Here is a 144,179-nt window from a genome sequence, read left to right on the forward strand (position 1 = left end):
AATTAATTATTCTATACCTTGCCTTTTCACTACAAATAATCCCTCAACACTCCTCCTCCACCCAACTCTACATTTCTCAGACATATACACAACCACAACAGACATCTAGAACTTCCAGCCAAACAGCATCCTTCATGAATTCCCCTGAGATTCATCACACACAAACTGTCCTTTCCAGAGAGACATTACCATCAATTTCTCAGTACCACTGTCTTGTGTTCATATAAAACCAATCAGATAACAAACCGACTGCATACTGAACAGGGGAATCATAGCGATCGCGTACGCAAACTGGCAATCGTAAATTTAAACAGTAATACTGTATCAAAAAAAAAAAAAAAAAAAAAAAAAAAAAAAAAAAAAAGAGGGTTGCTGTGATCATAATTATAAGGAAAAATGGCTATCATATATTGTAAAAGGGATGCTAAAACTGTTAAGATCACATAAGCAAACACTCAGAAAGTCAGTCATAAAGCATGGTTATCCTTTCTATTCAGGCAAAGATGTGGTCATTAACCTTCCCCACTTCTGTACCAGCACAAAATTGTACAGTTCACACACAATCCACAAGGCCCTCACTATAATACAGCTCCCCACACAACAACAGACTTACTTCAAACACCTCAGTCACACAACAGAGACAAGCCTTCAACACTACCTCAACATCTCTCAGAGCATCAAATTGAAGAGGCCTGTTTACTGGAGTCCACAGGGTTCACATCCAGATCAACAACATACCTTGTTTTCTACTTACCTCTTCATCTCAGCACATCTCTGGGTTCACTATTACCTTATTTGGCCATCTGATATGTCCTCTCAAAATGCAACCTGTTCATGTTCACTTCTTTTAAAGCGCTAGGCACTGGGAATGCCACATCCTTACAGAGCATTGAAGATGGAGGGTGTGCAGCCCCCCACTCTTCACTTTTTAGGTGCCTTTTACAATATTCATGTTTAATGCAGCTACACTGATACGTTTTGCAAATTGTTGTAAGTCAACTGTACCTTAAGCAAGGAGCCTTGAAGGATGTTAACACTGCTGATGGTGAAACTTGCTGGGTTGGTGATATGATCCAGTCACTTTAGGTTGGCAATGACTGTTAGCTGACTCAAGTCTCTGTGGAAACATACTGTGCAGCTATAGTCAGAGTCTGGGCATACAAGCATAATAATGGAAAGAACATTCTGAAAGGCTGACGAGTGTATGTGATGAAAGTGAGGCAAGAATGTGGTGCCTGAAAATGCACAGATTCTTATGTCTCTTACTTTTCCTGGTTCCTACATACCACAATGCTTTTGCAACTCTTAGTAGGCAGAATGACTTTGTAATGCTTTTAGATATTTATTTATTTAAATGATGACATGATGGTGATGATGGTGATGATGATGATGACTGATGATAATGATGATCATTGCATTATTATTATTATGAGTGGTAGTAGCAGCAGTAGTAGTAGTAGTAGTTGCAGTAGTAGCAGTATTAGTAGTAGTACTGATGCTGTTGATACTGGTACATGTAATATTATTTGTTTATTTAACAGTTTTATTAGTCTGCATGTTACAGGAGTCCATGCTGATATGACTCACTTGTGATGTTCCAAACAGCTCTATTAAATGTATCAGAGTACCTGTATTACTGTATTCCCTCAGCCATGGCTTCCATATAGTCCATGTTTCTATTCGTTTCATGACAACAGACACTTACAGCTTCAAACGATTTATGTTATGTTGAGAGCGATCTAATATAACTTACATGGGTCATCCTCTGCCCACTCCCACTCCAGCTGCTGCTGATGTGGAACAGAGGCGTACCGACTATTAACATGGCTCTGGGAATCATTTCAGTCACTTTGTCTAGAGTTTCAAAATGGTGCGTCAGTGGTGGGTGTGCTGTATTAACAATATGAACTTCAGTCTTGTTGTGGTCTAAAGAAAGGACAGTAAACCATAGAACATCAAATGTCAGCAAAATAGTTTATCAATCATATATTTTATTTTCAAACATATTATGAGAGAATTATATCAATCATTCACAATCATCCTAACAGTATGCTGTTTATACAAATAAATTTCTTATAACATAGTGGTTGTCAAAAAAAAAAACTTGCCTGACACTGGATGTGTACTAGGTTTATATGTTCTTAACTGTGCAGCAGCAAGAGCCAGCATATACTTTCATTCTACACATATTACCTTTAAACTCTTTATTTCTGAAACAATCTACAAAGGCCTCAGGTTTTAATTCAATTTTCCTTTTCCTACACAGCTGATATCCAAGCCCAGCCTACCACAAGAAACTGATGTTTGTGGTGTAGAAGAGGTATTTACAGTACGTGAAGTAACTCTTGTTCCAGCATGGACTCATTATGTTGTGGACAGTTTCCTGTCCACAACACGCTCAGGTGGGAAACTCAATCACAGCCAAAATCTAGGCTGAGACAACTCATCATCATCATCTTCCGGACCTCCTTTCCCACCTTAGGAACAACTACGCACATATATATCTCTCATGCACATAAAATGGAGGTAAGTGGTGACAACCATCATCCACTCACTTAATGCAGTCCTGCCTACTTCTGCCTTCGCATTTATCATTCTGTCTCTGTCTTCCCTCCTTTCTTCCTATTTTCCCCTTATCTTCATGTCACTTCTTATTACTCATCTTTCCACTTGTCATAAGCTGGGTAAACAAAGGAGGAGAAGGACCACAGGCCCTGCCCACCTGTACAGTCCTGGGACCCACAGCCCACCAGCCGTGGCCAGTGGCTGTGGCGCTGCACAACCATTTCAGGTGGCTCTACATTGGATGAAAACTCTAACAGTTTCCTGTAAACCAGGAAATCACTTACAATGCTGGGTGGCAACCACATACCCAGATAACATGATGCTACGCCTGCTATGATGCCCTGGTCAGCTGGGTGAAGCAATACAAATGCAACATCCATCCAGTAACCAAACCTCAGCACTTTTCCCTATGCCTTGTTGTTACAGGGTGCTGTAAACTGCAAGGGAATATCGGTTCACTGCACGGGACAGCCCTGGAGAGTCAGTTGCCTGCCTGTGGTTGATGGGTCTGCTCAGCCAGAAAGACTGGGACTGATCAACAATACTAAAATCTCTTCTTTAGGGTAGGCTAGTCTCATTATCCTTGGGTAAGGAAAATTCTGAATGCTAACCCGAGGCCTTAGGTTAGGGTTGGTGATGAGTGTGGGCACATGGCCACTGAACTTGCCCATGCTACTTGTTGGTGGCACATCACCAGTGATGGATCTAAGTGACACCCAGTATGCTTGCATTGCCAAGGACCATATTCCTGTCAAGTGAGTAGGCTCCCTTGCACCTCTTCCTCACCAATTTATTTCTGACAGTGTTGCATTAATACTGTACATCCTGCACATTACTGATGCAAACTTTACTAATATTACAAAGATACTGTACATACGAGAAAACAGTAAGGTGTAGCAGGCAAATAAATGACTACAGAAGTAGTGCAAAAAAGCCTCCTAAGTTGACAAGAGTATGGGCTAAAGGCTTCCAAAAAGGTAAATGTACTCTAAAAGCAAGCCTGTTAAGTATACAATATACTGTAAAAACATACATATAAACAAAAGTCCCTCTATCTTAGAAAAGATAAATGTCTCATACCTCTCAGTCTGTGATTTGTATCAAATGAAGTTCTATCTGATAATAACTGGAATAAAATACCCGTGTGTGAATCAGTCATGGGAGAGATAATGAAAGACCACTTTAAAATATTATTTGTACTGTACTCAGTTCAGTGGAAGTCTTTAAACATACTGACGTAAAAAAAAATTGTATTTTTCCTTAATACCAACTGGACCCTATTGTATGTTGAGGCTGGCCAGTGTTCCTGGGTTTTAACTGGTCAGGGAAGTGAAAGCTAAGATGAGGCTTGCCATGCATTAAAATTTAAAATGTTTTTCTTTTCTTGGCTTAATGAAAGGTCATGTTCAGCAATAGGTTGCAGGTTACTGTATAAGATATAGAGTACCTGTAATTCCTCTCCAACCATGGGCAACAGATTTCTGGAAAACATACTGGTTGGAAAAATCATGGTTGGTGAACATAACTTTTAGTGGGAAAAATTGGATTATATGAATGTAACTCTCTTAACAGGTGGTGACAGTTACTAACAGCACATATGTACAATCAAAGACAGTTATCTTCCCAGTTCCGACTAAAGAAAATTTACAACTGGCGAAATACAATGAAAACCCTAAATCTCTGCATGTTTCAAATGGTTGGAGATTTCTGCTATTTTGTCAAACTTTGGGAAGATACTCGTGTCTGTCTGTACAGTGCACTTCTGGTATTTGAAATATGCAATAATAAACAAGATTCTCCATAGGCTACTACAGACAACCATACACTCCAATGAATCATTGTTCAACAAATGCTGCAGACCTCAAATGAGGCACAATGAAAGTCTGCACAGGCCAAGCTGCAAGCCTAAAAAAAAAAACTAAAATTTACACTGATTATAAAACAATAACTTAGGGGAGGTAATTTTCCTTCGGTAGAATCAGCACAGCAGGGGTTAATAGAGGATATGGGGCTTGCAGAAATGTGGAGGTGGTGGTGGTGGTGATGGTGGTGAAGGTGAAGATGAAGGTGGTGGTGGTGGCGGTGGTGGTGGCGGTGGTGGTGGTGGCGGTAGCAGTGGTGGTGGTGGTGGTGGTGGTGGTATGGTGGTGCAGACATATTGAAGGTTAAATAGTCTAAATGTTTGTCAAGTTCAAAGAAATAACAACTACCACAATCTCTCACATTTTTTCGAACTTGATATTTCCACCACTGTACTTCAACCAAATACACTTAAATCACTGATTCTTCTGCTTACTTCAGCATTCAGACACAAGTCAATAACTTTTTCTTCAGCACAAATAGGTTTGGTCTTAAAAACACCACTCTTCAAAAACTATAGGCTAATGCACTCCCTATAATCCTAGTTACAAACACAACTACATACAGTATTTAGGCATGCCTTTTTTACATACATTTAATACTTCTATTCTGATCAACCATCATATACAGATCTTTACATTTCACATTTTTTTTCTTTCGCTAATTTTATTTTTGAAGTCTTAGGCAGTAAAACTTCTAGTTGTAAGGCAGCTTCCTTCTTTGTTGTATAAAACAATAAAACTCAGGGGAATAGGATGTCTAGTCCTAAACCTCCTTTCTTGTACTGCAGAAACTGTGAGGCAGCTTGCACCATAAACAGGTGGTGAGACTGATGGATTTGAGGGATCAGAGATAGGTTCTACCCAAGGAGTTAATCCCAGATGGTGAAGACCACTAACTCTCCATCCTATAGTCTCAGAACTCATTACCTCAAACCCATCTCAGGTTGCTCTACAGTACTGTACATGTTTCTTCCATATTGCGCCCTTTTCATCACTTTCAGTCAACCGAACCATGCCTATGTGTGTTTCTTCTGGGTAGAGTATAGGCAATCCTCATTATGTTATGAATGTGTTATTAAATGCAACTACTTTTCCCTTGTAAAAATGCCTGTTATACCATAACGTGGCCAAATTTTTTTCCTTTAGCAGCTAATTTCTCACAGCTCAGTGACAAAGTAAGACAATGCTAAGGCTTTATATCCTTTCCATAACACTTCTTTGTAATCAGCATCATAATCAGGTGTTAATCTTTTGTTACAATTTGGCATGCAAAATGTAGAGACGGCAATTTTACACCAGGCTGGAGTAAAAAGAGCATAGTACAGTACTGTATGAGTAAACCAAAAGAAACTGGAAAATCAGCTGCAGGGGTTGGAATGGAACTCTTACAGATAAATTTTCTTTAGCTAAGTTATTCTTGGAAAAAGAAATACATACTTACACACACACACATATATATATATATATATATATATATATATATATACAGTATATACTGGTATATACTCCTTTTTACAAGAAGTACTAAATCTACAAATAAAAAGCCATTTTCTGAATACTTACTATCTCAGATTATTGTAATGCTGGAACCACCATTATTCTAGACATTTATTGGAATGTTGTCTGTGCGATTTGTTTCCAGTAGGAATCTGCTCCACAGTTTGGGAAAATTTGGACGTATATTGATTTCTTCTGCTTTTCTATTCTTCTGCAATTCAAGCTCCATCCAACGCAGAAATGCCTCAGCAAGTTCCTGAAAAATAAGTTACATCAAATGTAAACTACAGGAATATCTATGAATAAGCTACAAATAAAGAATGAAAATGACAAAATTGGTGCATGATTTTTATGGAAGATATAATCATGTGTAAAATGATGGAAGAGAGTGACGTGGATAGCTGAAAGTGTGATGTGTGTATGAATGTGTAAACTCTTGTTCACTGCATACTGGGTACGTAATATGATTATATGGTTACCCCCAGCATTGTGAATGGGGTTCTAAGCTACAGGGAGTTACCAGGTTTGTCACTCAGCAAAGAGTCACCTAAAGACAGTATCAGATCTAGCAAGTGGATGATGGGGGCCCCCACTTACCACCAAAGTTATATTAAAAAAAAAAAAAAAAAAAAAAAGGTGGGGATATTGCTAAGACAGAAAAAATTAGTGAAATAATGGAGAAACAGATTCAGGTCCCTTATCCCTGAGGTCACACTCTGCACCCCCTCCAAACCAATCATGTTTACAGCAGCTCTACTCTCTCTATTCCCATTCATCAAGCTTTCAAAACATTCTTTCCATCTGGTCCTTACTTCATCCCCATGGATTAATAATCTATCATTTACAGCCTTCACACTTTCACATTTCTTTCCACCGTCACTTCTACATTTCTGCACCTCTTTCCAGAATTACTTCCTATTTTCAGAGTAGTTTGCAATAATTTTTCTTCCTAGATCATCATTTACCTCCTTCTTTTTCCCTCTTCACTAGTCTCTTTATGTGCTTCTTGCTCTCAATATATTCAGTTCTTATTTCAATTGAATCCCTGTCCTGTAACCACTCAACCACTTCTTCTTCTTTTCCTCCACTGCTCCCTTAACCTCTTCATCCCACCATGCCTTAACTTTCTTCTTTGTTGTTACTCTTGCCACACCACACACTGCTCTAGCATTCCTAACTAAGAAATCCCTATATGCATTCCACAGGCTGTCCAGATCCATTTCATTTCATTTCACTGATTCTAACTCCTCCCCTAGTTTGATCCTGTATTCATCTCCCATTTCTTTGATCCTCAGCTTCTCGACTTTCAGTCTATCTCCCTGACTGCTCCTCTCTCTCCTAGTCCATCTCACTCCTCTCAGCTTGATCTTGCATACCACAATCATATGATCTGACAGACCTCCACATCGTCCTCTCACGGCCCTCGTTCCAGCAACCAACTCATATACATATGTGGTACATCAACAAATAAATGAACGTTATCTGAAGAATATAACAATCTTTACAGTTGTTTACAGCAACACATTTCTATAAGCCAAAAAAAAAATATATATATATATTTTTTTTCCTTACCTTCCAGCCACTTAAATAACAGTCTGGAAACTTCAGCCAGTTTTGAAGATCTCTAAATCTGTTGTGGACAGCCTCAATATGACAGTCCAGCTCCCAAGTTCTCTGCTTCATTATGTTTCCAAAACAGTACACTGCTTTTTCCCGAAGAGCTCTACTGGCTATATACCAAAGAGTCTTTGACTTTACAAGGCCAATTGTGTCCTCCTTATCATTCAGGAAATACAATACATCTCCTTCCTTGTATAATTCACATCTGACCTGGTGGAATGAATGGGTTAAAAAGAGTTGTTACATCAAAATTTAATTCCTTCACTCTGATAATGTATGGTACATTTTATCTTATTATGGCTACTACTAGATTATTTTATTCAGCTAAAGAATACCAACAAGTGATAAATGCTGTATCCAGCCATTCCAATTCAGTCTCTCCTAAGCTGAATATAATAATCTGGAGATGGTAAGAGTAACAACAATTATGTAACTAGATTTAAGGGGTAAAATATATTATTGCATAAGTGGTGGGTGGGGGCGTTCACCATCCACTCACTCGATGTAGTGCTGCTCTCAGTTGCCTGTCCCTTCCTCTCTTCCCTTCCTTTCTCTTCCGTCAATCAATCTTTCATTCTTTCCTCTTCCTTCTGTCTGCAGGTGACTTTACATTAAGTGACAAGCCAAATGGCTTCCCGTGCACCAGGAAACCATTTACTATGCTGAGTAGTAACCATATAACCAAATTATGGAACCTGGTGGTTTACTGGGTAATTAAGGCACTCCAATCTGACTGAGGCAGTGCACATTTATATCCTAGCGATGGCTGGGGTCTATTTGCTCACATAATGCCATTCAGGGATAAGCGAGGCTGGTCACTCTCATCTTAACTGTCAGAACCAACTTGCTTAGCCCTGGGCTCCTACGCTCCTCATGGGGCAACACTCGATTAGATGATGATGATGATGATGATGATGTAAAATATTCTATGAACAATCAGATACTAATAAGTGGATTCAATTTTTTTTTTTTTTTTCTTAGTACCAACATTAGTTTCTCTCATTCCCTCCACTCTAGTTCCTCAGCCTTGGATAATCCCCTCCCATTATAAAATGATCATCTCTACTATCGTACTGTGTCAGGGTGAATTTAACTTCCATTGTTAACACTGGTAATTCTTGTACAATCAGTATTTAATATACCTAATGATGATCAGTGTGTGTTTATGTATGTGTAGGATGGTGGTACAACTTTCAGTAAGGCCATAGAAAGGAATTCTTAAAATTTCTGGAGGTCTTCCTCCACATTAGCCATGTAACAACATAGCTTGTGGGATCGTTTACATGGATGTTATCTACATGGGGAACTTAACTACCATATTATGTGCATAAAACATGGGGCCACTGTAATGAATAAGGATGGATGTTCAGAGGATGAAGTGCATGCAAAAGCACAGCAAGGAAGAAAGGTTACTGGTTCACTGAAAGCTGTGATAAGAGAATGGAAAAGAATGAAGAAGAAGAAGAAAAAACAAAACAAAAAAACAAAAGGCTGCTGCATGAGAGTATAGTAACCCCCACTCAAACATAATGAAGCGAAGAATTGGCTTTGTTAGACAGACACAAGTCAAGAATTAGAGCCATGGAATTGAGTTTTGAGAAAAGGATGTGCACTTCGAAAAACAGACAAATAAGGATGTGAAGTAGTGCTGTGGAGTTTATCTGAATGTGCTAGAGAGCAGTTAGAGAAATACTGTGAAAGAACTGGCCATGTGGAAAGGATGGACAGAGACTGACTAAGAGCGTGTATGTGAATGGGATGAAAGTGGGGATAGGGTGGAGATGTATACAAAGAGGGTGTCAATTGGAGTGAGGACAGTCAGATGGCAAGAGGACAGGGTGGCATGGAAGTACAGAAATATATCAAGATAGCAAAGCATGGAAAGCTGCCATCAGGTGAAAGATGTATACATTCTAGCATGGTAAATAATCACTGAACAAAAATGTTACATCTGTGAACTGGAGCCAAAACTTTGAGGTTGAATTGTGAGTGAATGGTCATTTGGTTCTTTCTCTGGGCATGCTGTTGACAATTCTCCCAGAATCGTATTTTTTCTTTCTCACTCGACCCTTTCTTGCCCTATTCTTAGGTGGAAAACAAAAGTCAGGAAGATAAAAATGACTGCTGATGCAGATGTATTACTATGAGAATATATGAGGCAATGCTGTACTGTTGGTGAATCTAGTGTAATCAGTATAACTAACCTTTTCTTTATGCTGTGAAAGTTCAGAAATGGGTATCTTAGTGTAGGAAGGGCAGGTGAATCCTAATGCCTCTAGAAAGTCAACTGAGTGATGTGGTGGCAATGCTGTTAGGCTGCTGTATTCAACATCACTGGCAGTTGGTGTTAAAGACAGCAAAATGAGCTGTGGTTTGTCCAAGTGGGAAAGGTTAATTATGTGCTGGTAGCTGGGCTGCAGAATCTCACACACAGCTGTGGTCCTGGTGTGGTGCAGGAGACTGTACAAAATATCACAGTTTGACTTGGCCATGGACTCCAACTGATCCCACACACTCCTGGCTACCACCTGTACAAATATAAACAAAAATGTAAGCTACATTATATATCTATATCTATATATCTATATCTATCTATCTATTTATGTATATACAGTACATATATTACAAGCATACCCTGATTTACGATACCCCTAGATGCCATACCCCAGAATAGTGATGGGGTAGATATACCACCCTACCCCGAGCTTTGTGATGGGTTTTGCTTTTTTTTTTTATTGATTTTGATGACATTAAAAAAAAATAAATTGTGTTTAGACTGGTTTACAAACTGTTTTTAGACTTATATTAATGTGTTTTAGTAACAGGTGGAGTGGACGTTGTCATTTGGGGTATGGATTCTTGCCCATCGATGAAGTACAAAACAGTATGGACAACTAGGCGACTCAACATAGAATATTCGTGTTTGACCACTGAATTGTCATCTAACTTATCATGGAGTAAATAATAATAATTCTACATAAATACTGATAACTCTGAAAACCTTAGAGAGTAAATATTTCATGCACTGATGAAAACTGTGACATCGATAATTCATGCGTTTACATTAGGGCTGTTCAAGGAAAAACGCTTTGAAAATACAAAGGAACTTCTAAATAAATGTTGGAGAATAAGAGAGAGGAAAATAAAGCTCAGCAACCAGAACAGTTGCCAAAATGACATAAACAGGGGCCGTTGAAAAGGCTATCCCAATCACATCAACGATCAATAACTCATGTGTTTACATTCAGGTTATGCAAGGGAAAACGCTTTGAAAATACAAAGGAATATCTAAATAAATGTTGGAAAATAAGAGAGAAGAAAATAAAGGAGCTCAGCAACCAGTACAGCAGCTAACGCGACATGAAGAGGGGCTGTTGAAAAGGTCTTCCCGATCACAATATCAATGTGATAATACACATGTACAGTGGGTAGACAGAATGAAGAACAGCACCATTAGCTATGACTGCTCCCCTATCTAGCTAATGTTCATTTAAGCTATCCTGAGCAATCTACATGTGCACATTTAATGAGAAAGGAGGGGAGGGGAGTGGAGGGAATCAATTTCACCTCCAGCAATTTGGCAGTGGGTCAAAAGGAAAAGATATAATAATACTGTACATAATGCAGGAGGTAAGATGAGAGCAAGGAATAAAACCTCCAATTTCAGTAAGCCATTACATGGGCCAAGCTACCACATTTGCCAAAATGACAAAACCTCTGATAAGTGATCCTCTATACATGATACAGATGCTCATACTGTAGTTTTCTCCTGACTTGCTAGAAAGTGCAACCTTCAAGACTCAAAACAATGGGTAACTATGAGAGAATTACACTCAACTACATAACTAAAGAAATATTCCCAATCCAAGATTTATTATGGTGTCAAAACAGTGCTCTTAGCTGTCTTGCTTAATAAAAACTGTACACATTAAATCACAGTACTGCTGAACAGTGTTAACTAGAATTACTCTCATTCTGGATATTCTTTATAAAAAAAAAAAAAGGCCACACAGAAATGGAAAATCTGATGACTAGTCTGATAAACTTCTCTAACCTTTAATCAGATTAACCTCTCTTACCTTAACTCAGACACATGTAAACCTCTCTTACCTTGGCAACATGATAGCGGTCTCCTTCATACAAATCTATGTCTTCCTTCTTCCTGGTCAAAAGGTGAACATTTTTGCTACCAGTTATAAGAAATAACTCTCCATTTATAAACCTGCAACAAAGTTCAGTACACTATTAAACACCGTTTTAAGTCATATATGGAATTATGAGTCCTTCTACATTAACAACTAACTAGAGTGAAAACTCTGAAGCGTGGGACAGATTTACTATGGTGGGGGATATAAATGGTAATGAGGTTCAAGTGTATTGGGAGGTGTTGCTGATTAACTTACTGAAGTGTCTTTCTGCAAGGTTTACACTTGCATCAACAATTAGGGATCACTGACCATGCTGGCATGTTAGGTACCTTTACTTAATGGAAGCTCTCCATGTACTACGATCTTGAGTCATTTCCTTGTTCAGTCCCCTAGCCCATGGATCTTCATGCTAAGCCTCAACCCATATTTTTCTCAGTCTGTCACTTAACATTCTTCCCTCCACATTCACAACTGCGACCATTCTCACCAGTCATTGTTTTCTCTCTCTTCACCATGTCCAGACCACTTCATTATACTAGTTTGAATAACTTTTCTGATATTTCTTCTGGCAAATCAGGTGAAGGGGGATAATGTGGATATTATAGGTGAGCAGTGTGTGAAGAATGATGAAGGATGGGTAGTGATGAACAGTGGGGATATTAAATATGCATGGAGAGAGCATTATAGCCAGTTGTTGAAAAAGGAGTTTAACTGGAGCAGAGAAGGTTTGGAGCCTGCAGATCCAGTGTTTGGCCCTTGGCCTTTGACTGACGCTGTTACTATGAATGAGGCAATAGGCAGGATGCAGGTGGGGAAGGCAGCAGGTGTGTCTGGGTTGACTGCTGAAATGCTGAAAGCCTCAGGAAATGTAGGAGCGAAGTTAGTCACTGACCTGATAAATACGATTATATATGAGTGTGTTGTCCCATACGATTGGCTGAAGAGTGTAATTGTAAATGTGTACAAGGGGAAGGGTGATGCCCTGGAAAGGGTAAATTATGGAGGTATAAAGCTTTTAGATTAGATAATGAATGTAATGGAGAGAGTTCTAGAAGGTATGATTTGAGAAAGAGTGAATATTGACGAGATGCAGTTTGAGCTTATGCCAGGCAAAGGGAACAGTGATGCCATATTCATTGTTTGACAGCTTCAGGAAAAATATATAGGAAAGAAAAGGGAACTGTACTTTGTTTATGTTGATATGGAGCAGGCCTTTGACAGAGTCCCTGGAGAGGTGGTGAAGTGGGCAATGAGAAAGCTTGGGATGGAGGAGTGGTTGGTTAGGGTGGTTATGGCCATGTAAGTGGGTGCTCGCACCCAAGTAAGAGTGAATGGAGATTTGAGATATGAGTTTTCCATGAATGCTGGTGTGCATCAGGGGTCAGTTTTGAGTCCCTTGTTGTTTATCATGGTACCTGAAGCTCTCTCACGTGACTTCAGAAAAGGACTCCCACGGGAGATGTTGTATGCTGATGATTTGGTGGGGACTGCAGAGAATGAAAGGGAGGTGGAGGAAAGATTTAGGAAGTGGAGAGATGGTATGGGACACAAGGGCTTAGGAGTATATGCAGATAAAACAGAAGTGATGATATCAAGGGCTGGTGGCGGTACTGTCAAAGATGAGGGAGAGTGGCCATGTGCACTTCCCAGAAGGGTGTGGGAAGTAATTCCATCTTGTGCAGTGTTTATGATAAGTGGGTGTATAAGAGATGTAGTGGTATTAGAGGTAGACTGCGAGATAATGCTGATTTTATGTGTGCACCATGCCAGGGAGAGCAGGTGGAGATTGTCAGGCATGAATGGATTGAACTTGCTGGTGAGTCTCGGATGTGTGGAAGAGTTTTGTTATTTGGGAGACAGGTTATGTGCTGGAGCTGGGGCTGAAGCTACATCTGTGGCTAGGGTGAGAAATGGTTGGAAAAATTTCAGGGAGCTGTTACCTCTCCTCACACTAAGAGGGCTCTCCCTACATGGTAAGGGATGCAGTATGTGTCAGGAGTGTAATACTGTATGGTAGTGAGACCTGGACAGTAAAGGAAAAGGATATTCACAGGCTCAAATGTACAGAAATGACAATGATTAGATGGATGTGCAGTGCATCCCTGAGTGCAAGGCCTGGGGAGGCTGGGTTTACAATGGAAGAATTGAGAGGTAGGATGGGACTGGAGTGTATTGGTGTTGTGATGAGGGGAGGTAGACTGAGGTGGTTTGGGCATGTGGAGAGGATGGCGGATAATAATTGGGTGCAGAAAGTTACAGGCACTAATACTGGGGGTAGGGTTGTGAAGGGTAGACCGAAAAAGATCTGGGACGAGGTCTAGTGTGACCTTAGGGTTAAGTGACTGAACAGGGAGGCTGCCATAGACCAAGCAGCATGGAGAGCCACTTTTAGGTGACCAAGGACGAAGCATGCAAGCATGTTGGAGCCTTCAAATATGACAACGAAACTAATTGAAACTTGTAGACGATGAGGTCAGCTCTAGAGATGTACTGATACCAAAATTTTGACCAATACCAATACCGATACCAGTGCATTGGAGACCAATCTATTAGGCTGTTGCCCATAATTGTGCAACTTTCTTTTTTTCAAGTTTGTCATTGAACTACCACTATGCACCATGTACTTAAAATAATATGATACTAAATAATTAGATATTACCAATACATTATTTTTCATCCCAATAAAACAACCAAATTCTATTTAACAACATAACTTCAAGTGAGTGATATACTACACACTAAATTCCTTTTAAATATCTGTAGCAACAGCAGAAAATCAGCCAATACCGATTTTGATACTCTAAAAATGGGCCGATACCACCGATACCAATACATAGGTACATCTCTAGTCAGCTCACTGAAGTGTTAAAAATACTGAATGGGTGACAACCTTGGCCAAAGAAAGTTGCTTAGCCTCAATATAAGTTCAACATGAAACCATGGTTGGGAGCTTGAAATTAAAAGACAACACCAGCATATGCGAAAACTTTTCAGACAAAAGATCTGGTCCACCTGAATGTTGTTAATACCACTACAGTAGAGCAGTTTAAAAGAAACCTTGACAGGGTCTTACACACAAAATAATGTGTGTGTAGTAGGTATACATTCCAAGGCAAACACAAAGTATCACCTCAGGATAGAACACAAGCTCTCTGATACTGGTACTAACTTTTCCTGGCACCTCTCCTTCTCTTTAAAGCCTTGCACCCATACTATTATGAATCCTTACCTAGGGCATTGAATTTAGTTCGGAGTTTTTCTTCTTCTAAGCCAGTTGCCATCCAAGGCCGAGTCCAGCCTACCCTATGGAACATACTGTAGTTGGGTAGAAGAAAAGTGTGTGTATGTGTAGTTGTCTCAGCCCAGATTTTGACTGTGTAAATATGGCTGAGCTCCACACCTTAAAGTGCTTTCCAAGGCCACCTATCAGGCTTTAGGCCCCATACCACTCCTGTGGCTTAACTCCCAGGGACCATGGTAGCCATTCACTTCCTACATAATGATGGTAATTTTAATCAGAGTGATGGTTATGTTAGAAGTACTTGTAGTGGTGATAATGATGGTGATTATAATGGCAGTTGTGAATGAATTAATGTTGGAGATGGTCAGTGTTATCATAAGTGATAACGTAATGATAGGGGTAGTGGTGACAACAATCTTGGTTTTAATGATAACACTGGTGGTAATCACTGCGGCAGTTTTGATGCTGGCAGTGTAGGTAGTGGTACCCGGTACTAATTAAAGTGGTAATGATGACAAGTGCCAGGAATTAAAGCACAGGTAATGTTAATGACAGTAAAGGTAATGGTGAGTGATGAGTGAGGTACTGTTACTGGTGGAAATGAATGCATTACCAGAGCTGATTGCACTATTGGTTGCAGAAAAAATATACTGTATATATACCAGGTATTTTACATTTTTTGTTCTTACCAACATTATTTTTTATACATTCACTCATAATACTGTATTATTAAGAAAATAATCATACCTTACACTGAAGTGTCCTGCTTCTCCATTAACTTTGGTCATTCCAATCACTTCTTTTGTTGCTTCAATTTCATTAATGAAGTATTCTTTCCACAATTCATTGCTGTGTGGTTGGTGGTCATCCTCATCTCCAATACCTCCAGTAAACTTTTTGTTGGCATATATCACCACATCCCACCAAGATTCTCTACCCATAACTTGCAATAATGTCAAACCACGTGGAACCTGAAAAGCACTTTGTTGTTATAATAACTTGTCAGACTAAACTGCCTGAGGTACAATAATAACATGATACATGAAAGATCAATCTATCTATCCATTGCCAGACACCTTAATCCCTTACACTGTACGGGGTGGCCACAAACAAATCGTCTCCACGTCACCCTGTCCCCCGCCATTTCCCCGCCCCGCTCCCAATTCACACCCCCCTCTCTCATATACCTCTTCACTCCATCCCTCCATCTCATTCTTGGCCTGAAAGATGTGGAGAGAATGGATGACAATAGAGTGGTGAAAAATGTATATCTAAGAGAATATGAAGGAGGGAGAAGGCGAGGTAGGCCAAGAAGAAGGTGGAGGGATATGGTGGATGAGTGTGTTGGAGAAAGGTATGGAAGTTGGTGAGGCTAAGGGACTAACAAGGGTCCGAGCTGCATGGATAAATTTTGTGCAGAGAAGTGCATAACCAGGGATTTGGCACCCTTTTTAACGTGACAGCATTTGGATTGGCTCTATCAGATAGGTAGCCATATGTCCGACATGTCGTAAAAATACCCCCGCTAATACCAATACACCAGTCCTGTATGAGACGGCCCTAGCATGTATTCAGTATGGATGGTGGGTGTTAGCGCCGAAGTGGTGACATGTAGAGGTGTGCGTACGTAGGAGGACTACTGGACCTTGAAAGCAGGCTGTGAAGCCTATGCCCAGAGTCGGTCACATAAAAAAAAAAAAAAAAAAAAAAAAAAAAAAATGTGAAGCTACAGAATGTGATGAAATTTTTTTGGCCTATCTGGTGGAGCCAGGATTTCGAGGGCTTGAATGATGAGCGAATGGAAGCGTGGCCCATTGAATTGGGCAAACTCTGGCTGTCTGGACGTTGCTACTCCTCACCCTGCCCCAGGGTGGGAAAGGAAGTCTGGATGATGATGATGATAATGATGACAATAATAATTCACATGGAAAAGGAGTTCAAGAGATGCAAGGACAGTGTAACATCAAATTCTATGTAGTGACATTGATTTTTCTTGTAATGCCCAGATAAACATTCTACAGTATTTCAAAGGACAACAACAACAATAACAACAACAATAATAATAATAATAATAATAACAATCAACTTCATCACCGTCATCCGGACCTCCTTTCCCACCCTAGGGCAGGATGAGAAGTAGCAGTGTACAAACAGCCCAAATTTGCCCAATCCAATGGGCCACGCTTCCGTTCACTCACCATTCAAGCCCCCTCTATCTGATACGCCGAAAACATTCACCACATTCTGTAGGTTCACATAAACGTATCCGATAGAGTCAATCTGGATGCTGTCACGTTAAAAAGGGGTGCCAAATCCCTGATTATGCGTTTCTCTTCACAATAATCATCCTGCCAGCTCGATCTCTTGTCAGTCCCTAGTCTCATCGACTTCCAAACCCCTCTTCTTCACATACTCATCCACCATATCCCTCCACCATCTCCTTGGCCTACCTCTCCTCCTCCCTCCTTCAAATTTGCTCAGACATACCTTCTTCACCACTCTATTATTATCCATTCTCTCCACATGACCATAACATCTCAGTACACTCTCTTCCATTCTGGTGTCCACAGACTTCCTCACTCCAAATTTTTCACGAATCCCATTACTTCGTATCTTATCCACTCCCTGTACTCCACATACATTCCTCAGCAGTCCCATCTCCACTGATCTCACTCATGACTTCATTTTCATGCCACACCATAGTCTCACATCCATATGTTAACACTGGCACTAACACTCCATAATAATAATAATAATAATAATAATAATAATAATCCATCCATCCATCCATCCATCATCCAATCCTATATTGCCCGATGAGAAGCGTAGGATCCTAGGGCTAGGCATTGCCATTTACGATGAAAGTGACCAGTCTCACTCATTCCTGAGTGGTGTTATGTGAGCAATAAACCCCAACCACTCCTTGGATACAAACCTATCTATCTATTGCCAGACGCCTCAATCCCGTTCGGGGTGGCCACAAACAAATTGCTTCCAAGTCGCCCTGTCCCTTGCCATTTTGCTGCCCTGCTTCAAACTCACACCCCCCTCTCTCACATACCTCTCCACCCTATCACTCCATCTCAACTTCGGCCTCCCCCTCCCTCTCTCCCCCTCTACCTCACTCACATACACTCTTTGTCAAGTCTTTCAAACAAGCCTACACAGGCTTAATCCAACTGGTGCACCACAATTACCCACTAAACCACCAGGCGCCATCATTTGGTTATATGCTTATCACCCAGAGTAGTACATGGTTTCCTAGTGTACAGGAAATAATAATAATAATAAAAATAAAATGATTGGTTACCTACAATATAACAAAGCTGCACCATTTGTCATTACAGTAGAAGTAGGAAAGAATTTAACTCGAGCACTTGAGCAGATGTCTAGTCAAACTGATATTATATGGACACTGAAAATTTACACTAATGTTGGTGAAATGGTCTAGATAGTAAACTGTGCATACATTAATACCGTGGTGGGAGAGGGATTACTGTACATTATTTTGAAGAACTAAAGTACAGTAATATCAATAAAATCTCCATCTGATACCTTTTGTCGAATATCAGGGTTTGTATTGTAGATTTCATCATCAGGGCCGTATCCACCATCAACCTTAATGTCATGCAGGACTGCAGAGTACCCTGACTGAAGAATGTTGGCAGGAACTGAAGAACTTGTTATTTTCACCAGTTTTTGTTCTTTTTTTTGTTCTGCAAATTTATACAACCTAAAAAAAAAAAAGCACATTACAATAATTCCCAGTTATTCATAATTGCCATTCCTTGCATCAGATTATTCTTGCCTATATGTGTTTCTTATCCTTTTTACTCTAACCTGAACTGAAACTGCCCTCTTCCCACCACAACTGCTGAGTTGTATTAACAGATTATACAATAGCAATACTAGTCATGAAGCAGTGCTATGACAAGGAAGTGAAATAATCTGCAAAAGAGCGAAACTGTCAGCCAGGTTAGTGTAAAATGGGTATTGTTTTCATTTTTAGTAACAAATTACCTTGTACTCATTTATTTTCAAATATGTGCTTGAATTCATGAAATTTTTGGATTTATTAAACCAGGCTTTCCCCAAATCAATTCAATATAACGAGATTCTACTGTATAACACGGAGTGGAGGGGAGGGAAAGTCCAAAGTCTGTATATGCAATTAATCATATACCGTACCATACCAGTTCATCATAAAACAAGGGTCTGCTGTACTGACATTAGTACCAGATTAACTGTTCCTACTGTTAAATGTGCTAGAACATTTTCTAGCAACCACTGTCTAGAAAGCAACATATTAAAGGGCCCATGCATCATACTTACTCAGCAGCATCAAAATTTTTCATTTCCTGAGAGACTAATCTCTCAAAAGCAATCATAAAAGTGTTGGGGAGAGGTTTTCCATATTTCTCTTGATACACAGCATTCATTTCCCTTCTCAGAGTCTCCATGGGAAGCACTGTCATCTTCACCCCCTGTAATTATCAGTAATTAACATATCACTGACAAAAAGAAAAAGGAGGGGGAGGAAAGTGTAATGTCTGATTTGGACTACAGGGACAGGGAGATGGTTAACAATAAAACTTGTTAGCAAAAACATTAAATGTATGTGTACCAATATGGATGGGACTGAAAAAAAGTGGGAACACTAATGTATCTTACTTTCAATGAATCTCTGGACTTCAATTTCCTCATGAAAACTGATGCTGACCCTGAATACTCAATGTCTCAGATGATTCTGTGGAAATATTTGTATTTAAAGATTGTATAATTCATTCAGGACACCCAAATTCTGCAAAAATAACACGTCACTCGAGAGCACAAAGTTAGGTTTGTTGACGTCAGTGGACAATGGGTTAGTCTGCACCCGAACCTTATTCATCCCCAAATTGTTCAAGTAGATTGGGGTAGGGTAAATTGTCGGATTTGACTGAATTAGATTAGGTTAGGTTGTGTTAAGTAACAGTAAAGAAAAACGATTAGTGATACACTAACTGGTGCAGGGCTAAATCAACCTAAAAGTCTGATATAGCGCGTGGCCGCTTGCCATGGTTTGGGTGTAAAACTGGTGGTTTTATGGTTGATATCTCCAAATTTAAGCTATTCCACAAATTTGAAATGCAATTAAAATGATAATTACATCATATTTTATTGAGGAAAAAATAAAATTGCAAATATTATGCATGGGAGCTCTCCTGCAGTTTCACATAATAACAGTGGAAGATGGTGGTTATAACATTATCATCTACCTGTCTCCATTCTTCCATCTCAAAAATTGGGTGATAATGTAAAAACAGACAAGCAAACAAATTGCAGTACCCTGGAAGACCGTAACATCCCCTCAGATTTGCATAATACTGTCTCGGTAATGAACTACATAACATTTAAGCTGTGAAAAACATTCAAAATGATCCTATGAACCGTGGATGAAGGGATCGTTAATACATGAACAACATTTGAACATTACAATGAATGTCATATGGCACTTTATTATTCATTCAAGCGATACACCTCACTGACGCTGAACTTGCGTATGTCTGCGGCTACTTTTCTCTCGGTACGCAACTAGTTACAATTGTTCCCAAAAGGCTCTTATGCTATCAAAGCAGTACAAACGATTTTATCATATACCACGTACCTTCTGACGCAAAAAAACTTCGTGTCACACACCCTTACGTTTCATTAATTTCTACTTGATTAGCCCACTGCTGGGAAGTTCCATCGAGGTCAGCACCTTCCTCTTCGTAAATTGATAACAATTTTCACGTTTATCAAAAGGTAAACGTTTGTTAATGTTTGAATAGTGAGAAAAAAATTAACATATATCTTAATACTTTCCAGTGCCCAGGCCATACCTTTGTCAGCAATGAAAGCAAGCGCCTACTCAATACGTACAGCACGCAACTGACGAACAGTTCAACGGTTTGTTTACTTTCAGGAGCCATACGTATCGCCAATTTCCGTACGGTTCTACCATGGTGGAAAGTGGCATGGTTTCTACATTATTTTGTTCTGCTTACGTGTTAACTCATTCCATATTCATGGTGGTCTCAAAACCCCTTAACATGCCATTCACACGTTTGTTTTTTACTTTTTTAGGCCTTGGCACTTTTTTTAATGCCAACTTCAACGCTTACCTTATCATCAGAAAGGTACAATGAAGTTGTCAGTGCAGAGCGGACAAATTACTGATTGATCAAGTGGGTCTGCAGCAGGTCGAATAAAGCTGTGACCCACGTAAATCGACAGCCAAGGGACGTTACAACGAGGTGTCTGTCACCAACTCAGTCTCACCGTCCGTGTTCAGCTGGATAAGGTGATTGGAGACGAAATCCATTGTGCTGTCTGGTCTACAATTTCATTCCTATGGATGACCACATGGGAAGAGATCCATTGAAGACGTACCGGTATGGTCCAAGCATGAGAGAGAGAGAGAGATGCTATACGTACCTTACAAATGTTCTGTTCATATACGTTTACTCAAGGTCAAGAGATTACAGTATTTGTATCTATCGCGCGTCACTCGGTCCAGGTAACGGACCTCGCTATCTTTACACTTCCACTTTGATCTTAACCCTTTCTTCACTCAAGATTCTAAATGTAGTTCTGAAGTGCTTTTTTATTATTACCTCGTATTTTCAAGGAAGACTGAAAGCTTGACAGCACAAAACGCAGTGAGGATATGGAAACAATGCAGGTGGAGTTCAGTGGTGAGGCATTAAAGAGAAGGAAGGGAAACTGAGGCTATGAAAGTACAATAAAGGTTGGGACTCAAATGAAGGTACTAACAGAGTGAAGATAGGTTACCATAATGAAGGAATGAAAGCACAGTGAAGCCAGAGCAACAAAATGAAGGGAAGATTAGTAAAGACAGCAAGATAAGGTAACAAAATGAAGGAATGGGAGCATAATGAAGATAAGGTAACAAAATGAAGGAATGAAAGCATAGTGAAAATGGAGTAATAAAATGGAAGAGGGATAGATTTGTGAAAATAGCAAAACTGGGTGACAAAATGAAGAAATGAAAGCATAGTGAAGACAGGGTAAGAAAATGAAGGAATGAAGCATAAAAACTGGGCGACAAAATGAAGAAATGCAAGCACAGTGAAGGCAGGGTAAGAAAATGAAGGAATAAAAGGATAGTGAAGATTGGATAACAAAATGATGGAAGGAAAACTTAGTGAAGATAGCAAGATAGGGTAACAAAATGAAGGAATAAAAGTATGGTGAAAATGGGGCAACAAAATGAAGGAATGAATACGTAGTGAAGACTGGGCAATAAAATGAAGGACAGAAAGATTACTGATGATAGCAAGATGGGAGAACAAAATGATGAAATGAAAGCATGACGAAGATAGGGCAACAAAATGAAGGAAGGGAAGCACAGTAAAATACTGTATAGGGCAATATAATAAAGACAGGAATGCATAATGAAAATACATCCGTACAATGAAGATACTGAGAGATTAAAAACATGCATAGTGAAACTGTGAAATCACTAAATGAGGAAGAATGTTAAATTCTGGGGGAGACAATAAACCAATATCAAAAGGCAGAATATCAAAATCTTGGACCAAGGTCTTAAGGGCCCCATACACGGTCATTCGTGAATGCACAGTCACGGTGATTGTGCAGTCACTGGTTTTGGCCATACACTAGTAACGAGACTGCAATATTCAGTTATCCAAAGAGAAATACTTTGAAATGGTTTGGCCATGTGGAAAGGATGGAGAATGAGACACTGACTACCACACACACTCAGGATGGAGTTATTCCCTGCACCCTTCTAGCGAACTGCTCATCGCCATGCTGCTTCTGCTTTGACAATACCGCCACCAGCCCTAAATATCACCACTTTTATCACCATTTACTCTCAAACCCTTGTGTCCCATTCAGTCTCTTTGTTTCCTAAATCTTTCCTCCGTTTCCCTTTCATTCTCTGCAGTCAACACTAAGTCTTCAGCATACATCATCTCCCACAGGAGTCCATTTCTGAAGTCACGTGAGAGAGTTTCAAGCACCATAACAAGCACTAAGGAGCTCAAGACTGATCCTCGATGCATGTCAACATTCATGGAAAACTCATCACTCAAATTTCCATTCACTTTCAACTGGGTCTGAGCACCCACATACATTGCCATAACCACTCTAACCAGCCACTCCCCAATCCCAAGCTTTCTCATTGCCTACTTCACCACCTCCCTAAGAACTATGTCAAAGGCCTTCTCCAAATCAACAAAAACAAAGTACAGTACAGCTTCCTTTTCTTTCCTACATATTTTCCCTGAAGCTATCAGACAATGAATATGACATCAGTGGTCTCAGCCTGGCATAAACCCAAACTGTATCACCAGTTTATAAAAACATCAATTTAAAAACCCTATATAAATATTCATATCCTGAATTCAGAACTACAATCATCTTGTTCCCAGCATTTTCATTAGAGTTAGACTAACGAGGAGTCTATGAAAGCGAGGTGGTGAAGGAGACTTAAAATGAGACGGAAAGGTAAACATGAAAGAGCACGTAAGGAAGGGTGGTGGTGTATCAAGAGAAAAGGGGTTGTTGCCGAGAAGAGTTCGACATACTTCAAAGCTCTTTTGTCAAGGCCAATATCAAAATGCAGGGTAAAAAAAAAAAAAAAAAAAAAAAAAAAAAAAAAAAAAAAAAAAAATCCTGAATTAAAGGAATATACATTTTTGAAAATCATTATCCACCTGCATGCCATTAACCACAGAGGAATAATCAACAAAAGCTCTTACAGTACTATACTATAGTATGTGCAATAAACAATAGCTGTATATTTTACTGTAAAATACTGCACTCTGCTGTACTGCATGTATTTCATTTACTGCATGTCTAATTTTTCAGCATGAATTACTTTATGTACAATACAGTAATACAGGCACTGTATAATATACAGTACTATGATTTTTTTTTTTTTTTCAGGAAATCTCTTTTGGGGGTTGTTTTTTCTAAGTATGAATAGTTATACTTTACAATATAGGGTTTTTGTAGGGGTTTCATCCTCTGTTGTGGGGCTGAGGGGAGGGGGGGTAGTACAACATTTTAAAAATATATATAAATGCAGTCATGCGTTGCATACCATTCGACCTCACAACGTCCATTCACTTTAATGTCCAGGACCCATAAAAAAGAAAAAAAGAAAATCCAGAAAAAAAAAAATCTTAATTTGGGCTTTTTATACTATGTTGTTCTTTAAATTGTGGTAGGTGGGGGCACTCACCATCCACTCACTCAATGTAGTGCTGCTCTCGGGTGTCTGCCCTGTCCTCTCCTCCATCCTTCTTTCCTTCCATCTTCTTCTATCTTTCTTTCCTCGTCTTTCTGCCTACGGGTGACTTTACACTCCCTCTTCTGTCTTTCACTCCTTCATTCTTTCTTCTTTCTTCTGCCTATGGGTGACTCTACACTGAGTGACAAGCCAAATGGTTTCCTGTACACCAGGAAACTATTTACTATGCTGGGTGGTAACCATATAACCAAATTTTGGCGCCTGGTGGTTTAGTGGGTAATTATTGTGCTCCAATCGGATTGAGCCGATGAAGGTTTATATCCAAGGGGTAGTTGGGGTTTACTGCTCACATAATGCCACTCAGGGAGGAGTGAGGTTGGTCACTCTCAACTTAAATGTCAGGACCAACTGCCTGGCCCCGGGCTCCTACGCTCCTCAAGGGGCAACGTAGGATTGGATGATGGGTGGATGGATGGATGTACTTTAAAAGTACCGGGTAATATACAGTACAGCATACAGTATACCATTATATACCATCCATCATCCAATCCCATGTTGTCCTGTGAGAAACGCAGGAACCCGGAGCTAGGCAAGTTGCTCATGACATTTAAGATCACAGTGACCAGCCTCACTCATCCCTGAGTGGCATTACATGAGCAATAAATCCCAACCAACCCTTGGATACAAACCTACAAAGGCTCAATCCAACTGGCACCTTAATTACCCACTAAACCACTAGGCACCATAATATGGTTACTGTATATGGTTTCCAGCCACCATAGTCAATGATTTCCTGGTGTACAGGAAACCATTTGGCTTGTCACTCAGTGTAGAGTTACCCACAGGCAGAAGGAAGAGGAAAGAATGAAGGAAAGAAAGACAGAACAGGGAGTGTAAAGTCACCTGTAGGCAGAAGAAAGAGGAATGAGTAAAGAAAAGACAGAAAAGGAGGGATGGAAGAGAGGAAAGGGCAGACACCCAAAGCAGCACTACAATGAGTGAGTGGATGGTGAGCACCCCCACCTACCACTCTACCCTGCCCATCAAATAGGCCTATACAGTATACCAGTGGAGCAATCCATAACACATTCCACATTAAGATACATATACCTGTATGTACTACATAGTACAGTGCATAAGTTACAGTGGTTGTTTAACGTCCAGATCGCTTTAACATCCAATTTTTCAAAACATATCGTGAATGCTAAGTGGTGCATTGCTGTATAGGCATTATTTGATATGGTTTTGGCTAAATTATGATGGACCATTGGGGTATTACTGTATATAAGTTATGATTTACAAAATGGGCAGTATTCTCTTTTTAGAGGTTATGGACGTGGTCATCCCATTCACCACACAAATATCTTACCTCAAGATATTGCAATACTTGCAATCAGGGGGGCACCCAAGGGGGGGAGGGCCCTGGGCCCGGGCCCCCCCCTTAGCTCTCTGGGTCCTTTAAAAATTTATACATATTTATTTCGATAACAGCAAAACATGAAAAATTGGTAAGTACAAAACAAAGAGTAACACATAAGCCAGCAGCTCTCTGACTCTAAACCTGCATGTGACCTCCCAGTAATTATCGGATTACCTGACCTCACCTCACTACGGCCCCCCCCCCCCCTAGAAAATTCCTGGGTGCGCCCCTGCTTGCAATGAAGAAACACTACAAACTCATTTCACATGCAGGGCAATACAACATCCTGATTAGAACACTGCACAGTACTTCAAGCTCCCACTCCCAACATCCACCAATGAGAAGTATCCTTAAAAATAGCTGATTAAGTACACCTAGCTAGGCTTTAATCATGAAATCTCCCAGCCCTCGTCAGCTACCAGCTTTGATTTAGGTTGGATGGAATCAGAGATGACACACGCCCTGCCCGTCAAATAGGTCCCTAGAGTATACCACACTTAATAAAGCAATCCATAACACATTCCACACTAAGATACAGACACCACATCAACCTGTAGGACAATCCTAAAGAGGCATCTGCTTAACTGCAAACAATGGGTCTGCTTGGTCAGACTGACCAGGGATAAGCATCATCATCATCAAAATTTCTATAAGTGCTCTATTCTCTATGACACATACACTGCACACAGCAGCATAAGCTAACAAATTTTATGCTCCTCACAGACACTATAAAGCATTTCGAGCTATTTAAAAAAAAAAAAAAAAAAAGAGCTCTCTTCATGCACTACAAGCACTGTACAGTATACCTTTAAATAACTACTTATGCACACTCCAGCATATAATTACAAACACTATGCTCCCCTAAGATAAACACTGTGCTCTAAAGATCACTCTAAGCATACCTTAAATATACAGGCAGGCCTAGCTATATGTTTGCATGCTGTGCGACAAAATGCAATAACGACGAACTACAAGTTAGGCCCACTTTCACGATAACGATGGCAAAATTCACTGGAACAATAACTGTTGTAGCTGCGTAAAACAATCCTGTGCATGCACATGCCTCCTGCTCCCATGCAAGCCAACAGTCAGTTGTCTGAATCAAAATGGTCACTGTGATCAACTCCCTTTTGTTCCCTTTCATATGTGCAAGGCCCCTGAAAGACCAATGCAATCACCAAATACCAATGAAAGTGTGTAACATATAGTGCAGTGTGTTATTAAGTGAAGTGGTAATTTTTTTGTGTGAAATACTGAAATTTGTGACCTCATAATCATGTCTGGCAAGGATGCCACCCCTACTGGAAAGCATGGTGCTGCGGAGGGGTGACAAGGGCAAGCCCCTCCCCCCTTTAAAATATAGTTACATGCTCATAGGCCTCCTCCCTATCCCCACTGAGTCCACATTATATCAACATTGCTATACTGTACAATAAACCAATATGTGATGTTTTCACTTGATGCATTATCACCATAGCAGGGCATTGTGACTACAAACAAACAAACAAACAAACAAACAAACACACGCACGCACGCACGCACACGCACACACACACACACACACACACACACACACACACACAAAATCTAGTTGACTCTAACAGATAGCTAAAGATGACTAAGAAAAGAGGATGTTTGGCAGAATAAAAAGAAAATATTAAGTGATTTCAATAAAAAAGGTCCTCAGTTCAATTAAATTATATCTTATACAGTGATATACAGTATCTCTCGTGCTTTACAATTATTGACAAGGTAGTAACATGAAAATACTACATCATACAATGTTTACATGTCTTCATAATTTCATATAATAATCACAGTTGGTGGCAGCAAAATACAAATTAAAAAAGTGTCCAATTATCAAACTCCACTTAGGTAAATATTATATATGCATATAGTAAGTTTCAAATTTACAGAATGATCACTCTCTCACCATTATTTTCCCCTAAGTATTCAAAAATAAGGTCCTTAAAACAAAAAAGGCATCTGTGTGGGAAACCTATGATACATTAGTAGGCAAACAAGAGAGTAACAAGCAGATGCACAAGGCTAGGTCAGCTCCTACTGGTGGTGTCTGGCGGCTACCACTAGCTCCACTCCAAACAGCTGTATATCAGTAAAAACTGGGAACTAATCAGTTTTTCATACAAAAACTTACTAAGTCACAACAATGGTCGTTACAGCTCGGCAGCAGCACACGGCTCACAGACAATAAGCAGGACTGAGAGCGTAATGATCATGGTTACCTTAAGTACACCTTCTGGCTGTAACACTGCCTCCTGACCAAGATGCACCATCACAGTTATAGTCCATTTGTTTTCACCTGACAGAACTTGGCCACTCCCACAACTTGAATGTTAATTTGTGGTTGCAAGAAATTCGATGAGCGTTAGTTGTACGATAGGAATGAGTCTCCTTGGTTACTAATCAAACTGACCCAACAATCTGACTACACTTGGCCATCAACTGAGCTGAAAAGGGTTAAGGATCTTCATCAGGCTAGAACAAATGGGCTATAGTGTACCATCAGTATCAATATGACCAAGATGCTCGTAATAGAAGAGTTGCATTACTCCCGAGCACAAAAAAAGATGCTCAGTGAACTGGTGCAGGGTGTGACTTGAAATGCTGGTCAGCAAAGATTTAAGTCAATTTAAACTAATGATGGAATACCAAAAGTTATTAAGATATGGATTCTTAAATGGCTACTCTTATCAAACCATGGCATTGGTATTAAAGATTCTAAGTTGACAGTCTATAGAATCTGATTAACTGACCATGGAGACAAAACACAAAGTTCTGAACTTCACCCATTTAACTTTTCACAAAAATTCTTACTGGTAAATTTTCCTCCCTTTGTAGGCCATACCTAAACCCTAAAATAAAGCTTCACTAAAGACGGAGATGACTTCTTCAGACAATACAACACCTCACCATAGAAAGGGAGTACAGCTTACTTGGTGTTGGCACTTGAGTTAAGAGAAGTGGTGCTTTGCTCCCTATATGGTCAAAATGTGTTTATTACAAGGGCAAACCAATGCAATATGATACAGTGCCATGTTTGTAATCCATCAGCTATTTCATAGGCAGTTGCTGCCTGGTAAGGCTGTAATAAACTTCAGGCTAAATCAGCTTCTACTTATGCTTGACTAGTCACATGTGAAGTCTTCAGTACATTCACAGTACAATTTTTATGAGTAAATACTGAATTAAGCACATTCTTGAAAGTGTATTTATGAAATAGATATTAAAGTGTATAAAATAGGATACATAAGGACAGATATTTAAAGAATACCACACATACGATCTATTTTCGGCTTCTGGAAAAAAAAAAATCCAATAGTGAATCTGTAGGTCATTTTCTAATTATGATGATGCAAAAATACAGCTATATATTTTCATTCAATAACTGTTAATGCGTACACGTTCTCTACATACCGCACTCTGAAGTTCACTAATTCCAACTCAGCCAGTTGCATATCCACTTCACCACCCCATCAGTTCAGCCATGACACTGTGGCTGCCAGTCCCACAACACAGAGCAGCATAAAACTAGGGTCCTGGCATTCACTTTGAGCAGAAGGAATATTCTTCCTGCAGTTATAAATTACTATCACTTATGTACACTCAACTATTATTTTTCAAGACAGTTGCAATATTTACTAATAGGAATTTTGATGTATAGTACAAATTATTTCTTAAGTTCATATAATCTCAATTTGACCTACAGGAGTAGGTGTTGAGAATCTTATGTAGTTACTTGGGTACCAGAAAAAAGTTACAGCAATTCTTCTGGTGTGACCTTTGACTTACTTCATCATTGGTTACTATCAGTTCACTTAACTTGATGCTTCACTTCACAAACACTTAGTCTCAAATGCTTGTATATGCTTGTATATATATATATATATATATATATATATATATATATATATATATTATAAATGTCACTAAGCATCCGAACTTAATTTTCTGGGACACTATCCTGCCCCGACAGTTGTGGATTTTGAGTCACTTGGGAAGAAGGAGAGGTTTTACTGGATCCGCCCGGGTTTGAGGTGGTGGCGGTAGTAGTGGTAACGGTGGTGGTGGTGGCAGCAGTGGTAGGGGAGAGAGAGGTAGTGGAGGTGGAGGTGGTGGGTGTGGTTTGCTGGCCTCCACAGCTGTTGGTGCTGATTGTTGTTCCACCAATGCCACTTGTGGATATAGTAGTTGTGGTTGTTGTCATGGTGGTGCTAATATTTCCACTACTAACTTCTCCATTGCCACCACCAGTCCCACTGCTGATGCTAACTGTCACTGACCCTCCACTGCAAGCAACATTTTGAATAGTGAATACTAGAGTACAGTAATAATGGTCATCCAAACTGACAAAGTAACTACAATACAGTACAATATATAGACACTCTTTGTGTAATTAATTTTCTTCACCAAAGTTTTTTTACATACTGTAATAAAGTCAGGTGATGTATGTAGGGAAAAACTATATGTAAATTTCCATGTTCAATTCCCATTATCATTGCCCTCCACAACTGCCTTAACCTAATATTGCTCATTGGTAGTGACAGGCCGTTATCAAGGTACTCACATCAACGTTTGTCACCTACTGACACCAATGTCCAAGTACATGGCCAGCAAAAATCACCACTGACTGGCAGCCATGTTTGCATATACTTTATCAGCTTTACTCCATTCTCAACAGTTTAATTCAAAGGGTAATGGTACACAATTAAATACCATACTTCATTTATAAGTAATAACTGTAACACAATATCTTTTATGGTTTGAGGGTTGAACGAGATGTCGATTAATATTTTTAAACAAACGCTTGCTATGCATGTTCTGACCACATCCTGATGTTTAGTGTCTGTCTCCACTCACATACTGTATTAGTCCACTCCACAACTGCTTTGAATTTCTTACCTTTCAGCATAATGTAACTGCTTGCACAATGCCATCACTAATATCATATGTACTAAAAACTGTGCTGCTCATTACCCCAAAAATGTTCAATATTCAAACATCCATATATTTCAGGTCATTAATTAGTCACCCCTCTGCTTTTTGCTTAAAGATTTGGTCTAAAATAATCAACTTACACATGAATATCTACAGGTGATCCCTTTCATAAAATATTTTCAGTATATGATTTACTATCTAGCTACAAGATCATTGGTTTTCTTCCCTATTTTCATTATACACTTATATGATCAGTGAATCTGTCAGCACTGAATTTCTGCTTGTTTACGTTATACAGCCAATGTATCTCTACCAAGTGGCTTGGGCTGTCTGATAGAGATTGTATGTAGGATGAGAAGTGCTTGTAAGTGTAATTGTAGTGTTGGAGTGGCTTTGGATGTGTGTGTAGTCTGTGAATCGGCCCACGAGAGCCGACTGGGTGCAAGCATACTTTATAGTATGCGACACTGGTTCATCCACAGCACCCCTGATGTCCGCCAATGCAGTACGTGGCCAGAAGAACGCTTCCAAAGTCTATTACCCTGGTGCGGCGCGAACCCTTGTTCGTCAGTGTACGAAAACGCACACTTTACCACTGTACCAGAGGCTCCTACATATATATATATGGGTCTGGTTAGTACTTGGATGGGTGACCGCCTGGGAACACCAGATGCTGTTGGCATCCCTACGTGTCAAGTGGGGTTGGTGGAGGATTAGTGCCCCTCCCTGTAAAACAATTAACTCTAAGCCCTTGGCCACCCCGTCTGGGATACATGGCGTCTGGCAATGAAAAACATTTTATGCATCATCATCAACACGCAGTGTTGCTTCCTAATTGCAAGATGGCCAACCTACACTCACACTATAGTGCAAATGTAGCTTGGAAATAAGCCCCCCCTACTCCACTTCCTACCAATGCTCACCCTCTCTCACATGCTGCTCTTGCTATACACCCCACCCACTTAGTCAATGTTGACCAAATCTTCCAATGTTTGGTTGCTCTTGTAAGAAATATTACAATTACAGACAGTTCACAACTTGTTTATGTACTTTTTAAGGTATGTATAAAATTTTACAAGGAACAATTTAGTTCAAAATCACATCACTCCAACACCAGGAAGCAAAGTCAACTACCACCACCAGTTTTACCATACAGGGAGTGCAACCAATCACTGTCCTGCATATTACAATATATCATCATCATCCAGACCTCCTTTCCCACCCTAGGACAGGGTGAGGAGTAGCAGTGTCCAGACAGCCCAAATTTGCCCAATCCAATGAGCCACGCTTCCATTCACTCGTCATTCGAGCTCCAGGAATCCTGGCTCTATCTGTTATGCCAAAAACATTCACCACATTCTAAAGCTTCACATAAATGTATCCGATAGTCAATCCAGACACTGTCACGTTCAAAAGGGGTGACAAATCCCTGATCATGCACTTCTCCTCACAATATTCATCCAGCCAGCTTGATCTCTTGCCAGTTCCCTAGCCTCACCGACTTCCAAACTTCTCCTCACACACTCATCCACCTTCTCCTTGACCTACCTCACCTCCTCCCTCCTTCAAATTTATTCAGATATACCTTTTTCACCACTCCATTGTTATCCATTCTCTCCACATGACCATACCATCCCGGTACACTCTCTTCGATTCTGGTGTCCACAGACTTTCTCATTCCACATCTTTCACAAATCCTATTATTTCATATCCTATCCACTCTCTGTATTCCACATACACTCCTCAGCAGTCTCATCTCCACTGCTCTCACTCTTGACTTTTAATTTTCATGCCACACCATAGTCTCACACCCAAATGTTAAAGATGGCACTAACACTCCTTCGTGTAAGCCTCGTGCAGCTGCAACACTCAAGCCTCTGTTTCTTATCACGGCCTTCATTGCACCAGTTACTTTCCTTCCTTTACTAAACTTTCCACTTCTTTTGCACATTTTCCTCTCTTTTCTATCACTGAACCCAGATATTCGAACTCTCTCACCAACCCAGTCTCTCTCCTTGCACTGGAACATCACACTGGGAGTCACCTTCTCTCTCAATAACCATCATTTTATTCTTTTCTACGTTTACTCTCAAGGCACAACACTCACAGACATCAGCAAAACTCTGCATTAGTCTCCCAAGTTCTTGTCCGGTATTTGCAAGTTGTACTGCATCACCACCATACAACAAATTTGAGATATTCCATCCATCACCATTCATTACCAATGCCATCCCCCTCTCCATTACTCGTGTTTTTACTTCTCTCATCATCCCATCCATATATATTTTGAACAACCATGGAGACATCACACAACCTTGTCGCATGCCCACACCAATTGTGAACCACTCACTTTGATGTTCATTAACCCTTACACATGCTTCACTACCATCATAAAAACTCTTGGCAGCACCTAGCAGCTTACCATCTACACCGTACATGCCATACATACATTATATATATATATATATATATATATATATATATATATATATATATATATATATATATATATATCTATTTATATATATATATATCTATTTATATATATATATATATATATATATATATAACTATATATATATCTATTTATATATATATATATATATATATATATATATACCGGTACTGTATATATAAAATGCTTTATACATTTTAGATCACCATAAAGTGTAATATTTTCTGCTCTGGGAAGTGCAAATGACTGATATCAATTTAATTGGTACAGGATGCACATACCCACTCCAAATAGATCCTTTATTTATATATATATATAAAACTTGGGTGTCACCAGGTGGTCAGAAAAAATGCTTTAGGTCATGAGTGGCAAGAGAAAAAGCATACAAATTTGTTACCTTCTATTTTGACTGTTCAATGGAGAATCTTTAGAGGAGAAATTTAGCTGGGAATTTGATGGCTGAGTTCCTAGAGTAGTTGTCAGTTTTTGTTGTTGCTGCTGTGGTTGCTGCTGTTGCTGCTGTGGTTGCTGTTGTTGCTGCTGCTGCTGCGTTTGCTGCTGCTGCAGCTGATGTAAATAATTATTCAATATCAAAACAAATGGCAAGTTTTTTATCCTTATTCTGACCCTTATAACCCCTACAATTAGGATGATTGGCGGGTTATAATATACCACAATCATAATGACCTAACATAATGAATGAGCAATTACGTCTTCCTTTACATTATCATCCTCATCATCCTGACCTACTCGCCCACCTATAGGATGGGCTCAAGTAGGATCCAAAATAATGTAAAAGGAAAGGAAAAGTATGAACATTGGAAAACTATCAACAGAAAGTCCAATAAAAAGGGCCATACACTCGTTCGCATACGTGGATCCTCAGAATCCTAGCTTGGTCTCATTGATCTAATCAACATTTTAGTTTTGTGTTTTTCTTTGAATGGCTACCATTCACCCTGGGAGGAATTTATATGAGAGTGAAGAGAGGAAAGTGTGCACATATACCCTTTTCCTATTACAGTACCAAGGCACCTGGAATCCCTCACCAAACTTTCTCCATTCCTGTATAAATCAAACTGACAGTTGTTTTACCTTTCAAGAACCATCATTTTACTTTTGTCTATATTAAACATAGCTGACTAACATGAATGAGTCGATAAGTTTTTTACCTGCTGCTGTTGCTGTGGTCCAGTCTCTGAGACTGGGGGTAGTGGTGCCACTTCCTCTGGAACAGTTACCTCTGTTTCTTCACACTCCTCTGGTTCAGGTTCCTGCCAACACAAATTACCAACTTAACATAATTTCATATTATCAGGACAATTAACCATTTCACTACACTTACTTTTAAGTATTGCTTTCACACAATCTCTACATGTTCTCACTGAGCTTGGGAAAGACTTTTACAGCTTATTAATGCACCCAAAACTAATGGTTTCATCTAGCATTCACTAAGCCTTGCAATGTTAAAGGTCTCTCCCAAGACCAAATTGTAAAAAGGTAACACGAATAATAAAAAATACAGGGTATCTATTTATGCTGAAGTTAATCATCCTGCATTGTCAGCTCTACCACCTTACATTCCTCAGGTTCAGGTTTCTGGACAAACAACTGATCTGGCATTATCAACCCCTTACAGTAACCCTGACTTTAGCATTCCATTCTGGCTAATGCAAAAATATTTTAAAAAGCTAGAGGAAATTGCATAAAAGAAAGAATAAAACACCATCTCATTAATTATGTCACAGTGAACAACAAACTTTAATTACACCCCTGCTTAACTTACGTCTTCAGGGCAAAGCTCGTATGCCTTTTCTAGAGTTGAACGGGCACTTGGTGAACGTTCAAGGAAGTATCCGTTACTTGTCTCGTTGCTCTGTGCAGGAGGTGACCAATTGTTGAAGCCATACTGCTGGTTGGTGACATATGGTCGTCGGTCCAGCTCTTCATTCAACCACTCCACAGCCCACGTCCACTTACGCTGTATAAAGGACAATTTTTTAACGAGTCATGTTCAAATGAAAGAAAATAGTCACCATCAGAAGTGCAACTGCCTCTTCTGCTTCTGTATCCATAGACTGACAATCAGTACAGTAAATCTGCAGCTACTGTGACAGATGACTCTGATCTGTGGCCAAGTACTTTCATCACTGTTAACTGCTATGGATTAACTACACTGATTTTCAAAGTCCATAGAGAGAAAAGCAGGAGAGGCAACATGACTTTTGATGATGCCTGTATATAAAATGTTTATGAAACAACAGGGATGTAAACCCCTAAAAAGTTATTACAGAACAAGAATACAGTTTGGCATTATAAAATACATTAGCTAACTGCATGTGGCCATTTTGATTGATTACAATATGAATCCTGGCAGCATAACATCAGAAGTCTTGCTACCATACAGCAATATGATAAACCACACTTTAACTGTTGTAGGTTTTCTGGATCATACTTATCTCAAATGTTCCTGTCACAGAATTAAGTGTACCTTCAGGTCACCATTGGAGTGCAGCATTTGCTGAGCAGCCAGGCAGGTAGAGAAGAGTGCCACCATACATTTGATGCACTGGTAGGCTCGCTTCTGGTAGTGGTTTTTACTTCGTTGGATTGTATCAAATAAGCCCTCCCGGTCATCTGGGATTCCTAGAAAATGTAGTTAAGGCTTAACATCTACTGAAAGCAATGGCTTACTCAAACAGTATTAGAAGTATTAATAATCATCTACCTACACAAAGCTTTAAGGGTACATAAAACTGTTAACAGCCATTCCAAAAATTTCTGATGTCCAACAAAGAGCACTATTTCACAAATCCATCTTATTTGGTACACATATTCTGAACTATGTACACCCTCATTAATTACCACTTGTTACAGTACACATTATCAGCCCACTCTCCCTACATTAACCAAACCATTTTCTGAACCATCCACTGGTGAAGGTGGGGACAATCAGGGTATATCTAGGACCACGTTACTCAGGATTTTTATTCAACCCAACCTACAAAATCCATTTCAGGTAGGTTCACTATGCTCTCCCACAACATTATTCACATACAAGATGGAAGGCACTTTTCCAGGTCCTCAAAGTTACCACAATGCAGTTATATCATGATAATGCAGACTGCAGACTCAAATATAGCATTCTCTGTCAATGAACATTCTCTGTCAATGAACAGACATATCTTCCACAGCACAGACCATGTGGCTGCTCAGAGCTCATTTGTATGAGGTGAAGGTGTGATGAGGGTGTCTGTGTGAGGTGATGGGCTAAGTGATGGTGTGGTCTGAGTGATGATGTGGCTTGGGTGACTGTATGATCTGAGTGATGATGTGGTCTGGGTGATGGTCTAATTGATGGTGGGGTGAAGGTTTGGGCAATGGTGTGGTTTGGGTAGTGGCATGGTCTGGGTGGTGTGGTTTGGGTGGTGGTGTGGTATGGGTGATGGTGTGGTCCAACTCTACACTTCAGGTTAGTTAAAGTGCATTAACTCCAGGTTCATTAGTGCGTTGTAAATTGTGTTTATCGCTGTCTGGTACATGTAAGGCCAAACAGAGGTGGCCATGACAGTTTGGAGAAGGGGGAGGGGGGTCATTAGGGGCCACTCTAAAAGAGTTCTGACCGTAAGTCATTTTCTCCCCATACTACTGCTCCTAGTATTGACAAAACACAACAGTTGCACTGTACATAAGTTGATTGTTCAGTATATTCCGTTAAACAGCAGTCAACAAAATACAATGGCTGATTGAAATGAGATGATTTAGAAACTGGAATGAAAATGTATCAGCAAAAATACTGTACTGATAAAAGGAGCATATCCACTTTTTTCTGGAAATCTACAGTATAGCACTAAAAAAATAAATAAATAAATAAATAAATTAAATACTAGCCTTTGCTGCACATCCAGTGAATAAGACCCTGAGAACACTGACCTTTCAAAGCATTATGGATGCGGTGGTTCTGCCAAGAGTCATCGAGAAGCAACATGTGAAGGAGGAGGTCGAGGTAAGGTCGGAGTTCATACGTGTAAGAGTAGGCAATTTGCCACAAGAGTTCTGACAGCACCGTGGATGAAAAGAGAGGGTTCTCCCAACAGCAAAACTTTAACAATTTTACAGTGTCCTCAGAAGTGTTGGCATCCTCTATGATCTTTTTCACATATCTGTGAGAATGGTTACATATATATTACAAACATTTTGAGCTAAAGACACAGCTGCTGTAGGACAAAGTGATGGATATGTATTACTGGCACTACAGTTCAACACTACCATCATCACCAAATGACATATATGCAATTATAACTGAAAGTACAGTCTTTTATGCTAAAGCTAAATTACACTATGGCCATAATTCTATTACATAGGCGTGCTCACTCAATAGCACTCAAGCGTGAATTCACCCACGCACATACAACACACACTTCTAAGAAATGTCTACTTACGTGGCTCGTGTGTACAAAATTTCAGCCACCTTGGGCTGAAGAGGCATGAGAGGCTCAGCACAAGAGGAATCTCCATGAGGATTAGGTAGCGGTGCAGTATTCTGAAAAGTACACACCACTGATTAAGACTGATAAATTCCACTTAAATAATATCAATGCTATTCAGTATCTGTTAACAATGAGAAGTTAATATATTGCTCAAATATACCTGGACTAAAATGAATGCCTTTCATGTTATAAGCTTCTCATTAACTTGGGGGAATATAGGGAAAAAAATGCAGATACTTGTCTCTTGGTACCATTAATATGTCCTCTTAACACAGAGCTGAGTGTTGACGGCATAAAAATTAAAGTGATTGGACACATCACATGCATCATGTTCAGGTGATAAACTACTGACATACACTGTGAACAGAAATGGACCCAAAATAAATCCTTGAGGAAGTCCAAACTAAGGTGAAATGAGCACAAGTAATTAGTTATTCACCATCATGATGACCATTTCTTTCCAGTTACTTGAACAGCAACAATAACATCTTCATCAATCAGCACAGAACTGTATGCATATTAAAAGTACATACTGGCTGTGATGATTGCTGCTTGTGAGAGACATCACACGAGCGTATCAGCTGTGACACCACCTGGTACAGACGGCCCAACTCTGCATACTGGTACTTGATGGCTGGCCCAGGACCCTCATCCAGTGCCACCAGCATGAACATTTCTACCACATTAAGCTGCAACACACAATGTACCTTAATCTTAATGTGTGCATGCACACACACACACACACACACACACACACGTCAGTAAAAGTCACTTGATATAAAATAAAAATCATCATCATCATCAGGACCTCCTTTCCCACCCAAGGGCAGGGTGAGGAGTAGCAATGTCCAGACAGCACAAACCTGCCCAATCCAAATAGGCCACACTTCCATTCACTCATCATTCAAGCCCCCAGAATCCTGGCTCTACTGGATATGACAAAAAACATTCACCACATTCTACAGCTTCACTCAAACGTATCCGGTTGAGTCAATCCGGATGCTGCCATGCTCACAAGGGGTGCCAAAATCCCTGATCATGCATTTCTCCTCACAACATTCATCCAGCCAGCTCGATCTCGTCAGTTCCCTAGCCTCACCGACTTCCAAAACTCTCTTCCTCACACACTCATCCACCATATCTCTCCACCTTCTCCTTGGCCTACCTCGTCTTCTCCCTCCTTCAAATTTGCTCAGGTAAACCTTTTTCACCATACGATTGTTATCCATTTTTTCCACGTGACCATACCATCTCAGGACACTCTCTTCGATTCTGGTGTCCACCGACTTCCTCTGTCCACACCTTTCACGAATCACACTATTTCGTATCCTATCCACCCTCTGTACTCCACATACATTCCTCAACAGAATATAAAAAGGTAAACCTAAATTATCATATCAGCACACTGTACAGAATGACCAACCTTGAGTAGCTGTAGTTTCTCTGGAAGTCCAAGAGATGCATAGAGATGGAAGAGGTGGAAGTACTGTGTGAGGTGGCGGCCATGCTCAGACACTTCCTTGTTGAGCAGCAGAAGTACCGCCACCAGCAGCTGATCACTCAATGTACATCCACCGCTGCTCTGATCCAGCCCTGTACCAAACATATTAATTGTACTACCACTGAGAAACAATGAAAATTAATGGTGGTTCTAAAAAGGATCGACACATGATAGGCACTCACTGTACAATTTCTCTAGTGTAATTCTACCTTCAATATACCGATCCTTTCTATGAAAACTTCATATGCATGAATTACTGTTTCAACTGGACCATGGTATCCCATTACAGTATTAGGCCCTCCAATGCCCAAAAGGAATAATACTGAATGACATTTGTTTTCCTTTCATATGTGAACTGTTTGAATCATTATCCTAACTCCACTTTCCAGTAACAAACAGGGTAGGTTAAAAGCTAAACTAGAGGTCAAACCCAGGGCGTATTACACTTATGAAGTAGCAACACACTCTGAACAACCAATTATGTGCACCAAAATGAAATTATCTGACAATATATATTCACCAGATATGTATATCCCAAACTGAGCTGGTATACAACTGTTAGGGTGATATTACTCTCTGATTACATAACTCACATGCAAAAGCACCACACTACAACTATATAAAATGCACTTGCCAGTAAACCAGTTTGTACCTGGATGGTGTTTTAGTGGCACCCAACCAAGTGGGAGGGGAGGGTCGTTGCGAGCACAGTGAGCCACCAGGACAATAAGCTTGCTGAATACCATCCTCACTTCTGGTGCAGGACACTCCAGCAGGTACTCCATGAACCGGTGTGGGTGCCCAAACAGGATATTCTGAGCAAACCACCCTCGTGTGTGTACCGATACACGCAAGTGAACCTGTTATAATGGTTCACTGTTAATACACAAGGAAGTACTGGAAGTTCAATTTACTTCATTATTAAAAGGTTTATTTCATCACCCTAATTTTGTGTTAAACATTCACAATGGGTAGGAATACTGAAAACAAACAAATAAAGAAAGAAACAAGCATTCATCTATGGTAGGGATGCTAAAAATGCTGGGGAGTTGCAAAAGTTTCTCTTACAAGGTAACTTAAACAAAAAGTAAGCAAAAACCAATGAGTATGGGAAGGGGATACACAGAATGGATGGCAGGGGATACACAGAACATGGAATGGAAAGACATCTGACCTGGAGAGCATCATACCACTCTGGTGCTGGCCCCCGTAATGTTTTCTTAGTGTGCAGCCCAACAGAAAACAGGAACTTGCTACACAACTGCGTGCTGATCATTGCTATCTCCTCACTTTCTACAACCTGTAATATATAAAGGTACTACACTTACTAAACACTACATTCATTACCACAAATAATGAACTGATAAAGAGCACCAACTAATACAGCCATAAAGAATATCAGGGAGGTTGGCTGTGAAGGTAGATGGATGTGGCAGAGTGTTAAAAGCAATACTTTGAGACGGGCTGGCCATGCGAAGAGCATGGAGAATGAGAGACTGACTATAAAACTGTATGTGAGTGGGGTGTAGGAGGAGACCAAAGATGAGATGGAGTGGACAGACATGTGAGAGGGAGGGGGCAAGGGCAAGTTGGAGGGAGGGCGGCAAAATGGTCGAGGACGGGGCAACATGGAGACAATCTGTTTGCGACCACCTCTTACAGGATTAAGGTGCCTGGCAACAGAATGACAGACAGAGATGGAGGTGAAGATAAAATGGGAGGATGGTGGGTTGTAATTCATTAAAGACGTGGACACAGCAACAGCAAGTGAGTATGCAGCAAGGAAAGAGAGAGAAAAGGTAATGGCTCTCTTTCATTGAATGAAAATTTTAGCAATGCCAAATATATTTTTTTCACGGGGATGGGGGGTGGAAGGGGAGTTAAGAAGAGAAGGACAAGGAATACACTGCCATCAAAATATTCTTATAGGCTAAGAAATAAAAAAGTTTAAGACAAAACTGTACATAATACATGACTGTACTATTAACTAAATGTAAGATTTTTTTTGTTTTAAACTGTAACATTTGGTTATTTGCTTGGTTTGGCATACAACGTAATGTTCAGAAACTGACAATTATGTCCTATACTCTGCATATACACATTTTTTCCTTTGTCAAGTCACTAGAAGGTGGTGGAATAAGGTAATTTTACATTACACTGGCATGAATAACAAACACAAATTAACACTACATAATTATCTCATGGGCTGGCTGGACGCAATAAAGCGCTATTATAGTTTAACATTCATTTTCTGTTTATGTGTTCTCATTTTATCCAAGACAGCGAGAAGCCTTACTCTGTCTTGTGGGGGCTGTAGCACAAAGGGATGATTGGTCATAATCAGTTTCTTGAGGAACTGAAAGTACTCCGGAGAGAACTGTGATCTGGAGTGCATAAACCGCACATTCTGTCGCACAACTGACCGTTCTATTGCACTTGGCATCTTGATTAACCCAGGACGCTCCGCTGAAATACAAGGATAACATTCAATGCTGTTATATATCATATTTTGTTTTAAGAAAATGTACTTAACCTTTAAACTTTTTTTTTTCTTCCCTACCTAAAGATGGGTTGAGGCTGGATCCAAAAACAAGAAAAAAGAAAGTACAAGAAGTAAGAAATATCTAATGCATGCCCAGTAATGGACTACACAATCATTCATGCCCCCAAAATACAGGCTCCACCTTACAACCCATTTGCAAAGATTTTTTTTTTTTTTTTTTTTTTTTTTACAAGATACATTTCACATACACCAACCAGATGGGTCATTCTGCATTTTCATAAAGTCAAAAAAGATGATGCCAATGTGCTTCTCAGTACACACCTCATCTAACTATTTCCAGCCATCCATCATCCAATCCTATGTCGCCAACTATTTCAATCGTTTCAATTTCTAAGCTTCGTCTACTTCCACATTTCACTTTAACTTACCATATATAATATATACACTTGCTATTTAGCCTAGCATGTCCCCTCCCAACTTCAAACTTACTGAAAAGCAACCACATCACCACCCTACCTATACACATTTTTACCACCCTATCTATATGCATTCTTGCTTTATACCCATATCAATGCACAAGTCCCCACTATCCTACAATCAGATGACTTCCTTATGCCACATTTTTTATGGATCATTATTTTTTATCCTTTCCAGTCAATGCACTCCAACTACACTCCTTTAGAAACCCATTTCCTCTGCTCTTACGCTTGATTGTTCATACCAATAACATACCAGTCTCACACCCACACATTAAAGTGAATAAACCACTAAAAAATACTCATTCGCCCTCTGGCAGCCTTCAAATTCAGTCACCCTGTCAAGGCATTCAAATACATCATCATCATCACCACCACCACCATTATCCATCAGTGGGATTAAAAAAAAAAAATAATAATAATTATAATAATTACCTAAACTGAGTTCGTTAAGAGAATTGCAGAGGTTGTCTTCCTCCACATCTAAGCGAGTGTAGAAGAGAAGATATGCATTCCACCACCTCTTCTGCCGTCGGTAACTCACACGTTTCATGATGTTATCAAACACTTGCTGTTGATTAAATAAATGATGTGCAAAATTACTGACAGATTTGCTGGGACCATTACTGTACAGTAGTCTAAAATCTTTTATAAGATTCTACTGAGGTACAAAAAACAAGTCAACTCATATTGCACAAAAGTTGAGGGTTTTTCAATACTTTATATGGGACACTATTATTCCTGCTGGAGGGATACATGTCAAGAGTGACAGCTGCAAACATGAGCTATATGAGAGGAGAATGTGGAGTTACATGCAAACAGAGGAAGAGATAAATCAGGAAGTAAAGGAGCACTGTGGTGTTGATGTGGACGTGATTGAAAGTGCAAAGAAAAATACTCCGAGATGGTTTGTCCATGGGGAGAATGGAGACAGGAACTGACTAGAAGGGTTCATTTGAGAAAGGTGGAAGGGAGGAGAGGGAGAGGGAAACCTGACAGGGTTGGAGGGTGTGAGTGGAGAGAGGTGTGAATATGAGGGGGGGGCAACCTAACAACAGAGGACAAGATGACAGGGAGAAAATTTGTTTGTGGCCACACCTAACAGTCTGGCTATACACACATCCACAGGTAGACTGATAGATACACATTCATTTTGAAACTAATTGAAACAAATGTATAGATATACATTCATCTAATAAAAATTGATAAACAACTGTGATAAAACTGATCAGCTACTATAAATATGCTGCTGAAGAACAGCTTGGCATGATTCACACAACTAATGAAAATTAACATCCACTGCTTACCTCACCCATATACTCTCCACCAAAACACTGATTTTTCATTTCATCTTCATCGTCCATTTTACATTCTGTTACTTCACCATCATCGAATTTATACCACCGCTGGTCACTCCCATTCCTGTAAAAAGCACACCTAACATTATAATCAAGAGAAAGACTAAGAAAAATTGTGCGTGGATGCTTTATCCTTGTGAAGTGGAGGCAACGTGTGTGGATGTTTTATGCGTGTGAAGCGGAGGCAAGATTCTGACAACCTGAATAATGTGTACTGAAGCCTGGACAAAGTGACCAAACAGGGTATTGCTTGCAGATATGACCCAACACTGGTATAAGGAGGATGGACAGTGTAAGCAATAAAAGAAATGTACAAGAATTTGGAATGTATGAAAAAATGGGAAATGGGAATGATCTATGGAGCTGCTGAATGGATATCACACCCACACCCACACTACCTGCTCTGAGTGTGCTGCAAGAGACACCAAATCACACAAAACACTATGGTGTACGCTGCTGTTTGCTTTGCCACAATGCCTGTTCCCACTTGGCACATCATTCATCTGGTGGTCAGGTGGATAGCATATCCAAGCCAGTGTGACAGCTTTAACAAGTGAATGGCTTTTATCCCCCAAAAGTGAATGGACCTTTTTTAATCGTGTAAGGTCATTAACTAGAGTACCGTACCGTATGCCTGCCACCTCCCATTAGATAAACGGTACTGTACTGATCTATGGCAGCCTAGCCTCTGGTCACTAACCTTAAAAGAAGTAACATGGAAAAGATGTTACCATTTCTATTTTATGTTATTTAACCCCCCGCCACACTCATCACCTCATATGAGGCGATATGCAGACCACCCCCGGCCATGCTGAACACCTCATATTAAGCGATGGGTCTCCGCGCCGTAAGTTCAAGCACGAGGAAGCATCAGTGGTTTCCATGGGAATGATGAGTCTCCCTCATGGCTATCAGAGCAGCTGCCAAGCCCTGCCATACCATAATTACCAATACTTAGTTATTCAGTTCTCATTTGTAGGCCAGCAATGGCAGATTCACGCCCATCTACCTCCCATGGTGCTGGTGACTTATCACCGTCCTCACACCCACCCAAGAGGCGTAACTTACAAAAAAGAGAGGGTGATGAGGATTTCAAGCTAAGAAACACTTGATCTGGTGACAAAAAAATCAACTTAATATTAAAAAAAAGTCTGAAATCAATGACTCAGGGAAGGTAAACAGATTGATAAAAATTGGCATGGTGGCAGTTAGGAGCATCCTTATAAAAATGTACATTTTTTATACCATGTGTGGTGGAGGCAAAGTTGCAGTCACAGTTAAAACTGCAGTCCACACAGTAACCCTACTGGCTCTTGCACTTAGCAATAAAAGTGATGCCCACGATCCTACTTTTTGCTCCCTGTAGTCATGTGGTTCAACAGTGTTCTGAGGCCAACGTTATCATTATCTGTGTGTTTATATATTCAAATTCTAATTCACGTTTTATAATTGTATGGTGGAAAAAAAAAAAAAGTCTCTGTAATGATATGATTGTTTGATCAAATGCACACACATAATAAGAATCAGAGTTTCGTGTCTGAACCGAATATTCTAAAAATGAAGGTGTATCATACCTGTGTAATATGTAGGAGTAGTAATGGCCACCACTCGCCTGACCACTGTGTACTACAATGCCAGTGAGTTTGTACTTGCTACACACAACAGTCTTCATGTCTTCTGGATCATAATCAATCAGCTCACCATTCCTTGCCAATCCAGCAACTGCAAAAGGTTATATGCAGGATCAATTAATCATAATCATCCTATGTTATTTCCATTACAAACTGAAGGTAGCATCCAGCAACAGGACAAGAGGAAATTTTTTGTACACAGATCCAAAAAGTTTAATAGGCTGTGCATACTGAGCCTTATAGATGAAGACACTACATACATACATGTAAAATATCTGGAAAACATTATGCTTAAACTACAAGTACACAATTTACATAAAATGAAACTTTTTGAATCAGAGGAGTTAAATATAGCCATCATTTTTCCCTTCAATATGAGGGGAAAAAAAAAAAATGATCAGGTTCCTATGACTCAAATCCAGTTAAATATATCTGCCATGAATAAAATACTAATGGTACCCCAACCTGAAGAGTGTTAATGACTCACCAGTGTAGGGATCCATGTCCAGTTCTCTGGGAAACTCGAAGTAGTCATTGAACTTGATGGAGCATTCTCGTTCCCAGTCATAATCGAACCTTTTCAGCTGAATAGCCATTATGGGAGGAAGTTTCTTCAGGCAGATCCTCTTGACGGTATCAACCTAAATGGTCAGGAAACGTATAAATTACATGATACAGTAAATGTGTTTATTGAGTACTAAGGAAGTGTTGCAAAATACCATTTTCTCCACAAAACTGGCATACTGTAAAGTAGGGCTACTAGTGAATGAGCTTTACAGGCAACACTGGAACTTTAAGAGGTGCTTTGTAGGCAGCAATGTAACTTAAAAAAGCTTTATTGGCAGCAATGGAACTTCAATAAGCATTCACTCTAACTTACTGTGGGCTTAGCTGCAAAACAGAGCACCAAATCTTATAAGAGGATCTGAATATCTAACAAGAACAGGGCACTTTAAAAGGCTTAAAAGATGGGTCATTACAACTGTTACCCTCACATCAAGTCTTGGCCTTAATTGACCCCTAGTTTGGCATAACCACCAACAGTTAAAAATGTAACTATATTTGTATAACTTGACCTAAACCTGTCACCTCCCCATCTTGAACACAAGAGCTGAAAGAATGGGCTAACACTAGATCATGATGCTAGTCACAAAGATGTGCTATGGAAAGTACGCGCAGTGGGAACATTATCTCTTTCTGGTACAGAGCTATGTGAAATAAGCTGCAAGCGGACACAAAGCTGGGCCAAGTTAGGGTAAAACTAGCCCAATAAAGACTGTGTTGGCTTCACATGAATTATATCTGAAATGTTCTCTACATACAGACTTGCTAAATTAAGAACAAATCAACTTACTTTCTTGTCACACTTTTCACAGAGGTATGCATTATCTCCTTCCAAGAGATCACCTTTGACATACTGCTCCAGTGAATCATAAAGGTTGCTGTAGTTGCGGATGTCTATACTGATAACCGTAAAGGTCTCCTCTCGTGAATATCTGGGGATACATTCAATCCACATTATGAACAAATCCATACATAAAACTAAGGAATATGAAACTCTGATAAATAATGACTTTTTGGTAAAATCATCCCGGGATTAGCTAAACCAACCTAGTGAAGACCTGATAATATATACTGGCCAGTGCACAACAAAACTCGACTGGTTCGTATAGTTGTGTAAAACTGTTGCGGTGTGACAAAACAGTGCTTATGATCAGAAGCGGTGAATAAAGAAGCAAGATATGATGTGATGGCTCTCTGCAAAAGACCGAGAGGAAACAAAGTGAAATGGATGAAAGGAATGGTGTGAAATGTGTCAAGCACATCCAGTCTATGCACATATGGAAAGGGTATGAGGGAGTTGCTTTGTTTACATCCAATGAATGGCACAGAAATGAAGGGTTATCAATACATATTTCTGAAGTGCATTTATGTCAACTAAGTGTAAGTCTCAGATGGACAAAGTAGTGTTTTTTTTCCCTTTAACCTTGCCCTTTTATGTAATAATCCAAAATGTCCACATTTTGCTATGGTTGGGTAGATCCAGAGCAGGCCTCTGATTCCACTGGGGTCAAGAGTCACTGGGAGAAAGAATTCCCAGGTATGACCTCTCCAAATTCTTGTTTCACACAATATACAGCACGGTTCCAAAATTCCTACATCATCATCATCATCCGGACCTCCTTTCCCACCCAAGGGCAGGGTGAGGAATAGCAATGTCCAGACATACAAAATAAATTGGGAAATAACCAAATTTTCATTCCTCTTCCATAAAAATGCCTTTAACAACACAAAATGGAAGTGGATGGCATTATTTCTTGCTTATCCCCAATGGTACTGGCAACATTGTACCGTATACAGTATGGTATTAAACAGAAAAATGTACCCCTTGTTCATAAAATACCTGAGCACTGATAAAACATAAAAGACCACACAGCAGCCAAAGCAGATAGTTACAGCTGCAGAAAGAATAAGCATACCTGTGTGGGCAAGTTTTGCAGATCTTCTGATCCGAGTATGAACCACCCAGAATTTTGTTCATTATTTGTTCATGACCAAGAGCTTTGAGTGCTTCATTCAAACTCTCTACTAAGATGTTGTAGAATTCACAGGCATCGTGTTGTTCCCTTAGGTTGACTGGCTCTCCTTGCAATCTGTTGAATAATAATGGACACATGAAATATTAAGTATCTATCCCTTAAACTGTAAATTAATGATGCTGACAGAGAGGAAGGATAGGACTAAAGTGGATTGGAACTGTCATGAGGAGGGGCAGATTGAGGAGGTCTGGGCACGAGGATAGGATGGAGGATGACAAATGGGTGCAGAAAGCGAGAGGTGTGAACACTGGGGGAAAGGTTGCAAAAGACAGACTGAAAAAGACCTGGGACAAGGTCATACAGTGTGGCCTCAGGATTAAAGGACTGAATCTGGAGGCTGCTAGAGATCGAGCAACGAGAACAGCCACCATTAGGTGATCAAGGCTGACAAATGCAAGCATGTTGGAACCTTTAAAAACAAAATGAAACTCAACGAATGACAAAACAAAGCTATTCAACAGGAGGGAAACCCCTAGCAACTAACAGTTTCAAACAACATGTAGATATTTAGCAATGGCTGATATTCCGCTTCTTAATTAAACCTAATTAAAGTTATGTGAATAGGAATGTACAGTAATTACATAACACTTATTTTGAGACAACATATATATATATATATGAATCACAGGAAGCAAGTGGCAGGACCAATTTACTGTGATACTGCTATTTTATAATCCAATCCTGCCATTCCAAATTATGAGTGTCAGGGCCCAGGGTTTACTCCAGACTGTTAAATAATAAATTTGCTGTGGCAATGAATAGTAATGGTTGAAAGAAGTTACTGAATTAGCTCATTCTATATTTAAATTTATTCCTCCTCCACTGAAATCTATGTTCAGTGTTCCACAATCAATATTTTTGTATCTGGTACTTAACTCCTTCCTTAGTGCTCCCTGACAGATAATGGCTATTGCAGTGTGAGCAATGTTACACCAAACGTAAATCATAGTGTAATCCAATATTTCTGTAGGTTAAAAAAAAAAAAAAAAAAAAAAAAAAAAAAAAAAAAAATTCATATTATCCATTTACCCAAGTGTACAGGAATTAAAAGTCTAAGCCACAGTGGCCTAGATCATTTAAGGGTACGAAATAAACTAATCAGCACTTCCCTGGCAACATTTTACACAACATAAAGACCTCTAGTTGATTCCACATGATGCACAACCTTCATTCCCTACTCAAGTGCTCTACCATTAGACCAATCAGTGCATAGGAAAAATTTACTTGAAAATATTTAACTTACTTGAAATGTTTCCAGAGACCTCTTGGAACATAGTATTGCAATTTGGAGCAGGCAAGGTGTGCAAAGATGGCTTGTACCTGCTTGAGAATTCCTATATGGTACTCTTTTCTACTCTCCTCATTGGAACTGCTATTCATGGCATCCTCTTCATTTCCATCAAGGTTCGTCTGTCAGGTTAAGCAAGCAACACATATTACAGACTGGCATTGCAATCTATCTGTCTACATACCTAGGTTGCTTCCTACAAAAGGAGGGTAGCCAAGACAGGACGACACACTCCCAATTTACTCATCCACACACACAGATTTACTCATATCTTAGCCTCATGGGTAGAAGGGACACATACTGCAACAAACCACACGAGGGTCAACTGTGCAGTGCAATCAGCAACATTCACAGCAGAGCCCAGCAGCAGAGCTGGTTTACCCTTGCCACATCATAATGGACCCATCCCCTTACCAGCACCTGACCTGATCAGACCAAATGTGGGAGAATATCCCCTCAGGGCTGCTGCACCATTTCATTTAATCACAATTTCTCTCCAGTCATCCCTATCATGCAGCAGCAACTCTTTCTTGTTCTACAGACATCCCTCTTGCATCTAATGCTCTCTTCACGCTATCAATCATATTCGTGGTCTTCCTCTCAGCCTTACACCTTTCACATCCGATCCAGTTATCTTTTTCACCAATCGCTCTTCATCCTTTCTCTCCATATGCCCAAACCATCGCAACAATCTTTGCTTAGCTCAATCAGCCATCTCCTGCATAATTCCAGTTCTTCTTTGCACTCTATCATTCCTCGCTCGATCTATAGCATATGCATCAATCCACACAAAACCCTCAGACACCTCATCTCCATTACATTCAAACTCTTCCTCTCTGCTACACCCATATTCCATTTTTCAGCTCCATATAAAGCTGTCAGCACCACTACACCCTCATACAGCATTCTCTTTAGATCCATTCCAAGCGAACGATATCTTAACCCTTTTTTCATTCCTTCCAGCACCTTTCCTACTTCATTCATTCTATACTTCACCTCTACACCTATTATTCAATCCAAATCAACATGTGACCCTAAATACTTAAAATGCTCTACCTCCACAAGCAACTAACCATTCAAAACTACATTCATCCTCCTACCATCTACCAACCTTGTACACTTTACTCTTATTCTCATTTACTTTCAATTTACTCCTTTCACACACCCTTCCAAACCCCTCTACCAACTGTCTCAATCTCTCCTCTGAATCAGCTACTGGCAATGCTACCATGAAATTATTTTTTATGGTACACAGATGACATATGTCTGCCAACTGCTTTAGTCCATATGAATCATTTCACCCACTACCTCAAATGGTAAATACAAGAACTACTCTCAATAAAAAAAAGTAAGAAGGTGAAGTACCTGTTTATGTACAATATACTGTACTATCAATTCAGTTCTGACATCCAGTTTTTTCCATCCATCATCCAATCCTACGTTGCTCCATGAGGAGCGTAGGAGCCCTAGGCTTGGCAAGTTGGTCCTGACATTTAAGATGACAGTGACCAGCCTCACTCATCCCTAAGGGGCATTACGTGAGCAATAAACCCCTATCACCCCTTGGATATAAACCTGCACCAGCTCAATCCGATTGCAGTGCCTTAATTACTTACTAAACCACCAGGTGCCATAAATTGGTTATATGGTTACCACCCAGCATAGTAAATGGTTTCCTGGTGTACAGGAGCAAGTGTAGAGTTACCCATGGGCAGAAGGATGAAGAAAGAATGAAAGAAAGACAGACAAAAGAGGGACTGTAAAGTCACCAACAGGCAGAAGGAAGAGGAAAGATGAAGGAAAGACAGACAGAAGAGGAAGGAAGGAAGAGAGGACAGGGCAGACACCCAAAGAAGCACTACATCGAGTGAGTGAATGGTGAGCGCCCCCACATACTGCAAAGATTGAAATTATTATAAATATACAACAGTTTCTACCCAACTTTGACCATATGAGGATTCAAGCCAGGACCAGAACTGCTGCATCTTCAAAATATACATAATTTCGATGCATAGGTTTCTTCCATTCATAGACCTACCATTGATGTCAAATTGAATAACTGCTTATGCTGTGTAGGCATGTGTATTATGGTGTGAGGTCAGCAATACAATAACAGCAGAGTCTACTGTACCTCTTGTTCCATCCTCTCCTCCCCACTGAAGTCTTCCTCAGGGTCAGTAGCTGCTCCTTCTACTAATAGTACCCCATGTCTGAAATGAGCGAGAGTTAAGGCTATATACAGTGATGAAAAACAGATTAGTGAGGAATGTGTGGCAGCTATCAACTACATCCCTCACCCACACATACAAGTATTTTATGCACAAAACACACAAAGTCAAATATTTACTAACTCTTAATACACAACTACTGATTTCTTCTCTGGGTACAAAATTCTGCAGAAAGAACCTAGTCTTTCAAAGTTGCATGCAGTAGCATGAGATCATTTGAGATGTAGCCTCAAGAGATGCATGAATTAATCTTTGACCTCCTGTTCTAATGAGCAGTATCATAATGCACCTTACAGGAAGTATAGTCAGAAAAAAAAGGCTGCCAACTATTCCACAAACATCTTTCCACACTTTGGGCATATCTGTTGCTTTCCTCAGTGGCACATCATATAAAACATTGATCTATAAGCATAAATAAACCAAGCCTACCAACTTAGAATATTAATCTGGAAAGAAAAGTAAAAAGCAGAATAGGTGAAATATAAGGTGAGGTTTTGCAACCAACTGTACAAAATGGTGATGGTACAAACTTGCTTCACTACCTTATTTGCCTAATCATGTATAGTTGCTGGAGGACTGAGTTCATATAGCAAGTGGCGCCGGCATTTTTTAGTCCTACAAATCCTTTCACAGGTCTAGGACCAACTGGAGGTAAGTATTCCCACTCAGCTATGTTTTCATCACAATCTGAAAGGAAAAATAAATTCATACAATCAGCACTACATAGAGCATTAAAAACCAGAAAACCAACTCTGCAGTCTGACTTAAGATTTACATACACAAGACTGCTGATACTTCCAACAGAAGCTGATCTCCCACTCACACACACACACACACACACACACACACACATATATATATATATATATATATATATATATATATATATATAAAAGTTCCTAAAACAATGGATTCACTGGTCTTCCCAGTCTGCTTATAGTGCTCTCAAAAGCAAAGAACTATATTGGTGGAAGTTTTTACTACAGAATGAATCAAACATACTATACAATCTGAGTGATGTGCTTGCTCAGTATCTCTTGTTAATATATAGCAAAATACTCCCCTCGATGGAACATGAAATATGGAAATCATTAGAAGCAAACTATTGCTGATGCATCTGTGCCTTTACCTCTGACGACATATGGTTTCAAATTCTTCAAAGCAAACATGTGAAGAGGATGGGGGATGACAAATGGGTGCAGAAAGTGAGAAGTGTGGAAGTTGGGGGCAGGGTTGCAAGAAGCAGACTGAAAAAAACCTGGGATGAGGTCACAGTGTGACATCAGGGATAAAGGACTGAATAGGGAGGCAGCCAGAGATCAAGCAGAATGGAGAGAAGCCATTAGGTGACCAAGGATGTCGCATGTGAGCATCATAAAAATACTAAATCCATATATAGGCCTTCATCTCCTCTGCTGATGCACTCAACTTACCGGAATAATACATATTGGTGAGCATTTCTGCTAGGAGTTTGAGATTAGGTACACAGCCTGTACATAAAGTGACTAGGAGTTCATATGCAGCTATCACAGTTGGTTGAGTTGAGCATACTGGTATGGCCTGTAAATAGAAAGGTGAAAGAAAACAGTAACTTAGCTGGTGTTAAACACTGCACTGGCATGTAAACTCTTTCACTGCCCTGTACTTGCAAGAACATGTGCATACCTCAATATGCAATGATACTGAGAAGTAAAAAAAATTCTTAAAATTGTCATAATAGTGTTCTCAACAACAAAACATATTCTCACAATATCAATCACTTGAAATATGTACATACAGCCTTTTTATTAAGGCTGCCATGCAACATATGACTTGTACATCAACTGAAAAATTTTAGTTATATCATCATGTTTACAAAGCATCAACGATTCTTACCTGCTCAGCAGGCATCTCAGAAGCATGCTCTAACTGAAGGTAAACCTTAGAAAATGGGAATATAAAGTCCTCTACGAGTTCCTGTGGAAAGAAAAATCAGAGTCATGAAGGGAAACTTGAGGACCAAATATATTACTGTCAACAACTCAGCTCCCCACATTCATATACTGGGTGGGCAGATCCAAAGTATGTCTCCCTGGTTTCAATGGGGACATAAAAAAGAAAAAGGAAACCCCATGTACAACCTCCCCTCCTGTGTACTGCAGAAGTACAGCTAGCTATTTTTTTGCTGTTAAGTCTACAGTATCTTTTTTCCTTTTCTTTCTTTCTTTTTTTTTTTTTATAACAAAGGGAAAAAAAATGAATAAAACAAAATAATAATCCATACACCAGATTACAGATGTTTTCCATTCAAAACCTGTCTATCAAATGGCAATAATCACGTGGATGTGCATACATCCCTGAGTGCGAGGCCGGAGGGGGTTACGATGGAAAAGTTCAGAGAGGATGGGACTGGAGTGTATTAGCGTTGTGATGAGGAGAGGTATATTGAGATGGTTAGATGGTTTGGGCATGTGGAGAGGATGGGGGATGATAACTGGGGCAAAATGTGAGCGGTGTTAATATTAGGGGTTGGGTTGCAAGAGGTAGCACGAAAAAGACCTGGGAAAAGGTCATTGAGTGTGATCTCAGGGATAAGAGACTAAATACGGAAGCTGCCAGAGACTGAGCAGCATGGAGAGCCGCCATTAAGTGCCTCAGGCCAATGCATGCAAGCATGTGGGAGCCTTCAAAAACGAAACAAAACGGAATGATCAGAGACTGTTGCTCAAATTTTTTAAATACCTGAAGGGCAGTATTTTCACTACATAGACCTAGGCTACCTGAAACACATACTCTTCCTATTGGTTCCTAGTCTATTTAGAATTTATCCACAGGTGCCAAAGACCTTGGAATGCCAATAAGTAAAGACACAGTATGAGGCCAACTTAACTTACTGGTGGCACATCATTAGAGACAGAGCTACATCGCACCTACCGTCATTGTTCACTGAATTCAGTGGGTGCAAAATGGCTTACACATGCATGCATGGCCAAGGCTTTTAAAAATGTTAACTGTGCACCACTTACCCTAATGAGAAATATTTGTTTGGCAGAATCTCCACCAATTTCATATTTCTTCTCTGGGGGGAGAAAGGCGACCAGCTCCCGGGTTACACAGAGGTGGCCTTCTAAGAGTGTCTCATCTACAGGCGTCTCAGGACCACCCTGGGCCAGCTGGGCCACACTGGACCGTACTGCCTTCAGCCACTCCACCTCTGTGCTCAGCAGCCGGTCCACCCCGGTCACAGCCACACTTGACACACATGCCCAATTTAGCAGACCACATAGCAGCTGCAAGCAGATGGAACAAAAAATAGCACTGGGATGTTAATATTGTGTTGATGTGACAAATAACCAACTTTTTAGCCATGAAAATTACTAATGTCTACCTACACTGCTTAAGCAAAACATTCGCACAAAAGCAACAGTTAATGTAATGAGGACAGCCTGTCATATGTTCGTCAATGAGTGATTATTACTGTACTTACCTTTTGAACAATCACAACACAGGGGTCCATGCAACATGATCGGTATGTAATAAAGTACTCTTGCCTTCATCTACCATGTAAATCAATAAAATGCTCTTGCTTTCATTGTACATTCTGTTTTATAATGCTTGTTGTGCTATTCCCTCATTCAACAACTTGGCTCAGGACTTGGAGAAAGGGGGGGGGGGAATCCATATTCCTTTTGGAGGGCTACAGAAGGCTTTTGGTGTACGAGAACCTCGTGACATCTTACTCTAGTCCTCGTCATTAAAAGCACAAGAGGCCACTGTCTGTCCGTGGCATTATTTACAGGGTAGAAAAACGTCCAGTAACCAAGTCACTTCATGGCCTTCTTTGACTCAAGGCATCTACCACAATGCCATAAAGCTTTTTATGTATGGTATATACATACCTTAATAACAATAAACAGTATGGGATATGGCACTGGGGAAAACATGAGAAGAACTGTATGGTACTGAGTGTATTTATTTATCTGGAAAAAAGGATATGGTAAGGTGAACGGGTAAGGATTCTGATGGTTTTACCCAAGTAAGATGTGTATGAAAAATCAGTGACTGCTGCATGAGTTTTTAAGACTGGGAAGTGTGTGCTGATGTCCAGTACATTATCAGTACTGCAGAGACAAGGGTGTTCCATTTCCCCGTGGATGTTCAATATACAGACAGATGGGGTCAGAGAGGTCAAAATTAGGTTGTGGAAAATAGGGGTGAAGTTCTTAATGAATGGTGAAGGGTAAAGTATTCTATGTAAAATGAAAGTGCATGATGCTATGCTAGTCATTTTCACAGTCACAAGAGCTTTTCAGTCTCATTCAGAATTTGTTAATGTCTGCGTGTGGTGTGGTTTGACACAGAGTGCAGTTAAAAGTAAAGTGACTGTTGTTGCGAAAAGAGCTAACTCACTGAAATGTACTGACGAACTGAAAGATTTGACACGGTGGATGAGTTTGATACCTATGTACTATGGGTCACAAAAGTATCGGTGCACAGGGGGTCCGATGCCTACCGAAAACATTCGAACAACTGCTGACGTTTACCAGTGTCTCACTGTGTATGAAAAATGTCTGTTCATATAAACATAACATCTGCTATATGTTTGCAAGAGGATATTGCTAGCTGGTGATATATAACACCTCCTGACATCAGGGCTATCAACGTGTGGTAGGTCAGACACTACAGTAACATTTCAGTGACCTTTGTTCTGTGGTCCCAAATGTTTCAAGCACATTGTGCACTGATACTTTTTTGGCCCAGAGTACATGAAAAGAAAAAAAGTTCATGGGTAAATGAAATGAATACCAGTAATAAACTGGGTCAAGAAAGAAACGTGGTTGGTGCACTGAATGCATTGATACAAAACAGAGGACTGACTGCATCTAGGATATAAGTGCCCATATTAACATATGATTTGGTATGGCAGGAATTCACTGAAAAGTAGTACTTACAAGGAACTCCTAAATATAACACTTGTATACGTAAGAGACTTGTATAATGATAACATGAAAATGTGAAACACTGTATACACACCTGAAAGTATTCCTTTGAATACTCTCCATTCAAGCCATTGAGAACATTAAAAAGCATGACAATGAAGACCACTAAAGTGTGTGGAGAGTTGGAGCACTTGGTTGCCATTAGTAATAACTGTTCAACGGCACACTGTCTGATGCTACGTTCCCCTCCCACCAGTACAAGCCCCATCACCAGCTTGTGGAACTGTGTGTCCTTGGTCAGGGTTTCCAATGCAGGAGGGTATAGTGCCAGAACTACCGACAATGTCTCCAGACCCTCACGACACACTGCAACACCAAAACAATACACACTGTTAATTTGTTCTCACTCCATGTTTAGTTCAAGTACATGAACAAAAACAACACAATGATCTATAATTGACTGTCAAACTCAAACCCAATCTCTTTCAATACATTTGACAGCCAAGATCCAAACAAATTTTTAAAAAGTCACCCTTTGTTTTGCATCGATTCTGTTGGCACAGCTTTAATTTGCAAAGCATCAATATAAACACCTTGATTCCATATCCACAAAAACTAACCCCATTTATGTGGACTGGAGTTGAAAAAGTAGTTTGATGTGCCAACTGACAACGCATTAAGGCTCATGGAAATACCGTAGGCTACCACTCATTGTACTGTACACGAAAACTGAGAACCCTGTGCTTTTCAGTGCTATTATGGGTTGGTTTGTGAAGTTCAGTAATTTATCAACTATCATAGTGCAAAATACCACATTATTATAATAACTGATCACTGGGAAGTCTTTAAGCACTCTGTACAATCTCATAATATTAATAATAGTAATAATAATAATATAATAATGAAAAAAAAAAAAATAATAATAATAATAATAACAACAACGAAGCAGTTGGAACTATGGCAGCCGATCAGTGGTTGGTGCAAAGAACTTGGGAAAATTTTGGATTTTCCTACTCCATTCCGCTATAAAACTAGTAGTTTTTAAGTCTCTTTTTACATGGATTCTGTTGACACGGAAGATTTTTATAACACACAAGCTATGTAACACATTGGATTACTCCATACATTTTAGACATTATACCCATCCATCCACCATCCAATCTTGTGTTGCCCCGTGAGGAGCGAAGGAGCCCAGGGCTATTCCTACGCTCCTCATGGGGCGACATAGGATTGGATAATGGATGGATGGATTATTCATTATGAATGCCATGCACTGATGAAAACTGTGACAGATAAATCATGTGTTTACATTCAAGCTGTTCTAGGGAAAATGCTTTGAAAATCAAGAAATTTCTAAATAAATGTTGGAAAGTAAGAGAGAAGAAAACAAAGGAGCTAAGCAACCAGAATAGTAGCTAAAATGACATAAAGAGGGGCCATTGAAAAGGCTATCCCGATCGCATCATCAATCGCACTCCTCGTCAAGAGAACTCCCTGTCAAAACATCAAAGATTCTCCGCCACAACAATTTGCACCTTGGACGATTCTGTGTCATTCATATTTTATTATTATGCATAACAGATGTTTATCTAATTGTCCCAGGACCGTCTGATGATGGGATTGTATACAATGCTGTAGCTTCTTCTCTACCGAGTTTGAATACGAGTCAGAATCCAGTGACCTTTACTGGGTACAAGCAAGACATGCACTGATTTTAGGCTTAGGTAAGCTTCTTTTACAGCTGTTAGGCCATTTAGATTGGCTTCAAACTTTTTTTTTTTTTTAACTCATTTGGGTGGGTTTAGGACTTAGTTGGGGGAAACCCAAGGCTCAAAAACACATCTCTATACTTTACATGTTAAATCTACCCCGATATGACACCCTGCCTAACAATGGGTGTTTACTTAACTACCTGCATCATTAAACTGGGGTTTGCCTGTGTGAGTATATATATATATATATAATATACAGTAATGTCACATTCAGGGAAAAAAGAAAAATCCAATGTCATCACAACACCTATGGAGGACCTCAAACAATGCAATAAGCTACAATCACAAAAATCTCTGAGCATTACCCTGTAGATCTTCAGGGTCAGGCGGTTTATTGGGTGGCCTCTCTGTTGCTTTTTCAATTTCATCTAGAGTAGACGTTATGAGGTGCACCTGTCCTGCTGCTGATGCCCAGGTGATCTTGAGGATGGCCCGTACCACACTCATGTCAGGCACCACACCCGTCACCTGTCAAACACACATACTCTACATCAATAGGTGGCTCATAAGCATCTCTCCCATAAAGGTACAGTATGTACAAGCAAGACATTCTTCTTTTTATATTCATAATAGTATAATAACGATTGTCTTTCTGGGATTATGCTAATGTTGTGATGCACTTTCAAACATTCTGTAATGATTACCCTATGCGTAAATCCATAACTTTTTTTCCTACACATGAGTACCACTTCTAGAGAAGAACAAAAAAATTTTGGCACAGGTTCCTTTAATCAAGCTGTTAAATGAATAACAGAACTCCAACTAATACTGTATGCAACTCATCATCCTGAGCATTCTTCCCAAATGATGACGATGGGGTAAGGAAGGATTAGAAACAAGAAAAAGAAAAATATACAAGTAGAACACTCAGTATCTGTACTGTATTTATGCAAAAATCCAAGTGCAGTCATCTCTCAAGTGTTACAGAATGCAAGAACACAGAATCCAAGAAACTGCCAATTACATATATATATAAGAAACAGACTTGAGTGTTGCAGCTGCACGAGGCTTACATGAAGGAGTGTTAGTGCGTGTTAACATATGGATATGAGACTATGGTGTGGCATGAAAATGAAAAGTCACGAGTGACAGCAGTGGAGATGGGACTGGTGAGGAAGGTACTGTATGTGGAGTACAGATAGTGGACTGGATACAAAATACAATAATGTGATTCAATGTGGGGTGAGGAAGTCTGTGGACACCAGAATCAAAGAGAGTGTACTGAGATGGTATGGTCATGTGGAGAGAATTGAAAAAAACAGTGGTGAAAAAAGTATATCTGAGTGAATATATATATATATATATATATATATATATAATAAAACCCCACTAACTCGGACTATTAGGCATGAGGGGGGTGAGAAGGCTGTCTGAATTATGGTATAGCAAATAAATTTCAAATTGCCTAAAGAAACACAATTTTTTTTTTTCCCCAAGGTTAAATCAAAAAATTTTTATACTGCTTTTTTTTGGATAAACAAACATTTTTTTTAGTCTGGGGACAGGTTTAGGCCTACGGATTTCAGTCTTTTTTGAAGGCATCTTTCCTGTAGATCTTTATTTTGTCTGTAAAAAAAATAAATAAATAAAAAACAAACATGCATCTGCAAATGTTAAATGTGTACTCAACCACAGAAGGAGTTATAAGCACTAAGGCTATTTTGTTATTTATTAAAAGTGAGAGCAAGATGAATAGATGGATATGAGTAGGACCAATAGCAGGAAACTAGGGAAGTTACATAACATAAGGTGTCACCCTAGTGTTGTCTGCATACATGTTTAAATGAAGATTTCATTATTTTCAACACTAGGGGCTACAAGCACTGAGAATATTGTGCTATTTACCATAGGTGAGTGAGATGCGCAGAAGGATACGAGTAGAACTGTTAGCCCGCGGCTTGCAATGCAAATTAAGTGACACAAAGCGGACAGCCTGGCATCACCTGCATGCATACTGATGTAAACATTCTATTATTTTCCAAAGACGGCACTACAGTCACTGAGAACATTTTGTTATTTATTAAAAGTGAGTGAGACGCATACATGGAAATGAGTAGAGCTTGAAAGCGGGCAATTAACTACAGGTGTGCCTCAATATACGATACGCCTAGATGTGATACCACGGCTTAGCGATGGGGTTGAAATACCACCATACCTCACCTAATGATGGCCAAACCCCGATTTAATGATGGGGTTTTATTTTTTAAAAACTGATTTTGAGGTAATTTCAGGCTAAAATTGTGTGTTTAGGTTGATTTATAAACTGTTTTTAGACTTTTGTAATTTGTTTTAGTCATAGATGGGGTGAACAATGTCATTTTGGGGTACAGTTTCCTAAGCTTGATTTTTTCTAAGACTTACAGTATATTTGGTGATTTTCATATTTTATTTGTTGGTTTTAGCTGGTTATTTACAGGTGTTAGGCTTAGGTTAGCTTCTTTTACAGCTGTTAGGAAATTTAGATTGGCTTTAAACTTTTTAGACTTATTTGGGTGGGTTTAGGACTTGGTTGAGAGGGAAACCCAAGCTCAAAAACGCATCTCTATACTTTACATGTTAAATCTACCCCGAGATACTATATCCCGCCTAACGACGGGTTTTACTTAACCAACTGCAATGTTAAACTAGGGTATACCTGTAAGTTGCTACAACAAATGAGACAGGTTGGCACCACCTGTGCACATACTCAAGTAAACACTTTACTACTTCAACAGAAAGAGCAACAGACACACAGATTGTTTTGCTATCTATTAAGAGTGAGAGCAAGATGTGAAGGTCAGAGGGAACTGGGTAGAGAGGAAATCAGGCAACTTGCTATGTACTTAACAAAGGAGACAGGCTGGCAGTATCATCATTCATATTTACATCAACACTGTATTATTTTTGTGGTAGGTGGGGGCGCTCACCATCCAATCACTCGATGTAGTGCTGCTCCGATTGTCTGTCTTTTCCTCTCTTCCTTCCTTTCTCTTCTGTCTTTCTTTCCTTCATTCTTTCCTCTTCCTTCCTCCAACAGGTGAATTTACACCCCCTCTTCTGTCTTTCTTTCCTTTATTTTCCTCTTCCTTCTGCCTATGGGTGACTCTACTGCACAATGAATGACAAGCCAAATGGGTTCTTGTACACCAGGAAACCATTTACTGCTTTGGGTGGTAACCATGTAACCAAATTATGGCACCTGATGGTTTAGTGGGCAATTAAGGCGCTCCAATCGGATTGAGCCGGTGTAGGTTTTTATCCAAGGGGTGGTTGGGGATTATTGCTCATGTAATGCCACTCAGGGATGAGTGAGGCTGGTCACTCTCATCTTAAATGTCAGGACCAACTTGCCTAGCCCCGGGCTCCTATGCTCCTCACGGGGCAACATAGGATTGGATGATGGATGAATGGATAGATGTACTATTTTCCACAGGAGGAGCTACAGGCAAAGAATATTTTGTTACTTATTAAAAGTCAGAGTGAGAGTGGTTTGTATGGTAAGTGAATGAGGGTGTGGCCCACAGTTAGTCCTCCCTTCACTGAGTTTTTCTTGCTTTCCGGACCTTACTTCACCTCGTCCTCAGATGAAAAAAGATGGCTGGGAGGATGATGAAAAACCCTGTCACTTCTTTGGGACTGAGCCTACACATTTTTGCATGTCCAACCATTTCTCGAACTGGGTGACTCAAACCAGTACACCATCTGACCACTTGCCACTGCTTCAGGTTAGGACAACATGATAAAATAACACATACTTCTTGAGAGTTTTACCAGGCAGCAATTAAAGTCAAGCATGTTGTACAGTTCAGCAAGAATGTCTACAGTAAAATCTGACACTGTATATAAAAGAAAAACTGCAAGACACATTAGTTTAGCAATTATTGTACAATCACTAACCACCAAAATCATATACACATTACCCATACACACGATGAAAAAGCTCAACCAATAAATATGGTAACTACCAGATCATTAAAAAAAACAGCAAAATATATATCAATAAAAGTAAACATTAGTACATTAGAGTGAAAGTGTTAATGTGGCGGCCACGCTAACAGGAGAGGGTGTGACCTTACAAAGTGTGCCCAGAGGCATGACGTGATAGTGACCTGGTGGTGGAGGGATTGGGCAAGGCGGGAGGCCACGTTGCGCACCATACAGTCCGATGCTGGGTTGGGGATGTGGTGCAATGCCTCCTGCAGTACCAGTGCCTGAGTCTGGGGTGAACCTCCCACACCACACACACCTGCAGTCACAACACACTCAGAGCCTCAATAATAATCAAACTCGTGATAATGATATGATCTAAATGCACAAAACACCTGAAAAACCGAAGTTTACTCATGCACCCTTTCTTTCAACACAGCGTCAACATAAAGCTATAACATATGGTAAAACGACAATGTTCAATTAATTTTATGCTTCACAATGGAACCAGACTAAACATGAACGGGTACAATGAAGTAAGGCTTCTCATGTAACTTGCTTAAATCAAACATTGTTAGTTTTTATTATCTACAACTTCCAAGATCAGCCATACTTCTACTTGTTAAACATCATTTTGCTGGAAGATAAAAGAAATATATAAAGTATCAATATTTGACAGGAAAAACTAACACATACCTGCTGTTGGTGACGTATCTTCTGTTCCACCATTAGTATTGGTGGTGGCTGAACTGCCCGAGGTGACTGATCCTGCTACAACGCCAACTATGGCATAGCCCACTGTCACAAATGCTAGCTTGGCCAATTTAAGCACCACCAAAAATGCTGACCTGAAACAAAAACATCATAACATTAGGTTACATACACATTTCAGAACTACATTTTACTTCCAAATAATACAGTACTTCAATATACAAGATTCTTAAATTTACAGAAATGGCAATGATTAGGTGTATATGCAGTGACTCCCTCAGTGGGAGGCTGGGAGGGCTAGGTTTACGATGGAAGAGTTCAGAGGTAAGATGGGACTGGAGTGTACTGATGTTGTGATGAGGAGAGGTAGACTGAGGTGATCTGGGCATGTGGAGAGGATGGATAACTGTGTGCAGGAAGTAAGAAGTGTTAATGTTTGGGGTAGGGTTGCAAGAGGCAGACCAAAAAAGACCTGGGATGAGGCTACTGAGTGTGAACTCAGGGAGAAGGGACTGAATGGGGAAGCTGCCAGAGATTGAGCAGCAGGGAGAGATGCCATCAAGTGACCAGGCCGATGCAAGCAAGCATGTTGAAGCCTTCACAAACAAAACAAAACAATTCTAATACGATACTTACCTTTTTGTTGGCATATCTGTGTTGGAGAGAAAGTTGTTCTTGGCAAGCATATCAATAATGATCTTCACTCCTCCACTCTTCATGAAGTTATACTGGAATTCTAATGCTTTCTCTGACATTGGATTGTGAGCTGGCATCAGTAACGAGTACAACACCTGAAAAAAATAAGTAAATAAAAAATAACAATTCAACGCCACCCCACAATCTGACACAAATAACTACCATTAGTATCATTCCAAAACCAATAATGCAATGAAGTATAATACTCACCATTGTCACACAGGGATACCATATTCACACAGTAAATTCTGTATTCCCATCATAATTACAACAGCAAAACCAAGAATAGTACTGTATTATCTCCTTTCACTGCCTAGACCAAAGACAATACACATCTCACGGATAGCAAGACTTTCCTCTCTAATAAATAAAGAGTAGGGTACTACAAAATTCAGAAAAAAAAAAAAAAAAAAAAAATCTAATACAATCCAGTCACATAAAACACCATATCTATGGCAAGACATAAGCAGAATGAGACTCAGAACTGAAAAAACCCTGGAAAAAATTATTATGTGAATGCTCATGATAGAACAAATTCATATAGCTGTAGTCATCAAATTCTTATCGCCTGTATTTAATATTTTTTTGGCACTCTGTATCTCAGTTTTGGGGTATATTTCCCCCCCCCCCACACAGTATGGAGAATCTTTTGGTCTTTGTAACTAAAGACGCACTAAATGGAAACTTAGCCTCTTGAAATGTATATAATCGAGCATTCATGCGTGCATGCAGCTAACGTGAGCAGTCTGGACACATACAAAGCTTTTGGAACTGATGGTCAGATGATTAACTTTCATGAAAAGTGAAAGTCTTGATTCCCTTCAATTAATATTACAGTAAGAGAGACTGATGATGTGATGATATGAATAATGATGCATTTGATAATGATGTGATAAAATGACAAGAGAGAGAATCTAGTGATGATGATGATGATGATGGGAGATAAGATGAAATGATATGAAATGGTGATTTTGGAGGGAGTATGGCAAAGTGCACTTGAGACATAATGTGGCCATGAAAGAAAGTTTTGTGGTGTGAAACTTGAAATTGAACCAGCAAGGGGGGGGGGGATCATCATCATCCAGACCTCCTTTCCCACCCCAAGGCAGGGTGAGGAGTAGCAACGTCCAGACAGACCAAATCTGCCCAATCCAGTGAGCCACGATTCCATTTACTCACACATTCAAGTCCCTGGAATCCTACAGATATCTGATATGCCAAAAACATTCAACATCTTCTGTAGATTCACATAAATGTATCCAATACATTCAATAATAATAATAATAATAATAATAATAATCCCCAGGGAAAAAAAATTACTTCCCGTATCAAACAAACCTGCACACAAAAATCCCATGAAAAATAAGAGATTACTGTACAGTATACAGAATAAGAGATTACTGTACAGTATACAGACTGATTTAGTAATAACCAAGTTGGTCCAAGTGTCATTTTAGGGTTTAAAATCTGTCATAGCAAGGAGCTTTTATCCATGGCTACATGATACGAAGGAAACAAAAGCAATATACTGTACCTGCAGGTTGTAAAGAACTTGTGATGGAGACGAGCAGAACATGACACTTTCTAAGGATGGTGACATACTCTGATCCACGATCTTCACATGCTCCATGCATAATGATCTCAGGTTGTTTACTGTAATGAAAATTGTAACATATTTCAGAGATATTTTAAAATAATCTGATAACTAACAATACTTCATGAAGATACACATTACAAAACTTAACCTATCCCTAACTTTTGGTCAGCAGTGTCATGTTCGATAGCATCCATATTTTCTCTCTTAGGATGTGTAAATTAAATGAGAAAGTTCCAGTACCATCTCTTCCCTTCCACCTCAATGGAAGTACTTGTACATACTGTACAAGGGGGGGACCCAAAAATTTCCAAAAGAGACTGACAGTATGGCCAAAGAAATAGTTCCCCTTTGCGCCAGTAAAGATCACTCATGTGCAGTCTGGTGAATCATTCTGCTATGTGTTACCACACTGAAAGGGTTGAGTCCATATTTCTGGTGTGAGACACCTATCAACAAAATAAACCAATACTGTTGCTGTACAGTGAACTACACCTAGTATGTGGCTGTACCTGTGAAGTACACCCATATGGTAGCTGTACCTGTAGACTACACCCATACTGTAGCTGTACCTGTGAAGTACACCAACATTATAGCTGCATCTGTGAACCACAGTACTACAGCTGTAACTGTGAACTACACCAATACTGCAGCTGTACCTGTGGACTAAGCAATACTGTAGCTGTACCTGTGAAACAAACCAATTTTTTAGTTGTACCTGTGAACTGGTCAGCTGGCATGATGTTAAGGAGAGCTCTGGCACTGTCTCTTAGTTGTGGTAACTGTAAAGCGCACCCAAGGTCTGCTAACTGGAGGAGGAACTGTGTATATTTTGCTTGCCCTGACATTATCTGAAAAAGGTATATAAATAAGTTCAGTGGTTACTAAAATCTATGTCTGAGCAGTATCTTTAGGTACTTAACCATGATGAGATTTTCTAAAATACAATACAGGACACACTGCTAGATATGTGCGTATATACTCAGTTATCTTCAGAGAAAAATGTTCCAGTAAAGGCGTCCCCTGCAAATGCAATGAACTGAGAAACTTTTCATTGCAATTTTTATCATCATTCACTCTCTGCATTACCATACTCCAAGTCAAACTTTGTCTAACACAATATACAATTTATAACATATGCAAGTCTATTGTTGTCAAGGAATAATATTAACACTGTCTCATGCAATGTACAATACATAACAGACACTATTCTTTAGTCACCAATCAATATTAATATACAGTACTGTGTTCCTGATGCAATGTTTACATTCTTGAACTGATAAAACTAGACTATTATAATATTACTATATGTTAATAGTATTTTGGTACAAGTTCTTTGGAAAATGTAACTGACTACTGGGTCATCTTTTAATACTTTCATGATCCTGGTATAGTGGTGGATAGGATCACTTTCATGCAGTGGCACTAATTGCTGTCAGGTTACACAGATGTCCCTAAATACACACCCTATCCTCCCAAAAGGATGATGATACACTGCAAGAGAAGGGTAGCTTCCGTCTGCAGTTAACTATGTTCATGTTCAGATGACAACAACAATCCTGGCATGGTTTCCTTCTCCAAAAAGAGAAAAGACACTGGATGATGATGATGAAAATTTTAATCTGGCTACTGCTGTTATTGCTGTCAATGATGATGATAATGGTCATCATAATCATCACCATGACCCTTTTCCCATCCTGAAGATAAAGGTTAAGGTGGTTGCATTGGGGTGTTGCTGACAAATATGCCTCCATGAACTATGTCATAGTGATCCCCTGTTCAGGGGTTCCCTGGAGGGAGCAAGGTATTGACAATGAAGACAGGATGAGGCAGGAAGCTTTGATGATGATGATGGTGATGATGAGTATGAAAATGATACTTAAATGAATAATGGCAATGTCAAATATAATACAAAACTTACCACCCCTGGAAGACAATTCTCTGCCTCCACATTGGGTCCATCATATGGGTGTTGCGGTGAGCCAGTGGAGGAATCTGAAGAGCTGTCAGGTGAAGATGGCATGTTGCTGCCCACCTGCACCAACTTCGCTGTCAGCACCTAACAAATACATGGTCACTTACACAATGACAACTCGAAGTATAAAACTAGCATCACCAACTCTACACAGATTTTTACCTGACCACAGAGAAAAATTACCAACTTGATCAGATATCCTTAATTTGATGGACAATGTCTTTCACTCTTATCACTACAAACTGGGAACTGCATAATGTTTCATAATTCTATTTATCCTGAGGAGAATCCCTAAAGACAAAAGGTTAAATCAAAGATTAGCCATATACTTACAATACTACCTGACTCAAGAAGCCCTGCTTTTATTCAGAATTCTCGTAATTAGAACGTTCTTTAGCGCCAGGGTATACTGTCAATTCATACATAAATATCTACACAATACTAGCAGGTACCATAAACAAACACTTCTCTTCTTTTGTTCACAAAATTGCACTTAAAATTAAGCAATAAATCCCATATAAATTTTGCTCCAGAAGCAAAGGCAAACATTACTCACCATTTTATCTCTAAGAGGCATCTGGGCAATGATTTTCTTGTCATCAACAGGGTCTATTGGATCAGTATTTAAATACAATTCTACTTTCACATTTGGGGCAGTTGACTTCAACCGGTGCAAAACCTGTAGGAGTCAATATTCTTGTCATTAGCCGCACATAACATTGGGTACATGACTCTAAAGCAATTCCTAAATCAACACCTAGTTTTCACACACATTAAGTGCATAACTGAAACAAAAGTTACTAAAGTATGCGATTCAGATTGTGGGGGGGGGGAGTCCTTGAGTAACTCTTACTATCTTGGAGGTTAACAATTATATTAAAAAAGAAAAAAAAAAATCAGTCATTACAGGAAGGTGAGGGACACAGAAATAAATAAAGCCATCAATATACTGACAAAAATTATAATACAAGAAACAAATAAATAACACTGTATGGCACACTAAGCATGAAACTGGCCATTCTAAACATTAACTCCTTTGTAACTGTGTGGGCCGCTGAATGTAAACAATGCATTTCACTCCCGTACTAGGTGGATCAAGCCCTCTCAGGAGGGTAGCAGACTAGCGATGGCATTGAAAATATTTAAATTTACATTTTTTTTCATCTCATGTTTCCCAACTTTGATGTATACAAAAAAAAAAAAAAAAAAAAAAAAAAAAAAAAAAAAAAGATCTGAATGTAAAGTGAAATCCTCTGTAAGTGCGTTGGGGGAGGAAGACCATGACCCACTCGTAGCAGAATGTGTATGTGAACTCCTGCCACTGGTGCTTGGGGACCTTCCACTGTCTTTTTCTGGGTCCTGGAGTACAGGAAACCATTTGGCTTGTCACGCAGTGTAGAGTCACCCATAGACAGAAGGAAGAGGAAAGAATGCAGGAAAGAAAGAAGAGAGGAAAGGGCAGGGACCCGAAAGCAGCACTACATCAAGTGAGTGGATGGTGAGCGTCCCCACCAACCACTGACATGAGTAGTGGCAAGGGAAAATTTAAAAAAATATATATGACTGGTCTAATGGATAGTATGTCACTGAGGTGGAGAGAACCACTGGTCAAGACTAATGCCATATACTGTATATTTATTACGCTTTCCCAGGTGACTGTGACGAATCACAATGTCAAACTGCTCATACCCATAATAAAAGCTGATATGCCACATCTGAACCTCAAAGATCTTAAATCCCAACTACTTCCAAAACCTTAGTACACTTGTACGGATGTCACAAGTTCAGTCCTCGCACTGCACTTTCTAACTCTGTATGCAAGTATGGACAATAATTTTTCAGTAACGAAGGGATTAACTAATCATACCATTATTAATCAGCAACGAATAATTACCAGTTAAAATGATAGCTGTACTGAACTCTTGTTCATCAAAAAAATAAATAAATAAATAAAAATCATTCATTCATTGCCAGACGCCATGCATCCCAGACGGGGTGGCCAATGGCTTAGAGTTAATTGTTTTACAGGGAGGGGCACTAATCCTCCACCAACCCCACTTGACATAGTAAAATAAAAATAAGAGAAATCTTTAATAAAAAGAAATCTTTAATAAAAAGTCACTTCTTTAATTCCTCTTATTCATGTATTTTGGGGACATGGCCTTGTGATGATTTAAATACCTTGTCTTTTGAAACTACCTCCATCACTATTCACCCATTAATCCCAAGATTGTCAATTTTAACCACTTACTGATACCAAATGATGTTATTCAGCTTAAGTGATAAATGAACACTGTATCAACCACTCCAGTTCAAGAGGTCATTCCTGAACCAACCAATTACATCTGGTAAAAGCAAAAATAAAATAAAAATGACACTGTACTGAAGGTATTAACCTGACAACCAAGTTCAGTTTGCCAATGTGTGTTTTGTAATGCAGCTAACCTGTCTTCTGATAGAACCCATGGTGTCATTGGTGTGCGTCCATACATCCAGCTCATCTGGCTGCCGACCCTGAACTGGAAACCTCACCAGAAGAGACAAATGTTTCCCTCTTGAGGCTCTGCAACACCATATCAAGCATACATTATATATCACTTTTAAGAACAAGCATCTTCCCTCCAAAGGAGGCTGGTGGACTGCACAAGGTAATTTATGCCTGCAGTCCACAGAGTTCATGTTCTGATGAACCTGGACCCACAAGATCATCTAGAAGTACCAATTACACAACACTGTATTAAACACATCCTGATATAATACATTCAATGTATGTTATCATCATCTCCAATGCCTTACTTCCTCCTTGAAACTGCCAAACAGGGGACTGAATATAAAAATCAGTGACTTATTCAAATCAATGTTGGAATAAAATATGGTTATATGACATCCCCATAGTTGTTCATTAAATGCATGTATAGGGTTATGAGAGTAGTAAAAATTCAAGCTGTGGGAAGGGGTTGGAGATGGTGAAGAATGGTAAGGGATGATGCTGTGCTGCTTGCTAACAGTGAAGAGGATCTATGCAGCCTAGTCCAAGTTTTTAATGCACTTTTTTCACTCTCATCTTAAATGTTGGTACCAACTGCCTAGCCCCAGGCTCCTACACTCCTCATGGGGCAATGTAGGATTGGATGATGGATGGATGGATTTTCTTTTTAATGCAATGATAGTCACAGACAAAGTAAATGTACAAGACACTAAGTAATGGTTACTGAGAGTGAAGTTGACTACTACATACAGTACTAGGAATCCTTTTTGATGAAACAGAATAGGAAATAGAAAGAAAGTTTCCAGCACACATCTAATTTTATCAGATATCACAAAGGTAACAACACAGTACTATACCTGCCAAGTGGTAGTATTGAGCGGTCATCTCCAAAATCTCCATCGCACTCTGATACATATTCATGTAGTACTTTCAGAACTCGACACATTCTTGTGGTCTCTTGTCGAACTCTGTTTATGGAATCCTTATCACGATCTAACACTGATACAGTGTCATACATAGCCTTGGGGGGAGGAAAAAAACTGAAATTACTGAAATACCCTATGCAAGACATAAAGGCTTAAGCCTATACTCCCATGATTCAAATAAGATGAAGGCAAGTGATGAAGTTTCTAGCTTTTCATATGCCATACAGTAATGACCTGGTATACAATCGATTGCTATAATGATTAATGAAAACTTACACCCTGTATCATGGTAATGCAATGGCCATGTATAATGATCCTGTGCAGACACACTGCCACCCGCACAAGCCAACGTTATACATTTGAGCCAAGTGTGACTGCCCTGTGGTTAAATGCACAGAACCCTCCTCTGAGGCCTCTGCATATGTGTCCTCCTTTCCGCCTCATGTTTGAAGTCACAGTTTTGCTCATACATTTGCTCACATGACTCAGACTGGCCTATGGCATACTTCAGGTCAGTGGAAGGAATGTATTTTGAGATTTTAGGATACGTAACACTTGACCCCAAACGTATCCCCACTGAACTCATGTTAAGTCGACACTTGATATGAGTGGTTCTTACCTGACGTAACCCAACTGTGAAGCAGGCCGTTACTGTACTGCATATTGCTCGGTAAATAATACTAACAAAAATCCTCAATTAAATACTGTATTTCATGTTGTATGAACAATTATTTTTCCCAGTGAAGCAGGTAAAAGGCAAAAGAGAAATGACTCAATTAGGCTTCCATAACAGCACAGACCAAGACAACTGCACTCACACTATGACATGCCTATCCAAATGTTATATCATCATCATCATCATCCGGACCTCCTTTCCCACCCTAAGGCAGGGTGAGGAGTAGCAACATCTTGACAGCCTAAGTTTGCCCAATTCTATGGGCCACGCTTCCATTCACTGAATCCAAATAACTGGGTCTAAAATTTTTTAGTCAAACAAATATGCTACCCATTGCTACCTTCCTTGCTAGTTACTAAAACAGACTTCAGGGTATGCTGGGATCTTATTGTAAGGCTTCAAGGCATGCTGGGATCTTATTGTATGGCTTCAAGGCATGCTGGGATCTTACTGTAAGACTATGGGCTTCACTACACATCCCTGTACAATCTGACACATTTCATACCTTAAGACGAGACATACAACTAGAAAGGAAGTCATCATGTATGATGACTCGATTGGCCTGGAGCCTCGGCCCAAGGTTTGTGAAAGTTTCCCGGAGGAGTTCAATGGCACGACTGGCAATGTCTTCTGTTCCACACAACACCACCTGCCAAATAGTGGATAACATCTGTAGTGTCAAACTGGCCAATAACATTTTCTGTGCTGATGTTAAATCTGGTCTGTCTGACCAGGTAAACCAACCTACTGAGAGGTAAGTAACCACCCTTGAAGCGTAACCTCATGCAGTGAACCAATGTACCCTTGCAGCAGACAGTGCCTCACAACAAAGCATAGAGAAAAGGGTGGAGGTTTGGTTTCTGGATAGACATTGCATCTGCATCCCTCCACCCAGTTAACAGAGGTACCAGAGTAAATTCCACATCACACCATCATTTGATTATATGGTTACTACCCAACACTGTAAAGGTTACAGGAAACAATTAGGACTGTCACTTAGTGTAGTGCCACCTGTGTGGAGTGATGTGTAATAAAAAGTGACAGAAGGCAGGGAGAAATAGGAAGAGAGGACAAACTTAGAAGAATGACAAAGGTGAAGGAAGAAACAGACACCACTACACTGAGCAAGTGGATGATGGTCACCACCACTTACCACCACGTATTTTATGTGAAATATGAACACACAACAAGTACAAGTGAAATACACAATACTACTGTAATCTCAATAAAAGCAAAAAATATTGTCTTGGATTGAATCTCTCCAGAATAATGCAATTCAATATCCAGGCACACAGTCCACCTCATACTCTTATTGCAAACAGTTGCTAAGACAAACTAAACCAGGTAGGTACTCACCCTCCACACATAGTCCACACCTATTAAGTCATCATCATCCATGAGATACACTCTCCTCTTCAGTATTAGCTTACCCTCTTTGGAATTGACAGCCTTAAAAAAACGGTCAAAACACCTGAAAATAGAAATTCAGTCAATGTAAACAAGATACTGGTATATACAAATTCTGTAAGTTTACCTTCCTTCAGGTAGCCCCTTCATTTCAATAGGCCTCTTCAAAACCAACTAACATCAGTGTCTTGCAAGCTATAATAAAAAACATGTCTTTGATTACTTCTCATCATTTCAGCCTACAAGCTTTCACGAAGTTGAAGAAAATGAAGAAAACAGTCAAGATTTACAAAGATGTTCTCTATCCCACAAGCACTGTGAAATCTAATTTGGCACAGACTGCTTGGCTTATGATATGGAGCCGAGAAGTTAGGACCAACACACACATAAATATATATATTTATATGGGTACAGCTAATCCCAATACTTCTCAAAATTAAAGTACTGAGGCCTGACTTACTTCATGCCATTTTCAGTCAGGAGTGAAGGATCCAACTGAAGGATGTTGTTCTCAAAGAAATCTTTATTAATCTCAGGGTCAAGGTCTGGCTCATCTCCCATCAGCTTTGAAAACCATTTGAAACATGACTCCCGGTCTACAGTGAAAACTGCATTCTCTGCCAAGCAGTTCCAAATCTGCTTAGCCTGAGGTGCACACAACCACAGCTGCCCATCCTGAAAACAAAAGGTACTCTTGGTAAGAATTATCATTAATGTTTACCTACTTCATACATTAGGAAATGATGGGCTCGAATCTGGAAACAAGCAGGGCATACCGTAAACACTAATATATTAGTAAATGAACTCAAATTAACAAAATACTATGGTTACTATCACAACTCATTATTAAAAAAAGGAAATATGAGTATAATGAACTGTTTACTACAGATAAGAGATTAAGAGATACCATATTTTATGGCATACAAGGGTCTTGTTTCTAAAATTATGTTAATTTTCACATTCTTTCAAAAGCATGCTAGCTGGATTATGGCAATCCCCCAATGAGAAATGGCTATGACAGAACTGTCACCAGGTTATGCTGTCTTACCATATTTCCCCCAATCTTCCTGTTTCTATTTCTCACCACTCATCCCTTCTACACAATATCTTCACTTTCAAATAGTATCTTCATTTCCATAATTTTCTTTGCCACATGAAACCCATTACTGAAATATGGAAGTTTCATACATATGTACATTCATTACTCACTCCTACACACCTTCTTGCAATTGAACACTCAAATTATTTCCTAATCTACTGATATCATGCATCCTGTTTATGCCACGAGTTGTTCTGAAAAAGACACCTTCATGGATTATAACCTCTAAAATTCTCAACCACCCACTGTCCAGGTTTCAATCTAAAATGTGCTGGATAAAAAAGCACCTCTTCCCTTGACCCACAAACCTGAACAACTTCAGTACATAACACAGCTCCTGATAACTATTCCCAACATTCACAATCACTGTCACCAACTGGTCATGTACCAGGTAATTATTGTAATTTCAGTACCAAAGAAAGAATACTAAGCGTACTTCTTTCACTACGACGCTGTATATTCTGTTTTACTCAGGCTAGCATTAGACAACTGTGTTCAGCTTCAGGAAATACCAGTATACAGTATCAGTGATGGCTGTTCTCTTATCCCCCCTCAGTTTGAAAAGTCTCTGCAAGTATATGATGAGAACTGAGGGCAACCATCCACGACAATGCAACCTCTTCGCACCACCTTCCTTCAGCCCCCTCTCTTTCTGCCACGATGCTGAATCTCTTTCTCTTTTAATGGTTATTTTCTTCTGTAACCTGTTTGCATCCTTCCCACAGTAACACCTATCAATACTTGCATCCTCTTCTCTCACATACTTTCATGCAAGACTTAACTTATACTCTCATCCTTCTTGTACATATCTAGTCACTTCAGGACCATCATCTTCAATCTGTCCTTCCCAGTCTATAAGCTCAATCTTTCAGACAGAATGTGACAAGGTCACGGTTTGCACTTTCTTAAAATTAATTTTCTCCACATGGGTTAACTTAGTGGCTGTTCCTCTTATGGTCTGGGAAAAATTAAAAAAGCTGGGGGTTCCCTGAAGACAGCATGGTATGGGTAACATGTGATTATAAATAACTCTGAAAAATGTTGCCTCTCTCTCCCTCTTTCTATCTCATGAAGGTATCATGTATAACGTTAACAAAAAGAAAATAGCTGACAGGGTAATGTACACAACAATCCCTACCTTCTTTAGTTCTGATTATGAACACTACACTATACCAGATATAAGGCAACTTTCAGTATAACCCAGATCAACTGATGAGCTGGTATAATAGCCTGTCACTCAAGTTTTACAAGATGTATTCTGAATCTGACACGTGACTGACCATGCAACACCATCAACCCCTTTAGCACAATGATGTTGCCACACTGTATGTGCTACTGACAAACGATTACTTTAGCATGCAGTGACATCTTGAAGAAAAAAGTTCAAAACCATCATCACTGTTCCTCTGTCTGCTTGCATCTCCCCACCACTACAACAGCCAAGTAACACCCATGTAGCAGCAAACTCTCATCCCTTTTCTGTCCTACTCTCTAATGCGAGGGTTAGCCATTACTCCCAGTCCTTCATAAATGCAACAGGTCTACTCTGGAACTGTCTTCCTCCGTCTGTGTTTCCTACTGCCTATGATCTCCAGTCTTTCAAACACAGTGTGTCCAGGCATCTCAACATGTACGAACCTTGAACGTGGCTCTCGTTATCTTGCTTCTGTCTTTTCTTGGAGGGAACAATTTGCAGGCTCCTGGTGTTCCTTCTTCCTTGGAAAAAAAAAAAAAAAAGCTACTACTGAATGCTGGCTTTTCCATTTAATTTTGATACACCCACTTTTCTTTTCAGGTATGGGATATCATTTGTAGTGAAGGGCTACAAATCTCAGGTATAAGAATGAAGCATGCAGCCCTCCTTTACCTTCTAAATCCTGCACTGTTTGATTGCAAGAGAAAGCTGCAATCCTCCTTGGAATACAAGTACTACAAACCTTTAATAGAAATCTGAGGAAACTGAGCCTTTCTTGAACTTGATATATGTGATTATATCTTCCATCTGGAACAATGTCTGCTGGATTCAGATCAGGATCTTCTGAAAACAGAAAGCAATATTTCATGCTTATATTTTTTGATCATCTCCTTAAAAAATACTTTCAGAATTTTCAGCACCTAAAATGTACTGGTACCCCCCAAAATTAAACATACTCCTCACATCTATAAGCCAACAATTACTGACCACTTCAGGCACTCCAACTCTTCAATGTATTAAATTCCCATATGCAGTAAGCCCAACATTCATAATGCTAGCACCCTTTGAACCGTAAGTTCTGAACTATTTATGCTCTCCGTCTGCTTTAAAAACGCTGACATCATTATCATCATCATCCATTCCTGTGTTGCTCCGTGAGGAGCGTAGGGGCCCGAGACTAGGCAAGTTGGTCTTGACATTTAGCCCGTGGACTGCGAGCCACAGCTCAGGCTGGGTAGCGTCGCGTTGCGAGCCACAGCTCAGGCTGTGCTGGCCGTGCATCGCCATAAATAACTTGACCCCTACGCAAACTTAGGCATGGCGCTACGCAAAGACGGAGAGAGAATTTTTTTTCACCAGATGATGCCCTGGATGTTTATCTTCAAGTTTTATAATAAACAAAAACAAAAAAAATTTTTTTTTTTTACTTTTTTCCCATGTTTTCAATACTCCCATATGTAAACTTATGCACGGCCCTAAGCAAAGACGGAGAGAGAGATTTTCTTTCTTTTCACCAGTTGATGCCCTGAATGTTTATCTTCAAGTTTATAAGAAACAAAAACTAAAACAAAAATCTTTTTTTCCTTTGTTTTTTGCACACCACGGGGTGGGATAAAAAAAGGTAATTGCACAAGCCACGGGTTAAGATGAGAGTGACCAGCCTCACTCATCCCTGAGTGGCATTATGTTGGCAATAAACCCTAACCAATCCTTGGATATAAACCTGCACCGGCTCAATCCAATTGGGGAACTTTAATTACCCACTAAACCACCAGGTGCCACAATTGGGTTATATGGTTGCCACCCAATGTTGAAAATGGATTCCTGGTGTACAGGAAACCATTTGGCTTGTCACTCAGTGTAGAGTCACCCACAGGCAAAGGGAAGTGGGAAGAATGAAGGAAAGAAAGAAGGCAGAGGGAGTGTAAAATCAACCACAGGCAGAAGGAAGAGGAAAGAATAAAGGAAATAAAGACAGAAGAGGAAGGAAGGAAGACGCCCGAGAGCAGCACTACACAGGGTGAGTGGATAGCAAATCTGAAACCTGAAGCGTGGTATGAGTTTCAGCTTCAGATGACCTCAACTTGCTGAAATAATTTCACAAATCTTTTTCCTCATGTAATACATAAAAAAAGCATACCTGAAACAGTTAACCACTAATATCAGGAACAGTCAAGGACAAAAGTTGGCCTACTGTTCCAATTTGTCTATTTACACTTAAGGTATATTCTTCAGCTTCTTCCCAATCCATCACATCAAAGAGAATAGAAGTACAGTACCTATAAGCAAAGAAACACATCAACACTCACTCAGCTTAAGAACATTTCCCAGCACTGATAGATCAGGTGAAATATTAGGCCAACTTTTAGCTTATACTTTGCTGTCCACATTATATATAGCAATACTACGTACTATTAAACTTCTATATTTTATGAACACTGATAAAGAAAGTAAGTCCTATTTAAAAAAATAATAATTACAAAAAAAAAAAAAAAAAAAAATCAAGTGGCTTTATACCAAACAGACTATTAACAGAACAGGATGCTAGCATATCATATCCACACATTCATATGATTACACTTCCATTGTTCTGCAAAGAGCTTAGATTCAAATGCACAAAATATCAGACCTTCCTTTATTTCCAATATTATGCAACAAAAGTGAATCTTTGAACAATGAATACATACCATACCCAACAAAACACTGCTTACTTCAAAGTACAGGATGTTCATTTGCAACAAACCTTTGGCCGCAATTCTGATGTTCTTCATGTAGGTTGTAAGGTTATCTGCCACCAACACCACCAGAGAATGTTGGTTTTGCAACTTTGATATTATATCATGACGGTAACTGACGTGGGGTGTGGGCCGCTGGTGTTGGGAGAAATTTGGAGGGGCTTCACTGTATGAGCAGCAGATTTCTCGTATTTGTTTCAGTGCTGGAAGAACCCACTTGTCATGCTTCAGTTCCTCTACGCACCTATCTAACCAATGCTTCTTCTGCATATCTCGATCCTGGAATACCATAAATCTAGTCAAACAATGTAAACAGCCTTCTGCTCATCCACACACATCATCATCATCATCATCATCATCCAGACCTCCTTTCCCACCCTAGGGCAACGTGAGGAGCAGCAACATCCACACAGCCCAAATTTACCCAATCCAATAGGTCATGCTTCCATTCCCTCACCATTCAAGCCCCGGAATCCTGGCTCTATCTGAATATGCCAAAAACATTCACCACGTTCTGTACCTTCACATAAACATATCCAACAGGGTCAATCCTGATGCTGTCATGTTAAAAAGGGGTGCCAAATCCCTGACCATGCGCTTCTCACAATATTCATCCAGCCAACTCGATCTCTTGTCAGTCCCCTAGCCTCACCAACTTCCAAACCTCTCTTCCTCACACACTCATCCACCATATCCCTCCACCTTCTCCTTGGCCTACCTTGCCTCCTCCCTCCTTCAAATTTGCTCAGACATACCTTTTCCACCACTCTTCTATTATCCATTCTCTCCACATGACCATTCCATCTCAGTACACTCTCTTCCATTCCGGTATCCACGGACTTCCTCACTCCACATCTTTCACGAATCACAATACTTCATATCCTATCCACTCTCTGTACTCCACATACATTCCTCAGCAGTCCCATCTCCACTGCTATGACTCTTGACTTTTCATTTTCATGCCACACCATAGTCTCACATCCATATGTTAATGCTGGCACTAACACTCCGTGTAAGCCTCATGCAGCTGCAACACTCAGCCTCTGTTTCTTATCAAGGCCTTCATTGTACCAGCTATTTTCCTTCCTTGTGTCACTCTGTTTTCCACTTCCTTTACAAATTTTCCTCTCTTTTCTATCACTGTACCCAGGTATTTGAACTCACACACCAACCAGTAATATAAGTATATATATCCATCAGTGCAATAAACAAAGTACCCCTTCGGTAAACATAAACACTTATACAACATATGACGGACAGGAGGGTGCTTAAGTAAAATAATTGTCAGTGGGGAATGGTGCAATTCTAGACTGTGGCCAAGAAGTTTCTAGGAAGTGAAAATCTCTACTTCAAAAGACTTTAGTAACTTGCCTGTGAACATGAATAGTCTAAAATCTTGACATGAGCTGTGAGGGCTTGATCCATAATCTCTGTTGGCACATCATCAGAATGAGCTAGCGACCACAGAAGTGTTAAAACCTGTAATTACAGAGAACCATTAAGAATCATTCAGAAATAGCATTCCAAACTTTAGAATCATACATATATAAAAATGATGGTCTGCTCCCTTTTAAGGAATCCCCATACCAAGGTTGGCCATAGTACAGCTTATGTTATCTGTGGACTCGAAGCTAAGTGCCAAAACCAGCTAATTACTTCCCAACATAATGCACAGTTAACTTAGAAAAACTTCCTGCCATTTTGTTTTTGAGTGCACACTAGGGTAGCCTTATGAGATGCCACATGGGGGAAATTTCCCCAGAATTCATCAGGCAGCTTTTGGTAGCGCTAAATCTATTGATGCTACTGGCAGTCTGAACCCACTGTAATGACTAATGTCATTTGCTGCAAAAGGGTTAAATATGTACAGTGCATGGAATGAAACAATATTCTTTCCCCCTTATCTGAAACAGTAATAAAGTGAAAAAAAATGCTATATGGCAGAGCATAATGAAACAAGGAACAGAGCAAAATGTCTCACCTTGTGTGCCATGACACCATCCTTATCATCTTCTGCTAGTCTACGAATCAACTCCAACAATTTCTCACGTTGCTTTTTACTGGCCTGGCTCCAGCTTGTCTGTAAATGTACAGAGGAATTATTACCTTCAGCTAATATGTGAACAGCTTGGTGGGAAGGGAACAAAAACATGTACCCACTCGATGTAGTGATGCTCTCAGATGACTGCCATTTCCTCTCTTCTTTCCTTCCTTCTTCCTCTGTCTTTCTTTTCTTCAGTCTTTCCTCTTCCTTCTGTCTACGAGTGACTCTACATCGAGTGACAAGCCAAACGGTATCCTGTACAACAGGAAACCATTTACAACATTGGGTGGTAACCACTTAACCAAATTATGGCACCTGGTGGTTTAGTGAGTAATTACAGTACAGCGCTCCAATTGGAATGAGCCTGTGCAGGTTTATATCCAACGAGTGGTTGGGGCTTATTGCTCACATAATGCCACTCGGGGATGAGCGAGGCTGGCCACTCTGATCTTAAATGTCAGGACCAACTTGACAAGCCCTGGGCACCTACACTCCTCTTGAGGCAACACAGTTTTGGATGATGAATGAATGAATGAATCGTGGACTTGGTTTACGGTCAAACTGAATACAAGAAAAATGGGTGTCCCATACATAAAGAGAACAGTTTGTGATTCTGATGGTATAAAGTCCCAATCAGCTCTTACTAACAGTTAACATCAATTTTTTCATGTATGATAACGATACTATCTATCTACTGCCAGACGCCTTGATCCCGTAAAGGGTGGCCACAAACAAATCGCCTCCATGTCGCCCTGTCGCCTGCCATTTCACTGCCCTGCTCCCAGCTCACAACCCCCTCTCTCCTATACCTCTCCATCACTTCAACTCATACTCCTACCTAGAGAGCCAAGGCGAGTCATGATCCAAACACAAAGAATGAATGAGCATAAAAGTGGGGAGAATTACCAACATCATAAAAAGTAAAACAAGCCACACAATTATCAACGTATCAGTCATGCCACCAGAATCCTGTCTACTACTTGCAAGCTTCACTATCTACCCATAATCTTTGACCAGTACAGTATTTATTTTTGCAGATGAGATGGTCTGGACATGAGAGAATGGAGGAGGAAAATGGGATAAAACATCTTTAAGTGTTTATGTGTGTATGGTGGATAGGGTACCGTACCAAGAAGTAAGCCTTTATGAAGTCTTGGGACGAAGTCATACAAAATGGCCCTTGAGTTATGAGACTGGCGTAAGATGCCACCATATTTTGTGCAGCATGCAGAGCTGCCAGCAAGTGAACAAGGCTGATGTATGTAAGCATGTACAAAGCATTTCAAAACACAAAAAGTGAGATTATCTCCACATACACCTATCTGATACACTCAATGACATACCAAGCTAAAAAAGGAGTGTCAAACCATTTTGAGCTTCTTCATACATCTATATAAATATTTTTAAGTTACTTAAAACTTCACACTCTTCTGACAAGCTGGCTGTGTTCTGTTATTTAAGACATATTCTCACCTGGAAGCAGCCAAAAAGATGGTCCAGCTGTTCTGGTGAGAAGTCCCACGCTAGTTTGGCCAGTAGGTCATGTACATTCTTGACAATGGCCTCATGTTTCCCATGCTGTGCTGCCCAGATGTCATCAAGGTCCTCTAGGGTAAGAGCCTGACAACCAACAAAGAGGGGTGGAACAATGTTTTTAAGTTAAAATGAAATATACCAGCAGTCACAGCATTCAAGTTTAACCTTTAAGTAACAGTTAATTATATGCCAATACTCAAGGGTATGCAACTAACAAGCCATCTCTGTATTCCATACTACAGTCAGTGCTAGGCAGGTGCGCAATGACTTGTGCAATGCAATTGCGCACCGTTGCTGTCCGGTGAATATTGTTTGAGCATTGTGCACCGCACGAGACCTTGCACAATACTGCGCTTTTGCACATGAAAAGGCAGGTGCGCAAGTACCTCACACTTGCTCCTGCGGAGGGCTCTCGCACTGCTGTAGCTATGGGCAAAAAATTCTACGGAGATCCTATGCTGGGTGCCGAGAGCGGCGTTTTTTTTTTGGTCAAAATGTGATCGCTCATTAAATATTGTAAAAGTTTTCAATCGTGATGGGATCAAGTTTTTTCACATCAGCAAATTTTTTGCAATTACTGTATTGTGCCAATTTTGGTGCGATATGAATGTGTAGTTTCGGCTGCCCAAAATACGCGCGCACACACACACTCACGGCTAGTGCTATAGTATATTAGATATGGTAAGAGATAGTTCCTGAGCACCAGTAAGAAAAACTTAAGGACAGCTAATCCTAATGCTGCAAATGCTGGGCACATTCCTACAAAGAGTAAAATAATCTTTTGATAGTCACAATTAAATTCTAAATAATTACAGCTGTCCTATGCAAGTAAATGGAGACATGTTTTGGCCACAAATGGACAGAGTGTTTCTCTCAACTGAACTCCTAATGTGTCTCATCTCTAGTTAAAGACCTCAAGTCACTGATATTGAAATACAAAAAAGGTACAGTATTTCATCATGGCTAATGGTAAACAATCTTAGTTATGGAAATCCCTAACAGTCAATACATTAATCATGGTATTATATGCAGGTACACTCCTTTCCCCTCCCTACCGTGTTACATTAATCATGGTATTATATGCAGGTACACTCCTTTCCCCTCCATACCATTTTAAACCCTCTCACACTATTCCTGCAATTTTCCCCCCTCATTATCTTATCGTTTCCCTCCCACACACATTTCACTAACTCAAATCCCCTCTTCCCTTGACATCTGGTACTCACCTTCTCTTTGATAATGAAGCGTATGATCTTCTCCAGCTTCTCCACATACTGAGGTTGGTGTAAGGAGTCTCTCAACACTATTTGTAACACACGGTTCTCCTTGATCCACTCCTGCAACACGATTCAACCCCATGCAGTAATTTTCATCACTGACTTATAACAAGCTACAGATAATTTATATTTACTTCATATATATATATCTATACATACAAACGCACTGGTCAGAAACTCTTCTGCAAAATAATGCAAAGGTCTTAACTATATTTACCATTATACCAAGAGCCTCAGTTAACACAATGCAATTACATAAAAAATAAACCAAAAATTCTCAATGCACAGTATCTCACAAGTTACATGAGAGCCTTACAAAATTAAAGTTACAACTATAAGCATTTTTCTTAACAAAAAGATAGCCAAGCTCTCAGTGCATCGTGCCTCTGCCACAAAAACCTTACTTTTTTTTTTTTTTTTTTTAAGAAGGGGAGCATTATCTGATAACATTTTTCATTAAAATAACAAAACCCATTTTTTAAAAAGTAGCAAGCATAAAATAAAAAATGGTAACATATAACTTGGATTAACTGAGGTGGAGCCAGTCCATATTAACTGAGGTACAGCCAGTTCACATTAATTGATTTTCTGGATAAAAAGCATTCTAGAGGAAGGAAAACTCTCATCTGAGCTCTGGCCACAGGACTGAAGAAGCATAATTTTGTAAATGGACAGTCTACAATTCAGACTTCTACCTATTCTCTCCCTACCTATGCCTTTACTGTAAAGCACATCATCATAAAGTCTTAATTATTATTACATTTACAATACAAGCAGAGAAAAAGTTACCAAAACAACTGCTATGTACACACTATAAAATGCAAAACACTCCCAGCTTTATCTCACATTACTGGCATGTATAGTTGCCACTTTTATTTCTTCACAGCAACTTGTAAATTTAATAAGAAAAAAACACATAAGTTGGGGGAGGGGGACAGTAAAATCATTGGCAGATATGAAATGTAATCCAGAGTACTGTACTTGAAATTTACCTCAAACTTTTGTTTTTGTCTCGGATACAGTACTACGGCTAACTACAAGCACATGTGTGCTTCCCTCATTCTAACCTACTCATGTGTGTTTCATGATATGTAAATGCCAGTTATGTGCAGTACTGTATGGTATTATGAAAAAGGTCTACGATTTCAGTGCTTGAAAACATATCGACAGGCTGTACAGCATCCAGCAGCCCAGCCCACTCAGGTAGTCTAGAGTCCATGCTAAGCAGGTCTCCAGGTAAAACGAGTCCAGATTAGGTGGGTTTTATTGTGCATCACTGAATGGAAGGGATATATTAAAGCACTGTGTTCTTACTGCCATGCGTTCAGCTGTGAGCCACTCTTCCTCTTCCACAGGTCCATGACGGTGCGAGTAGTGCGACACATTGGAGATCACTTTGTTCACCTCATTCAAGGCATTCATTTTCCCATTGAATGAAGATATTTGCAATAACCTGGTACAGAAAAACTCCCATCAAAATTTACTTTTAAACATTTTCTACATATCATTAAAGTAATAATCCTCTACCTTCATCATCCTAGACCAATATACACAAGACAAACTTTTCCATTAGTTTATAGCTACGATCATCCAACAGCATAAAAAAAGAAAAAAGAAAAAAAAAAAAAAATCTGAACAAGTGTATATTTCCTACAAACAGGATCAAAGCATCAGCAGCAACAAAACACAAGATATACTCTGCCTCGGCTATTAACCTAATAAAACTTTGTCATAGTTTAGCATGTGTAGCTATTTTAACAGAAAATAATAAGAAATTGATTTGGATGATGCATATAGGTTATCTGGTTTTATAATGCAGTATACATTAGCTTTAGTGAATTTATGTCCCTTAAATCTCTCCCTGTCCTCTGAGAGGTATGTGAAAATTAGCTTGCAGTCCACTGGGATCACATTCTAGTAAGTCTAGAGATAGAACAACAAAAACAACTCCCTTCTACCTGACTTTTTCTTTTACTTGCTACTGTACCTGACAATTATATTCTCACTGAAGGGGCCAATTTATGGCCATATCTAACTCCAGGTTAGAGAAGTCTTCCAGAAACTAAAGAAAAAAATGTCAGGCATGTCAAGAATCACCATCTGATCATAAACCTGACCTTTCTTCCCACAAAAGGATGGGGTGAGACAGGGTATGAAAAAATATAAGCCAGTTGCCATTTAAGGGTTTCAGGAGTATGACATTAACACTTACCTGAGTATCATCTTAAACCTAAATATCTCCAGATTCTTGGCTGTTTCCTCTTGGCTCGGCACTCTAGATACTAGGCACTTGATGGCTTTGATAATGGCCGACAGCGCGTCATTCTTGGCCTCGTTTTTGGCCTCTTTCTTCAGTTCTTCATCAGTCAAATTTTCTAGGAAGGCTGGTACTACTTCCTGTAAGACACAAGTGAAAAATCTATTCCTGACTGCTTCTGCCACGGGAATCTTAAGACAGATCAACAAGTGGCAGGCAAAACAGAAAGCAACTGCATTCACAAGCAGCATGCAACACTTATAATAAGGTGAAATGCTCATTATTTCTTCAGATAACCAACCTCAAGTTTACTACACATGGGTAAAACTCAACTAGTCATGTACAGTTGTGGAAAATGGGCTAATAATGCTTCACTTGTTTGTTAAAGAATTATGAGACTTTCACATAATACAGTACAAACTCTCAAATCCAAAATGCTTGCATCCAAAGGCTCTATGGAAAATGTTAAATTTGGGAATGTATAATCATACTGAGGTTAAAACTCTATATTGCAAAATTTTCCAATATTCATTCAGCCTTTGGCCCAAAGGTGGGAAAAAAAGTCTGGACGAGACAATGATGATAACTAACAGGATGGTATTGTATAATAAACAGCCAAGTGTAACTTTAATAGTACAGTATATACAAAAAAGTATCTGGTAATGGTAGTTCATTCTTTGCTCTTCTATGGTGGGAGAAAAAAAAAAAAAAAAAAAAAATCTACACTGTGTGAGGAAAGGTGATATCTACAACTTGCTGTTTCATGAAAAATATTTTGGAAAATAACAGAATTACTGGATTTGACACTTTGTAGAGTACTCTGAAAATTTTGTTCAATACTGAAGATCACATCAGAGTACAGTATATTTCAATGCATGCTGTCTCAATATTTATCATAATGAAGCAAATCAATATTTCCAAGTCCATGATTGTATAAGGGTTTAAAACATCCACAGTTTCTCACGACAAACAACTTGAACATAACTGCAACACTTACTACAATAGGCATGAAATACTTTTCTATAGTGGGAATTGTGAGCATCTCATAACACAGGCCAAAGGGCCGGAGGAGTGCACAGATGACTGGCACTGAAAGATTTTTGCCAGACTGGAATCTTTCAAGGAGGATCTGGAAGCCATTAAGCTTGCCAAACAGATTTATCAGATCGACCAGCCAACCCCGAGGATTTCGTGGATCAGGAGGTCTGGCGTAAATGTCATAGTCTGGAATTTGTGATCCCTGTGGCACTGTTTCTGAAGGACGCGCTCCATTGAAGGTGTGGAATCTGAAATATAAGAGCAGAATAACTTAGCTCCAATCTGGACACATCATGCAAACTGTCAGTAAGATCAATAACATACAGCCAGTCTTAGCCACAAGACAAGGATGTGTTTTAAATGTATATAACAACTATTTCCAAAAGACTGTCACTGTAAAATGGAAGAAGTATACAAGTCAGCTTCACTGACTTTGACTGAATTTAATTATGAAAATGTTTATGGTACATAATTTACTGGGGACAATGGGAAAAAAGAAGTACAAACTGATAACTATATAGAGGGCTTGTTATAAATGAAAAGAGCAATTTGAAAGAACGGATATTATATATATATATATATATATATATATATATATATATATATATGTACACATAAATCACTAGAAAATCACTTTTGAGCACTTAATTAGAATTCATTGCAAGGGGGTCCAGTAACAGTTACTATGTTTCTTACTAAATACTTACTTAGAATTAGGACTCAGCACCATAGCAAGGAGGTCTAGTAAGGGAAACCAGTCTTGGTGCAGCTTAACAACAACTAACTCTATCAACTTCTCACAGTTCTTGAGGATACATCTCTGAAAACAAAATAAGATTATCAACCATGACATCGCTGCACTCACCCAAATACAAATGACACAGTTCCAATATCTTTGTTACATAATCCTACCATTTTTCATAATTCTTAATTCCTTCACTACAATAATGTACTTCTGATTTTTCTCTGGCTAATACCACAATTGCGTTTATTCAAGCTGTGATGTAGTGAAGGGGTTAAAGAAGACTCCCCCCAGTCCAAAAGTCTTTCAGGCTGGATAAACTCTGACAGCAGGAAGAATATGAAAATTATATCCTTGGGCTGTGGGGTCCTTTTTTTTTTTTCTTCTACACCCTTACCAGAATCAGTAACAGAATCATAAAACTTCAGTCTAATGTTGGAGAAACTGAAAAAAATAAATAAATAAATAAACTATAACCACAGAATAAGGGCGTGACTGTACTATTATTGCAACTCTGTCAACAAAGCCACTGTGACTTGTAACTGTCTATGATTCAGATCCACTAGCGTATCATAGTCAAAGTTCACTGCAACAAACTGTCCAATGGTAGTATCATCAATTACATACCAATATTCATATTCTTGATTCTGATTCTTATTCTTGTATCACTTATCACTTTCCTACCCTTGTGGACCCACTCCCTTGTTTACTGCCTATGTTACTAGTTAATATTAATATAACTGATTTTTTCCCCACCTAAGTAATCAGGTGAGGTACCACATATACAAAAACTTCAGATATATAAATTCTCTGAACCATTAAATCTTTGCTTCCCTCTCTATTAACATGAGTACTCTTCCTACCATCAAGTGATGGCTGGGTGCTTTCACATGGCGGCACTGGCATATCCAAAAGGTGGCAGGATTCAACTATCAGTGGTTGTAACCCCTTCAGTATGATTTTTTTTTTTTTACTTTAGCTTTTTTTTTTTTTTTTTTTTTTTTTTTTTTATGTGTCCGACTCTGGGCATAGGCTTCACAGCCTGCTATCAAGGCCCAGCAGTCCTCCTACATACCATACACCTATACATGTCACCACTTCGGCGCTAACACCCACCGTCCATATTGAATACATGCTAGGGCTGTCTCATACAGGACTGGTGTATTGGTATTAGCGGGGGTATTTTTACGACATGTCGGCGGGTCTTCTGGTAGATCAGTAAAGTGTGATTTAATGAAATTCAAATCCTTAAACTGTTCCCTGCCCCAGCCGGGATTTGAACCTGGGCCCGTTAGGACCGCACGCCACCTCTCTACCGATTGAGCCACCGCCTCCTTACTTCATTCAGCCTAAGACCCCTACATTAGTAATCATTGTATCTAAGCTCTTGGGGAAAAAATAAATAAATAAATAAGTACATCACTATAGCTGACTAAAAACTGTCTGGGGAAAGCAAGAATGAAGTTTAAAAGATGTTACTGGACTCAAGATGTACTGGGGGAAAAAAAAAAAAAAACAAGTTTCTACAACTAATCCTCACAAATAAAATATTAAATACTTATATTATAATATGATCCAGCTTACTTACATGAATCTCAAATTTCCAACTATTCACAGCCTCATCTGTGAGAATTTTGGTGAAAGATATGGTTAACCCTTCCCTGAAGAACCTCTGGCAAGCTTCACTCCTGGTGTCCAACCCTGAAATAATACGAATCTCTATGCACTACATGTTAAAACTATTTACAATTCAAACAACAAAAAGGTGCATCTCACACGACAAATGATACTGAACTAAGAAAGAAATATAATGAAAATCACTAACTTTTGTCTCACATTAAAGAACATTTAGATAAGTAAACGACAAATTACCACGTGTGCAGAGGTCAATAGAGGCTTCCAAGAGGAGTTCCAGCTCACACTTAGGCAGGACAGGGACAACCCAACGCTGGCGATGGATCATCTCATCCAGCCGGGCCAAGGCAGCGATGGGGAAGTCTGGCTCCCCACCCCCCAGGTCCTCACTTTCACCCTCACCCAACACTTCTCCATCACCACCCTAGGAATAAATACGATATTACACCATCAGGTAGAAAGAACTATTGTAATTTCACCTCGGCTTGGAGAAGACCGTCAGTTTGCAAATTATTTTACATAACTCACTGGACGGAAAAGACAAACTACAACTCTACACCCTTTCCATAAACGCTTTCAAAACTACCACCACATTTAAGTATTGATCTCTTAATGAAGCACAGAAATCAAGATGGGGTGATGGCAATTTCAGTCTAAACTAAAATTCAACTTTTCACTCGATATATTCTAATGATATACCACACATCCCCAGGGACTGAGCGCAGAATATTATCCCTAAACGATATGTGTGACATAGCTAGGATGTCTAAAAGGTGATGGAGGATGGAACCTCTCTTCCCTTTTTTACTTTTAGAATAGGGATGTAGCAACTCAAACCCTATCACAAATTAAGCTACTGGTAGCCTTCAGAGCAAACCTAGTATGAGCTCACTCAAGCAGCAAACTGTAATACCTGTTAGGTAAAATGTACCTGTGGTGGAGTGTTAGGTGGCCCCTCCTGCGGGTGGTCCTGATTGGCTATCATTGCGATGGTCATAGCGGTGTCGTGAGGCACTGGTGCGGGCAGTTCCCTCACCCAGTGGCACGACTAGATGCCACAGTTTTAACCATACATCCACTTTGCGCTGTAAGGAAAATTAGCATTATTCACCAAGCTAATATTTTGGCACAGTCATCTGAAAATCTGAATGCACCCAAATGTACAGAAACTTACAGTTCAAACTCGACTGATGGCTTTACTACGGCTGTCAGCTGTTGTACTTTCTAGGTACAGTTGAATATATGAAGAAAACATATACTGGTACCTAGCATTTGTTACTACAATGTTGTATTTTCTCAAGTAGTAAACACAGCTATAGCTAAATACCAGTAACCTAATGTATACACATTGGTAAATAGTCAAAATACCTTCAGCATTTACAGTACAGTAAAACCTGGATAAAATGGACTTCAATAGACTAGAATTTGCTTTTATCGGAATCAAGAAGTTACTGGACTAAATTCTTATCTATTGGAAAAAGTCCGATAAAGCCAGAAGCAGTCTGGACTGCCAAACCACTTCAGCTATGTTCACCACAATATGGTAAATAAAGACATGTTTATCAGTGTACAGTACAGTATTAGAATATATAAGTTATTATTTATACAGTACGGTACCATTTGATTATTGTTGTGAATGTATGATACAGTACCATACAGTGCTGCAATGATAGAGAAAAGTTTAAAAACCGTCGGTGCGATCCAGACTAATGTCTGATATATTGGATAAAGTCTGGGTTAGCAGGGGGAAGTCTGGATGTCACTTCTACCAGAATTTTGCTTTTTTCAGAATGGCTTGGGCCCCAATCTTTCATCGCATTAACTCTCCTCCTCTCACCGGCTCCCTTCAACCTCTGTCTCTTCACCACACAGATGCATCTTTATCTCTTTTTTATTGCTACTTCAACGGTCACTGCTCCTCTGAACTGTCTGCTTGCATCCCTCCACCTCTACGATGGGCACGCAGCATCTGTCTAGCAACAAACTCTCATCCCTTTTCTGTCCAACTTTCTAATGCAAGAGTTAACTGTTACTCCCAGTCCTTCATTTATGCAACAGGTTAACTCTGGAGCTGTCTCCCACCGTCAGTACTTCCTATGGTCTCCAGTCTTTCAAACGCGTGTCCAGCCATCTCGAAATGAATGGATCTTGAATTTGGCTCTCTTGTATCGTTTTTGTTTTTTTCTTGGGAGGAACGGTTAGCAGGCTCCTGGCCTTTGGTTCCTACTTCCTTGCATAAAAAAAAAAGGTCCCATTACAGGGAGGTTTTACAGTAGCTACTGGGGGGGGGGGGAAGGCAGTCTGGACTAATTTTCAATGCAAACAAGACGGTGTCGCCTGGAATTTTCCACCGTCTTTCTGTCTATGTGAAAAAACTTTGAATACTGTGATCTTGTTTTTGTTGTTTGAAACCTGATCATGTCGATGAATAGGCCTACTTTACTAAATTTAAATTTATTAGATCCTTTCCACTAAATCTGAAATCCACCGAATTGTCATCCACTTAATCAAGGCCTTACTATACCTTAAGCTTCTGAGGTTGATCTTATTTTGATTCAGACTGAATCATGAACCCACACAAAAAATGCAAAATGTGTGTTAGCTATGAATGGAAAATACTAGTCAACTGCTATGCTTTACCTTGATGTAAAGATGACTTAGCTACAACTGGTTACCATCTGGCAATAAATCATCATCCCAAAAAGAACTGCACACACTGACTGGGAATGAGACCAACAGGGTCTTGAAAAAACTGTTCACCCAGTCATCAAAAGAGGATGTCCCCCCTTCCCCCAGAAGCCCAAGAAAGCCTATCCAATCTGCCAGTACCAAGTTGCAAGTGCCACATTCAACAGTGCATAAAACTGTGTACACATGGTTGCAGTTTCCTCCCTCCTCTTTATAATGTATACATACCATATGTACGGTAAAAGTCCTGTAATCCAAATCACAGGAGACTGAGGGTCTTTCAGACCAGCATTTTTTTCAGACTTTTGGGAGGGACCTTTGAAAACATTAAAATACAGTACTGTACATATATACTGGTACCTGTACATGATCATTAAACTCTTAAAATGATATGGTTATTGTGTTATTCACTGGAAATGCAAAGAAGTGCAGATGGATAGTTGCTGGTAAGTAGCTACATCCAATTCCAAGGCAAGTCCAAGCCAGATAAATACTTAGATAAAGCCTAGAGAGAAAAAAAAAAAAGACCAGAAAAAGTAAAAAAATTTCATCATGAAAAATTTGGAGTATTGGGATATTTGGATTACTGGTGGTTGGATTAGAGGATTTTTACTGTAATATCTAAACATAGCTACATGGTGTACCATAGTGCCGGTACTGTACATGCTTCACCTGGTTTTCAACTTACACCACATGATTACCCTATATTAAAAGGAGAAATTATACTGTGCACATATATACTCCACAGTGCCGGTATGCATAATAATCTCATGTACCCCAATCATGTCATGTTCTATGATGAAGCAGCATTCTACACCTAAGGTCAAATTAACAGACTACTGCCCTATCTAAGGGGTTACAGAATTCCTGTCATCAGTAAGAACAATGAGGCAATTTAAAAAATAATGCTTTGGCCAATGTTATACCTAAAAGAATAGCTGATCCAGTTTTCTCTGCAGAAAATCTCTGAAAGGTGCTGCAAAGTTAAGAATTCCTCAGCTGTTTGTGGTAGCCTACCAATAATACACATGGAGGACTGCCAAATTACTGTACTGGTAACTTAATACGGTACAATACAAGCAGTTCTCATTACAAGATCATAACTGGCTAATCAGGTTTATAGGTTTATAGGAAATTAAAACAAGCATACAGGTATTAGTGTCACCGGTGATATAAAGCGTGACATCAGAGATAAGGGAATAAATAGGGAGACAGCCAGAGATCGAGCAGCGTAGAGAGCTGCCATTAGCTGCCTAAGGCCAACCCATGCAAGCATGTTGGAGCCTTTATTAATAATATAACAAGTGACCCACCCACCCCAAATCACAGCAACTGAATCCAGGGCTATTTATGGTCTTAAGCAACTGTGCTAACATTTAGTTCATTCTATTTATCTATCTATCTACTGCCAGACATCTCAATCCCGTAAGAGGTAGCCACAAACAAATCACCCTGTCCAGTGCCACTTCACTGCCTTACTCCCAGTTCACAGCTCTCTCATACAGCCTAACTCTCCACTCCATCCATCTCATCCTCAGCCTCCCCCTCCACCTCATATAGGCTATACTCTCCTCACTAGTTTCTCACTCTCCACATGGCCAAAGCACCTTAGTATATTTCTCCCAATGCTTTCTATCACATCCACATCCATACCACAGCACTCCTTCACTTCCTCATTTGTCAGTCTCTCTCTCTCCATGTAACTCCACATGCTCCTCTCAAATAAATCATTTATTTCATTCAATACAGTAAAAGATTCACATATGGTAGGGAAAAAAAAAAAGGGGGGAGGAGGGGAAGGGCTGCCATGGGTGACAGGCTTTCAGACCCACCAACAGAAAGTGTTAATACTGTCAATGTTTTCTTAGAAACTGTAATTTTCAGTGAAGGATAATATGTTACATCCCAGTAGACAGTCAAATAAACAAAAAATCTAATTTTGTGCTAAGGCAAGAACCATATTAGAACTAGGTACGGTACTGTACTGTACAGTACATAGACAGTCAGTTACTAACAGTAACTTATGTATAAAACACACACCACCACGAGTTTCTGTTCAAGTCACGACCCTTGCAGTGCAATCTGATGGCTTTGCACAATAATAATTACCGGTACTTTGAAATACACAAACGTTCCAAACTGAATTACTGTACTTATCAATACCTGGAACATAATTACTGGTACCAATATTAGGTATAAGTTATGTGAGAAGCTACCTGGTACTATACAATAAAAATTAATAAAAATAATATCTGGTACCTCCTCTTTATCACATTTCATGCCCACAACCTAACTATCAGGAAAAGCAAATCTTCCAAAATCTCATTATAGCAACAATGATTGCACTCTGCTTCCAAGTGACCTCTTATCCTATTCTCCTTGACACCAAAATGACATGGAAGAAAAATACCAATAATCAACCTGAAAAAAAAATATGGAATATTGTAAGCTGAACTATGCAACAACCTATACAGTACCTACTGTATTACTGTATATGGAAGAAAGCACACTGAAAATCTTTATGTCCCTAAGCAGTCACATCAAATTAAAAAAAATGTTTTGAAACTGAAATGGTTAGGTTACTTAAGCCACAAATAGAACCACACCAGCAAAGACAAAGGTAAGATCTACGGACATACAAAATGTAGATAAATAGCTGGTCTGAAAAAAACATCCTCTACACACTGTTACTGACAAAACTTCCTTGACAAGTGATTAAATGATAAGCCTGCTATTGTTCAATGAGACAAAATGTCTTCCATCTTACTCAGCATTCATAGATAATTTCAAGATGAAACGCTAAAAAAACTAACAACACATATGCAAAACAGAATGAATAAAGTACCATAAAACAGATTAAATCACATCTCAGCTAGTGAAATATGAGGAAAAACATTGACTGAGTACAAATCATCATCTGAACAACCACGTTAATAGGTTTGATTATTAAGAAATGTCACTAACAACAAAAGCAATCTAATGTAAACATACAACACTGCTGCTGGGTAGACCATTACTCTTCCTATTCGGCACATGAACACCCAGCAAACATCAATAACAGGCTAATCATCGCACGGCATTTCGAGTCGCCAAATTTTCCTATTTCCTGTGCGTCACAACCAACTTAAAAACGGATAAATTTTTTATTCCGTCGTCAAATCTAACCATTCCTCTTATTGCTGTTAATTACATCTACAATATATAACACGTACGTGATCTTGTGACTTATGAATAATGAAAATATCTAGAACGTCGTCGGAAACTTCTACAAAGAATAACTTCACTACCTCACCCTTCTACAATAACAACAATGATGTTTTGCCAAGAAGCATTGACATGAATACAGGCAAATAACTGTCGAACACGGTACCGCCCCACAAAGCCCTTAAATTACTGGCAAACCCCATAAACGCAATTAACAAACAGGACAGCTGACAGAAGGAGGGGTCCGAATGATCAAAATGGCGACTGAATATGCGGGGAGTTTTGGACTAAATACTTGCTTCTCGAGGGATCTATACTCACCTGACTGCTCTTCAAGGGACCCAGGATATCTCAACCACTTAAAGGTCCACCATTCTACTACTTACGTTTTTAAATGAGCACCCAACGAAAGTAAATTTGAGGTGTGGGTATCTCCATTCACTACTGCAGACTCACAGACTATGGACACTGAGAGGCCAGGGTGGCGCGGGTGTATAGAGGGCGCCAGTGGGAGACAGCAAAGCATCGATGCCATTCCTCCAACTTTGATCTTTTACTTAAATAGCTTGGATTCCATACATTTTCATCGATGTTTAATACGAAAACATCTTTGACCACCGATTGTTGTCATGATTCTGGACCTGACAAAGTGGCGAAAGAATTCCTTGACATTGAAATTAATGCTAAAAACAGTAATCTGCTGTAATATGCTCACTGAAATAGTTCATTTACCACAAAATCTCCTTGTACGATTTATTTTGGGTATTAAAAATTGTATGACTCGACACGTTTCCACTAGTTTAACTTATTTTGTGTTCGTAAAATATACATGTAATTATTACATTCAAACAGGAAAACACTGATGAACATGTAACTTACCAAGGATGACAAGAAACGTTCTATTGCACGGTCATTGTGATTTCAAACAAACAACTTCGCATGATGCAGTACGCTTGCTACGAGACTTACCTTGCGGTTATACTTTTGTTGAAACAAAAGTAGTTTTGTATTACTAGTAGGAAAGCAAAAAATGTCACACGTAATTCAAACAGCTCTTTCTGGCTTTCAGAAGCTAGTGGCGTATACCGGTACGTAGGCAATAGCAAACATGAACAATTAAGAATGAAATACCAAACCGGTTCGCGTTATAACAGTAGAACAAGGTCAATAAACTGCTGGCTGCATGCATCTTAAAAAGACGAGTTCCTGAAAATTATTTTATACTCCGAATAATGATGAAAGACCATGAGGAAATGCCTTCCACTGTTCGTCAAGACGGTCCTATGGATGGACAGGTCAAATAAACTGCTGGCGTAGGACACTTTATTTTTAAGGGACCCTACAGTCCTGGATCTGGATACAGAGGCGCATATACATTTCCAAAGGAACAGAGCTTGGCAGGTGATTTGAATATGGGTTACCCCTGGCTCCATGAATCTATCTCTCCATTGCCAGACGCCTTAATCCAGTAAGGGATGGCCACAAACAAATCGCCTCCATGTCGTCCTGTCCCCTGCCATTTCGCTGCTCTCCCCCCAGCTCACATACCCCTCTCTCATTTACTTCACTCCATCCCTTCATCTCATCCTCGGCCTCCCCCTCCCTCTCCCCCCCCTCCACCTCACTCACATACACTCCCCTCGTTGCAACAGAAGTCGGAAACCGCCATTTTCCAAAATGGCCGCCATCAGGTCAAAGCGAAGTAAGAAATGTGTATATACTTTGATAGGAAAGTAGTACACACATAATTCAGGTGCCCTTTACGAGGTTTTCAGTATGCCCAATACAGTGGTGGTATAACAAAAAATGTTAGGCCGAAAACCAAGATGGCTGCCTGTCAAAAGGATATGTATTACATTTTACATACGAGTAAAGGTCCCGAGGAGTTTGTGATGGGGAGGGTAACCTTAGTAGTGACCAACTCGCCACATATTTGATAAACTCGCCCCTTATTTGACCAACTGGCCCCTTACCTCACCAACTTGAACATATTTGACCAACAAATTACATATAGCACTTCTGTTTTAAGAATAATGTATAATAAGTTCATTAGATCAAACAATCCACTGCAGAAGAAAATAAAAACGTCAGTGTAGATCCAGTTACCACCATCTAACAAGGTTATTTGTAACTACGTGATAACCTAAAAAAAAAAAAAAATCAGTTTTCTCTGCAAACTAATTATCATAAACAACAGGACAAGTATAATTTTAGTAAACCAAACTGTCATGTTTCATCCAGACACTGGATGAACTGTAAAAGTTTACTGCACCGATCTATCTGCGCAACCCAAAATGTCAGTGGCTTACTAGGCCGGATACTTATTTTGACACACTGACGTTTTGACAGAAGTCAGCTTTGCCCTGCTTTTTTGCACGGACAGTGCTTTGCATAACACTTATTCGTGCATTTACAGATTACAAGCATTCCGTGGGGTAGTGGATTTAGCCGGTATGCAGACAAAAGGATGTCAGTATCATTTACAGTATCGTAATCCAGCCACAGTTCACTGGATCAGTCGAGAGGGGATCACCTAGTAGGCGCAGGACCTTTCGTAAAAAAAAAGTTCTCTTGATATGGCCACGATTAACATGATGTGGGGGATGAGGTTTCCAGGGGTTTCGGTTTTGTACAGACATGATACTCCAAAACTTTCTGCACGACCTCTTAACTGATGACTACAAAATTGAGTAGGAACTTCTGTGGGTCACGGGAAAGAGCAGCGTGTTTGTTTCCTTTCTTAATTAGCTGATCATTGCCAGTGAGAATATGCGCCTTCACAATGACCCTGCACAGTCCCATTCCCAGCCTATATGTTAGAACATGTAATGCCATGTGACGTCTATGCTCACCAGAGCCAGACTCGACCCAAAGCTCTTGACGACCCCCCCCTCGCCCCGCTGAGAGATGAAGCGAGGTAATCGCACTATTGTGTCTGTATCACTGGATATCACCAGCAGCCAACGACCTCCACAGTCCACCTCCCACGTACAGTGAAGTACTAGGGGATCGTCAGCTTCTTCCGCACGTCAATTCTTTAATAAATTGTCATAGACGGTTGGACTGACGATCTGCCTGCCTGCTGCAACTATTCTGGCACTTCTGCGATGCACCCGCTGAGCAAGACAGCCAGCTTCACCAGCTTAGGAGTTGACGACAACTGGCAGGCAAGCTGTTGCAACTTAGGCTGGCTGGCGATGTCCAAAACTTCTCAAGCTTCTGTGGTATGGGAACATTCGCAGCGTATCCGGTAAGGTTAACAACCCACTCCGCCAGCACGACGAAGTCTTTCCCCAGCTTTGATGGATGTCTCCAGGTGGCTGTCAAATACAACGTGGAGGCAGGTTCTGGAGCCGCAGTGGCAAGTGGGTGCGCAAGCGATGTATTGGTATTAAGGGTAGGCTACGAAATAATGCTGATTTCAAGTGTGCAGTGTGCTGTGTAGAGCATGTACAGATTGTCAGACGTGAATGGATTGGCCTTGCTGGAGTAGCTTGTGTGTGTGTGGAGGAGTTCTGTTAATTAAGAGACATGTTATCTGCTGGAGGTGAGGCTGGAACTAGCTCTGTGGTTAGGGTAAGAAGTGGTTGAAGAAAGTTCAGGGAGTTGTTACTTCTCCTAACACTGAGACAGCTCTCCCTCCATGCTAAAGGGGGCTCCCCGAGGGAAGGGGGGGAAAGAACACTTCCTTAGTATCCCTGCTTGTCGTGAGGCGACTAAAAGGGGACTTTTTGTCTCCAGTCCTTCTCTCCTTTTCCTCAACTGCCCTTCTGTCCTACCTCTCTTGGTATTTCCGTGTTTCTTCCGGCCTTTTCTTTCCCTCTACTCCTACAGTACCATATATCCAAATTATGGCTTGGTGCTATTTCTTCATATTCCTTCCTTCCTTCACTGCGAAGGGATCTTTGTATGCGACATGTTAGGAGTGTGATGCTATATGGCAGTGAGAACTGGGCAGTAAAGGAAGAGGATATTCATATGCTCAAATGTACAGAAGTTACAATGATGAGATGAATGTGTAGTGCATTATTAGTTATGAGGCCTGGGGGACTAGGACTAGGACTGACGGGTTGAGATGAAGTATTGATGTTATGATGTGGAGGGATAAATTTAGATTGTTTGGTCATGTTGAAAGGGTGGAGGAAGACAACTGGGTGCGGAAGGAGAGAAGTGTGAACACTGGGGGTAGGGTTGCGAGGCAGACCAAAAAAAGACCTGGGACAAGGTGACGGGGTGTGACCACAGGGATAAGGGACTGGACAGGGAGGGAGCATGAGATCGGGCAGTGAGGAGAGCCGCCAATAGGTGACCAAGACCGACGCATGCAAACATGTTGGAGCCTTTATAAATGATACGATATACAATACTCAGCAGTCTTCCCACTCACAATCAAAGTATAACAATCTCAACACATTTTAAAATACATTAGTATAGCTAACAATGCAAAATATATCATGTCATAATGATGGAAATGAGTGTCATCACAGCCCTTGGTACATTATTCAGTCCACTACTGTGTTACACCACTCCACAGCATCCATCAGGGTAGTGAGATCCCTGCAGAAAACCGAATGTCCATTCCTATGTCAGCTTTCTATTTCAAATGGCTTGCCATCTCATAGAAAGGCTGGGGAATAAGGTGGTATAAATAAATCTATTTTGGCTGTGGTGGCACTTGGTAAGTTCTTCCACTTTGGCTGGGGTGACAATTGGTAAGTTCGTTCATAAGAGACCTATGAGCCAAGTTGCACACAGAATAAAGAGTGTAGTTCTGCTGTATTAGGTTCTCTTCCAAAGCTGCTTACGCAAATCTAATGTCGAATCGTAAGGTTTCGTCATGCCATATTATGGTATATTTGCTGTATATGAAAGTTTTATGTTTAAAGAGTACCCAGACCCGAGCATTTATGAAATTTGCTGTTAAAAAAAATACAATATGATGCAAATGTTTATGGTTTTTCTAACTCATTTAAGTCATGGACGCTCAGTAGCCATTAACCCAAGGACGTTGTTATCATTATGTAGTATATTCTTGCTGCTGTGTGGTAGGTGTAGACACTCACCATCCACTCACTCGATGTAGTGCTGCTTTGGGTGTCTGCCATTTCCTCTCTTTCTTCCTTTCTCTTTTGTCTTTCTTTCCTCTTCCTTCAGCCTACAGATGACTTTACACTCCTTTCTGTCTTTCTTTCCTTCATTCTCTCCTCTAGCTTCTGCCTATGGATGACTACACTGAGTGACAACCAAATGGTTTCCTGTACACCAGGAAACCATTTACTACGCTGGGTAACCATACAACCACATTATGGCGCCTGGTGGTTTAGTGGGTAATTAAGGCGCTCCAATCGAATTGAGCCTGTGTAGGTTTATACCCAAGGGATGTTTTGGGTTTATTGCTCATGTAATGCCACTCACGGATGAGTGAGGCTGGTCACTCTCATCTTAAATGTCAGGACCAACTTGCCTAGCCCCGGGCTCCTATGCTCCTCATGGGTCAACACAGGAATAGATGATGATGATGATATAAAGATTTTTCGCTCAGGCTATTGGGTGCTATTTTGATGACACATTCTGAGGTAATCTGTGAGGCTAATGACTCCCCCTATTTAATTTTACACAATCTTCACCTAACACGGGCCTGTGCTCCGATGCACCTCCCGCCACCCCGCCCTCGTCAATGGCTTTTTTTTTAATTGAACACGTTGGGCACGGGAAATGGCGGACCTGATCAAGCTACATATATAGGTGCTGCAGGAGCCTGTTGAGTTTTTGTGATCAGAGGGTTCCAACAGACTGAGTACTACTGTGATAACCCCCATGACCCTTAACACCTGGGTAGATACCCCGCTCGATTTGAATAATTCACACATGACCGTCAGCGTGGATGTGGCGTATCATCTGAAGGCTTTGTGCTGCAGTCACGTTGGGATTAAAATGTCGGCGAACAGAGATCTGAAGGAAGACAGTATGAGTGTTAGGATACAAAAGTCATTGCACTGGAAATGTGCCCTGATGGAGACGATGTTATGGATAAAATTGAACAGAGTAATGAATGGCTGTCCGTTACACTGAGGCAAAAAGGAAAGAAGAGGTGATGGAAAAGGGAAAGCTGTAAAGAATACCCAATTGCTTTACTGGATAAGAGTGTTGTGTGTGTCGCTGGAAAAGAATGCTGATGTGCGTCACTGGAGAGGAATCCTGTTGTGTCTTATAAAGGGATGCTGATGTGTGTCTGGGAGAGGGCTGCAAATGTGTGATCACAGTATGAGGCAGTTTTGATGGTTATCTTGTGGAATTTGGCACACAGGCTATAAAGACCCTATAGCTATCTGTTAGGAATTCTAGCAGTGTCCTCTCGAGCCAAATCAGGCAGAACTCGTGCCTGGTTTGGTATGATGGAAAACTCGTGCAGCGGTAACACTATCTTTTTCTACCAGGCCTACGTGTTACAGCTGCAATGGACGAAAATCTGGGCCGTTAGTATAAAAGCAGTATGGAAAAATACATGCCATCTTTCTTAGCCTCTTCTGCTTTGAGGAAAGATTTCTGAGATTCAAAAGTTTGTTTCTTCGTATCGCGGGTGGGATTTGTTAAGAAGTTCAAAGGCAGCGGGGGAAAAAAAAACTTCCTTCATTATGAGCTTAACATTTACAACTAACTGTTGCTGCTGAATGGGAAAGTTTCAAAGGTTCGCTATAATGATGTCCCTCTAACCTGACCTAAAAAAAACTGCCATCTCTCCATCTTGACTGCCGAGTTGTAAATGTAGAATAGCACTGAAACATGATGCTGGTCACGATGAGTCATAGTGCTGTGAAAAGGATGTAGAGCCATAGTTATTTCGTCCAGCGATCTAAGTGAAACAACTTTTAAGTGGTAGAAAATCTGGTCCAAATTAAGTAGAAAGGGACAGAGTTGGTAAGGTCAAGCAGAGGGCGAGGGGTAGATATATCGCCTACTAGTATGCTACCTAAAATAAAATGGTGTCATCTTGAGGATTTTATAAAACACTGTCTAACTGCTGTGCCTGAAGGAGAAAGTTTCAGAGATACAGTCCTTTGTTTCTCAGTACTGAGGGTCGTGGTGGGCTCAACATTATCTCACTATCACTATTATTTTCTCAGTATCATAGGCCAAGAAGGCTTGATATTATCTAACTAATTGCTTCTACTGAGGACGAAGATTTCAGAGGTTCGGTGTCTTGTTTCGCAGTATCTTGCGACCAGTCTGCGGGGGTTGGACACTTGTTGTTGCGGTACTTGTGGTGATTCCAGTGGTGTATCCAGGTGGTGAGGGGTCGGCCAGAACCAAGATGCTCTGCCTCCATGAAGTCCTGAGGCAGAGGTAGGCCCACAGTCTCAGGGATGGTCATCACCGCGACGAGGGACACCACCAGGAAACTCAGCATGCACCAGTAACGGAAGCCAGCGCTAAGCTGAGGCTGCGGTGGTGTACATCATTACCGGCAACATTAACAGCACAGTTTCACTAGCATTAATATCATCATTAACAAAATCATACAATAATTCATTCTGCATTGCCTCCATGGTATGCTTTGTATCTGATGACTGAGAGAAAAGGATTCTTCTAAAAATTTGCCCCAGGAAAAAATTATGAAATTCTGTTATCGGTGACAATATGCTTAAGATTGCTCCACAGCCTCTGAAAAAATATAACATGGTCCCCAAGGGGCCATGGCCCCAAGGTCAGGAACCAATGAATGACGTACTTACACTAATGATGCACAATAAGGTGGAATAGAGAAAGCTGAGCAAAATCGTTCAGAGATGGCCAAAATAACCTACTCTAAGACGTCATCGTGCGGAAATGGTTTAAGATACAGGCATAACTTACACTGACGAGGTATGGTGAGACGACCATGGTGGCGGAATTAACGGTGTTGTAAATGCCGAAGCCGGATGCCCTGATGGGGGTTGGCAGTAACTCCGGCACCACCACGAACAAGGTCTGCATGCACGTTGCTAAGGCCAGCCTCACCACACCAGTCACTACCACCAGCAGCAACTCATCTGTACAAACACTTATCAGTATCTTGAGATTCACCACACCCGTCACCACCACCAGAAGCTACTCATTCGTTCAAAACATCTTCCTGCATCACTATCTTAACTCTTTCTCATTATCATAACCCTATCTTATCATCATTATATTTTATCATACCATATTTGCCACACGAAACAGGCGTGGGCAGGATCCAAAAATTGAAAGGAAAAAAAAAAAAAAAAAAAGGAAAACAAATGCAGAACTGTCCAGTGTGCCCTGTGAACCGGGCCATACATCCAATATTTCATTCAATAAGCCTTCAAAGCTTTTTGTGTACAATACATATTCGTTCTACCACACGGATATCATTCATCAAAACATGCATACACTTGTTCTACTGCTATAGCGCTAACATTTCCACAGTTCAGGGTGGTCCGAAATAGAGCTTCATTAGAAACTCGCCTGACGGTATCTTATGTGGTCGCCAGGACGGCTCAGTCTGCTGGCGTGATCGTAAGTCAGGGAGTGAGAGTACGAAATGAATAAATGATGTTACACACTAATAACGTTGACTGAGCCGTCCTTGTAAAACACGAAAAATTGCCCAGTGGAGTGGAAAAGCAGTATTTATGGACCTGTACGTAAGGATGAAGTGCTTTTTCTTCTTCCCTTCTGCTTTCTTGATAATTCCTTGTTTATTGGCTACAGATATAACTAGAATAAAAATGACGTACTTATATCTATAAAAAAAAAAAAAAAAAAAAAAATGCACGTTGATGCCTTTAAAACGAAACGAAAAACTGCTTGAGTGATTATTGGGTCTCTCCGCAGGTGAAGAAAACAGCCTGGTGGTAGCCAGAATTAGAAAAATGTGTCATCGGGCTGAAGGTAATATCGACTACTGTTCTTAATCGATCTGATATATACTCCCTAGGGACTGAAGGTATTCTTAACGAATCTGATAAATACGCCCTAGGGACTGAAGGTGATAATGGATACTGATTTTAATGAACGTGATATATAGGCTACGGCCTAGAGATCGAAGGTGATACTGCATACTGTTTTTAATGACTGATAAATACGCCATATAGACTGAAGGGGTTAATAGACAGTGTTTTTTAATGATAAATACGTCTTCGGACAGATGATGATGGATACTATTTTTAAGGAACGATGAATACGCCCTAGGGCATGAGGATGGTACTGAATAGTGTTTGTAATGAATCTGATAAATGCGCCCTAGGGACTAAAGGGGTTAATGAATACTAATTTTAACGATAAGTACCGTGTGGGATGAACTAATAACGACCAGCCTACAAGTCTTCGTTAACCCTTCCACGAGAGGTCGGTCTAAAGGTGCATAAAATTGTCTGACTTTAGTAGGAATAAAATGCTTAAAGTTTCTGTCATCATCAAAATGTTAGTTCTTTCAAGACGTGAGATAACTATGAAATTTGGCGTGGCAAACTGTTAACTTGGCAGAGTTTTCCCTTCTTTCAAAGGTTCACGTTTTCTTAATTTCTTTCACCCGTTTTAAGACAAACCAAGGTATAAAGGTGGTCGCAAGTTGGAAGTACCTTCTATGCCTTGTGATACCAATTTTGTTTTCCTCACGCACCCCTCCCTGCCTGGCCTTCAGAGACAGTGTTACCCAGAGTATTGGGGCTTGTACTGAATAGTAAATAAAGAACCTAAATTAAAAAAAAAAAAAAAGCAAGTTGGAAGAATATATATACGCTAAAGTAAAAAAGGTGGCTACAATCAAGACCGAAGATTGTTACAGTGAAAATTACGGCGGAGGCAAAGGTGGCAGGAAACCAACAGATAATACATTTACGGTGGAGGCAAAACACACACACCACAAAGCCAGCCACGAGACGGGACGTGTGTGCTGGGCAATCCCCAGGTCCTGTCCTTCCCCCCTTATTATTTTTTAACCAGCCCATACCCCACTGACCGGGCTAATGTATGGCCCGGCCTTCATTATATGTGCAGGAAATCTTTAAACGAAACGAACGAAACGAAGGCAAAAGATGGTTATAAATCAACGAAAAATACAAACTACGAGGGGTAAAAGTGGTTACGAATCAACAAAAAAAATATTTACCATGAGGGCAAAAGTTATGGCGAAGAACGAGTTGGCCATAATCAACAGGGCAAATAGCTGTGTTTAATCGAAATGAAGGCGAAGGCAAAAGATGGCTAAATATCAAAAGAAACAGGAGCATCCACAGAGTGCAACACCCGCACCCAACGCTTGGTCAAAGGTCCGTACGTTTAACTTCGCCCTGTGATCTTGACCTTCCACAGACTGGTCTTACCTTACCCCAGACTTTTTGGTATATAATGCGATAAACTGTTAAAACTGACCTTGACCTTTGATTTGTTGGACTAAGAAAAACGGGTCAACTCCATGGGTGACCTTCAACCCGTCCACTAAATTTCGTTAAAATCAGGTCAGAGCTTTATTATATTGTTCACACACACACACACACACACACACACACACACACACACACACACACACACACAGTTCACCCATCAAGCTATCACCCGTACTGGTATTAAAAAAAAAAAAAATTACGGTGAAGGCAGAAGGTGGCGGTGAAGGAGAAGATGGCTGCAATAAGGATGGCCGCGATCATTGTAAAGCGTCGACCCAGGAACTCTGCCAAGACCCAGCTGAATGCGTCGCCCGGAAGCTGGATGAGGGTGAGAAGGAGTAGGCTGAGGAAGTAGTTGCTAGGCATGATGTTTATACCCATCATCACTACCCCGAACGAGATGTATAGACCGCCCCTGTAAAAACATAAAAGAATATACTTAAATTAAACCATGATTACACTTAAACTACTTGGTGTATAAGCTAAGGAAGCAATTACGGGGCATGATGTGTATAGCCATTGTTACTATACTGGAGGAGATGCACAGGCCGCCTCTGCAACACATTATACTTGATTCCGCTATATTTGAACACGAACTACCCTAAGTACTCGTATTTACTCGCCAATCTCCTCCGGTCCATCCTCTACACATGCCCAAACAATCATGTTTCATCCCTTCTACTTCCTTCTAATACGCTTTCGATTCCAAGGCGTCTTTAACACTTGGTAGTACACTTGAACTACTTGAAATTATTATTCTTGTATGAAGAAAGAACGGAATAAAGGACGATAATGTACAGTACTACTAGGCCTACACTAAATGTTATACCCTGGCAAAGCTACTTCCCCATTTTTTGTTATTTTTGTCTTACGTTTACTGTGACACGAATGTTCATGACACTATGTCAAAAGGCGACTATGTCAGACCATTTCTCGTTTATAGTTGGTGTTACTAGACCTAGTATACCGCTGCGGAATCGAACTTGGTACTGGTCAACTACCACCTACGTTCGTCAACGAATGTACTTTATTACCACAGGTGTTAAAGGCATGAGGGTGTCCTTCAATATCCTTCATTCCCACAATCCTACTGGCAGCACAATGACTGCCTTGCAGAATGATCAAGACATCGTTCTCCGATATAATCTACGTACATATATAAATAAAGACTGCACATTTATCACTAGAACAGGACCCATACAGACATTTAAAGGACTTCAGTTAAAAAAAATGAGAGGCATACGTCCTTAACTGCCAAAGGAACAAGTGCACCGATTCTGAAGTGAACTGGTATGGAAATTAAACAATTGCACCTGACCGAAAAGTGTCTCGAAGAAGAAAGAAATTGAACAAATACAATATGTTCATCACAAAGTTGAAATCATAATACTGTACCTCTAATGACATAATAACTGAGGTCCTGGATCTGATTCCCTGGTCGACCAAAAGTCCAAAATACTCTTGGGTAGGGTCTTATTTATGTCACTGTCAATTAATAAAGTTTTGTATAATGTATTTCAACCATTTTATATAACACTCCAGTGCAACCTATGTAATACGTTCATGAACATAAGAAACAAGTTTCGAATCACAACACAGAGAAGTTAAAACTGCTTACCCCAGCAAAAACAGCCTCAATATCCTGCGTCGAAGTATGGGGTAGCGGAGGACCTGATGCAGATGTGGTGCTTTATCCTGTTTGGTGGAGAGCAGCAGCTCCATCTCCTGAGGCGACACCTCTCCACGACCATTGATCACAGATATCTACAACATACAGCAACAGCTTAACTACACGTGCATCCAGAGCTTTGTGTGTGTGTGTGTGTGTGTGTGTGTGTGTGTGTGTGTGTGTGACCCCCTACCCTACCTTACTCTTCCTGCTCCTCAGTGAATAAAACATGCAACAAATAATGCGTACGTTTTGATAGTTCATTTCAAATATTAAGCAAGTATTTTAACTTGCGCCCTACAGTCGGTCTAAGGGGTGGCCTTTGACCTTAATCTGTGTCTTCGACCTTCAATCAATTGTTCTCAAAATCGAATTACTTCATTCTCGCATTGCAGAAATAAACAGGTACGGATGAGGCGATAAGAAGCCTCCCAAGTGGACTGGATTACACTCTCTCCTTTCCTCGTCCTTAAAACAAACCCAAACTTTAGCTGTATCAAAAGTTATCGTAAGTTTATCAGTCAATACCAAAATCTGCTCTCCATTTTTTATTTATTCATCTATTTTATTTACCTATTTACCCATCTGTCTATTTATGTCCTGGGCTCTGGGGATAAACTACTGTAGACTCACCATCTGGAGGATCCGACAACACTCCGACGTACGGCCCTTCGACAGCAGCCAGCGAGGAGACTCCGGCACATACCTGTTATGGCATACGTTACTCTCATCACCGCCACTACCACCATCATGATCATCACCATCATCATAATATCATCATCCTACTACTACTAATAATAATAATAATAAAACCACCCCACCACCACCACCATCGCATTACTTCCACAATAGTATGAGGTGGGTAGGATCTGGAAACAACAAAAGGAAATCATTAAAGCTGAAGAATAATTATCACCTGAGGCCAGTTTCTGGGATCGCACTTGATGTTACGGGTTATTCAAGTTTTCGAAATTTGCTTTATTTTCCACCTTACTTTAATACATATTTATTTACAATTATGTGCAAGTTATACGAGGGGATATTTGCCTTTTCAGTACAGTACAATGATTTCCCTTTTTTTGTCTTACGTTCTTCCCACCTCCAGACGATTTTATTCAGGTAAAGGAAGACCTATAGTACTGAACAGGTTAAAAACTATCTTCATTTGATTACGATTACTTTCTTAGCTCTATTCTCGCTGCCTCCAGATGATTTCTAAATCGTGAAGAGAAAGTTTTATGGTTTGTTTTCATCTGACGGAACTAGGCTACAGTCACAACTCCAGTAATAAGCTGTGGTTGCACGAAATTCAATGAGCAATAATTATGAGGCAGGAATGGGTCTCCTTCGTTACTGGTCGGATCCACCTTTCGATCCGACTACACTTTGCTATTAAACCGAGCAGAAAAAAGGTTTTTGACAAGTTCAGTCCGATGATGCATTTTTTCATTTTTTCCTTGTAATCTCCAGACGATTTTATTTAATTTAGGAGCGACTTTTCCAACTAGAAAGGACAGATATAGCCTTGAGTAACCACTTCACTGCAAAACCCTCATAAACAGATTATAATCGTCTGACGGTAGCAAGAATATAACTGAGTGAAAGGTTTAACGTCTTAGAGATGTGCAGATGGAGAATGAGACTGCCTGGAAGAGTGAATGTGAGTGAGGTGGAGGGGGAGAAGAGGCACGGGAGGCCAAGGATGAGATGGAGTGATGGAGTGGAAAAATACTGTATGAGGGGGGGGGGGCTGAGTTGGAGGAAGGGCAGCCAAGTGGCAGAGGACAGAGCGACGTGGGGGCAATTTGTTTGAGGCCACCCCTTATGGAGTTAAGGCGCTCGATAAGAGATAGACAGACTAGAATACGGATGTGCGAATGCAGTACTAGGATTGGAGATGGTGATATCTTCAACTGGGTAGGCAAAAGAAGGCGAACAGCAAGAGGTTAATAATTGGTTCCATAGATGATGTTTGCCACTGCAGGAGCGGGAGGGCCAAGACAGAAATGGAAAAAGAATAAGACAAGGATAGCAAAGCATCTCCAACTGTCATGAAGGAGGCGGGAGGATTATACCAAGGTGTCTGAAGAGGAGGAGGTGGGCCACGAAAGAATAAGAACAAGATAAGACAAAAATAACAAAAGCAGACAACAGCATCCTAAATACACCTCACTCAAGCAATAGAGGTGTACTGTAGGTGTGTGAGAGGTATGCGAGGAGTGCCCAGGCTTACCTATGGACCCAATAAAAAGGTGAAACAGACAATATCAGTGTGGAATAATAATGATAAGAATAGCAAAAAAGAGTAATAGAAAGAAAGAAAAGAATGAAAAATAAAAAGAAAGAAAAAAAAGAAAAATAACTACTCACCACCAGTAGAGGGGCGCGAGGAGGTGAGGGAGGCATGATAGGAGTGCCAGTACCTGCCACTGGGGGAGGAGGTAGGCCACGAGAGAAGTAAAGCTGACCCCCAGTGTGTAGGTGATGTAGCACAGGCCAGTGATCAGGGACCGCCACTCACACTTCACAACCTCCACCACTGGATAAGCAAGGCAAGTTGTACATTATTATAATTCGGGTAACTTCATAATTGCACTACGATATTTATTAGGGAACACTGCGTACATCAACTGTGTGAGTGGTTTCTTTCTTTGATAAAACTGTTAAGAAATCATCATAACAATGGGTGTACTAACCAAGGATGAGGGGGATGGAGACACACACGGGGTAGACGAGAGCCGCAAGGAACCTGAGGGCGAGGTGGACGATGGGGAGAGATATGAACACAGAGGGCACGGTGAACACCACATACAAGGCAGGGGTCAGCAGCAGCATCACACGACGACCTAGACTGGGGGGGGGGGGAAGAGGAGAAGACAGAATTAATACATGCAGGAAGGAAAATGTAGAATAAATTTCACGAGGGTGGGAGGGAGGGTGGAAGCCTTTCGTGGCTGTTTGGTATAAGGAACGTTACAATTAACAAAACTATTCTATCAGCTAAAGACAAGGATATAAAAGCAGGAAGGCTCCCTCCCCACCCACCAGGTGGAGGAATGTAGGGTGAGGCGAGGAGTGCTATCGTGTGAACCTGTCCGACCCATGCTCTAGGGAATGCAGATGTAAACAAGAAAATGATGAAGCAGAGTAAACTTCACATTTTTCACATCATCAGACACCCGAAATACCCATTAACCTTCCACATCGTTCTCCATTTCCTAAATCTGACACACATCACTTTTCTTCAGTTTCCTCCTTCACTTTATTCCTCCAGTTCTCTCGTGGTCACCTTCTTATCGCACAAATTATCTACAATTCTATCAGGCTGCGGTCTATTTTTTATGCACTACTTTCTTCCTATTCTTTATCCTTCCAGTTCAGTCTCGGCTTTTCGTCAGTCTTACACACCACACTTTCATCCACTTTCCTCCTTCACTTTATACATTTCAGGCTTGGTCTTCCTCTTAGTCTCACACGCCAAATATTCTTCCTCTTTCCTCCTCCACGGTATATTTCCACCTCATTTTTGGTCCCCCCCTCTGTCTCATTCTTACATCCTCCTCCTCCTCCTGCTCCTTCTCCTCCTCCTCCTCATCATCATCATCATCATCCATTCCTTTATTTCCATAGAAGCGTAAGGCCCCAGGGCTAAGCTATTCAAACCAAAACATTTAAGGCTAGAGTGACTAATCGCCCTCTTGCGCAGCACACAATTTCCTCTCAAAACTCACTACTTGTCTGAGAGCTGGGGCAGAAAGAGAGAGCCCGCTGCATTGCCCGCCATAGTCACGGCCAAGATGTGCTGGGAGTAGCTGCCCCGATCACAGAACCACCCGAAGCTTGTGGCCACCGTTGCCTGGAACTGCGCCGAGTCGTAGTCCCACCCGAACTGGCACGCTGGTGATAGGGGAGGTGTTGCTGCTGCTGCTACGACTACTACTACTACTATTGCTGCTACTACTACTACTACTACTAATCTCACCACCACTACTACTACTATCATCATCGTCATCATCGTTATTATTATTATTATTATTATTATTATCATTATTATTATTATTATATTTCACCCCTGCCACTATGCGGCAAACGTTGGATCATACGTTTCATCATCTTTTAGGCAAAGGATTCGATTACTAACATGCAACCACAGAAATCACGTCAGTCTCCACTTGACACTAACTTAAATGTTTCCATGAATAAGCTTATCAACGCAGCCAGATTTTTCCCAATATAAAATTAATCCGCCTCAAGACAGATTTATTCCTTTGTGTGGCAGCATTGATTTACTTTCAAACATACATATTTACTCTGCTTGAAGTCTTGTTTTCTTCCTATTGAATTAACCCCCTGCATGCATATGACGTCCTTTTTGCTTTTTATTATTTTTTCCAGACATCTTGTAGTGATGTATCTGAGAAAAAATAGAGGTGCAGAGACTGAGTGGAAGCAGAGGAAGATTGGTGGAGGTAGATGGAGACGAACAAAGCAAACTACCCAGTCATAACTCATTAAAGATAATTACGGTAATGAAATACTAGTAATTGAAGTAAATACCACACTCCATGCACACCACCACCACCACCCGAATATGCTCTCATTTACTCCACAACCCTCCGTCCGTACTCGCTAATTTACTCTTCTTGACCTTAATCACTTCAGCCAAAGGACGTGTGTGTGTGTGTGTGTGTGTGTGTGTGTGTGTGTGTGTGTGTGTGTGTGTGTGTGTGTGTGTGTGTGTGTGTGTGTGCGTGTGTTTAATACGAAGATCGTGGAGAGTCTAACAAAATCGATGCACACCAGCTGCGTAATATGCATGTTGGGTTGTCGGTGTAATTATGGTATATCACAGTAAACATTAAGCTTAGATTCAGTAAAAACATTGCCAGCAGTCTTATGCTCCTCTCTGCCCCAAATAATGCTTTTTTTTTTTTTTTTTACTATGACCTTAGTCAGTAGTCGTCTCATCGTCGTGTTTCTTACGACGGGTCAAACAAAATAGCTTTAAAGGAAGTCGTTTTACAGTTATTTTTATTAGCTCATTTTTATACCACGGGTGACCTTGACCTAAACCTTGAAACCTTTGCAGAGGGTCAATAAGATTTTTTGTTTTGTTTTTTGCGTAAGGCATTTGAGTACCAATTTTCGGGGCGTTGTCTACAGTTGCTGCATATATACAGATTTTCCTCTGACAACATATCGGTACAATTTTTTTCAGCGGACTAAAATTATTCAGTCGACAGATGTGCAGACAGGACTGGACGGAAAAAAACAAAAAAAAGGCCTAACATTTCACCTCTTCTACTTCTCACTTTCCTTTGCTGGCCAATATTGTTAAAGTGAGAGGCTTGGCACATTTCTCTGGCTACATGCGATGGGTAATATAATGCGTCACAGAATAGTGAAGGACATGCCCTCAGTGTGAAGTAGATGCGGTAGATTAGAAGGAGAATTTTTGTTCCTGACTGTACATACCTCCCAGACTAGAAAAATCTGCGGGATGTACTTGCCACATTTCATAACCGAACGCAGTATACAGTACAGTATTAATAATATAAAGTTCTAAAGAATAAACGGGGCGAGATCCAAGGGGGTGTGGAGCCCTCAAAAGCACCATCATATACTGTGACCCATCCACATTCGAGTTACACATTACTTTTTACAAATCCATTAACCACGAAAATGGGTAGTCCCGGTGAGAGGTTCATGAGGGCAATTATGCAATCGCAAACAGCTACAGCTGGATGTTAAAAAAATGTTGCTTCTACACTGTGTTCAAAATATATTGCCTGTTCAAAATATTAAACCCTTATTAGGACAACCATGTACACTGTTCAAATTAATACTAGACCGCTGCATTCATCATCATCATCATATGACTGAAATTTTTTCCCAAATATGTGATTCCCTTTAGCCAAAGAGAGGTTTTTCAATCTGATGGAGTTATGTAAAGACTTCATGAACGCTTTCACAGTCTTGGGGTTTCCTATAACAAAAACAGTAATAATAATAATAATAATAATAATAATAATAATAATAAAGACGTCGTCGATGTGAAGAAGTTCCGTAAAGAAATTATCTCCAGACGATTTTATTCAGATTAGGATAAACTTCCCGAAATGGAGGGTTTCATGCAGCCTTCACTCACCCCTTCACAAAGCGGGAGTTCTTGAATAAATTTTACAAGATATCATCGTCAGCAAGGAGTTTAATGAGTAAAACCTGATAATAAACTTTGGTGTTGGGGAATGAACTCACGGGAGGTTGTGTTGGTGATGGTGAAGGAGGTACTGCTGCTGCCTTGTCTCTCCACCATATCGTACATCAGGCAACTTGAGTACTGTCCTCCCTCTGTCCTGTACACATACACATATATACACACGTTTTTAAATACATATACATACACAGACATACATACACACGGGCAGGACGACACGAGCTTACCGCAAGTCCTGTATACCATAATCAGGTACACACACACACACACACACACACACACACACACACACACACACACACACACACACGTAACAAAATTGCAAAATTCATTCAAGAGCAATTGATTAAGGCAATATACAAGTAAAATACAATTCTGAACATCTGCATTATCTTCAAAAATAGCTTTGTTGTGCACTGCCTTGGAATGTAGTTTTATACTGCATGCCAGATGAATTCCGGGACTGGAAGTATGGTAACATATATAGACAGACAGATAGGTAGATAGACAGGTAGACATATAGACAGAAAAAGAGAGAAAGAAATCAGATACATAAATTTTTAAATGTTTACCTGCATGAAGAAGGGTAAGGAAGAAAGGTGAGGGGTGGAGTTAAGAATGGTGTGGTGGGGAGAGGTGGAGGGCGGAGGAATGGCAGGGGGAGAGGGAGAGGTAAGGTGTGGTGGGGAGATGAGGACGAGGTGAGGTAAGGATGGGAAAGCTGGGGTTAGATATGGTAAGAGGGGTAGAGGGGGGTGAAGTAAAGAGAAAAAAATGCGAGGGGATGAGGAGAGGTTTGTGAACGAAGAGATGGGATGAGATGTGGAGGGAGGAGAAGCTGAGGAAGAGGGAGACACAGGGAGAACAAAAGTGGAGGGAAGGTGAGGGGAGGCGATGAGGTTCAGGGAGTGACATGGAGGAGAGTGGGGTGTTACCTGGGTATGGTGATGTTACGCCACTGTGCAGCAGTTAGTGATGTGTTGGCAGGTGTTGGCACGTGACACCAGTGCTCAGGTACCACCACCTCGAACAGCAGCTGGTTATTCTGAAAACAAGCCAAGTATATACCACGGCTTCGTATCTTTACTGCCTGTATACTATTTTATAAGACATAGTCATTTTGAAACACACCAAATTTATACTACGGATTCTATACTCTTACTGCCCTCCGCCATTTTATTTAGCTAATGGACACCCTTCACAGTAAAAGGGGTTATACATGATCTGCACTGACCCTTTCATCAGTTACCATGGCCATATTCTCACAGTCTCTACACCATTCTACTTAGCTTAGGTGATGGTGAAACACGTCACATATATACCACGGCTTCATATTCGTAGTCCCTCTACCATTTCATTTAACGACCAAAGTTATGCATGTTTATGGGCTTAGATGAAAAGGAGGATAACAAGACCAAAATGACATGTGCTTCCAAACTTACCATAAATCCAGCGAAGAAGTTAATGGGGCCGAGGAAGAAAAAGACAAGGAGCTTCTGGTAACGCCCGTCCGCGCCCACCCTGTCCAGCAACTTATCCAGGTGTTCCGCCATGAGGTCCGTCTCCACCTCGCACTGCTCCAGCTGGGGGAAGAATAGTTGGTCAAAAGCAAAGGTCACACTGAAAGGTCACTGACCAAAGTCAGCTCTTAACAAATTTTATCTGATTCTGACCAAAGTTGGTGGAAGCGGAGAAATCTTTCGAGCACGGAACACATCGTGTGGTAGCACAAAAATATATTAATGAGGTCCTCGAGTGAAGGGGCACACATTTGCTCAGTCCCCATAACAATCTGTACTGGATCAGCAGCAGTTACACACAATGGCAAGATATGATGGGAAATGCAATTTGTTTTCATTCTTGCATGGTCAGGACGACTTCTGTACTCTAATTTAGCTAAGACCAGATTATTTTATTGATCTAAAAGGAAACTGCTGGAGACTGAGTATATAATAATGTCTCCACTAAATCTCTCAGGCTAACACTAGTATTCTACAGTATTCCAGTTAACGCCAGGCGATTTTACTCATCTGGGGGTGTGACAGGACAGTGTATCGGGCCACGGCTAGCACCAAATGTCGTGCCACCGCTAGCACCAAATTTATGTGTCAGTTTAGCCTCTAATTCCACCGGATCCACCAATTATGTAGCCGTTATATGGAATAGCACAGCTGACTACATATTATGTGTTCTGCTGTTATTGTATAACTAGACCACCGGGTTGGAGATCGACGACACTGTCTGTAGTACACGTCAGCCACTCGCCGTCACTGCCCGACACTTTCCACCAAAGGTCCTCTGCCACTAGAAGGTGGAAGCTGGTCTGTTATATTAAGTGGTAGCGTAAGGTGACAGAAATGAGCAGATTAAATCTCTCTTTATTGGGCACAGAATAATATAACTGCGACCCGAGAGATATGTAAGAGCGATACCACCTCCCTTGATAACTATAAGACCGTGCCGACATGGGCGCGGTGCTGAGGTCAGCTAAAAATGAGGTGCCAAGCATTTACATATACTCTGGGCTTATGCAAAAATAGAGATAAATGACAACTCTACTAGCACATTATACACCTCTATAGAATGGTATTAAGTACATTCACATATACCAACATAATAAATGGTTCCCCAGGACTTCACACTTACGCACTATTCAGATATCTTTTCACTTCTCCTAACCTTCATTTTATAATTGAAACAGGGTGGCACTTGTGGTCTGCCATCCACCTTCTTCCTATACCACAGCTAACAGCGAAATGATATTTGGTTGTTCATCATTCACACTTCATTACACACTGTTAATTATGACTAAACAGCTTTAAAAATTATTATGTAAAATGTGTGATACTACAACTTCTTATGGAAAAAGATGTTGACACCAGAACAACAGGTTCAGCTGGATGGGGTTTCTTCTCATTAAAAAAAAAAAAAAAAAAAAAAAGAAAAAGGGAAAAGAAAAAAGAAAATCTAGCATTACCCGGACAGAACACGGTATAAGTCCTTGAATCTTTGTGCGTGTTTAACTTAATGCCTCAGCTGCTAGTGTTCCTTTCATATCAACCTCTTTCTCTATCTCTAAGAATTAGCAAGGTATACTGAGACATTACCAAACTCACGTTATTTCTGTCTGCTGTATTAGGTTCTTCAGAGCTGCTTCTATTTCACACAACTAAATAGTCTTGCATACGTTACCGCAGCAGTACCACCACTAACGGCACCAAGTCTACAAGACGTCGATCTGCCCGGGCGCGCTTCATGTTGCAGAGTTACTAAATTCGCCATACTACAAAAACCCGTAAGAATGTAAATCACACAGACCTCCATAACGTTATTGCACTGTGGTTCTTTCACCTTTACTTGGCCGAGACTCTTGTTCTTGTGCAGCTGTTTCATGTAGTTCAGTAAAAGACAATGCTGAGGTACCGTACTACATTCCTTCCATAGCACGTCTTTGGTACGCTGGTGCTAATTTATTGCTACAAATCAGCATTCAAGATAGAGATATGACAATTCTAGGCCAGGTTCGATAAATAAAATGTATACGACGGTTATATGTAGTTTTCACTGACTCCTTCACTACAAGTGTTACTACCGTCGTATTTGTATTTACAGTATATACTACCGTACATATATCCAGCCATGCCTACATAATTATGTAGTATACACTTTACACACAAATAAGATAGTGGTAACTAAAGGTCTCCCATAAGATGAATAAAATCATCCGTATATAGCAGGAATAAACAAAGAGCAAGTCACCTGGTTCAAGAGGTTAAGATCGTTGCTTAGTGGCCGCTTAATCTCTTCAGCCCGAAGACGACAACATTTTTGCCTTCTTGTTCGGCCTCCAAATTTTGGAACCTTTTTTTTTTTTTTTTTTTTTTTTTACTCTTGCTATGAGGTGAGGGAAGGTAAGACTTGAGACTCTTACGACTGATCTCACCGAATCTCGAGGATTAATTTTAACACTCTTCTCTACTGCCACTACCATCAATTAGTTTGGTTTCCTTACCTATTCCAAACACAGTTTTGTTTTCACAAACTGGTTCAAATCTGTATTACAAAGAACACAATTTACTAAAATTCATATCCTGCCATAGTCTGTCCCAGGAAAAACTACTTTGCTCTGATAATAGCCCAAAATGATGCAACTGTCAACTTCTGAAATATTCCTATTTGAATATAAGTAAGTATAATTGTGGAATTATTGGTATGTAAGTTGATACGCATATCAATGTGTTTATTTGTATTTCTAATTCAACAGCCATGCAAGCAGTCAAACAAGGCGGATTGGCGATCTGTACGTAAAGCACTTTTGTTAACTGTAGCACGTCTTAACATTCACATGAAACTCCTTCGAGTGCTCCAGTTCACAGTTATGAGATTCTGAGAGTGTTGATGAATAACTCCTACGGTACGAACTTCTCACAGCTGTAAGTGATTTGGGGAGATGAGTAATTGCTTGTGAAAAATCATATGAACCATAATAAAATTAATACGCGTAAAGGGATCTGGGTTATCATGTACGCACACAGACGCATGTGGCTTATAGGCTACGTAATCATCCAGACATAGGCTACACATCATCAGATCACACTCTCTCTTCGATTAACCATCTTTCCTTTATATATATATATATATATATATATATATATATATATATATATATATATATATATATAATATATATATATCGTTTCGTTTTCGTTTCGTTTCGTTTTTAAAGGCTCCAACATGCTTGCATGTGTCGGCCTTGGTCACCTAATGGCGGCTCTCCACGCTGCACGATCCATTGCAGCCTCCCTGTTCAGTCCCTGAACTCTAAGGTCACACTTAATGACCTCGTCCCATGTCTTTCTCGGTCTACCCCTCATAACCCCACCCCCAATATTAACACTTCTCACCTTCCTCACCCAATTATCATCCCCCATCCTCTCCACATGTCCAAACCACCTCAATCTACCTCTCCTCATCACAACACCAATACACTCCAGTCCCATCCTACCTCTCATCTCTTCCATTGTAAACCCAGCCCCTCCAGGCCTTGGACGCAGGGACGCACTGCACATCCACCTAATCATTGTCATTTCTGTACGTCTGAGCTTCCTCCTTCACTGCCCAGGTCTCACTAGTATACAGCATTACACTCCTAACACATACTGCATACAAAGACCCCTTAGCACGTAGGGAGAGCCCTCTCAATGTCAGGAGAGGCAAGAGCTCCCTGAACTTCTTCCAACCACTTCTCACCCTAGCCACAGAGCTAGCTCTTGCCCCACCTCCAGCACACAACATGTCTCCCAAATAAAAAAAAACTCTTCCACACACTCAAAGAGATTCACCAGCAAGTTCAATCCTTTCACGTCTGACAATCGCCACCTGCTCACCCCGGCACGCCATACACATAAAATCAGCATTATCTTGCAGTCTACCTCTGATACCACTACATCTCTTATGCACCCATTTATCACACACACTGAACAAGATGGAATTACTTCCCACGCCCTTGTGGCAAACTGCACATGGCCACTCTCCCTTGTCTTTGACAGTATAATATATATATATATATCTATATCTATATCTATCTATCTATCTATCTATCTATCTATCTATCTATATATATATATATATATATATATATATATATATATATATATGGTTGGATGGATGTACCGGTATACGAAGTAGTACCAAACTGCTTACCTTGTATAGTGTGGTAATGAAGAACCATAGGCCAGATCTAAGGTCTAGACATGACGTTTTTCTGTCAACTAAAAGACTTTCGCTGTAGAAGCTGAGCTTAAAACGATGTTGTCAAATGTCGTTCATCCCATCGTGTCAGTTACTTTCCCCTTATTGCCCCACCTACTTCCTTCTTCCTTATTATTATTCAGTAAATAACGACTAAATAATGTAAGAACTAATGGTTGCGGGCGGTTTGCGTCTATATCGACAGCTGTGTAGCTATAAATCACACGGCCACCACACTTACACACCACCAGTATACAATACCTCACTCTCAGCTAACTGCTTCCGGTCTTCATTATCTTCTCACCTTTCCCATTCACCCATTTATTATTCAGAACCTTTAATGGTTTTCAGTATGCTGCAAAACTGTCATGGAAACAGCACTTTCACACAGAATCAGGCAAAACAATGAACGATATCTTCAATAAAAGGCATTTTAATGTTTCTTCCGTTCGTATCCGATATCTTTAAAGTTAGTATAAATAGAAATCGGTTCAGTATCGGTCAAAACGCAAATATATGCCATATATCCAGACGATGCCAGAGAGGAGAGACTTCACGTGGTGGTACCGATTTAATGAGTAGCTCCACTGCCCGATTATACACATGTCCCTCAGTTCTCTCCCTATTCCCCAAAAGGAGGATGGTGGATGGCAGGAGGAGGGAAGATTTAACCTGCTGTCCACTGAATTCACATTTCAGGTGAACCTGGGGTTACAGTAACAACATTTACGACTACTGTACTACTACTACTACAGGTACTACTACAACAATATACTACTACAACTATTGCTATACTACCACTACAACAACTACTGCTACTATTACTACTACCACTATCTCCAGACGATTTTATTCAGCTCAGGGGAAGCTTCTCGAGCCAACAGATATTTTCCAGTGAATAGCAAAATCCACTATGCACTCTCCATACACTACGTCAAAAGTTGTGCATCTCACGTTCAAAACACAGACAATCCTTGACATAATCTCAGCGAAATACACCTGGGAGCACCTGGATAAAGTGCCCAGCTTCCTGCGGTCTGTTAGGTTTATGGGTCACAACAATAACGCTATGTGAAAAATTAAGCTACAATTATTATATGCACACAGGGAACAGCCATATTTTTTCTTTTACGCATTAAACTGCTTCATCATGCACGAAGTCTCTCTTTAACCAATTTTGAAAAAGAGGAAAATAATAAATAAACCAGGATGAAATGAGACACCATCGAATATAAGTGGTTACTCTCAGTTAAAGGGCTGTGTTTTACTTTAATGTTACTGACCTGTGATTATTTTTGGCAGTTTATATTTACCATACTTGCAATATCTACTGGAGCAGTCTTACATACTGAAATTGTGCTACTGAGATGTACTTGAGCCAACCTACTTTGGACCCTATGGAGGTATGCACAGAGACGGTACATTTGTGTCTAGACTATAAATAGCGAGGTAAGGGAGAGGAGGGGAGGGGAGGGAAGAAAGTAGGGAGGAAAGTAGAGGGGGAGAGAGAGAGAGAGAGAGAGAGAGAGAGAGAGAGAGAGAGAGAGAGAGAGAGAGAGAGAGAGAATTTTGTTTGAAATAACTCACTATTGTAGATGTGGGTAAAAACCAAGAAGTGTAGCTTTTAATCTGACACCATCTACCTGTCTATGTATTATTATTATTATCATTATTATTATTATTATTTATTTTACTTATTTTTGTTGTGGTTGACGCCACTTGAGGAACGGCCTCGATTTTATGCAGCGAAGAGTGAGTCGGGACCATGAAAGTGTTAACTGGCAGGAGCAACCCCAGCAACACGATGACTTTATGCAACTGAGAATGAGTCAGAGGAGCCTGAGTGTTAAGCAATTACCTCATCACGTGATATTCCCTCCGACATAATTATTCAAGGTCTGACTCGTCTCCTAACAACTACTACTCTGACATTCTCTGCAGCCTCCCAGTTGCCTCAGCTCGTTCATCGCAAGTTGGTGCAGTTTTTCGTCATTTTGCTGCTTATTTTCCGAAGCTCAATAGCAGAACAAGACAATACTGAGGTTCTACATCCTTTCTACGTGTTTCGTGATTAGCATCGTATACATAGGATATTAACTTGTTCCAGCTCAATGACATATGACAATACAGTATAATATCTCTAAATCCTTTTCCATAACCCACTTCTCTCTTTCTCTCTCTCCTTCAGTGATATACATGGCCATAATCCCTCTGATATTTATTTTTCGGCGACGTCCTTTTCACTTATTCCTACTGCTACCTAATGGTTTTAACAAGTTAGGAAAGGCCTGCTGTATTGAAGGGGTAAGTAACTGTTTTATCTAACCCCCTCCAGTTCGAAAGCTGAATAAAATCGTCCTGAGATACCAAGGAGAGAGAGAGAGAGAGAGAGAGAGAGAGAGAGAAACACCGCCGGTCTCCATGGGTGTACGTTAGGTCCAAACGGGGAACGTGTTCCCTAAAGTACAGTAATTCAGATCTCTTTGTACGATAGAGCTGTACCAGAACGATAATTCCCCATATGTTTCGATATGCCTCGTTCTCCTGAGTAACATTTATCAGGTTAATGCCCCGTTTTTTTTTTTTTTTTTCTGCAGGTGACATCGGACTCTAGCGTTACCCCTCGTTGCTTCAAAATGTAAAGTTTATAGGGAATTTCCATATATGTTTTCTTTCGTTTTTCGTATCTCGCTTTTATATATGGTATATATTGTACAAAATACGGTACATCGTTAATCTTCGTTCTGTTTCAAAATATAGAACAGTGGGAGTCTGGACATAATCCATCCATTTATTTATAATCATCTCGCCTTTTAAAGCATAGTGGGTAAGACCATTCTCTCTCTCTCTCTCTCTCTCTCTCTCTCACACACACACACACACACACACACACACATACACACACACTGAAACTTGAAGGTGGCTATACACCTGAGGAACGAACATAAACAAACACTCCCGAACGTTCGTGTATATGATCCCATGCCTTCGTAAGCATTCGTCCCTGTCCCGGAGCCTACGTAGTAGAAGAAGACTTGGATATCCTACAATCACTCGTATTAGCGAAAAGGAAGTGGCTGCATGTGCTGGAATTGTCGTCTATGGGTTTCTGTAGGAAAGATGTTGTAACGGCACTCATTTGAACATTCACACAAGCTTGTCCAGACTCGATAATGCTCGCCAGATCGGCCGCGCATCCCACTACTACGGTCGCTAGTGTTTGTTCACGTTCTTTCAGGTGTAACTCCAACTCAAAACTTTCAGCATACTGCAACGTCAACGAAGCATTGTTACAGATGGGCCACTCTGAGATGGTATTGCAAATATTACACAATAATGGATGTTACATATTCTGGGTTATCAATGTGATGGATCATCTGCTAGGAATTTTCATATTTCCATACCCATCGATCCCCAGCGTCGCGATAATGGCTTTGATGGGCTGTTATATTGTTTTTTTGCGTGCATATCTCATCATCATCATCATCCTGACCTTTTTACTCATTTTATGATAGGAAAGGGGCAGGATCCGAAAACAAGGAAAGACAAGTATGATAACTGGAGAATAGTCAACGGCGTGCTCAGAGAAAAGAGTCAACATCAAGCACTAACTTACATGTCATTCAAGCCTTCGGAATCGTGGCTGAACCTGCACCTTGTTTTTAATAAATGTCATTCACATATTCTACCAAACACTTAATCCGTCGACAATTACATTACCACCTTCAGTCAATGACGTATTCTTCAATTTAAGTCTGGCCATCTCCTGACTTTTTCTTTAGACTCAGAGAGAATGGTTGAAGTGAGAAGAGCCAGCGAGGAAAATGGAGAGAGAAATGAAAATGAGGAGAGAGTCAGGGGAAAGAAGAGAGACAGCGAGGGAAATGAGAGGGAAGCCAGAAAAATGAGAGTGAGGGAAATTAGTTATGGGAGATAGATGGTTTACAGTTGGGGAAACGATGAAAAATGAGCTATGGGAGGTAGATAAATTGCAGTAGAGGAAAGACAGGTAGGAAAATGAGCTGTCTGAGGTAGACGAGTTACAGCAGAGGAGAGACAGGGAGGAAAATGAGCTATGGCAGGGGTTACGAAAAAGGATATACAGGTAGGAAAATGAGCTGTGGGAGGAAGATAGGTTACGTCAGAGCTATGGGAGGTAGAACGATAATACAGACATGAACAAGGAAAATGAGCTGTGGGAGATACAGTAGAGCTCACACCTCACTCTGGCAAAGGACCACCCCAGAGACAGAGAAGTAATTAGACTAAGGTGTTCGATTCTAGGACTGGTCAGAGTGTTGGATTTTTCTTGTAGATAATGTCTCCACACCTGTACCTCCATCACAGCTTCTCACCTGCACATAAATCACACATGTTCCTCCATCACACATCGCACCTTCACCTCCATCATACTGTACCTCGTCTATACCTCCACCTCGTCTCACCTATACCTCCACCACACATTTCATCTGCACCTCCATCACACCTCACCTGTACCTCTATCACACACACACACCTGCAAAGTGGCGCGAGCGGGCACCAACGTTCTCCTCGCTTGTTTCTCCTATCCTGACCCAGCCCCCCACCTCAACACACTGTCACCTACCACGACACTCACGTTGGCTTTCACTACCTGGCAACACTCGTCATTTGTTGGCTGATACCGCCAGAGGTGAAGGTGAGGGCGCTTAGTCTATCTCTGTCTACAGCCAGATTCCTTAAGCCCGTAAGGGGTGGCAATTTGTTTCGAGTTAGTTGTTTCACAGGGAAGGGCACTAACCCTCCGCCAACCTACTAGTTGACACGTAGGGAACACGTATGGGTTGGTTATGTGGTTACCGCTGGCTTATTGGAAACCATTAGGCTTGTCACTCAATGTAAAGCCATGTGAAAAGGAAAGACGGGTAATAAAAAGTGACAGGAATGGTGGGAGAAATAGGAAGAGGGAAGACAGACAAAAAGAATGATAAAAGTGAGGGAATTAAGAAGCAGGCGGCACTACATCAAGTGAATGGATGATAGTCGCCACCACATACCACCTCGCTTAGTCGCAATGTTATTTTCCGTAACTAGGAGCCTTTGAACCTTTGGTGGCTTATTCACCCACTATCCTGGGATACAAGGCCCCTGTATTTTCATGGTTACCACAGTTGTCCACACCCCCTCCCCTTCCCTAAGTGTTGCCCTAAGTTACTCATTTTATATACTACACAAAGAGGAATTTTGTCTTGAAAACCAGTAAGAAGAAACCTTATCTTTAGCTTAATTAAAACCATGGACTGAAATCGCCTGACCATGGCAAAAACAAGCAGAAAAGCACACATCGTAAGTTCTCGTATTGTGGTTCCCCCCTAAAACACACACACACACACACACACACACACACACACACACCAATTACTGACTCCGCAGCTGACCACATCAGTGAGATGGTACGTACGTAAAATGTATAAACTGCGTGCTAATATGAGAATAGCATTCACATATATAAATGAAGACATGCTGAGAATGAAAATAACATTCATCAGACCAACCCTGGAGTATGCATCAGTAGTCTGGAATCCTCATCTCAAAAAAACACATAGATAAGATTGAAAAAGTACAAAGGGCAGCTACAAGATGGGTACCAAGCTTAAGGGATCTAAGACAAGAAGAAGGACTAGAAAATTGAATTTACCAACACTACAGGAGAGAAGGAAGAGAGGAACACGATTATGCTATATAAATGCATCTCAGGGAAAGAGAAAATAGACATAAATGAATATATAAGCTAGGGGAATGCATCACCAAAAACTCCAAAAAAATATATAGGCTACTTACAAAAAGGGAAGCGATAAAGACGTAAAGAAATTCAGTTTCCCAAATAGGGCAACTGATCAGTGGAATGCACTACCGAATGAAAGTGTGCCAAAACTATTCATAAATTTAAGGTTGTGTATGATAAAAATGGTTTAATGCACGTGACAGTACGAGCTTGACTCATTGCTGTGAAGATATAATTAGGTAAGAACAATTATGTAAGAACACACACACACACACACACACACACACACACACACAGAGCAAGTGTACAGCTACTCTGAGAGAGAGAGAGAGAGAGAGAGAGAGAGAGAGAGAGAGAGAGAGAGAATTATGCAAGCCTGCAACAAACTAATTAAAACCTGCACATGTGTTCCCGTTACACACACGATCAAATCACACCTGCGATTCAAAAATAAATTGACTTTTGCACGCAGAGTGGTCAAATCTTATGTAATTTATTATAATTTTATCTCTAATATCGCTGTGGCGCTTTAGAAAGAGGAATTATTATTGGTTTATAATAAAACTGCAGAAGTAGCATAAAATAATATGATGGGTTTAGCACTGTAATTATGTTCGGCATTTAAATGGTTGCCGGGAGTTTCACCGATGCCACCGAGTGACCTTGGTTTCACATGCAGGCAGTTTGCCACTGTTGGTACTAATATACCTTGCGTTGCCGATTAATGGAGACCTGCCCAAGCCACTGCTATCACAAGTGTGCTACCATGCTGGCCATCAGCAAAATGACAGAGGAATGCTTTAGGGGTGAAGAAATATAACATCTGTACTCACCACAGACAAAATGAACTGAACCGATGCTGATATCCCAAAATTTAGCCGTAGTCATTACAGGCGTCTCCTCTCCCCACTCGGCTTTTATACTTTTCTCCCTGATTTCATTTTATCTTCGGTAACCAGTAGTTTTGCAAGAGTATTTCCCTCGATCCTTCCTCTCATGACAACTGTGGACGCGGGAAGAACACACATTCACGCAGAAAGTAAATACAGCAAGCATCGCGTGCTGTTTACTCTTGTCATCAGGGACACCTGTTTGGTGACGTCACGTGAAAAACAAAACCCTCTATATGGCACTAAGCTAATTAGGCCTTATATGAATTTATAGACGATGAACAGTATGCTTTAGTAACATCACCGAAGAATCCCAAGAGCAGCAAAATTAGGCACAACACATTGAATACCGGGCAGTAAATATAAATTGCCGGGGATGCTGTTAGGATCATTGTGGACACATCTGCGCAATGCTAAGCAGGTGTTCATTGTCAAGAGCGGACAGACAGGCGCAATGTTATTTAAAATAAATAAATAAATGGAAAAATGTCCTTCTAACCTATCCTAATCCAATCTAACTTAATGCAATGTGGACCAGACGATAAGGAAATGAAGTACGACAAAACGAAAACGTTTAAAGGAAATATAACGAGTGAAATACGGCAGAGATGTACTTGTTCAACTACCTTGTTTAAATTAATAACTTTTGGCATAATAGAAAAAAAACAGATACAGATACAGACCCCAATATATGAGTGTAAATACTATTTTCTTTGACGATGATGGCCTTTAGATGTTAGAACGCACAAAAGCAAAGAGTAATCAAAAAGTACTAAAGGAAGCCAGTCAGGTGTGGTTTAGGAATCAGCTTGAAGAAGAGCCAGTTCATGATTATTAATAACAAGGAAAATATGCGAAGAACTGAAGGCATTGAGGTGATGGATAAGATAAAAGTATTTAGGAGTAGAAATAAATAACTCAAGGAACTGTTCCAGGGAGCACAAAAGAGAAATGATAAAGCACAGAGATTGGCAGATTTACCTTATAGTGTAATAGCAAGGCGTTGTACTAAATTAATGATCGGTAAAACATACTGGAAAGTCGTAGGTGTACCATATGTTCTGCATGGAGCAAGTACTGTATAGTGGATTTCAACAAGCAAGAAATAAGTAACTTGCAAAGGATGGAAAATTCTGTTTATAAAGTAATCTTAGGCAGATCTGCAAGAAAACCTATTGCATGTCTTAAGGGAGAGATGGGAGCTTCAGTGATGGAGGCAAAAATAATGTGGGCAAGGCATACATACTGTATATACAAAGGATACTACAGAATGGAAGAAATGATCTGGTGAAAAGAGTATTAGAAATTAGTATGGAGAATGATGAGCATAAATGGATGGGAGAAAGTAAATTATATCTACAAAGAATTAACAGCAGCTTTCATCAGATAGAAACACACACAAAAAAAGGACCTAACTGATAAAAAAATGGGAGACAGATATGGATAGACGAATTACAGAGTAAGGAAGTATAACATGTGGGAAAAGTTGGATGAATTAGAAGCAAAATTTGTAATAAATAACTTATGGAAAAAAGGGAAAAAAAAACAAAGGAGCTCAGTGGTCAAGGGAATACTGTACTTAAAGGGAAAAAAACAAAACTGAAGAAAAATAGGGTGCAGTAGAGAAGGCAATACCCTGACTCTGCTAACTGAACTGAACACCATGGGGGGGGAGGGGAGCTATGGGCAATCACACAATGGGGGAGAGCTATGGGTTATCACACTAAGGGGGGACTATCACCATCACAGGGGCTTTACTACAGGGATAACAAGGACTATCACAAGGGGCTGTAGGTAGCGATATCAGTAATAAGGCACTTGCTTTTTTATTTGAGGGAACTGGGCTACTCCCACTTACCAAGTCGAGCTTGCAGAAATTCTAATAGTTACGAGGATGGAATGAGTCTACTTGCTTCCTGATCAAATCAACCCTCCAATATCACTTATACATGCTACCAAATGCACAAAAAAGTAATGCTTAAATACCTAAAAATACCAGGGACATCATGTATAAAAACAAAACACCATTACATACCATGAGGAAGATGAGAAACCTGGGTGTGGTAGTGGTAGCCCCTGTAGTAGTCTCAGTGATCCAGCCAACTTCTGAGGTTGTGTCATATGCTACAGTGCAACTTATAATACCCAAAGCCTACGCTACTGAATGAACATAGACCTTAACAGTTCCCCATGAAAATTAATGATCATAGTATTAATTAATATTATGCATATCTGTACAGTACAGTAGAATGATGGGCATTCGTCCAGGGTGTGAATTGTCCTGACAGGAAATCGTCCATGTTTTGACAGCAAATTGTCTATAAATCGCAGCCCTGGAGCAAGAAATTAAAACAGAGATTTTACCAAAGCTGATATGCAATACAAACAATTGCTTTTGAATAAAACAGCACACAATGCAAAATAATAATGATATTCAGTGGCTATGTTGTGGTTCTTCCATTCCCCTTTGAGCTTTCGTTCTTGACCCTTTGTAGAAAATGTGTATAATGTCAGCTATCCTAAACTGGAAGCAATGTTATTGCCCTCCCACATCTCACCCGTTCTTCTGTCATCTTGTCACTTGTCCTGTTATCTCCCCTTTTAGATCCCCTAATTTACTGAACTGTACTATTGGTTCATTACTTAACTTGCTGTCTGAGTGGACATTTTCATCCTCTTCCCATTTTCTTAGCCTTTGACTCTCATCTAGATCTATCTCTATAGCCAGACGCCAAAATCATACCTGTCTGAATTCTCATTTCCCCCATTCTCAATAATCCCATATTGATTTATGATACACTGCCTTGTATTATTGCTCTACTGTGTCAATGGATGTTAACTTTACTGATCATTTGCCAATATAAGTTTAAAGTTAAGTTACTTATCATTCTATCCATTCCTGCATGACCATCTGAAATTATTTCCCAAGGTGTTAAGGACTGCACTGAAGAGCAAATAGTGAATCTACATATGGAGCATTTACAGTCTGCCAAGCTGTAGAATATATGCATTAGTAGGAAATACTGTACAAGTAATATATGAACAGTATAGAACACTGAGGCAAAATATAAGCATATGCATTATGGTAGCTACAGTACGAACTCTTGCACGCTTGTACAGTAGGTAAATGACCATCCTTTGGATTGACTGGTACCTCAGTACATCACTCTCTCTCTCAAATGTTTGGACAGAATACTGTGGCTCTAGGCCCCTACCAGTATGCTTCTATCTATCTACAGCCGCACGCCATAATCCTATAAGGAAAGGCTGTTTGTCTTTGAGTTAGTTGTTTTATGGGGAGGGGCACTAACCCTCTGCCAACCCATTTCTTGACATGTAGGGACCATGTATGGGTTGGTTATATGGTTACCACCCAGTGTTGTAAATGGTTTCTTGGCCTCCAGGAAACCATTAGGCTTGTCATTCAATGTAAAGCCACCTGAAAAGGAAAGGAGAGTAATAATGAGTGACAGGAAAGATAGGAGAAATAGAAAGAGAGGTGGGCAGACACAGAAAAAGAAGGGAGAAGTAGGCAGCATTATACTGAATGAGTGGATGATGGGCACCCCCCCCTACCACTACTTAACAGGAGTTACATAGGATAACCAGGTGAATGCCGATGCTGACAAATTAGTACATGTGACTATTAGTTTAAATCATATTGGTGCCCTTGGCAGCATTTTACATGACAGAAAAATTCCCATTTGATTCTAATCACCAGACACAACTGCATTTGGAGCAGATGTCTGGCAGCCCTGTATAAATGCATAGGCTAATAAGACTCTCCACACATAAATGCTGAACAACACTCTGGCATCAAGTATCTTTCAGTCTTGTAAATCATATGATCCTGCTATACAGGCAGCAATATATCTCCTACATAATGGCAAGGAATGCCTAAAGATCATCTTATCATATGAAACTGGTTTATTCACTACATACTATTTACATGAACAAGTTTCTAAATGACCTTTCTGTACATCGCATTTTTGTTTTCAACAACTGTGACAATGCTGCATAAAAGATGGTATGTTCATACATGAACAAAGAAGGTTTTACAAAAATACAACAGAAAAATGGTTCAGGCTGTCCTAAAAGGATCAGCTGAAGTGTGAATGATGATTGTCTGGCAATTACAATTCTCTTGGAATAGAATACTAGCTAAATATAATACCATATTTACAAAAAAACCTGGGACCAGTTTTTACCAGCTGGGGCCACAGGCAGATTGGCACAGTGAAGAACAAATCACATTCACAGCTACACTGACTGCATATGGAAAATGATACACAACAGCATTCTAGTTTGAACAGTGAAAAACAAAATAATAACATTCAATCATATGTACAATACTTAACATCAACATCACACAAAACTGACCATTTTACCTTAGGGACTGTGAAATGCTAGAAGATACATCCTTGATCACTGTTGCAGCTCTGGTGAGGTACTGTACTTCCCAGCAAAAATTTCCCATATTTCTGAAATCACTGTTATCTAGGAATATTGGGCTGTAATTTATAATATTGAGAGAGAGAGAGAGAGAGAGAGATTTTTAAAAATGTGGCAACAACTGTATAATAAAATAAAACAGGTACGAGATAAAAAAAAAAAAAAAAAAAAAAAGGTGGTACTGTAGATACAGTTACTCTTATGCTATGCAATTATGGTATTAGTATGTGAATACTGTAGTTGCATACAGATGCTTTTCTGCTGAAATTTGCTAAGGTTCAGTATTATCAGTCCAATAATTCATCAACCCCTTGAATCCAATTACTTTTTTTTATACAAATTATTCTTTGCTATTTCTAGGTGACTTTGTTAACTTGGGAGAAACCATTTGTAGCGATGAGGTGAGAAGCAGTCTTCATGAGGTGAGAAGCAGTCTTCAATGATTCTTCCTACGAACTGAATAAAATCATCAAATGGTAGCAGTAATAAAACTGAAAAATACATCATCAAATTACAGGGATTCAACACAGGAAAAATTTCATATACAGTACTATCAATACAAGTTCTAACAACTTGCTTCCTCCTAGGAACTCCTGTTTAATGAGTGGAAAACTCAATAATTCTTTTCCTTTTACTGCATTATTACTACTTGCTCACTTTTTTTAGCATCTATTGTTCTCTCAAGTACCACTCCATTCTCTTATTATAATGCAGGCAAATTTCTTCTAGTAATATATTTTAAGCAAATTTGAAATTAAACAAAATGATATATCATATAGCTAAAGCTAAATTATTATGAAACAAATGTTATGGTACAATTGGGAAAAAAAATTTGCCTACTCTTCCACTGCATCTACTTGACAATTAAGGTACATCCATCACTTTCCACCCTAACCCATCATACAAGAGAATCATCTACAGACAGAAACATACAAAGCCTGTTTCAGCTTGAGAATATTCTCCGCAGAGGAAACTCAGATGCGGAAGAGATGATATTACACAGAAAGACATACCAAGTCTCTCTCAGCATAGGAATATTAGTTAGCAAAGGATAGTGCCAAGCAGAAGAGGTGAAATATTAAGCAAACTTTTGAACCTAACCGTGTATAGTAATGAAGCAAGACTGCACATGGGCCCTATATGTGGTACAGTAAATCTTTGCTACGCATCTCTGCTGACTGAATACGTGGCACTACATGTTTAAAATCGCTTCTTATGGCATTGGTGGGTGGGGGCGCTCACCATCCACTCACTTGATGAAGTGGTTTTGAGTGTCTGCCTTTTCTTCTCTTCCGTCCTTCCTCTTCTGTCTTTCTTTCCTATTCCTTCTGCCTGTGGGTGACTGTACACTCCCAATTCTGTATTTCTTTCCTTCATTCTCTCCTCTTCCTTCTGCCTATGGGTGACTCTACACTGAGTGATGTGCCAAATGGTTTCCTGTACACCAGGAAACCATTTACTATGCTGGGTGGTAACCATATAACTTAATTATGGTGCCTGGTGGTTTAGTGGGTAATTAATGTGCTCCAATCTGACTAAGCCTGTGTAGGTTTATATCCAAGCGGTGGTTGGGGTTTATTGCTCACATGATGCTACTCAGGGATGAGTGAGGCCGATAACTCTCATCTTATGTCCGGACCAATTCGCCAAGCCCCAGGCTCCTACGCTCCTCATGGGGCGGCATAGGATTGGATGATGGATGGCTTCTTATGGCAGTATGATAATCCCTTCAATCCAGTGGTCAGTTTTATGTTTTGGTTTCCTTGCGATCTTAAGACAACTTATATTCAGCACTAGAGACTGAACTGGAGGGGCTAGAAGATGCATACACTGACTTTATTCTTTCCTTGGTGGATATCAACATTTGGTTGCAGCAAATACCAAATGTTAAAAACAGTATTTTACTGTGGTAAAGGCATTACAAAGAGATGTGTTTAATATGGAATTACTGTTTACTGTACAGTTCTCAGTTCTAATCCGATTCTCACTCTATGACTGATGATGACCTTTTCTTCCTTTGCCCTTAACTAAGTACTGTAACTCTCATTTCATTCCAGCTAAATAAAATTTTATTTAACATTCATTTTGGTGTCTCACTCTTGGCATATACAACAAGTTGGTACCTTTCAACTACAGTGCAATGTTCTTATTGCATCATTTAATCCTACCTCTACTACTTTACAGTCGATCTTCCAATTGTTCACTGCTCACAGCATAATGTGTGCTGAACAGCCATGCTGTATTGATAAACAGCACTGTTTACAGCTTAATCTCATTATCATCACAAGGGCCATACTTGATGCCTTACTATCTTCTGGGATCCCCTGAAAAGGACTGACCATGATGGAATGACTGTCACAAAGCTATGACCCTCATGGATACCATAATAGCATAGTTATGCTTTCCACACTTAATGTGCAGTCTCCTAGGGAGAAAACATTAGAGCATGGCTTTCTGTTTTACTCATACTACATGAAGATGTGGCAAAATTAAAAAAGAAAAAAAACATAATTTCCCAAGGTTAGAACAATTTGAGAAGGTAACTGAAGAAATACAGTAATGCATTATACTGTACATAAATATAAATATAATAAATAAATAAATAAATATATATATATATATATATATATATATATATATATATATATATATATACATATATATATATATATATATATATATATATATATATATATATTAAAATCACACTATATCAGACTCATTGAGGCCCAAGCCATTTCGAAAATGCGAAGCTCCGATAAATGCAACATTCAGACTTCCCCCTGCTAACCTGGACTTTTTCCAATGCATCAGACATTAGTCTGGATCGCACCAACGGTTTTTAAACTTTTTTCACTACCACTGCAGTACTGTACTGCATTATACATCCCTACAATAATTAAATGGTATAATATATATAATAATACTGGACTGTACACTGATAAACATGTCTTTTATTTACTGTATTGTGGTCAACATAGCTCAAGTGGCCAGGCAGTCCAGACAGCTTATGGTTTTGTTGGGCTTTTTCTGATATATAAGAATTTAGTCTGGTCGGTTCCTTGAGTCCGATAAAAGCAAAGTCCGGTCTATTGTAGTCTGTTATATTTAGGTTTTACTGTGCGAAATATATATACAGTATATATATATATATATATATATATATATATATATATATATATGATAAAGAAGGTTCAATAAAGTTGGCAAACAAAAATGAGAAAAACATTAATATAACCCCAGTTATTATGCTGAAGATGAATGCAAAATATTAGAATATGATATCACACTGCTTTTTTTTTTTTGGCTGAAAAAAATGACAGCACTAACAGTATGCTGACAATAGTATCTTGAAACACTGTCAACATTGCTTTGGGTTTCATTCTAGTGTTTGAGTACAGTACATGACAAAGTTTTCACCAAAGTACATGTAACAACATATTCTACTACATTTTATTGTGTGTATTGTTTCTGAACCACTTGATTCTGAGTATCTGATGTACCAAGAGCTGAGGATTAAAAGAAAAAAAATCTTCTCCAATCAGAGACTGCACAACAATAAGACTATATAGGAGAAGTTTCACTTCATGCCTGTATGAAAGTAGATAAAATGGAAGTACTGAAGTACAGTACAGTATTTATATCTCAGCAGAGGCACAGACAAACAGTAGTAACATAAACAGTGTTCTAACAGCTTGTTTATACTACAAACTGTATGTGGTTTTTTGTCAGGTTACAGGTAGTTTTGGACCAAGGATGAGAATTCACCAAAATGGAGCCAAGACATTTGTATAATCATGATAAACATTAGCAGAATACAGTACTTCAAAAATTTCACAATAGCAGTAATTTAAATAAGAGACATCTGAAAGTGAAGTAAGAGAAATGTACAGGCACCAAAAACTATTTGTTACAGTACAATACATTTTTGAAAGCTAAAGTGACAGTCCTGTATAGGAAAGTGGGGGAGTATGAGTATGAACTGGTGTGACAAAGACAGGTGGTGGTATTATCCAAGCATCTGCCACACCAGTCTGATTCCAATATATATATATATATATATATATATATATATATATATATATATATGTACCGTGTGTGTGTGTGTGTGTGTGTGTGTGTGTGTGTAGAAGTGATAAAAGTTAAACAAGTTACAGCAGATGAATGTTAACTAATAATGTGATGGTAAGCTACAGCACTAGGTTACTTGCAGATGACCTTTAAGAGCTGTCCTGAGCTTGATTCAAGGTGCATTATAATACAGTGTAATGCCAACTTAATTATGATGTTATGATATGGAACTTGTGCCAAAAAAAAGAAAAAAAAGAAAAACAAACAGAAGTTTGTGTGCAGTGCTGCCACAGGTAGGTTCCATTAAAAATATAAGAAAACTTGAGATTTAAAGTAAAAGTATCATAAACATGAAGAATGTTAAAGCTCACAGGTCCCACACATACAAAACTTTCATGATATACAGTATAAAATGTACTTTGACCTCTAAGAGATCAGAAAACTGTACAATTTCCTCAAAACTGCACACCACCAGGTTATGGATATTATAGCATGTAATGCCCTCCTACAGAAACTTACATCGAGCTGAAAAGTTTGAGTGTAATATAATATGTCTTTCAGATAAAGGGACCCATCATACACAGTGCAGTATCTGAATTGTGAAAATTACTGTACAGTACTTTGCTGACTAATATAAATATGGAAAGAAACTTCCAAAGCATATATATTAGCAGAACAGCTGGACAAAATTGTAGTAGGTTCTGCCTGACAGTATACTAAGAATAATAATACTCTGTTCTGTAAATTTTGTTTGCCTTTGATTAGGTGCATTATTAAGGAAATAAAACCCAAAAGACATTTGTATGATTCATGTCCCTTTTTATGAAAGCTTGAAGTTGATTAGGAGTTCTGTAATGATCAGTCACATATACATACAAGAGCTCATTATCTGTGAAAATTTGTTTTAGGTAACTGGTAGAAGAGATGTTAAAAGGTGAAAGTGAAAACAATATAGCCAACCAAACACTGTGATCATACCCTTCAGAAAATAATGCAGGATAATTGCAGTCTTCATAAAATGGATGCTAACATCAAATGAACAAATACAGTACTGATTCAATGGTTTTGCATCCTATTCCAGTAGGTGTGTACACTGTACTAACTTTAGCATATATAGGGAATGTCTGACGTGATATAAATTTCTGGTACTTATACAGATGCACAATATGTTTGCAGTAAGTTCTCTTTTAACCAGCAATGCAATATGCAACATAATGTAATTCCCTGCAAAGTATACTTATCCATTATCCAACCCTATGTTGCCTGATGAGGAGCATAGGAACCTGGGGCTAGGCAACTTGGTCCTGACAGTTAAGATGGGAGTGACCAACCTCACTCATACCTGAGTGGCATTATGTGAACAAAAAACCCCAACCATCCTTTGGATATAAACCTACACAGGCTCATTCTGATTGGAGCACCCTAATTACCCACCAAATACAAGCTACAAAAGATTATCAGCACAGCACACCCTAATTTAACAATAAGAATGCATTTGAAAAAAATCCATTGCATGATGATTTATTGTATAACGAGTAAATTATAATGTGGGTTCAACGTTTTTGACCATGGGTCACCCATCTGACAGTCTAAAAACAAGTTTCTAACTCACTTAAACTGGTAGTTGCTGTATATCACATCAATGCACTTCATTTGCTTGAATTCCAACACCATACTGCTGTTCCAACACTGACATTAAAACATCCAATAGTGATGAAAACAAAGGCCAATTGGAACAAACAAATGACTGTAGACTTGTGGGCAATCATATACTGTACGCAACTAGAGGTGCACTCAGAGGAGCACCTCTCTCTGACAAGGGCAACATAATTTCCAAACAACTCTTCATAATGGGTTAAGTTTTCTCATCTTTGAATACATTTTCACAAAAGATGTTTTCCGGACCCAGAATCTGTAATACAGTCCGGATCAGTCCCAAAAGTTAACTGAGTGTTCCCTGGGACATGGGCTATCTACCCATCAAATTTGGTCCACATCTCACTTTAGTTTTTAAGTAATCTTGCTAACAGACAAAGTAACAAACAAACAGGTGAAAACACACTCCCTGTCAGAGAGAAAAAGAGCAACCTTATATTGACCACTGAGGTGTCATATGGGATCATACTGATCATAATGTATAGAGTATGTGAAAATTCAAGGGTGGGCACTCATCATCCATTCACCCAATGTAGTGCTGCTTTCAGGTGCCTGCTCTTTCCTTTCATTCTTCCTTCTTTCCATCCTTCCTCTTGTCTTTCTTTCCTTCATTCTTTCCCTTTTGTTCTGTCTACAGGTGACTCTACACTGAGTGACAACCATATGGTTTCCTTTACACCAGACCATTTACTGTACTATGCTAGGTGGTAACCATACAACCAAATTATGGCACCTGGTGGTTTAATGGGCAATTGAGGCACTCCAATCAGACTGAGTCGGTGCAGGTTTATAACCAAGGGGTGGTGGGGGTTTATTGCTCATGTAATGCCACTCAGGGATGAGTGAGGCTGGCCACTCTCATGTTAAATGTCAGGATCAACTTGCCTAACCCCGGGCTCCTACACTCCTCATGGGACAACACTGGATTAGATGATGGATGGATGGATGGAAAATTCAATCATATATACCTCTCCATTCCATCCCTCCACTTCATTCTCCATCTCCCCCTCCCCCTCCTTCCTTCTACTTCACTCACAGACAATCTCCTAGCCACCTCTCATTCTTGATCCTCTCTACATGACAGGCTGAATGGGTGTACTTTTTGATGATGATGATGCAAAAAATTACCCACTAAACTTCCTAACTTGTAAAATCTGGATGTGGTGGTGCATAAAGGTAGGCTATTCTGGAATCAGTTCTATAAAAATTATATATATATATATATATATATATATATATATATATATATATATATATATATATATATATATATATATATATATAAAGAAATGGAAACAGCTAACTGAGAACTTATTGCAAATCATACTGGATTACAGATGGTTTTAATGTTACTTTCATAAGTACCATCTGTTTAAAAATGTATTTTATTAAACAGCATATGTAATGAATATGCTGAATTTTCATTGTTTCACAATCACATATTCTGCTGTAAATAAATCACATAAATGAAAACTAAATAAAACTTCTGCATACTTCACAGACAATAAAATTTACTACTATTAAGATGAACACTACTCACTGGATCTGGCCACTTTTATCATCCACCATCAGTATGACATTCTGGACTTGATACCACAATCAACATAATGTAATATTTAAGCATTTATAATGTCAAGTTTCAGGTATTTAATGCAACAACAGATTATTATGCTAATCAGTTACTTCAAGCCAGTTTATATGCTACCACATGATACATATATACTATGACTTGCTTACTATACTCTACTTGCATTTTCATGAATGAAAACATGGTACAAGTAAGTGATAACATAGAGATATATTGCCTGACATACTACACCATCATAAAGCTGACATAAAGATTTTGATGGTTAATCACCCTAAATAATTCTGGATGATATTTGTACTAAAACTTCAGTTCATGGTGTCTGAAAGGACATTAAGTACATTGGTGATTTATGATAATGGAAAATCTATGCATTAGTATCTTCATTTGCACAATTAAAATACTGTACAACATTAACGTGAACTAGATATGACAACCACAGTCGTATGCATAAACCTAATATCATGAAAAGGAAGGTAAGCCCAAAACTGTGTACAATAGGTTCTGAAATATGTGACAATGACAGAATATGTCTCACCTCCTGCACTTCGCAAGGTGGGATGCAGGCTGACATCCAGACATTCCAAAATTATCAGCAAAATATTAGGGCCCTACCTTCCTCTAGATGATACAAGCTTTCAGGCTGGCAACAGTGTTGGCTTATGCACTCCAGTTCAAATCCTTGAAGTGGCCAGAGGTTTGCTACCATGTAAAATATTACCAGGGATGTAAGTCAATCTCTTCTCATTAAATGTTCTGAATTAGGGTAGCCTAGTTTTGGCTCCTACACTCCCAATGGATTAAAACAGGATTATCTTTCAACTACTCTTTTCCTTCCTCTTTGCTATTAAGTTTTAAGCATACAGGAGTCATTCCACAACCAATATAAGTTATAACTGAGCACAGTTCATCAGTAACTACAGTGCCAGCATAAACAGTAATCTGGCTACCATGGTTACATTCTGAAAAAAGTATTCTAGATTACTGAGCATTCAAGGTACAGTATATTATCAGTGAGTTATTCCCACTTATAATAAGAGCCATGTTCATTCACTTTCAGGAGATGAGAAATGGAGGGCAATCCAAGTTCATGTAGGAAGTTTTAATGAAATGAAGGAATGCAAATACAGAGTTCTTGTTGTGAACTTTGTTATAAACTAATGACTTTTGATATTCTTTCAAAAGTTCTCAGAATTTTAATGAAAATTTTACTATTTATGTTGCACTGCTACTCCTGAAACTTACAGCAGCAACTGTATGCATAAGACATGAGACTTCATAACACATCCCATACTTAAAACAAGCACTTTCTGTACTAGGCAGACAAAAAACAAATCTGGAGTACATGAAATTACTGTATGGGTGAAATAGTACGGTAATGTACAGTGATACTGATGCTGTTCAGTGCTGCATGGAAGTGCTAAAAATATCCAATGATGATGGATACAAAACCATCCATCCATCCAACATCCAATTCTATGTTGCCCCACGAGAAGCGTAGAAGCCCGAGGCTAGGCAAATTGGTCCTGACATTTAAGATGAGAGTGACCAGCCTCACTCATCCCTGAGTGGCATTATTTAAGCAATAACCCCAACCACCCCTTGGATATAAACCTTCACCGGCTCAATCCGATTGGAGTGCTGGAATTGCACACTAAACCACCAGGTGCCATAATTTGGTTATATGGTTGCCACCCAGCATAGTAAATGGTTTCCTGGTGTACAGGAAACCATTTGGCTTGTCACTCAGTGTAGAGTCACCCATAGGCAGAAGGAAGAGGAAAGAATGAAAGAAAGAAAGACAAAAGAGGGAGTGTAAAGTCACCCATAGGCAGAAGGACGAGGAAAGAATGAAGTAAAGAAAGACAGAAGAGGAAGGAAGGAATGGAGAGAGGAGAGGAAAGAGCAAACACCCGGGAGCAGCACTACACTGAGTGAGTGGATGGTGAGTGCCCCCACCTACACAAAACACAATAAATTAAAACATTTCTTTGGACAACAGTATGTGTCTATCTGTATAATGAAGAACATTTTGAGTACAACTTTAATGTAACTCTTGGTATGATGCATGAGTGATTTATGTTGATCTGATTGCTTAACTCTTCAACAGCAATGGACAAAGTTAGGATTTTACTGCCAGGTACTTTTAATTCATTTAATTTTTGAAGGCTTCAACATGCCTGCATGTGTCGGTCTTGGCCACCTAATGGCAGCTCTCCATGCCGCTCAATCTCTGGCAGTTTCCCTATTTAGCCACTTATCCCTGGAGTTACACTTAATGACCTCGTCCTAGGTCTTTTTCGGTCTACCTCTCGCCACCCTACCCCCAACATTAATGCTTCTCACTTTCTGCACCCAAATATCATCCCCCGTCCTCTCCACATGCCCAAACCATCTCAATCTACTTCTCCTTATCACAACACCAACACACTCCAGTCCCATCCTGCCTCTTAACTCTTCCATCATAAACCTAGCCCCCCCAGGCCTCGCACTCAGGGATGCACTGCACATTCACCTTATCATTGCCATTTCTGTATGTCTGAGCCTGCAAATATCCTCTTCCTTTGCTGCCCAGGTCTCACTACCATACAGCATTACACTCCTAACACATGCCGCATACAAACACGTTGCAGTAAATGAAGAAAATCTTTGGAAGGTAAAGGGTTAATGTGAGCATAAGCAGACAAAGTAATATGTCAGAAAGCAGCTTAATTAAAATAAAATACTGTGCTACTTTACTTGAAACAGCTTTAGGTGAAACAGAGTTCTGGTTTATGATAAGTGATAACAACGAAACAACATAAAGTGCAACAACTGGAAATGAGGAATAGCTACTGTGCTTGGGACTTATTCTGATACTGTCCGCAATTTTATTAAAGGGACATGGAAGGCAAAAAGGTTGATACGAATATGGATATTAAGTGAGAAAACAACTTAATTCTGCTTAATGAGGATTTTGTGAAAGATTATAACTTACATACATAAATGCTGCAGATGGTTTACTGGTGGTTAAATTTAAAAAAAAATGGAAAGTTAATTTTTAACACTTTCACCATCTCTAAACAAATTTAGTTAGCTTAACTGGAGACATCATGAACTGAGAGGTTAGATATTAACTTTCATAAACCCTTCACAAGAAGAGATCTCCCTTAAGATGAATAATAACATCTTGAGGTGGTGTCATGAAAATGAAAACTGTCATATGATTCAAAGAGTAAGAGCTATTCATAAAAATTACCTGAAATTGATTTCAAAATTGTCAAAATGAGTGAGACAAACAGTTACTGTTTAACTAAAATGCACGATAACAAGTGAAAAGAGTAAGATTAAATGCAAAACACATGAGAAAGTGGACTTTTGGACACAGTAGACTTTTAAATATCTAGAGTAATAAACACACACATTAAAACTATATTTATGAGCCAAGAGAAAACGATGCTTATAAACTGTGTATGACTGAACTAATGCTAGGATACATGTGTAAGACTTGAATGCACATGGTGATGAAATAAGATGTACCAAAGAGATTGATAGGAAGAGACAGATGACATGGGTTGTTGCTGTTGCCCCAGACTCATTTGAAATGTAAATCTAGTAAACTACAGGCTTAAACTGCCCTTCTGCAGTCCACCATCCTCCTTTCTGGGGACATAAAGTGCAGCCACCTGGTCATAATGGTGCCACCACATGAAGGTGTCCCTCTCCGGTACTGATGATACACAATAAGTCACATGGATATGAATCAGAGACCTGGAATGTAACAGTGAGCAGTGGGTAAGTTGTGGTATGGCTTCTGAACTACAAAAAATAGTGTGTCATGTTATTAGACAAAGATACTTGTATGGTACAATTATGAACAAAAGTTCAATAATCCCCTGCCAGCACTGTGTCCTTCCTTCCATTGTTTCATTCCTCCTCAAACATCAGAGAGTATCATTCCTTCTTATACTCTTGTGTTGTGTGTTCCAGATTGCCATCACATAAGAATATTTCACTCAACATCTTCCATCATGTTACCTAGCTAGGAAATGTAGGCGAACTTTTGATCATGACAGTACCTGCAGTTTAAAGAGAATACAGGTATTTGAATGTCAGGCAATAGGTACTGTTGGGGATGGAAGTATGGTAAGCAGTGAGTAATTGCATGCTAATGAATGGAATGCAAGTAAGAGAGTGGTAAAGACGGAAACAGAAGTAAATAATCATACAAGAATGGAGTATTTTTGTCAAGATAAATTCCTATCTGAAGGTTCTCATGAGACAGTGTAATAATGGTAAAGGTGATGTAGTGTATGACTGAAGCCATTACCATACAAGTGGCTTGAGGAATGCAGTCATCCACAAATGCTGTGTCATCAATCTCAGCCCTAATCTCCACCCATGAATGCCTAACTCTCCTCACCCTTGGGTCCTTACTAACCTAAAGCCCTCTTCATTCTGTAACCCACGAAATCTGTTCCTGTTAAAATAAACTGTTTTTAGAATGATGGGACGTGCATGATCAATGACTACTTTTGTGGATGACTAACTAATGTGTTCTGTTTCCAATAATGTATTGCATAGATGGCTTGCTTTTACATGTCTGCAAAAATATACACTCTGTCCTCACTTTCTGACTATGCAGACAAATGGCTCTTTAAGCATAACAACTTTACGTGAGACATATTACTGGATCATGACTCAGGATTTAATTTCACATTTTTTTTTTTGTTAGTTCAAAACGACTTTAAAATGAATCAAAAGCAACTTAAGCAAAGAAAAGTTTTCATTAACCAGCAACTTAATAATGAAACACTAAGTGATATAACTTTCAATGGTCACTAACTCTACTTTATTTAAATACTGCTCACAGAAATATATCTCACTTCACTTTACTTGCAGATACATTACTGTTCAAGGACAAACATCTCACATAACTGAAAATTTTGCACATCTCAGTCCAGCTATCAGGAAGTTCATGTAACTACTTATTGCTCAGACATTTTTTGAGAAGCTTTGTTTTTGGTTTCTGCATACTTTTACATAATTTCTTTCTCAATAATAATAAAGTACTTTATGGTAAAATAATTAACTCATCATTCTGGCTACACACAAGATTTCCATATGTAATTAATTTCATACTACACAACCCTACCTTTCATTTCCAAGAAATTTTAACTTCTTAAACCCACAGATGCATCTTCTATTTTTATTTTGCTATATCCTATTAACCTTAGGATACTGTACTCTTTTTGAACTGAAGGGATTTGATACAACCTTCATGAACTGCTTCACTACTATGGGGTTCTCCTAAGCTTAATATAACTGTATGGTGGTACCAAGAATAAAATGTCACTGGATGGAAGGGGTTAAAAGACAGTACATCTATCCACATGGTATGACTACATCCAGACACTGTTAGTACTGATAATAGTGGCCAGCAGTAAAAGCAATGGTATCTTGCTGTGGTATATATCTCTATCAATATTATATTACTTTTATTACTTTATTTAAATGTTCAAGATCCACAAAATTGAATGATTACAGTGTTCTATACAAGCATTTGTGCCTGTGTAGGAGTTTAAAAATATTTATTATAAAATTGTAAAATATACATAATGAAGAACAGAAAAGAGTGAAGGGCCTGCCGCGCAGCTTTAGAGTGGAGTACCTAACACTGCTGTGTGTGTGATACAATGAAGGTTGATTTATGATGTGAAGGAACATTTATATACAGGGATGGTGCCAAACAGGGGCCACAAGTCCTGGTCTTCAGCCACTCTTGACACTGAGGTATTGGTGGCTGCACTGGAACAGGCCCACCTCGCGTCACACTCACACTTCATATTTGGTCCTTGATGCCTTGTAAACACCCGTTTAACAAAGGGAGTACAAAAGACTCTCGATTCAGTCTGAAGTTTTGCAGCACTGTTATTATTATAACAGATATAAAAAAAAGCTTACAATGAATGAATGAATGAAAAAAAAAGCTTACATCAAATGTACAAATTTTGCTGAAAATGGATGACAGATTTGCATTCATCCCTGCCACAACATTATGAGTTTGTTTAAGATGGTATGCAAATTTATGAAATAAAAATGAAGCACACTGTGGCATTTTTTCTTTGGTTAATAATTATTCATAATTCAGATACTGCTAGTAAAAAATAAATGGCTTAGTCACCAACACAGAAGTCTGGAGGGGGTAACATGAAATAAGACTGGAAAATGAGTTTGTATTAAGGTTGCAGGAAACAAACATATGGATGGTGAATAAAAAATTAGAGAAGGAACTTAACAACTGCTTAATAACATTTACAGCAGCAATGAAATAATATTAATTACAAATCAGCCCCACCCATCATCTTTTCAAATAACAATGACAGGATAATAGTTTTGTACATAACCTGATGCTGCTTTATCATGCAGATCTTACTGACAGGGACTTCAAGAACACTTACTTATACTGGTTTATTCACTTTATAAATAATGACACTGTACTTCTAAAGCAATGAAGCAATGAAACTTGGAGAACCCTAAATACCTAATATCACAAATAATTGTAATTTCCAACATTATCTAGCAAAGAATGATCAGCATCAGTTGCTGTCATGTTTGTGTAACCACAGCACTTACTTCCCTCATGGAGCATGTTTCATTATAATTAACAGTTAGCTACACTGTAATAAAGTCATTATCTTCACTAAAACTATATAGCTATCAATGTCAAATTAATTCACAATATAATATTGTTATACCACAACTCTCTTGATCTGGATTGCTGTCACTGTTCATTATAATAAAATTGAAGTAATAAGTCATGTACTGTAGTTACTTAACACCGAGGATTTCAGGAACACAAACTTCTGATAAAATCGAGAATCTCTTGTATTCATATATATATATATATACTGTGTATATATATATATATATATATATATATATATATATATATATATATATATATATATATATATATATATATATATATATATATATATATATATATATATATATATATATATATATATATATATATATATATATATATATATATATATATATATATATATATATATATATATATATATATATATATATATATATATATATATATATATATATGCTCCATTATGACACTTTTTCAGAAGTGAAGGTGTGGTGCAGGTAGGAGGGGGGCCCAGGGCGTGACCAGCACAGCTTGCAGGCATGGGTGACTAAGGTTACAGTGGGTCATGTGACGCTCACCATAGTTGGATGAGAAGAGTCTTGGGACCCAGCCTCAGGTTTGTTGCTGGCACACTGACCGGTCAACTGGTTCACACTAAGAGGATTATTGATGTCACGAGGATTGGTGCCCACTGGGGGCCGTTGGGGATGTGGGACCTGGGGCACCTGATTCATCTGTACAGCGGGAACTTCCCCCGGCGTTAGAGGGGATGCCAAGGAGGCTGGTGACGGCATGAGCAATGAGGGTGGCCCCGATGGTGATGCCAGAGAGGGTCCGGGTGATGGCATCAAGCTGGAGGATGCTGGGGAGGTGGCAGTTTGGTCTACAGCCAATGCTGTTGATGGCGATGACATGTCTTGTAGGTCATCGTCGTCATCACTCTCCTGTGAGGCCTCTACGCTGTCAGCCGACCCAGGCGCCACGTCCTCACCCTCCTCGCCTTCCATGTATCGGATACATTTTTTCTTTCGCCTGGAAAAATAGCAAACAGTCAGTATGTACACACTTCATTGACTGCAACTCTTTTACTAAAAAAAAAAAAAAGCTACATGCTTCATTGTAAAATAAACAAAACCTCTACTCATGCAGCTACTGCCCACATCCTGTAAAAAAAAAAAAAAGTAAATAATCATGCATCAAAAACAAAAACAAAATGTCATGTGGCTGACACTCCACAATATCAGCTGTTTACTTTAGTTAGTATATTAGTAAAAGAAAGAAAAAAGATAATTAATGGAAAATGTGTTACCAATTTTTACATACACATGCGGAACAGTAATACAAACAAAACAAAACCTGTAAAATAAACAAAATCAAGATGAATAACTACAAGACACTCATGATTTTTCTGCTTGTGATGGATATTGAATCAACTAACAGAAACATCATGTTAACCATAC

General features: G+C 39.7%; 4 protein-coding genes across 4 annotated transcripts in view; all 4 read right to left on the bottom strand.

Moving 5' to 3' along the window:
• Positions 1 to 5,992: 5,992 nt before the first annotated feature.
• On the bottom strand, positions 5,993 to 19,404 carry LOC145410707 (uncharacterized). The gene is made up of 7 exons (XM_080280817.1): positions 19,266 to 19,404; positions 18,489 to 18,666; positions 15,681 to 15,904; positions 11,655 to 11,766; positions 9,749 to 10,072; positions 7,497 to 7,754; positions 5,993 to 6,180 (listed from the first exon to the last, which is right to left on the bottom strand). The coding sequence occupies exons 1-7, from the start codon at positions 19,391 to 19,393 to the stop codon at positions 6,028 to 6,030; spliced, it is 1,377 nt and encodes a 458-aa protein (XP_080136943.1). The 5' UTR covers positions 19,394 to 19,404; the 3' UTR covers positions 5,993 to 6,027.
• A 7,897-nt stretch (positions 19,405 to 27,301) lies between these two features.
• On the bottom strand, positions 27,302 to 94,085 carry faf (ubiquitin carboxyl-terminal hydrolase-like faf). Its single transcript, XM_080280894.1, has 52 exons — positions 94,014 to 94,085; positions 88,667 to 88,820; positions 87,973 to 88,159; positions 87,689 to 87,801; positions 86,066 to 86,178; positions 85,318 to 85,606; positions 84,276 to 84,460; positions 83,378 to 83,516; positions 82,013 to 82,123; positions 80,724 to 80,870; positions 79,188 to 79,286; positions 78,578 to 78,685; positions 77,215 to 77,485; positions 75,214 to 75,314; positions 72,638 to 72,852; positions 72,127 to 72,241; positions 71,276 to 71,419; positions 70,026 to 70,189; positions 69,126 to 69,243; positions 67,237 to 67,359; positions 66,627 to 66,764; positions 65,424 to 65,556; positions 64,646 to 64,764; positions 63,052 to 63,206; positions 62,401 to 62,552; positions 61,854 to 62,023; positions 58,104 to 58,266; positions 56,121 to 56,392; positions 54,113 to 54,376; positions 52,983 to 53,063; positions 52,541 to 52,667; positions 51,650 to 51,794; positions 51,011 to 51,089; positions 48,835 to 49,001; positions 47,472 to 47,645; positions 46,346 to 46,487; positions 45,479 to 45,632; positions 44,935 to 45,082; positions 43,310 to 43,424; positions 42,438 to 42,573; positions 41,320 to 41,489; positions 40,198 to 40,323; positions 39,676 to 39,883; positions 38,946 to 39,115; positions 38,056 to 38,211; positions 37,475 to 37,575; positions 36,966 to 37,195; positions 35,524 to 35,678; positions 34,819 to 35,013; positions 34,205 to 34,306; positions 33,430 to 33,599; positions 27,302 to 29,928 (listed from the first exon to the last, which is right to left on the bottom strand). The coding sequence occupies exons 2-52, from the start codon at positions 88,730 to 88,732 to the stop codon at positions 29,583 to 29,585; spliced, it is 7,971 nt and encodes a 2,656-aa protein (XP_080137020.1). The 5' UTR covers positions 88,733 to 88,820; positions 94,014 to 94,085; the 3' UTR covers positions 27,302 to 29,582.
• A 6,695-nt stretch (positions 94,086 to 100,780) lies between these two features.
• Positions 100,781 to 122,207, bottom strand: LOC145410672 (solute carrier family 22 member 13-like). The gene is made up of 12 exons (XM_080280786.1): positions 122,169 to 122,207; positions 113,344 to 113,484; positions 112,837 to 112,946; positions 111,943 to 112,040; positions 109,416 to 109,581; positions 108,381 to 108,535; positions 108,055 to 108,223; positions 106,318 to 106,390; positions 105,634 to 105,779; positions 104,216 to 104,430; positions 101,482 to 101,657; positions 100,781 to 101,068 (listed from the first exon to the last, which is right to left on the bottom strand). The coding sequence occupies exons 2-12, from the start codon at positions 113,452 to 113,454 to the stop codon at positions 100,781 to 100,783; spliced, it is 1,707 nt and encodes a 568-aa protein (XP_080136912.1). The 5' UTR covers positions 113,455 to 113,484; positions 122,169 to 122,207.
• Positions 122,208 to 143,282: 21,075 nt separating this feature from the next.
• The window catches only part of LOC145410694 (protein pangolin, isoforms A/H/I/S-like), a 634,854-nt gene continuing 633,957 nt past the window's right edge, over positions 143,283 to 144,179 (bottom strand). The window contains exon 12 of the mRNA XM_080280806.1: positions 143,283 to 143,751. Coding sequence (XP_080136932.1) covers positions 143,283 to 143,751 — 469 coding nt within the window. The remainder of the gene's footprint in view (positions 143,752 to 144,179) is intronic.

The sequence above is a fragment of the Coenobita brevimanus genome, chromosome 86, assembly GCF_032717465.1.
Source record: "Coenobita brevimanus isolate Jiangsu-jjx chromosome 86, ASM3271746v2, whole genome shotgun sequence".
Lineage (NCBI taxonomy): Eukaryota > Metazoa > Arthropoda > Malacostraca > Decapoda > Coenobitidae > Coenobita > Coenobita brevimanus.

Bases quoted from the DNA above. Each gene is read 5' to 3' on its own strand.
- LOC145410707 (XM_080280817.1), bottom strand. From the start codon at position 19,393: ATGGAGACTCTGAGAAGGGAAATGAATGCTGTGTATCAAGAGAAATAT. The intron at 11,767-15,680 runs GTATGATTATTT...ACTTTGTTGCAG, and splicing joins GCAGGACACTTCAGTGTAAG to GTTTATAAATGGAGAGTTAT. The intron at 6,181-7,496 runs GTAAGGAAAAAA...CTTATTTTTCAG, and splicing joins GTTATTTAAGTGGCTGGAAG to GAACTTGCTGAGGCATTTCT.
- LOC145410672 (XM_080280786.1), bottom strand. From the start codon at position 113,454: ATGGCGGAACACCTGGATAAGTTGCTGGACAGGGTGGGCGCGGACGGG. The intron at 109,582-111,942 runs GTGAGTTCATTC...CCCTATCACCAG, and splicing joins CATCACCAACACAACCTCCC to CGTGCCAGTTCGGGTGGGAC. The intron at 106,391-108,054 runs GTGAGTAGTTAT...ATGCCATAACAG, and splicing joins CTCGCGCCCCTCTACTGGTG to GTATGTGCCGGAGTCTCCTC.
- faf (XM_080280894.1), bottom strand. From the start codon at position 88,732: ATGACCATCGCAATGATAGCCAATCAGGACCACCCGCAGGAGGGGCCA. The intron at 35,014-35,523 runs GTACACTTAATT...TCCTTTATACAG, and splicing joins ACTCCAATGGTGACCTGAAG to CGTAAGTGGACGTGGGCTGT. The intron at 33,600-34,204 runs GTAAAAAACTTA...TATTTACATCAG, and splicing joins GACCACAGCAACAGCAGCAG to CTGCAGCAGCAGCAAACGCA.